General features: G+C 35.5%; 20 protein-coding genes, 2 long non-coding RNA genes and 2 pseudogenes across 27 annotated transcripts; 14 read left to right on the forward strand and 10 right to left on the reverse strand.

The window, feature by feature from the left end:
* Positions 1–11591: 11591 nt before the first annotated feature.
* Positions 11592–14438, forward strand: LOC140823477 (glycerol-3-phosphate dehydrogenase [NAD(+)]-like). The gene is made up of 10 exons (XM_073184853.1): positions 11592–11963; positions 12131–12207; positions 12303–12375; positions 12460–12677; positions 12756–12863; positions 12953–13016; positions 13110–13147; positions 13239–13359; positions 13464–13567; positions 14191–14438. Exons 1-10 carry the CDS (start codon positions 11654–11656, stop codon positions 14371–14373), a joined length of 1296 nt encoding a protein of 431 aa, XP_073040954.1. The 5' UTR covers positions 11592–11653; the 3' UTR covers positions 14374–14438.
* A 233-nt stretch (positions 14439–14671) lies between these two features.
* LOC140823478 (uncharacterized) lies at positions 14672–18212 on the reverse strand. Of its 2 annotated transcripts, none has more exons than XM_073184855.1 (5): positions 17731–18212; positions 15926–15962; positions 15585–15821; positions 15433–15480; positions 14672–15336 (listed from the first exon to the last, which is right to left on the reverse strand). In XM_073184855.1, the coding sequence occupies exons 1-5, from the start codon at positions 17916–17918 to the stop codon at positions 14857–14859; spliced, it is 990 nt and encodes a 329-aa protein (XP_073040956.1). In that variant the 5' UTR covers positions 17919–18212; the 3' UTR covers positions 14672–14856. The 2 variants fall into 2 exon arrangements, with proteins under 2 accessions (XP_073040956.1, XP_073040955.1); XM_073184854.1 differs by having other exon boundaries at positions 17617–18212.
* Positions 18213–18915: 703 nt separating this feature from the next.
* On the reverse strand, positions 18916–21202 carry LOC140823479 (uncharacterized). Its single transcript, XR_012116225.1, has 2 exons — positions 20593–21202; positions 18916–19156 (listed from the first exon to the last, which is right to left on the reverse strand). It is a non-coding gene; the product is annotated as an uncharacterized lncRNA (long non-coding RNA).
* Positions 21203–22025: 823 nt separating this feature from the next.
* Positions 22026–25182, reverse strand: LOC140823481 (pre-rRNA-processing protein ESF2-like). Its single transcript, XM_073184857.1, has 8 exons — positions 25037–25182; positions 24418–24734; positions 24114–24177; positions 23790–23857; positions 22906–22995; positions 22685–22815; positions 22414–22524; positions 22026–22335 (listed from the first exon to the last, which is right to left on the reverse strand). The coding sequence occupies exons 2-8, from the start codon at positions 24665–24667 to the stop codon at positions 22318–22320; spliced, it is 732 nt and encodes a 243-aa protein (XP_073040958.1). The 5' UTR covers positions 24668–24734; positions 25037–25182; the 3' UTR covers positions 22026–22317.
* A 475-nt stretch (positions 25183–25657) lies between these two features.
* LOC140823480 (pentatricopeptide repeat-containing protein At4g35850, mitochondrial) lies at positions 25658–30889 on the reverse strand. The gene is made up of 13 exons (XM_073184856.1): positions 30690–30889; positions 30416–30551; positions 30160–30322; positions 29901–29966; positions 29691–29788; positions 29266–29383; positions 28967–29176; positions 27993–28069; positions 27331–27424; positions 26907–26972; positions 26755–26832; positions 26565–26666; positions 25658–26001 (listed from the first exon to the last, which is right to left on the reverse strand). Exons 1-13 carry the CDS (start codon positions 30712–30714, stop codon positions 25906–25908), a joined length of 1329 nt encoding a protein of 442 aa, XP_073040957.1. The 5' UTR covers positions 30715–30889; the 3' UTR covers positions 25658–25905.
* A 4911-nt stretch (positions 30890–35800) lies between these two features.
* Positions 35801–41087, reverse strand: LOC140823482 (E3 ubiquitin-protein ligase RGLG2-like). Its single transcript, XM_073184858.1, has 11 exons — positions 39673–41087; positions 39178–39262; positions 38954–39094; positions 38733–38846; positions 38552–38649; positions 38353–38432; positions 38176–38281; positions 37974–38101; positions 36521–36707; positions 36326–36382; positions 35801–36061 (listed from the first exon to the last, which is right to left on the reverse strand). Exons 1-11 carry the CDS (start codon positions 39949–39951, stop codon positions 35981–35983), a joined length of 1356 nt encoding a protein of 451 aa, XP_073040959.1. The 5' UTR covers positions 39952–41087; the 3' UTR covers positions 35801–35980.
* A 1518-nt stretch (positions 41088–42605) lies between these two features.
* LOC140824348 (uncharacterized) lies at positions 42606–44213 on the forward strand. The gene is made up of 2 exons (XM_073185948.1): positions 42606–42736; positions 43787–44213. The coding sequence occupies exons 1-2, from the start codon at positions 42606–42608 to the stop codon at positions 44211–44213; spliced, it is 558 nt and encodes a 185-aa protein (XP_073042049.1).
* A 1970-nt stretch (positions 44214–46183) lies between these two features.
* On the forward strand, positions 46184–49144 carry LOC140823483 (uncharacterized). Of its 2 annotated transcripts, none has more exons than XM_073184859.1 (14): positions 46184–46323; positions 46540–46651; positions 46768–46914; positions 47125–47229; positions 47368–47451; positions 47519–47634; positions 47724–47825; positions 47909–48022; positions 48115–48171; positions 48250–48316; positions 48460–48513; positions 48605–48679; positions 48756–48791; positions 48873–49144. In XM_073184859.1, the coding sequence occupies exons 1-14, from the start codon at positions 46247–46249 to the stop codon at positions 48984–48986; spliced, it is 1260 nt and encodes a 419-aa protein (XP_073040960.1). In that variant the 5' UTR covers positions 46184–46246; the 3' UTR covers positions 48987–49144. The 2 variants fall into 2 exon arrangements, with proteins under 2 accessions (XP_073040960.1, XP_073040961.1); XM_073184860.1 differs by having other exon boundaries at positions 47422–47451.
* On the reverse strand, positions 48179–49956 carry LOC140823484 (uncharacterized). 2 transcript variants are annotated; one of them, XR_012116227.1, is made up of 3 exons: positions 49930–49956; positions 48409–48684; positions 48179–48300 (listed from the first exon to the last, which is right to left on the reverse strand). It is a non-coding gene; the product is annotated as an uncharacterized lncRNA (long non-coding RNA). The 2 variants fall into 2 exon arrangements; XR_012116226.1 differs by lacking the exon at positions 49930–49956 and adding an exon at positions 49326–49447.
* A 1558-nt stretch (positions 49957–51514) lies between these two features.
* On the forward strand, positions 51515–53326 carry LOC140823486 (uncharacterized). The gene is made up of 3 exons (XM_073184861.1): positions 51515–51671; positions 51807–51923; positions 53030–53326. The coding sequence occupies exons 1-3, from the start codon at positions 51636–51638 to the stop codon at positions 53207–53209; spliced, it is 333 nt and encodes a 110-aa protein (XP_073040962.1). The 5' UTR covers positions 51515–51635; the 3' UTR covers positions 53210–53326.
* Positions 53327–55446: 2120 nt separating this feature from the next.
* Positions 55447–57687, forward strand: LOC140823487 (serine/threonine-protein kinase D6PKL1-like; annotated as a pseudogene).
* Positions 57688–58009: 322 nt separating this feature from the next.
* LOC140823488 (U-box domain-containing protein 45-like) lies at positions 58010–59457 on the reverse strand. Its single transcript, XM_073184862.1, has 3 exons — positions 59168–59457; positions 58667–59078; positions 58010–58562 (listed from the first exon to the last, which is right to left on the reverse strand). The coding sequence occupies exons 1-3, from the start codon at positions 59383–59385 to the stop codon at positions 58188–58190; spliced, it is 1005 nt and encodes a 334-aa protein (XP_073040963.1). The 5' UTR covers positions 59386–59457; the 3' UTR covers positions 58010–58187.
* A 2316-nt stretch (positions 59458–61773) lies between these two features.
* LOC140823489 (ribosomal RNA-processing protein 8-like) lies at positions 61774–64820 on the forward strand. Of its 2 annotated transcripts, XM_073184865.1 has the most exons (9): positions 61780–62024; positions 62111–62172; positions 62363–62414; positions 63419–63533; positions 63612–63706; positions 63982–64088; positions 64172–64286; positions 64368–64412; positions 64510–64820. In XM_073184865.1, exons 1-9 carry the CDS (start codon positions 61827–61829, stop codon positions 64579–64581), a joined length of 861 nt encoding a protein of 286 aa, XP_073040966.1. In that variant the 5' UTR covers positions 61780–61826; the 3' UTR covers positions 64582–64820. The 2 variants fall into 2 exon arrangements, with proteins under 2 accessions (XP_073040965.1, XP_073040966.1); XM_073184864.1 differs by having other exon boundaries at positions 61774–62024; positions 64172–64412.
* A 1753-nt stretch (positions 64821–66573) lies between these two features.
* Positions 66574–69707, forward strand: LOC140823490 (serine/threonine-protein kinase STY13-like). The gene is made up of 6 exons (XM_073184866.1): positions 66574–67275; positions 67681–67813; positions 68017–68212; positions 68637–68761; positions 68855–69013; positions 69114–69707. Exons 1-6 carry the CDS (start codon positions 67145–67147, stop codon positions 69423–69425), a joined length of 1056 nt encoding a protein of 351 aa, XP_073040967.1. The 5' UTR covers positions 66574–67144; the 3' UTR covers positions 69426–69707.
* A 696-nt stretch (positions 69708–70403) lies between these two features.
* LOC140824767 (uncharacterized) lies at positions 70404–72313 on the forward strand. Its single transcript, XM_073186320.1, has 2 exons — positions 70404–71613; positions 71714–72313. The coding sequence occupies exons 1-2, from the start codon at positions 71511–71513 to the stop codon at positions 72151–72153; spliced, it is 543 nt and encodes a 180-aa protein (XP_073042421.1). The 5' UTR covers positions 70404–71510; the 3' UTR covers positions 72154–72313.
* A 252-nt stretch (positions 72314–72565) lies between these two features.
* On the forward strand, positions 72566–73708 carry LOC140824768 (uncharacterized). The gene is made up of 2 exons (XM_073186321.1): positions 72566–72760; positions 72896–73708. Exons 1-2 carry the CDS (start codon positions 72677–72679, stop codon positions 73469–73471), a joined length of 660 nt encoding a protein of 219 aa, XP_073042422.1. The 5' UTR covers positions 72566–72676; the 3' UTR covers positions 73472–73708.
* A 2976-nt stretch (positions 73709–76684) lies between these two features.
* Positions 76685–79976, forward strand: LOC140823492 (SUPPRESSOR OF GAMMA RESPONSE 1-like). The gene is made up of 6 exons (XM_073184869.1): positions 76685–76926; positions 77823–77955; positions 78222–78408; positions 78488–78981; positions 79105–79395; positions 79488–79976. The coding sequence occupies exons 1-6, from the start codon at positions 76919–76921 to the stop codon at positions 79539–79541; spliced, it is 1167 nt and encodes a 388-aa protein (XP_073040970.1). The 5' UTR covers positions 76685–76918; the 3' UTR covers positions 79542–79976.
* Positions 79977–81191: 1215 nt separating this feature from the next.
* LOC140823491 (pentatricopeptide repeat-containing protein At5g15300-like) lies at positions 81192–83421 on the forward strand. Of its 2 annotated transcripts, none has more exons than XM_073184868.1 (2): positions 81192–82951; positions 83261–83421. In XM_073184868.1, the coding sequence occupies exon 1, from the start codon at positions 81302–81304 to the stop codon at positions 82901–82903; it is 1602 nt and encodes a 533-aa protein (XP_073040969.1). In that variant the 5' UTR covers positions 81192–81301; the 3' UTR covers positions 82904–82951; positions 83261–83421. The 2 variants fall into 2 exon arrangements, with proteins under 2 accessions (XP_073040969.1, XP_073040968.1); XM_073184867.1 differs by having other exon boundaries at positions 83214–83324.
* Positions 83048–84290, reverse strand: LOC140823493 (casparian strip membrane protein 1-like; annotated as a pseudogene).
* An 11664-nt stretch (positions 84291–95954) lies between these two features.
* On the forward strand, positions 95955–97337 carry LOC140823495 (uncharacterized). The gene has a single exon (XM_073184870.1). The coding sequence runs from the start codon at positions 96325–96327 to the stop codon at positions 97006–97008; it is 684 nt and encodes a 227-aa protein (XP_073040971.1). The 5' UTR covers positions 95955–96324; the 3' UTR covers positions 97009–97337.
* Positions 97338–103766: 6429 nt separating this feature from the next.
* LOC140824770 (E3 ubiquitin-protein ligase MPSR1-like) lies at positions 103767–104717 on the reverse strand. Its single transcript, XM_073186322.1, has one exon. It carries the CDS (start codon positions 104570–104572, stop codon positions 103937–103939), a length of 636 nt encoding a protein of 211 aa, XP_073042423.1. The 5' UTR covers positions 104573–104717; the 3' UTR covers positions 103767–103936.
* Positions 104718–107707: 2990 nt separating this feature from the next.
* On the reverse strand, positions 107708–112649 carry LOC140824349 (uncharacterized). The gene is made up of 4 exons (XM_073185950.1): positions 111537–112649; positions 111021–111357; positions 109114–109351; positions 107708–108974 (listed from the first exon to the last, which is right to left on the reverse strand). The coding sequence occupies exons 1-4, from the start codon at positions 112474–112476 to the stop codon at positions 108708–108710; spliced, it is 1782 nt and encodes a 593-aa protein (XP_073042051.1). The 5' UTR covers positions 112477–112649; the 3' UTR covers positions 107708–108707.
* Positions 112650–114103: 1454 nt separating this feature from the next.
* LOC140823496 (structural maintenance of chromosomes protein 4) lies at positions 114104–125529 on the forward strand. The gene is made up of 28 exons (XM_073184871.1): positions 114104–114370; positions 114478–114572; positions 114872–114968; positions 115090–115266; positions 115368–115498; positions 116225–116303; positions 116387–116544; positions 116631–116706; positions 116903–117031; positions 117094–117238; positions 117962–118092; positions 118358–118510; positions 118592–118781; positions 119709–119842; positions 120518–120676; positions 121084–121392; positions 121473–121649; positions 121978–122061; positions 122169–122378; positions 122473–122562; positions 122644–122765; positions 122904–123059; positions 123155–123262; positions 123356–123416; positions 124386–124520; positions 124864–124951; positions 125067–125139; positions 125229–125529. The coding sequence occupies exons 1-28, from the start codon at positions 114224–114226 to the stop codon at positions 125347–125349; spliced, it is 3735 nt and encodes a 1244-aa protein (XP_073040972.1). The 5' UTR covers positions 114104–114223; the 3' UTR covers positions 125350–125529.
* Positions 125530–129324: 3795 nt separating this feature from the next.
* LOC140823497 (zinc-finger homeodomain protein 8-like) lies at positions 129325–130750 on the forward strand. Its single transcript, XM_073184872.1, has one exon. The coding sequence runs from the start codon at positions 129477–129479 to the stop codon at positions 130545–130547; it is 1071 nt and encodes a 356-aa protein (XP_073040973.1). The 5' UTR covers positions 129325–129476; the 3' UTR covers positions 130548–130750.
* The last annotated feature ends 8126 nt before the right edge of the window (positions 130751–138876 follow it).

A 138876-nucleotide genomic window follows, 5' to 3' on the forward strand; every position in this document is an offset into this window, starting at 1 on the left:
TCAATTGAACCATGTGTTGATTAGTGTAGTGAAACAAATATTAATCTCCCTTCCAATTTTATATTAATTAATTTAATTGGTCAGGTTAAAAGCACATATAATAAACAACACCAATGAATCAAAATAAATAATCAAATTCAAAACATAAAAAATAATTTGTCTTAGCCTCATCGTGGTCTTAGTGTACAAAATTATACTCCATACTTTGAAAATCAGCTTAGAATATAATTAAAAAATATCCATCAAAAGATTCTTTGACTTTATCTTCAAAATTAAGCTTTTAATTCATATTTTGGTCAAATTTACAAATAAGATAAAAATAAATCAAATAAACACATAATAAAGAATAAGAATTCCAGATAAGCACGAATATGATAAAATAAAATCCCTAAAATTTCGATATGATTCGAGCTTATCAAACAACCTTCCACAACATCAATTTAAGGTCATAAAAAATATAATTTATATGAGTTTTAAAGTATCGAATACTCTTCCATCTTTGATAAATGTGTTTTTCCCCCTTGAATGGGTGAGAATAAATTTGTTATTCGTCTTCCATATTTGATAAATGAATATTGATTCTTAAGTCGATCATGTATATCTCTTCTTTCTTCTTATCATCATGACTTACCCAATGTCAAGTGGCTAGCAATGATAGGAAACACACAGTAAAACACTTTCATCTTTTTACCTTCCATGAGATAAAAAGAAACTCACTCGTTTAGTAACTTTAATTTCACCTTAATAATTAAGACAAAAACTTGTGTGAGACGGTTTCACGGGTCGTATTTTGTGAACGGGTCTCTTATTTGGGTCATCCATGAAAAAATATGATTTTTTATGTTAAGAGTATTATTTTTTATTGTGAACATCGGTTGGATTGACATGTCTCACAGATAAAAATTCGTGAGACCTTCTCATAATATACCTACTCAATTATTAAACCGCAATAACTCTTGTAAGACAGACTCAAATATTTATATTTGTAAGACAAGTTGATCGATACACATATGAAATAAGTAATAGCACTTTTGATATAAAAAATAATATTTTTTTATGGGTCAAGTCAGATATGAGATATATCTCACAAAATTTATACAATCTCATTTGGATTTTTTTATATTTATATAGGCTTTGATGCATAGTATTAGGTAAATTCGACTTTTCAACCATATTAGGTACTTGGTAATATTTTTATAATCAACAATAATCAAGTATGCTTAACGTGTAATCTTGTGTGAAAAAGGTCCCATGCCAAAACATGATTCGAAGGGGTTCACTAGCATGGAAATGTCCCCTATAATTTTTTAAAAAATTGTGGCGAAGCCAACGGTCCATTTTGAAGAATATTTTGAGAGGTCATTTTCGTCGAGTATAAATAAATGAATTATTGCAATATCATGTTTGAATTCTCGAAATCGATAGTGAAGAGAAATCAATATACTAAGTTAATTAAAGGCATTTTTAATATAACAAAATAGATGGAAAATATGCGTTCCACATCTATATAATCGCAGGGAATATATAATTTATTTAAAATTGATGTTCTCTTGCGCGACACATATAACGAGAATAAAACATATATCAATATATATCATACACATTAAAATTCGTTTAAACAAAAATGAAGGAAAATAAATTCATTCTACTTGCTATTACTAATTTATAAATAAATAAAGTGTGAATATAAGATTTTATCTATTATATTTATTGTAAATCCATATCCCCGACTACACCCTTGCTGAATCTTGAAACTCAATTCATGCCTAGCACATTTAATAAATTTTAGAGTCTAATGAATTATGTGTGTGTACGAATAAATTATAAAATTAATCTATTATTGAATATTGTAAAGACCTAAAATCAAGTAGTGAATTAATGGGATCATTAAATGTTAACCCTTATCATTTATTCCAAATGCATCATTTTTCATAGGAAATTTTGTTTTTTTTTTCTATTTATATTTGTTTCGATGCGATTTTGATCTTCTATATATATAAACTTTTAGTTTTAGTCTTGCATCACATCAACGTCATATCCGAAAAATGACTAAAATTTCCAAAAAAAATAAAACAAAGATGATAGACTAAAACTGAAATCCGACAATATAAATAACCAAAATCGCATTGGGACAAACATAAAATACCAAAAAAAGTAAATTTTCCTTTTTCATAATAAAAACAGACCCTATACTAACTACTTTAATAACAGTAAATTGTTCTTGGATTTGCTTAATATCACGAACAACTTTTCCCAACTATTTGATTTAGATTTGAAATACCAATTGATGTTTGGTGTAATATAGATATGATGTTTTTATAGGGAGACCGACAACATGTTTAACTTTAAGAGCAAAATTTGTCCTTTCAATTTTTAGATTTGAAATTCTACGTACGATTAAGTTACGTTGGAACCGAAGTTTTATTGATTACTAAATGACTATTGGTTTGAATTTAAAATTGAAACATTATAAATGTAAGTTTTCCAAATTACATATTGTATGAGAGTTAATGACATTGAGTTTTGTATAATATTTGAATCATTAATTCATTTTATGCGCTATGCGTCTATACATATTAATTTTTTTATGTTAATTAAATAATGTTGTCTTAACAGTATACTAAAATTTTAAAAATAAAAATAATTTTTAATAATAATATTTTTTTTATAGTTATCAATTTAAAAAATAAAAAATATAGATAAAAATAAATGAATATTTTGTTGGATTAAAGGTATTAGGTAGTGAGGTTTATGGACTTTCCAAGTGAGTAAATAAAAATTTGGAAAGGTAGATTTGTCTCATATCGAAAAAATAAAGTGGTATAGATAAGTTTATATTGTGTTACACTTTATTTCCGTGTAACAATGATTGGTCAAGAGACTATCTCTCGCGCAGATGGTGGCAAATCATAGGCCCGATTTGAACTGAAAAAGGCTTGACTTGTGTGCAAGCATACGAGCGCGACCTGTGTGCATCGAATGTCGGACCGATTAAAGCAAAAATCGTCTATGCCATCTTTGGTTTTTTTTTTCGGTTGAGACCTTTCACATGTCTTTGAGACCTTTTGTCTGTCTTTTAAGCACATACCGGAAGAGACGAATCTGTTTTAAAGAAACTATATACGCTGCAGGCCTCGGTTTGGTTTTGTTTTCCTTTGCACAATAATCACACTGTAAACAACACACTTGTTTCGGTTGTTAGGTTGGTCTTTGTTTTTAAGGTACTACCAAACAAACACTTATAATATCATTTAAGGTACTACCAAACAACCGTTGATAAGAGTACATTATCATTTTGGTCATGTAACAATCTATTTTTCATTTCCAGTTCAAAATTTTTGTAGGTTGATCTTTGTTTTAATTTTTAAGAATTTTTCGCCGTCACGTTAACATGACAAAAAATGTTCAGTGTCAGTAGCTTGGTTCACTCGACCCTACCCTCGTGGGCAGTGCCCATAAGGGTCGATCCAACGGCTCGGATTTTTCCGAGTCAGTTTTTTTTTTTTTTTTACATGGAGGTGGGCCCGGATCACTCATGTGGAGTGATCTGGACCGTTCATGCCTGCACGGGCAGGTTGAAACAATCCCAGTAGCTTGATGGTATGACATTTCCGCCTGCACGGACAGGTTGAAACAATCCCAGTAGCTTGATGGTATGACACCGGAAATGGTCAATGGGCGTTGACATAAAATGACGTAAAAGCAATGACCAAATTAGTGGACTAAATTTTTAATGGAACAGTTTTATGAATTAAAATGAAAAGTAAACGTATTAAAGGATCAAAATGTAATCTACCCCATTCATAATCATGCTTGCAAATATTGAGTTTTGTCTTCTTTTTTTTTTCTATGTTGAATGATTGAGAATAAATGAACACTAAGATTGATGGCTTCAGATATATACATATCCCTTGGATAGGGTGGACCTCACCTCTAAATACATATCATTTTTTTTCACATCCAATGGATGGAACTACACCGGGGAGTAACATTTCCTGTATATACATATAGTCCAAGCCTTCGGATTAATAGTACTCCAAAATGTTTTTTTTTTTTTAAAAAGATTTAATATTTCAATAAAATCTTTTGACAATTTACAGAATATGGTATACTTGCGGGGATGTCTTCCACTCCCGTGTATCTTAAACATGTTTCATTTTCTGGTTAGTGATCTATATAATCTAAACTTTTTAACGTTAAACCACTTAGGAGTTTATTTATTATTATATATTATCCAAAACCGCACAATTCAAAATAGGAAATAAGAGACTTTTAGTTCTCGTTAATAACCTAATTGATGGATGCAATGGATGAACAACGTATCAAAATTTATATATACACCAAGAATTTTGAAGAAGAATATGCTAGCTTTAACGTAGTATGAAAATTTAATCTCAGAATTACAAAACAAAGCCTGTGTTGATAATGTTGAGGTAACTATCTCAAAAAAAAAAGAATCAATCTAATTCAAACAATAGCTTGATAAACAAAATACCCTTCATTCTCGTAACAGCTTAGAACAAGAAGAACCCGGCGGCTGCGGCGGCCCCAGCGGTGGCGGCGGAGACGGTCAAGGTGGTGGAATCACCCTTGGGACCTTCCGTGTCAGCGACGGATGCCGGTGCGTCGGCCGTAGGTCCTGCAGATACAGAGCTATCCGCAGTGGGAGAGGGAGCCTCACTGGATGGGACTGGAGGAGATGAGGGTTCCACCTCTGTGGAGGCGGCAGGGGATGAGCTGGGTGTGGCCGCGGTAGAAGAAGGGGTCTCGGCTGCCTTGGGGGCCGGGACAGGGGATACGCTGGGGGTGGATGTGGTATCCTTCGACGGGGATTTGGCCGGTGATAGCGATGGGGATTGGCTGGGTGAGGATTGAGCGGACACAACAACAGCAAAGGCGGCGATAAATATGAGGGCAAGAACAATCACCTGACGAGCCATTTCGATTTTATTCTTTGTTTTCTGATTCTCGAAGATTGCAGCCGCTGGTTATGTCAAAATATTGAGGGGGGTGACTCATATTTATACAGAAGTACGTGCATGGCGGTAGATTTCATCAAACACTGTTTTGTTTGACTTTGGTCCACAAATGGTTGACCGTTTTTGATGGTCAACGTCTGAATTTTGCATGGGAATTAAGAGCCTTTGATTTTTCCTTTCGTTGTTTGGTATATTTTTTAACAAACTCATTCAATCTGCCATATGTGGATTCTCTTGTATTTACAATCCTTCTTTTAAACTCCACATTTTATTCCACAAATACCTCTTGACCTAGCAAAATAAAGGTTGGTATGTTTTGTATTTGTAGCCTCTTACAAGGGTAATTAGGATATAAAAATTCATATTCAACAAGTATTACATTTACTTATCAATTAAATATTTTTTATTGTTTATTTACTAATCGTTCAATAATCTTTGAATTTTTAAATTGCCACTTTCATTGCAATTTTCGGTCTAATGATCTGAGCCTTAACAATTAGAAGATCGTGACACACACGATGCATGTGATACGTGTATTATAAAATGGATTTCAACTTTTTATATGATTTTATGATGTTTGATTGGTGTTTAATTAGGTTTTCGTTTACGAACACGTTCTAGTTTGGTTTTTATATATTTTTTTAAAAAAATTTGTAGGACCGAGTGTTTGTCGCTTTACCAAAAGTTATAACTGATGGTAATGGTGCAACTCAAATCTTTTAAACTGCACAGCAGCTCAGCACAACGGTTCGATCGATCTACCAATCAAGGACAATGATTGCACCTAACAATCTCTCTCTCAATAATTGCACTCCTTGCAATCAATGAGAATCAAACATGTGACTTGACTCTGATACCAATTGTAGGACCGAGCGTTGGTCGCTTTATCAAAAGATATAGCTGATGGTAATGATGCAACTCAAATATTTAAATCGTACATCAGCTCAAGCATGACGGTTCGATCGTTCTATGAAGTAAGGATAATTATTGCACCCAACAAAATTTATTAATTCGACTGTCGATAAGATGGACATCCCAGCATCCAACAACCTTCACGGTGGAGGGAGTGGGAAAATTAATACCTGAATTTAGGTGAAAATTTTAAAAGTGTTGAATATAAAATGTGTAACTACGGAAGAAGAAAGGTTGTGGGTTCCACTTGCCTCCAATCTCGTGGCCACAATCAGTGTAATGAAACTAATTAATCATCTCCCATGTCATGAAAATGGCCAATTAACATAAAAGAGGTATGAGACGAGTCAATTCGATTCATAATAATAATGAAAAGTATTATTTTTTCATTGATAGAGTCCAATAAGTGTCGATCTCAATTTGTATTTCCTATTTTATACTTGATTCGTAGAATTCAGACAGGAATGGAGCTTGCAATATATGATCTGGTTTCGATTCCACCTTCAATATCGATCCTACGATCGAAATCGTCGGTGTTAAAACCATGATCGCAAAAACAGTAATATAAATAATTGAAAAAAAAAAAAAATCCACGTGGGATGAAAAGCCGTTGGTGTTGAAATTAATATATAACAGATTGTAATTATCTATACTAATATAAATATATGAATTGAATTGTGAATTTACATAAATATCCTTAATTTCATTTAATATTAATCATTAATACACATTTTCATATTAATCATTAATACATATTTTCTTTTTCATTTTCTATTTCATAAAATTAAAATTAATTAATTAAAATCTATCTATATCTATATCTATACTATACTAATATAAATATGTGAATTGAATACGTGTTTTCTTTTTCATTTTTTATTTCATATCTATCTATACTAATATAAATATATGAATTGAATTGTGAATTTACGTAAATATCCTTACTTTCATTTAATATTAATCATTAATACACATTTTCATATTAATCATTAATACATATTTTCTTTTTCATTTTCTATTTCATAAAATTAAAATTAATTAATTAAAATCTATCTATATCTATATCTATACTATACTAATATAAATATGTGAATTGAATACGTGTTTTCTTTTTCCTTTTTTATTTCATAAAATTAAAATTAATTAATTAAAATTTAAAATTAAATTAATCTATCTATCTATACTAATCTATCTATACTAATCTATCTATACTAATATAAATATATGAATTGAATTGTGAATTTACGTAAATATCCTTACTTTCATTTAATATTAATCATTAATACACATTTTCATATTAATCATTAATACATATTTTCTTTTTCATTTTCTATTTCATAAAATTAAAATTAATTAATTAAAATCTATCTATATCTATATCTATACTATACTAATATAAATATGTGAATTGAATACGTGTTTTCTTTTTCCTTTTTTATTTCATAAAATTAAAATTAATTAATTAAAATTTAAAATTAAATTAATCTATCTATCTATACTAATCTATACTAATATATATATATGAATGTGAATTGTGATTATATTGACATCAAATTCACACAAAATCACTTTATTTTTTTTTTTTCAAATTCACAGAAAATCACTTTATTTTTTTATATTACAATTTGTCATATTAATGGTGTTATTTAAGTCATTTTTTATTTTAGTTTAATAAGATCATTAATAGTGTATTTAACTCAATCAAACTAATTATTATTTTAATTTACTTTAAATTTAATTTTAAATACTTAAATTTATACACTGCCGTCAAATAATAATATGAAGACAAAAGAGATGAGTCGGATTGAATAAAAATAAAGTGTTAATAAATATTAAGGTCATACAAAATTTCTTTCTCTCATTTAGAATAAAAATATTTTCAGACTCCTCATGTGTCAATAGAAATATACGATTGAGAGAAATATTTTTCTGTAATAGATTTCAAACACTGTTTTTAAGTTATTTAGTCAATTTTTTTATAAATACTGCTAAATAAATATTACTAAATAATATGCTCTATTTGATTATTTTTTGTTCTTGCAATGAGAGGAGTTTTTTTACCCTGGCGTTAACATGTTTGATTGTTATATGTCATTTGTATTGATCATGTAATTGTGTTTGGATTGTTTTTGTTATTTGTTTGTTTGCACAGAGAAAAGAGAAAACAAAATCAAATATCCAACAAAAATGGTTATTTTTCAATTTTTTATTATTAAGATATTTTGTTATTTTTTAAACACATAATGCATGTTTTCTGTTTGCTTAAATTACTTAGTTTAAAGTGACTTAGAAAATATTAAAAAATTGAAATATTTCTTCGTTTTTACCTTATGTCTCAGAATATCAAGAGATAATATTTTTTATTTATTGGGACAAATATATTTCCAAACTTCTGTTTATAAATCAATATTTAAATTTTTTACGACATTATTATATTATCTAATCAATTTTTTTTTACTTAGATTGATATAAGGCATTTTAATTCGAGTTTTTATGTTCTTGTTTATATTATTTTTGTAATATTATTTATTATGAAAATAATAGGTGAACTACAAAAATTGGTAGGTCTAAGAGTCCTCTGGTAAACGACAAATATGGATAAATTATTAAAATATATAATATCCAGTAGATTTTTGGCATGCGATTTTGTTCTAATTCAATGATTATGCATGATTCTAAATTTTAATTATATCACAAGTTAACGCATGTTTTGTTGTTGCTACATATATTTTGTCAATAGTCTAATATTTTTCTATGGTTTAAGAAAAATTGTGTGACTTTGTATTATATTTTTACAGCTGCTTTTCTAAATGGTTTTATTATGATTTCAAGGCACCATTTTTCATTTGTGTTTTTTACAGAAGTGGAATGAATATCTATAAAACGATGACATTAATAAGACGTTTTCTCTTTATTTAAAAAAATATTGGAAAATTTATACAAATTGTAAATAATATGGGTTAATATTTAATTTGAGAGTGATTTATACTTTTTATTGTTCGTATATACTTCAATTTCTTTGTTATTGTACTAAAAAAATTATTTTTAAACTTTGAGTTATCATTTTTTTCTTATCGAGATTGTTTGTGTTATGATTTTTTTATTCGTTTTGGTTAGTATTGTTGGCGGTAATTGATTTTTCTGATATTATATGATGTGTCTTGTTGTTTATATAAAAATAAGTATGCGAGTACACCAATCAAACCATGTATTTTGGGTCTTCTGTTCTATGAAGAGAATAATAAATGGTTTCTGTGAATTATATAATTTCTTGGTTTTTCATATATATAGTCTACGAAATGCGTCAAATTTTGAACAAAAAAGTTTCGACAAACATAGGATGAAAAAAAAAAAGACATGTTAAATAAAAAAAATATGTTGTGTATTACTATGTTGGGTGCGATAATTGTCCCTGTTAGGTAGAGCGGTCGAACCGTGATGCTTGAGCTGCTGTGCAGTTTAACAGATTTGAGTTGCACAATTACTACTAGCTATAGTTTTTGGTAAAGCGACAAACGCTCAGTCTTACAATTGGTATCAGAGCCAAGGTCACGGGTTCGATTCCCATTGATTGCAAGGAGTGCAATTATAGGAGGAAGATTGTTGGGTGCAATAATTGTCCCTACTTGGTTGAGCGGCCGAACCGTGGTGCTTGAGCTGTTGCTCGGTTTAAAAGATTTGAGTTGCACCATTACTACTAGCTATAACTTTTGGTAAAACGACAAGTGCTCAGTCCTACATACTATGTCATGATTTCTGTATGATATAATTCAAGCACATTTTTTTTTATAGATATTTGAAATTAGGTCCAACTAAGTAACATGAAACATATACATATATATTAAATCATATTTAAAGCAAAATTTTAAGATTAATAATTATTCAGATTTAAATTTCAACGAAGCACAATGAAGAAGAAATTGAAGAATTGTATGTGTACATTAAGTGTTATATAATGATTATGTTGCTACTTCATGGTTGTGCGACATATAAATGTCAATATTTCTCAATAAAATAGTTTTTCAAAAAGAAAAAATTCTTCATTCAGAAAAAAAATACATGAAAAAAAAATTGTACATAATTTTCATTCTATTTATAGTGGTATGAGAACAATTCTAAAGCTTTGTTGACACAATATAATAGATGATTCTGTGCATTTTATTGAGACATCGAGCCAGTTTCACTTTATTTCCTCCAATATTATCTCGATTTATTTCGAGGTGATACGAGATTGTTTTTGTCTCTTTTTTTCGTCAAAGTGTCTAACCAGCTAATTCATAACATATATGATGTAGCATAGAAAACTCCTTGTCAAATAAATTCACTTAGCCAAATATTGAAATTCAAATAAAATTCTACAATATTTCATCAAATTAATTTTGACTATCGTAAAATGCTCATAAAATCTAAATGGTTATATTATTAGATGAAATATTGAATAAAACAAATACTTTGACATATATTAGAATGATATCTCATATGCATATCTTAACTACATTATTCGTATCTATTCTCAAGATTTTTAAAATACAATAAATAATTTTGTATGTCGTTCTACAAGATAAAATATTATAAAACAAAATATAAACTCTCTAGAAGAAAATTTGTTTTGTTTCAATGAATAATATAATATTATGTTCTAAACGCAACAAATGAGATTGAAACTATATCATCCTCATGACATGATGCACGCAATCATTATTGCAAAGCTTCCAAAAAATGACGATTAAAGATGATTTTCTTGAATTGTGTAAAATTAAATGAGGACACAATTCTAAGATATAGTCATTTGAAGAGATTTCAAGTAATTTTTCTCACAGTGATTGAGAAATAGTTGTTGAAAATTTATTAATCTTATAGCTATAGACGATCAGATATTTGCTGAGCATACCAAAATAACTATATGCATATTATAACAAACTACGACAAAGACAGGGGCGGATCCACTGTAGGGCCGGAGGGGGCCACGGCCCCCGTGAATTTTTTTAATTTTTTTTTACTATGTAAGATATATTTTATTATTTAGTATATATATTATTTGACCCATCAAAATTTTAAGTATCTATAATTAGTCTAATGGTTAAAGATTTTTGAGGTTTACACATATGGTCCATGTTTAATTCTTTTTATACGCTGTTTTTTGACATTGTTCTGCAATTTTTTTTTTGAAAACCTAAATAACGGGCTTTTACAAAATCCCAACTTAAAACTTTTATAGTTGGTTAATACAAACACAATCAAGAAAGCCATTTGAAATAATAACCTTTTGCAAAACATCTGCTATATTGTCGACTGACGAGTGAAATATTGTGGGACGCGAGTTCGGAGACACATCAGAAGGAAAGACAAGGATTCTTGGAATTTTTTCTACGTTCAGGAATTGAGGTAGACCGAGCCCCCAAACATATCATTTTGGATCCGCCCCTGGACAAACAGTTGTTGAGTTGTCAAAATCAACCAAGAAGCATATTGAAAAGTGTGTCAAGTGGATAAGATAATTTCTCTGATTCATATACCGTCATGGTCATGATTTTTTATTTTTTATGGCTTAGTTTGTTTCATTTGATAAATGTTATTAACCATGTTTTAATTCATTTAAATATTATCAAAATTTCGTACATATATTTTCAGCAGTTTAGGTTTTTACGTGCAACGCACGTGCATTTTTCTAGTTTATATATATAGAAGAGATCGCCAAATTTAACATCACCCTGCATTGATACTAACGATATGTGTGCTGTATTGTCTTCTCTGCCCACCGAATGCCATTTAATTCTTCGCCTCTCCTATTTTCCCTCTTCTCCATTCCTCTCCGCTCCGCCGTTTCTCCGCATTCCCATTTCTCCTTTCGATCCTATTCCATCTTCCCTTCTTCTCTGTTTGTGTGTATGGCTCCGTTTCTTGAAACCCAGAAGACACCTCTCGACGGGGAGAGTAATCACAATGCCGCCGGAGCTGGGAGTCAAGCGCCGCCGGTGCCGTCCAGAGTTACGGTTGTTGGAAGTGGGAATTGGGGGAGCGTCGCAGCCAAGCTCATTGCGTCCAACACCCTCAAGCTTAATTCATTTCACGGTTTCCTTTTTTTTTCTTTTTTTTTTTCCACTTCGTTTGTTGATCGTTCATGTTCGTATTTGAGCATAATAGACAATTTTTTTTTTCAGTAAATGGAATAAATTTAGCTGTAAGCAGTTTAGATTTGTTTTCTGATTTTTTTAAACTAATTTCGGGGTGTGTATCAGATGAAGTGAGGATGTGGGTGTTTGAGGAAGTATTGCCAACAGGTGAAAAGCTCTCTGAAGTTATAAATCAAACCAATGTAACGTGTTGCTCGTTCTTTTATTCTTACTGGATCTCAATTTATCCAGTTACGAATTTATCCGCAACTTAGTTAAATTGTTCCTTCTTTTACAGGAGAATGTTAAATATCTTCCAGGCATAAAGCTTGGCAAAAATGTTGTTGCCGACCCTGATATTGAGAATGCAGGTATGCAAATCTTTATTGGTTAGTACCATAAATTCGAATAAGACAACGGGCGTGAACTCGTGTGTTTGTTTTGAAATTGGCCAGTAAGGGATGCCAACATGTTGGTATTTGTGACACCCCACCAATTCATGGAGGGGATATGCAAAAAGCTAGTAGGAAAGATAAGGGATAACGCGGAAGCAATCTCTCTGATTAAAGGAATGGAGGTGAAGAAGGAAGGTCCATGCATGATTTCTACACTCATCTCCGAACAACTCGGGATTAATTCATGTGTTCTTATGGGAGCAAATATTGCCAATGAGGTCATTTGGGCAGCCAGTCTCTTATGCTTAGCACAACTAATAAATCTTTTTTGACAACAGAGATCGATGTGTGTGCAGATTGCCGTGGAGAAATTTAGTGAGGCGACTGTGGGATATAGAAAAGATAAAGAGATTGCGGAGAAATGGGTAAAACTGTTCAACACCTCTTACTTCATGGTCTCAGCGGTTAGTGATATTACTCGACAATCGTTTCATTCAATTATATATAGAGTTCTAATGTAACCATACACAATCTTATATCGAATTAAAAACAGGTCCAAGATGTGGAAGGAGTTGAACTATGTGGAACACTGAAAAATGTTGTGGCTATTGCTGCAGGTATATTCTGCCATTTCAAACTTTCTTAATGTTGAGTTGTTTTATGGCGTTGTAACTACTGGAGAGTTGTTTATTATTGAATTCGTGAAATAGGTTTCGTGGATGGGTTGGAGATGGGAAACAATACGAAGGTGAAAGAAGCATCAATTTTCTGAGCTTAATTTCTTTGTCAGTTTCTTGATATCAGTCACCTTAAAAATTTTCTATATGGTGATTTACTAGGCTGCAATAATGAGAATTGGTTTGAGAGAAATGAAGGCGCTTTCAAAGCTGCTTTTCCCTTCTGTTAAAGACAGTACATTCTTCGAAAGCTGTGGCGTTGCAGATTTAATCACAACATGCTGTAAGCTGGCTCTTATGGACTTCGTTTTGGTGAAGCTCTGACTTCACCTTTTGAATTTGTGTAAAGACAAAGACTTCAGTAGTTTTGTGTGTTTCAATTGGCAGTGGGGGGAAGAAATAGGAAGTGCGCAGATGCTTTTGCTAGGAATGGTGGGAAGAGATCTTTCGATGAGCTTGAAGCAGAGATGTTGCAGGGCCAGAAATTACAGGTACCACCCAGCTAACAAATAAAATGTGTTGAATGATAAATTTAGGGTGTGTTTGGGTTAAAGAATATGGAGTTCTTCGAATCCATAATTTTGAACGCATTTCATCAAATTAAACACTCTTCAATAAGAATTATGATAGACATCACATTCATCCAAGATGAAAACAATCTGAAATCCGGAGTTGAATTCTTTTTCAAATCAAATGAATCCATTACAACTTTATTGAATTCGAGAATTTCAAGCCGGGATGCACCAATGGACTGAAAACCAATACTGTATGATAATTAATAAAAATTGTAGCCTTTATTGACCAAAAACACACAATGCCTTCCCCTAATTCAAAATTCTTGGCAAGTCACTCTTATTTAATTTCTTGGATAGCCAATGAATGCAAGTCGGCATATATAATTCTTTCACACAAGATGATCAATGAGTTGTTTTGCTTGAGGAATCGACATATCAAGTCTAAAACTTCTTTTTGCAGCGCTTTATTATATCTAATTCATTCGCACAACACATCAATGAGTTATTTTTCTCGAGGGGTCGATGTATCAAGGATAAAACTTCTGTTAATGGTTCTTCTTCACTTGCCTATTTTGTATAATCCAATTCAATTTATGCAGGGTGTATCAACCGCAAAAGAGGTTTATGAAGTTTTGAATCATCGAGGATGGTTAGAGCTTTTCCCTCTGTTCTCAACAGTGCACAAGATTTGCATTGGTCAACTCCCACCGTCAGCCATAGTCGAGTACAGTGAGCACAAACCTAACTTTTCCATTGTTGGAGGCTCTGCTCAATTTTTCTGATCTTTTTGCACTAACAAATTTTACATTACATACTCGAATTTATAATATTACATTTTGCTCTTCAACTAGTATCACTTGCAAACTATCGCATCGTTGTAGCATACGGCAGAAAACAATATTGAAATATACTCCAACTTATGGACCCAAATCTATATTCGACTCCACAGCTAGATTTCATTCTTTCCAGTTGCACCATCTCCACTCCACATCTAGATTTCTAATATGTTCCCACAGAAAACTCGGAGAGAGTTTAGCAAATTGATCCAAGATATCAATCACTATGCAAAATTCCAATGGGTTAAAAAGAAACCTATTCGAATAGGAATTTGTAACCAAGTCCAGTTATTACACGATATACCCACAAACAACAAATCATAAACCAGGTAATCAACAAGACATAAGACAAATCAACCCCAAACACATTTTTCTATACCCCTCGTTACCATATTCAATGCATAAATTTTACAAAATTCAAGGGAAAATTTACCCAGTACGTATTCTATCCAAGGTGTCTACACTCTTCCGAGCTCTTTCCACTTGAAGGTCGACACTTTTCCGTGCCTTCTCAATGCAGTCAACGCTTCTGCGCGACCTTTCCAACTTTTCGAATGCCCTTAATTTATCCAGCTTGTCACCATTGTTTGAATGAATTTTCAATCTCTCGGGTTTGTCTGTACTGTGTCTGGGCTTTTCTCTCCAGTCATTGCTCTTTCTTGGAGCATCAAATAAATCTGTACTCTTTCTAGATGGCTCAATCAGGTCTGTGCTTTTCCTAGTACTGATTCTGTGTGAGGTTGATCTCTCCACAGTTGCCACAAACTTCTTCAAATGTCTGATGTACTCTGGATAGAGTTCTAAATCACAGTGATTTCCTCCTTTAACCCATAAGGGTTCATGTTTCACCTTACACAGTTCCCAGAGTTGCTTACCATGTGAAAAATCAACAACCTCATCAGCCGTTCCCTGCACACGCAATATTGCTTAAATCATGTGAACTTGCAAGCTAATAAAGCCTCTGGTGTTAAAAAAATTTGCAATTGATGAAAATGTAGCACTTACATGAATAATAAGTACGGGACAATTAACGAGAGGGATTTTATCAATGTTCTGCAACATGCCAAGTAACAAATATTGAGCAAAAATATCAATACACACAAAATTTTCAACCAAGAGATAAGTAAAGACTTCTGATAAGGGGAGAGAGACTGTACCTTGTAGATGTCAAACCAGTAAGTGCGCTTAACAGGATACATGACTCTCACTCCTGAGAGTATAGGACTATGCAACACAACAGCTCTTAACCTAGACAACCGAGTTGCAAGTTCCAGAGTCGGTCCGCTTCCAACAGATTGACCATAGAGAATGATATCTTCCTGTTTAGTTCCATAGTTCTCCTCAAGACACTTAAACACTGCGTCAATATCTCCATAAGTATTCTGCTCACTGGGCTACAAATATGATAACCACATTGTAGATTTTATTCTGGAGTTTGGCAAGTAAACTACATCGTATGATCCCAAAACTGAAAAAAGTTGAATGATGTTATACACACCTTCCCAGATGACTGGCCATACCCAGAGTAGTCATACCTGAACAAATTACAAAAGCATCACAAATACGATCTGTTTTCAGCTTAAAAAACAGCTTTCATGAAATCTTATTTATGAAAATATGGGCAAATTGCATCTGGACCCCTGTAAAAATTCAAAAACAAAAAACACTTGGTAAAACCCGTGTTTTTAAAATAAATCATAAAACCCCTTACAAATTGGGTCAATGTGCTTGAATTTTTTAAAACACGGGGCTCAATATGTTTGATTTTTAAAGAATGGACGTATATTAGCCTTTTAATATTTTTTAGGGGGTTTTATACCTTTTAAACTATCGACAGGGATTCATATGCAATTAGCCCATGAAAATGTAAAAGGATGGGGACAATTCAGGAGTATCTCTCTCAAATGTAAAGAGTGTTAACCATTATTCCCAAAATTTCACACTCCCAACATGATGAAGAAAATACTTAAAGCATGTGTGATGTTTCAAGAATTTGCTTTCGAGTAGGCGCATTGTGGCAATACACTAAAAAGGTAATCTGGATCAATTTGGTTGCCAGAGTCTTTAACATCATCAAAGAGGACGACAATAAATTATGAAATTGGAACTATAGTCAAACCTGTTGATGAAATGCCATCAAATGTTGGACCACTTAAGCTTTCAAACAATTGGACCATAAATAATTAAAGGCACAACCAATTATGGTTTTTACATCAGCTAGATATACAAATCATTTTCCAGAAACACGAGCAAATTGATACTACAATAAGTTATTTAGATTTTCCAATAAAACCAGGCTCACCTTGGAAAAACTGAAAATTGGCTAATTTTAATACCAATTTAGATTCATACAACTTCACTAAAACCAAAGAAGCTGAGTAGTTCATCAATAAAATTCAAAGATCAAATATTTAAGTACTTATTGGCACTATCAAGCCAATTAATGTCTCCAACCCACTTCCAGCTTTCAAACAAATGCAGTAATTGTTAATTAAATAACACCAATGAGGTCGCCAAGCTTCATTAACTAAAATTGAACAGGGACACTGCTTTCACATGTTTAGAGGTTACTTTCACCAATCACCAACTAATAAAAATTGAAACAAAACCTTCTACCTCGATCCATCACTCTCTTGATTTACAAGAGAAATTCAAAATAGGCAAACAAATAGACATCCTTCAACACATTGCAGGCACTGCAGACAATCACTTGATTGACGCATTACCCAAAATTTTCATCATATCTAATTTCATTAGTGTATTTCTCAATTAAGTTCATCGTATTTATATTTTAGCGTCCAATAAAGGGGTGCTTTAATCAGTCTGCCTCGTCACAGTTGATATCGGCGGTAAGATTCAGCCTTTGATCCAAAACATCTTTCAGCTCCGAGAAACTTCATCGAGCTTATTCTATACAGTTCACAATAGCAAATCTAGCGCAGTCGATTCTTACATGACATAATCGCAAACGCCACGAAAAAATGATCTACCATCATAGATACTTTTCTTACTACCACATCCACTATACTCCGAAAAATCCAAAATGCGAATTTGAAATATAGCTAATCCCACTTCATAAATCATAAACATAGAAAAACAACATGAACGAAGACTTCACAGATAAAGACCACGATCGCAAACCCGAAAGTAAAACATAGCATGCGACACAAGTAGAGAAGCTCAAATTACCCGATCAAATTGACACGCAAGTGAATACTGAGCTCGATAAAAAGTTCATACATCTGCCCCAGATCAGCGGCATTGCCATGAGAATAGAGAAGTGTAGAACTAGCCATGGGATACCTCACGTAAACGGCCACGATCTCTGTACCACGCCGCGTAGGCAGCTTCATAACCTCCACGTTTTCCCGGTGCGGAAACGGGCTCAACAGCAGCAGACCCGTTCCTTCATCGTTCATTACCTTGTAAGACGGGGGATTAGGCGGAAAGAAAGCGAACTTCGCTGCCATCGATGACGTCATCCCGCCCATGATCGATCGATATATTTATCCCACTTCACTTGGGTGGTTTTCTTTCCGTTTGACGAGCTCCAGCTAACACTTAACAGCTACCGTTGCAATAGAAGTAAGGCAGTGAACCGTAGGAAAAGTGTAGATGGAGAAACCAAACAATAATGGAAGTGTGGGGAAGCCGAAAGGGAAAGTGTGTGCATGTGGAGAGAGAATTGTTTTATCTTTTGAAATTCGATGACGCATGGAACATGTTTGTATTATTGTCCGTATGACGAATCGAAAAGTCCGCGAGACCCCCCTAATTCCTTCGGTTTATTTCATCCTACCTATACGGACATTGTCCCCATGATAGGATGGATGGTCAAGATTTGTCTATGCATATGTAGGACCCACTTTTTTTTTTGAAATTGTATGTTTGGCAAGATCTTGGCCATCCATCCTCTCATGGAGGCAATGCCCACATGAGTAGGATCTCATTAACCAATTCCTTCTCCCTGTTCTAATTTTCTTTGTGGGTTTGGTTGCCGCTGCCCCACATTTCAATTTTTTCGGATTTTTTTTTTGTTCATGACAAATACATAATTTTCATTTTCAACTTTTCGAATTAGGCCAACTCAGATCATTTCACTGTTTTGGACACTTTATCCCTAATTACAACCCTTTTGGGAATGAATGCATCATACCCTTTTCTTCTACAAATATTTTCTTTTTTTGGAAATGCTGTTTAGATAAAAGATTACTCATTCGGACAACCGAATGCGAAAACGACATTACAAAATTTTAAAATTAAAAGGTCGTGTAAACTCCTAGCCCTACCATATTATAGTTTTTTTTTTTTTTTAAAAAAAGGTCATTTTTTAAAAAATGAAATTTGTGGGAATCAATATTCCCATATGTGAAGAGTGGGGAGGTTGTGCTATACTGCTATGCCGGTTTCCTAGGTAGGTTTGAAGTGAGGTGAATGAGGTTGAGAATGATTATAGAGTAGTGGATGTGGTGATTATTTCATACAGTCTTCAATAAAATATAATCTTTTGTTAGCAGCAGATGATTTCATGGACAGATGTAGTTGCACGATAAAGGCTTATCCCGCCTCGATTGCACCGTGGTCGAATTCAAATCGCTACAGCGGATTAAAGAAAGGGGAGAGGGGGAATTCGTGTGTCCCACCATCAGCTTTTCCTTTCTCATCATCTTTAGCATGTATGGTTGACAAAAGGTAGGTTCAGATGCTGAAGCTTCAACAACATTATTCCCTACAAAGCAAAAGTAAACCAAAGCAAGCATGAGGCATGTGCAAAGGGCCCAATTTTCCGGTTTCCATGTCTATGGGATATGATGATGGCTCGTGCCAATCGGATCAATTGAGAATAATTGGTGAAAGAGTAAGTATTAAGGGAGCTAGCCAGCTCTCACTAAAAGTCATACCACCAATCTATAACAAACAAATGTCAATAAAATTTCTTACTCCGTTGTTATTTTAAATGTTTCCTTTTGATTTATTGCTCTGAGAAGTCATCTGTATCAAATATGTGTTTCGAACTAAAATAAATCCTTTTCTCCGTTTCTTATTCACAACAATGTTATGATCCTCTTATGGATCAGCAACATGTATATGCATATATAATTGGCGAACCAAACAGAAGAACAAATGTTTCTTCTCATGGCGAATTTAGCAAAACCAGCAGAACTATAGAGCATTTCACCTCTTGAATAGGTAATGTTCACACTTTCACCAGTTTCCAATATTTTCCATAATTTATCAAACCTTTCACGTTCAAAGTGGCCAGGCAAACTAGGTAAGGTTCACACTTTCATAAAAAAAAAAGAAAGAAAGAAAGGAAAAAAAAGAAGAAAGAAAGAAAATCGAACCAATCGAGACGTAGAAAAGCTTTACCATCAGCATATGTTCCTTTCATCACAAAGTTCAAAAACATGATACATTCCAGGAGTAACATACATCAGGTTGGAAAACAAACATACAAGACAAAACAAAAATGCGCAGTTAAAGCAAAAGCATAAACCAGCTAAAAGAAACCATAAAAAAAAGTTAGTGCTACAGCCCATTTGTCATCCTTGTGCACGTCTATTTCCAATAGGGCATATTTCTTCGGAGCCCATCAGCCAACTAGGATGTATCAGCATAAGTTTTAAGGAGTAGAACACAAAAAATAGCATAATTATCACATCATCCTGTTCTTAAATTATTTCACCCTCCATGATACAAATGGAATTAGGGTACAAGGAGATATCTATGTTTGAAAATTTGGATTAAATAATCCATGAAGAATATAATGAAGAACGAATTCCTGGTAAACCCATCAGCTTTCCCACACGGATGAACCAAAAAGTGCATCTAAACACTTGAATATGATCAAATTGATAATTCATGACCCAATTCAAACAAGCTGGTTAGATTTGGAGCTCAGGAACATATGCAATAACATCGTCATCGATTCGATCGTGACTAGACCAATAAGTATTTTATAATAAGAACTTAAAAGAACGAAGACTATTCAAATATTATTAACCAGCCACTCGTACATTCAACCAGCAGCCCAGAACCAGCAATTACTTTCTTCATCGCAAAATGTAATGATCTTTGCCAATCATGTCATAATTAATTGCAGAAATAGGAGAAATGCAATCCTTTTCCCTTGAAAAAGAATCAACAAAAGCTGCAGAGGCTCACCTGTTGAGTAAACCTAATGCATAATAATCAAAACTACGTCTTCCTCCTCAAACGCTTTCTCAGTTTCCTCAACTTGTGCTTGTTCATCTTCTTCTTCCTCTTCTTCTTCACACTATCAGCCCTAATGGTACGGGAATCTTCATCATCATCAGTGACATTATCGCGCTCCGATCGAAACGGAACGGTTGTAGAACCAAGTTTGAGAAAGAATTCAAAAGAGAAGCCCGGGTAGAAACTTGAATCACTAAACCGAGTTCCTTTTATATCTTCCGTCATAAGGCGATCGAAGAAGGAGAATTGATCGATGGGTTTGGTGATTTGAGAAACTTGAGTCAGCACCAATGGGGTTGGTAGTCGAGTTTGCGCTTTGTTAAGATAATTGATAATTCTACCGCTTGAATTCAATTGATTTCTTGGAAATCTTTGGAAACCTGACGCCGCCATGTTTGAAGTGGAAATTCTGCTGAATCAATCCGTCAGTAAAATGGAGGACGGCGAGATTTAGCTGGTCAGGGTTTCGGAAGATTTAAGATGCGATCCACAGACAGCGTCATTGTCGTTCAGAGTCGCGCGTTTGAAGTGCGAGTTCGCTTCGTGCGCAAGTTTCAGGCCATTAAGTAATAATTCCAAATATTTTCCGGGGAAATTCAAATAACTATCCTAATAACAGATTATTAAGACTAAAAAAATATTTTATTTTTTTTTTTTATGCTGATAGTCCTAAAATTTTATTGTTTTTAGGTTGATGTCTTCAATTAACACAAACATGTTTTTTACTCTGCAGAAGTAAGACACGAATAAAAAGTACAGGAACAAAAATAATTCGAATGTCACATACAATACCATATTATATATAGTAAAATAATGTTTATTATGCATCTCATCATAATTGAGCATTATATTAGATATATGTTGATTTCCCACATCACTATTTATAAAATATTGTATTTGATTTCGTTACGATCTTACTCATTTTTATCAAGCACGACATAAAATCGAATCGAATAGTCAAGAACAGCGTTGAAGGTGTGTGGCAGTCTTGCTTACTCTCACAATTCACCAACAAGATGTTTCAGGCAGTGCGTTGTGCCAGAACAGAGTATTTACCGGGGCTCGTCTCGCATGGTGACAATAGATGGGAGGCCGATCAAACTTCAGGCTTTGGATAGTGCAGCTGGCTGAGGATCAATTATCGTATGATTGATAAGGTTGAGGTGAATGAATGTCTTGAACTCAGCATAACTTGACTATCAAATCAACACGATTCATTTGGAAAACAACTTGTTTTCATTTGTGGTCAAGTGGAGTGGAGGGTGGTGCCTGGTTTCAATCATCGCGTGACTAACAAAGCAAGGTGAATGAATGCATTGAACTGATCAATGTGCTTTATCTCAGGCATTCACATGGATTCAGGATAGTGCATGTGGTTCAGGTAAATTCAAACACCAAAACAACTTGGTAAAATCTGCAGTTCGAGTAACTTTCATATTCAGCCAAACATGCTTCTTATATTGTGTGAGAAATTTGAACGCACATTTTGGTTGCTATTTATCCAGACCACAGAATGTATTACATTATCATCCGTTAAAGATACCATCTCATCATAACAATTGAATTTCAAGCACGCCACCGCTAATTTGCAATGAAAAGTGGCTGCAAAGCCAAAATTTGGACGAAGGTGATCAGAAGTACCAAGAAACGGCAAAACTGGGTACATATGATTTGTCAAGAACCACCAAAAACCTGGAAGTGCACAGCAGATCTTAAAATAACGATAGCTAAATTTCATGATGGGGGCATAAATCGGACAGAGATACTTACTCCTGCTAGGATATCCCTAGACAACTCCTTGTTCTCTCCAGTTTCAGTAACAACTGGTTTTTTCTGAGGGAAGTTACGTTTCACTTTAGGTATCATTTCGACTTTTTGTTTCTGCATCAGCAAACATTAAAGTAAGCAGTAGTTAATTCGAATAAGAAAACTCAATTTGTGTTACGTTAAGATGATGGATATTACACATGATACATCACTCAATCAACATAAAGTTAGATCATATATTGGAGCCCAAACACAAATTAACAACTAAATTCACCTTTTTTAGTCGTTCTTCAATTTTACTTAAGGTATTAGCCTGATCGACTTTTGATAGGTAAAAGTCCCGCTCTCTTTTAGCAGCGGAGAGTTCCAATGCTAGTTTCTGCTCTCGAGTCGCATTCTTGATTGCTGCAAACATTTGAGTTGTCGTAGCACATTTCATGTCAAGGTTATAGATTGTAACACGTCAGAAAATATAGAACAACCTAATTTGAGTACCTATCTCTTCGGTAAGATCATCCCACTTGAATTTGCTCAAGTATTTGATATTCCAAATGTCATAATAGAAGGATGACCTTTTCCTGCCACCTGAACCAGAATGTGTAAATGGTCAAAACACTGAAGCTATACTCATAATACAAGATATTTAACAAAATCCATCAAATTGATGATCAGGGGATGATTTAATGTAAAAAATCAAGCATAGCTACAACTTTGATGGTGCAGTATCCAATTCTCAACCAGATATCATAGAATTGAGAAATATCAAGTTTAAAAGCTATGTGACACGGATACTCCTAATTTTTTTTAAGTATCGGACATGGATCTGACATGCCTATACACGTATCAGATATGGAAAATTCCATGTTGCCGATTATTTGTAGGTCTGACCGGTCGGATATGTTTTGGACAATGCAAGGATAAGCCATGGATATGACCTGATACGTTTTCCGGATATGTTTAGGAAAAATTGAGAATAATAAAAAGTTTTAGGGGTTAAATCATCACTCCTCTCTTACCCATTGAAGTTTGCTGGTGTAGTCCGCGCCGCATCTTCTTAAATCCCCACTATGTTTTTTTAAAAAAAAAAATTAATGACAGCTTTAGTGTCATGTCTCATCCATGATAAATCATGACTTCACTCACGTTTTCAACATTGTTCCCTATGGCTTTCTATCTCTAATTTTTTTTATTTTTAATACAAAATTATAAAAATAAATATATATAATATTTAAATATATTATAATAATGGTCATATCCTAGTGTCTTATATTTTCAAAAAATTTCATATCACCATATTCGTATCGTATACGATTCAATACCCGTATCCATGCAACATAGTTTAACAAAGATATACAAACAAATTATTCTGTTCACCATACCAATTTGTTCTCCATTTAACATCTTTGCTACTCTCTTCGCAACGCCTTTCTCAGTGAACTCAACCCACCTGCATCAAGAAAAGGCATACCAATTTTACCGGTTTTAGAGGCTACATGTCAAAAGGATAAATGAAGAGCAGAAAATGAAACAAAAAACAAAAAGCAAAGAGCGTCCTCTTTGAGATTGAACTTTTAACATTAAAAATTCAATCACAAGCAAGTCCAAAGTAACTAATAGCACTTATCTGTAACAGTCCATGTTACTAGCAAGGATGCTGAAGATACAAAGGCAAACTACACAGACATATGAGGCATTAAACATACCCTTCTGAGAATTCTTGTCCTCGGAATCCACCAGACTTTTTGCGACGAACTTGTGCAGCAGGATCTGCAAATAAAGATTAGCTAATAAGTAGCAATATCAGTTTGGTTAAAAAAATTAGAAGACCTTTCTATGTGTATAAAGCACAGTTAGCTTGACAAGTATAGCATTTTATTAACTGAAAAATACTCTATTTGATACAAAATGTTATCGCTACAAAAGTTAACTAAACATCTAGCCCAAAACCTCCATCTTGAATCAACTAAAAGCTCAACCCATTTCATTATGAAAACTTCAATGCTTCACCTTCAGGCGTAAGATATATTCTTTGAATTTCTCCATACTCAGAAAGAATCTGGCGAAGCTTCCAAGGGTCCATATGAGGAGGTACCCTACTTAAATAGCAAACTCCTCGCTTGTCAGCTTTTTCAGCTTCCTTCATCAAGCTCTTCTTCCTTTTGTTTTTCTGCCTTTCCTTCTTAATCAATATATTTGAGTTTTTATCATCCTCAGTTTGACAACTTGTTCTGGATACCACTGGTTCTTCTACTGTCATCCTATCCAAATCTAACTAGAACTTCTGCAATCAAAATGCTTCAACTTGATCCACGCATAGCTAAAAACTGCACATAAGTAAAAGATGAATCAAAATCCATAATGATACCATTAAAGTTCAAGTCATACACTTGTGAAATAGGTTTAAATAACAAATTGAGTAAATTGAATGCAATTCGACAGATTGAAAAACAAACACTTATTTTTATTTTAAAAAATGAAGGGTTTCAGAGTTAAAAGCCAACAGATCCAAAAATCTTTCATAGAATTCAGTTGACAACACAAGTTTGAATCAAACAATAAATACGCCAATGAAACTATTATCACAGATTAGAAGGAAAACTGGCAATCGATTAACTACTAAATGTACCAGTATCTGCGGCATGTAGTTCCAGTAGCTTGATTACAGGAGGTCGGCGGCTGGTAAGCTGTCGCAGCGGCCGAGGTTGAGCGGAAGCTTGGGATATGAGAGAGACTGCTGTTCAAATGGGTCTAAAGCCCAACATATTTTATTCAAAAATCAGTTTCAAGTGGTTTTTAAATCAAGATCATGTAATAGTATTTGTTTAATTTAATTGAATTTTCACAAAAATAATTACTATAAAAAATTTATATTATACTTATTTATTTATCAAATATTATTTATTTATAATTTTTATTTTTAAACATTGCTCAATTATGATTTTTTTCTTATTCACAATTTATAAATTTAATCATATCTAAAAAAACATTATCTTTTACATTCTTTCTAACTTGCTGACAGGTATGATGTATGTACATCAAAGCCTATTGACATTTTTTAAACTTTTTTATTATCGTTTTATAAAAACAATTCAAACTTTCTGCGATTTATCGAAATAAAAAACAAGCCAACCATAGTAAAAATATATTCCTATCATTATTTTAATATAATATATATATATATATATATATACTATTGTAATATAAATCAAAATTATTTACAAAATACCATTTATCATGCTATTTAAAATTAAGCATCTAATTACTTTTGTAATTTCATATTTATTTCAAAACAAGACTCGTCCTTCTTCCATGCTCTGACATGCATATTTGAGGAGTTTACCTTGTAGTTGATGTTCTATTCCGAAAAGAAAAGGAATTTTATACTATTTTTCCCCATAAACAGAGGCAGCCGAAGGGGAAATATGAGCAACAAGAGTGAACATTTTTTTTCCCTAAAAACTACAAATGCAAGAAATTAAAATAAGTATCACCCATCTATCGTCCTGCGCCACCTCCAGTTCTAAATCGTAAACTGTCCAGCGTTTTGGAAACATTCAGCAGTCGTGGATCATCCTCGGGTATCTGTCGTTCCTGAAATTCGAAAAATATTAAAGGGATAAGACATATATAATTCAGTAGCTGTAAGAAAGGGTTAGTTCGATCCTAGCCTTACAGTAATATATCAAGGATTGATACAACGACTATAAATCATTTTTTTTCCATTTGATGCAATATATTGTTCGTGCAAATATACTTAAAACCTTTTCACCACAGGTCCACAACCACAAATGGATAGGGTCGAACAAATCATAAGAAAGATGTGAAGATCATGAGATTTTGTGGCTTTGAATAATCCCTTCAAATGACCGTGAAGCACGAAACCTTTCCGTAGAGTAAAAGCATTTTAAGCCACGCGTGCCATATTCTTGTTTTATATATGTTTTAAAATATATAGGAAATAAATGACAAAACCCAAGGTCTAATGTCGGCGGATTCATGCTTATTATTTAAAAACATAGGGTTTTTTAAACTATCGATTTTACAGAAAGCGTTTCGTGCTCTTGTGACTTTTTTAGGAGTAGCAATGCAATCAGGTATTCACTAAAAGGTTTAGTAGAAAATGTGATATCAATGATGAAAAATTGAGAACTCACTTTCAAACCAAAGTAATAAGCTTCAACAGTGGGAAGTGAGAGGTTGATTTTGAGCGCTTGAGCCATATCCCATAGTAAGTTTGCAGTCGTATACCCACCGGTCTGCAGATAAGTACAAACACGGTTAAAGGGCCTTAACGGTAGCGATTGAAGATTACATGCCAAACCAACACAAACCACTATGTGATACCTTTTCACCGGCAGCAAGGAGGAGGAGATCATTTGCCATTTTAGTATTCAAGAAGTAATTCCTAGAGTTCATGGCAACCTGAACACCAAATAGCAGTTTCATAAATAGTTACCAAGTGATTGATCGAATGCACTATGCAAACTGTTGTATACCAATGTGTCTTGCGCAATCTGCATGCCCCTTGGAGTATAACCGACCATTGCCCCTTCTGCGAGTGTCTACCACCAGTAACAACAATTGATCAAATTCAATGGGACTAATTAAAAGATGGAAGTCATAACATCACCATGGTAGAGTGAGTATAACAGGTTTGATAAACTACTCGAAATCAAATGGTTTACATGCGGCTAAACAAACCTAAGTTTCCAAAACAACAAGATAACAGAAGGCTTTGCAAAGTTGTTGATTTTATAGAAGCACGACTCAGACTTCTGAGAGCCATCAACAATAATCAAATGCAAAACATGGTGATTTTTGTAATCATTTATGATTGTTTCTAATCTTAAAGTTGGGTGAGCTAATTGATACATGTCAACTAAGTCAGCAAGAGGTGCTTCTACTTGTCTCTGAACCTACCACGTAAAGTTCAATAATGGGTGGTTTTTTCGCATTCTTGTAGTCTTCAAATACTTTCACACCCCGGTCTATGTGGCCAGCATGAAGATAGCACCTACACGAGAAAGTTCAAATCAAAATTATCAAAATCAGTGCGCTAATAAGTCAAGGCAGCAGTTGCTACCATCCCTAGAATAGAAAAATAATAATGCTTTCACTTTTTTCAATCGAGATTTGGCAGTAAGAATCCACTAAAGTTCCCTCACTTAAATGGCCAAGTTAATACGAATATTAACCCAAAAGTTCATTAATGGTAACTCTCCTGACGCTGATATTTTTGAAAATTAACATTTCAGATCCGAAAGTCCATTTGAATTGTTATTAAGAAAACTTTAGAAAGGACATTTACATAATATTAACACAAAAGGCCAACTCGGTAACGAATGGTGCATAACTACCAAAGAACAATGGAACAGGTACTACTTGCAGTTTTACCAGGAGGGTGCTATAAATTGCTATATCTACTATTATACTTGGCCAAGAGTTGAGTGGAAAGTAAAGGCCCACAAATACTTGATGTCCTTCACAAAGAAAAAGCCGGAACATCTGTGTCAAGGCATTAACATATATCGAAATTGTGAGGCTAGGTATCACAAGAAATGACCAGCCAAACAGCAAATTACCTCATAACTTGCAGCAAAATGAATACATCTGGGGTTTTTCCATCTTTTTCAAGCATCGCCAAGAGTCTATCTGTGGCCTGACAAGATACAAATTAGTAAAACTAAATTCTAAGTGAAGATTTTGCACTGCTCTGTATCACTAACCAGTTGCATATTTCAGACCAGAGGTATATATAAGTGAGGACCAAAGCATTGATTATGTATTCTTAAGCTTAAAAGGATAAGGAATTGCTTAAGATAGATGAAGGAAATAGTTTAGATGAATGACATTTTACCCTGTATTGCTTCGAGGGAGCACACAATATCATGTGTTGATAGTGCAACAGTTAATGCACTCATGAACAGCGTGAAATATGTCATACTTTCGGACTTCAGTTCCTTGCTATAAATCATTAATATTTCCTTTTCCGAGTCTCAACCAAAAATAAATACTAAAATAAGAAACATGGACATATAACTTTCTCAGCAGATTGAAATGATTGCTTTGTGACAAAAAAGATCTTAAACTGAGATGGTGCAGTCAAAATCAAGCGCAACAAAAATGACCAGGTAAAGGGGTGGATGAAAGTTAATTGCAAACAAGAGAGTGCAAGTAGAAGCATCCACAAACACAAAGCACCAAGTAGTGCTCCATTGCAAATTGGCCTCAACAATCTTTACTCAACTATCAGATATTAGGGGAATGGGGAAAATACATGAAAATATATAAATTGGATACATAAAACAACAATGGGCGAGTAAAATTTAGGTCAAACACATGGGAAACCCATCAGATGCAATCTAGGCACAAATGCTGCTGTAGTTTCTCTTCCCTCTACATCTAGAAGACCACAAAAACTACAATAAAAAAGCAATGCACAGATGTTTATAAATACAGTGCGAAGAAAGAAGAAATTACTGACTAGAAGAACACATAAATGTGATAAACTACAGTGCGTGATGCTAACTGAATCATTTAGTCATTAACGTAGTACCTCAACATCCATAAGATCAGCACAAGCATGGAATGCAACATGGTATACAGTCAACTCCCTGAAAATGAATCCACCACGGCGATGAACATATTCAGATGTAGGGAGACCGTACAATTCTTCTTCAGATATACCCATCATTACATTTTGGGCACTTAGTTTTGTTTGATCAACTGAGGACCATCCTTTGGACTGCTCAACAAGCTCGATAATCTTTTCCAGAAATAAAAGGATATGAGTATTACCAAAAAGATCTTATTTGTGAAATCGAAAGTAGTTAAACAAATGTATTTGATAATTACTTTGGAGCCTGTATCATCAGTCAAAGGTTTCTTGTTCTTGTATGCATTTATTATTCCAGCATAGCAAAATTGGTTCAAGCCGAGACCAGAAGCTGTCATGTCTCTAACAATTGCATATCTGCAACACAGAAAAGGTGATACTGAAACAATTAGCGTGTGCATTTAAGATATGGAGAATCATAGGTTGGACTGATCAACATTTGTGGGTCAACATACAAAGAAAGGAGTAAAATATCAATCATGATGAGAAGTTAAAATACTCAAAATAATGAAAGAAAAGACAATAGATGGGTGTTGCGTCAATCGTAATACATATGCTTTGCTGCAATGAAACCCAGAATGGCAAACTATAAAAACATTAATCAACCACAAATACAAAGTTCAGGCATTAACACAGACGTAAAGAGAGTGAAAAATTAACTTACACTTTATCTAATTGACCACCAGCCGCACAAGCATGAAGCAAACATATGTAAGTTTGCCCGGTAGGTTTTAATTCAGATCTCTTCATTTCATCTAGGAGCTTCAGACGGATATAAAAGTTGTCGAAAAAATAACACAATTAATTTTCAAACACTATAACTGAACTATTAGCAAAAGGGAACAAAAGATAGCAAGCCAAAGATGAACAATACCCGAATAGCCTGATCCGGATTCTTGCACTTTCCGCACGTCGAGATCAAGTAGTTGTACAAAAAAACCTGGGTAGAAAACGAACATATCTTACTGTTTCATTTAAGTAATTGAGAATAACTGTCTGGGTGATAGGGCCAATCGACGGACTATCAAAATCACACGCCAAATTGGTGTTGTTTGTCACAATTCATGACCAAGGCTATACAGATGCACTGCATTATCAACAAAACATCAAAAACATATCAAGAAAATACATACATCTGGAACCAAACCCATGGACTTCATTTCATCACGGAAAAAGAATGCATCTTGCAAGCGAGCCCCTTTCATAGTCCCGACTATAAGTGAGTGAAATGTATCCCTCTCTGGCTTCACCCCATCAAGCATCATGTCATCGTACACATCCCTCAACAAATAATGCCTATTTTTTTCAATTCACAATACATCAGACCATCTCATCAAAAACAAAAACCAGCATAATTATGTTAGCAAAAACAGCAAAGAAGCACTACACCTTCGCTGAGAAACGAGAGAGCCGATGACTGTGTTATATTCCGCCTCATTGGCAGCATAATTTCTTTTTAAATACTCTTCCGAAGGAGCACAAAAATTTCTACGGCCTATGGCTCGAATTACTGCTCGACGATTTCCTGTATAGATGAAATATGCATCGCAACACACCGAGAAACAAAAACACAAAACTCAAGCACTAAATTGCAAATAAACACGTAAACGAGCTAAACTACTAAATATTTTGCATAACAACAGAAGGTATGTTCGCAGAGTACCTGAGAGTATCCGCAGAATCTGCATTATAAACGCAGGACTCGTAAATTGACGTAATTCTGTAGTCTGGTTTTTTCAAGCGAACCTCGAGTAAAGGGGGAATTAACAAAAACCCTAGAGATTGTGGAGAAGACGTACACGTGGCCACGTCACAGGGGTCATGTTTGGAAACTTGGTGCACTTCATGGCAAATATTTGATTAATTGATTTGACAATTTGTATTAGAGCTACCATTTCTTGTTTCTATTTTGTGGTTTGATTTAGTAATATAAGGTAGATCATCTTTTGGACAAAAATTTGTGTGAGATGATTTTACGGATCGTATTTATGAGACGGGTCTCTTATTTAGGTCACCTATAAAAAAATATTATTTTTATGCTAAGAGTATTATTTTTTATTGTGAATATAGATAGGGTTGACCGGTCTTACAGATTAGGATCCGTGAGACGGTCTCACAAGAGACTCACTCCATCTTTTGGCTTTTGGTTTTTTTTTTTCGAGTGATGACGTAAGGTCAGCACAATTAAATATCTTTTAATGTTATATTAACATTTTCTGAATTCAAAATATCATTATTTCATAACATTACATTACGTCAACACTTTGGCAAATATTGATTGGAAAAAATAAGACATAATCTAATTTACAAGACCAAAACACGAAATTTTTCTTATTTTTTCAAGGAAGAAGCAAGCGAATAGCGATAGGCCACTATAGTTACTGTTAATGGATAAAGATCATACAAATCATTTTGTAAGTAAGTAAAAATAAGTAATTCAATGGAAATATATTGTTAAAGAAATGTTTTGTCTATCATCCTTGCGCTCAATTTAGCCATTGTTTTCTAAAAATAATTTTATATATAGTGAGAAATATTTCACAAATGGTATAACCCAAGTGTCAAATCCAACATAGAGAAAATAATATTAAACTAGCTACTTTGCAAACGCGGTGCGTATGTATACAATTTTTTTATAATGATATATAGACTAAAGTGAAATTTGACAAATTATCGAGGGACTAAAGTGCTATTTGAATAGTTGTAATTTTAGAAAAATAAAAAAATGTTTTTTGAAATTAAAAAAAATAAAAACAAAAATGTAATTTTGATATAAAATAAGAACAAAATTGAGAAATCAAAAAGCGATCAATTTATTTGTCTCTATTAAAGATATTCGATTATATATTTAAGACTGGTGAAAAAAGAAAATGTGTTTGGGACGGAGGTAATCTAAGACATTATTAATAGCTAGCTTCACACATCTTCCATTCATAAATGGTCATTCTCTTACTCGATCTCCCGTCGTTAATTGTTCACTTTCTTCACTGCCACTATGAATTTTTTTAATGGCGTCCAATTATGAAATTGAATGGTTAAAAAAATTGAAGTACCCCATCCATCTTTCCATTATTATGCAATAGTACTCCAACTACTGGCGTATTTTGATCCGTTACACGGATTAACATTTTTCCGATCATCAATTTGCTGCAGATTACATTCAACATCAAGCTTTAATTTCATTCAACACACCATTTCAATTCTTAACTCGGAGAACGTGTAATATATATATAAGGTTGAGTTTGGATAAAATGATTTGAATGGATTTGATTTCGAATTCACATCTTAAATCCATTGTATTCATTTGGTTCTAATCGAAGGATTTGAAATCCATCAATTCAAATCCATCGATTCAAATCCAACTTAAAACTATACATACACTTGCAAGAACAAATCAAACTTATATTTGTTTTTTTCGATTACGTCGTAGGAAATGCCAAATTAAAATATATGAGGTAATAGAGTAATGAGAGGAAGAATAATAGAAACAGATTAAAACATCAAATTGATACATATTTCCATTTCATGGCTCGGGGAGCAATAATCGTATTATTAAAATTTTGAAACATCGAGATCTAAGCAGGGAAGAGAATACCTACTGGACGAAAACCCATCAACTCTTTGATCCTTGCGATAAACAAAAAGGTTTATTACGATAATCGGCAGAAAACTTCAACGGGGTTGGATCGGAGTGACCTGCATGAACAGATAGTTCCCAGAAAAGATGTCGCCAAAATGGGCTCGACTGTCCTTCAATCTCCTGTACATCTTCAGCCATGCAGCCATGAGAACCCTAGCTTTCCTGCTGAAGAACCTCCTCGAGCTCTTCACTTTCAATCTCCTCCTGACGTGCACCTTTCTGAAGAACCTGTGGTGGGACGAGCTTCTCAAGTACCTCCCGATCACCTTCTCCCCCAGGCCGAAATCGTCGTCTTGTTTCAGCCTCTCGTAAGAGAGTTTAACAGAACCAGTACTGCGGCTGCTCGAGGAAGCCATTGTTGGGGGTGAAAAGAGAACTCGAAAGTGAGTTTTAAGTCGATAAAAATTTAATGGCACATTCTTGCAATTTGTCTGCGAGTAAGGGAAGTGGTTATTAGGTTGTTGATTGCATTCATCGCTTGAAGAGGTTGCTATGCGGATCATCCTGTATGGAATAAAAATATTCAAAAAAATTGTTGATATCGTTTTACAATCAATTTTATAATATTGATTTCTTATTTGGATCATTCATAAAAAAATATTATCTTTTATGTTAAAAATATTACTTATTATTGTAAATATGAATATGATTGACATATATTACGGATCAAATCATCTCACAAAAATCACTAATAAATAATATACATCAATAATTTCGTTAACATTTTATGGATCAAACAAGAGAGATTTTAATATTATACATTATCTGGAACATATTATTTTTATTTGACGAAATTAAACACATCTATATATGTACAGTGTACTTATTATTATGAAGTGTGATTTCATCACTGAATTAAAAAAAAAAAAATACTTTCGGCTCCTTTTTTTATTTAATAAAAATATCGTAAAAAAATATTTTATTAAATTTATAACTTACTTAAAATTATCATACTCACTCTCTTCCTCGAAATTCAAAAATTCACTATCTGTACAAATTACAAATTATGTCAAATGATTATAAATATTTTTCCTACAATTTTTCGTAGTTTTATATTATAATTAAATCGTGATATAACATTGTTCATATTTAGCTAGTTATGTCTGAAATTTTTATATGTGATTGAAAAAAAATACACCATAAATATTTCTTAAAATCACTTTCTCAGGCTAATCTTATTAAAAATATAGCAAAATAAAAGCTCCATCTCATAATTAAAATGAGAAAAAAAATATTTAAATATAATTTGTTACAATATTGGGTAAATGTATCTAGCATCATTTGCGTAGCATGTTTATTTTTTAGTTTGCGGATTATTTTAGTCCTCAATGATTCAAATTAAGATGCCTTCTTGCTAAAATTGAATTTTCTTTCCTTGAGTTGGTGATGTAAGATTTGACAGAGTAAGTGAAAATTTGATCGATGTTTAGGAATTTGAAACCAATATTTTATCGGACGAATCTGTCGTACACTATTAACTCAATGTAATTTATCTGACTAGCATGATATTGAGTGTAGGACCGAGCGCTTGTCGTTTTACTAAAAACTATAGCTGGTGGTAATGATACAATTCAAATCTTTTAAATCGCACAACAGCTCCAGCACCACGGTTCGATCACTCTAACAAACATAGACAATTATTGCACCCAACATTGAGTTAATGTGCGAGTTTACTCAGTGCGTGCTAAAAAAGCAACGACAGGTTTTATCGGGGTTTTTATTAAAATTAATTTAAATTTAAAAAAAAATTTCAAAAATAATTGGAAAAAAAAAACCTTTTCAAAACTACTGCAATCCGCGCTTATGGAGCGCGGACGCTGCACACGTGGATCAGCGTCCGCGTTCCGTGAGCACGGACGCTGGTTCATGTTAGCATCAGATAATATTAGCGACGGAAAATATAAATAAACCGTCGCTATATTGCGACGGTTTCTTAAACCGTCGCCACACCGTCGCTAATAATTGCGACAGTTTATAAACCGCCGCTGTAATGGAATCAGCGACGGTTTAAAAACCATCGCTCATTTAGCGACAGTTAAAACCGCCGCTAAATGCACACCAAACCGTCGCTAAATACACATAATTTTATAAGAGAGTTTGCGCAGTGCGAAAAGCTATTTTTGTCGCAATGAAGAAGTAGGAAAAAAAAAGACAAGAAATTCATCAAGAAATAGGGGTGTTCATCGGTCGGTTTTTTAAACTGTCGCAACTATTAGCTACGGTTTATATATATTTTCTGTCGCTAATATTATCTGATGCTGACATGGACCAGCGTCCGTGCTTACAGAGCGCGGACGCTGATCCACGTGTGCAGCGTCCGCGCTCCATAAGCGCGGATTGCAGTAGTTTTGAAAAGGTTTTTTTTTCAATTATTTTTGAAAAAACTTTTTAAATTTAAATTAATTTTAATAAAAACCCGTTTTATCGTCATAAAAAATAAAAATAAAATTGAATGTATATTTTTTTTTCGGTTAATTAGTTTTTGTGAGAAATAAAAATTTGAAAGATAATAAGATTAATACATTATGATGAATGCTAGTGTTTATTAACTTAAACTCTAAAACAATCCTTTAATATGTAAAAATAAGATAAGTTAAATATAATCCCTAAATATGGTACGAATGTATAAAAATTATTTAAAATAATCGAAATAACTTCAATGTTAATCCTCGATTCCTCATGCCCAAATTTATCCTCCAATCTATTTTTTCTGGATTTTTCTCCCTTTTTTAAAATCTCTTTTTTTGTTTTTGTTTTTGTTTTTTTTTTTTTTTGGTTTACTTGATTTGTTTTTATTCTCTTTTGGCTTTTTATTTTTTTGTACAACTTCTTGTATCCAAAAGCTTTAAAAAAATTATTTTAAAAAATGGTGTTAGAGTTTGTAACCTCTAAAAAGTAAAAACTTGAAACAATTTACAATAATTAAGTCAAAGGGCTGGGCGCTTACTTCTTAGTTAAGTGTGATATTTATTATTTAAAAGAAAAAAAAAAGTACATCTTTGATTTGAATTTAATAACAAAGTTTCTTGAGTTATTATGTAAGTAAAAAGAGTGAAAAACTAATAAAAATACACATTTTGCGACAGAATCGTATCTGAAAAACCCAAATGGAAACATTTTCTCAGTTTCGGCTACAAATATAAAGAAAAAGAAACTTTCATAGGGGAAATAATAATAAGTAATAAATGCTAATCACATACTGTATGTACATGAAAAAGCCAAAACTTAACTTCATCTTCCAGATGGTAACATAACCAATGCAAGAATAATTTGATGCTGGAGTTGAAAGACGGATCAAGAAGCAGAGACGCTCCTCAGTAGAGCTTTATTCTCGTCTGGATTGAACTTCGACAAATAGGGCACAGCTGAAGGTCCGTTCCGCACTCACAACACGTCTGAAATAAAGAACGAAACAAATGGTCTCGACTTAACTAAAATATTTTCGTGCCGACTTGTTAAGGCTGCTTGTTTTCTCCAACATAATCCTAAATTTATGATGTCTGACATTATCTTACCAATTATTTGGCTCTAGGTAATTAAAATTATAATAATAACGGAATACATTTTTTTTTTTTGCTTGAATTTCGACAAGTTTATAATGCTTGCGAGATCCAATAGTTTTGGGTCTTTTAGAATCTTGCTTATAAGTATAGAAGTACCTGATGTCCACAACCAAAAGCCATATCTTTTGAGTTACTTAGGCAAATAGGACAAATCTGTTCAGCAAAGAAACAAGAATCGGTTAAGTTTTTTTTATATTGGACATAGGAGAAGAACACTTGCAAATGATCTAGCAAGTTCTCATTAACAGAATCTAAGGAGGCGTATGCGCGTTTCTTTGTACTCAGCTATACCTGGGTTTCGTACGTGGAGCTTGACATGGAAGGAGCTTCACCGCCAGAAACATGATTCTGGTTGTAATAGGAACTTGAGCTATGTTGAAAACTGGTGGCACGAGAGGGTTTTGAATTGCTACCAAAGGCTGAACCGTAGACAGGAGGTGGAAGAGCAATTCTATGAGGCATATTTCCTCTCCGTGTACTACAACACCCGAAAAATGTAAGATCAGTAGCAAATTCACCCTTGCGTGTTTGCGGATGCATCACACACACATACATACATACATACATACATACATACATACATATATATACTAGGAATGTATACGTGCGATGCACATAGATAACTAATAAGAGATTTAGATACTGTTTAAAATCGAATAACATATTGTTTATGAGTATTTATCAATCTAAATATATATATAAAACACAAAAAATGAAATATATTATGACAATAAATCATATATATTCACTTATTCATATGACACTTTCAATCCACTTGATTATAACACAATGACAGCTCTCTCAAATTAGAAAATATAAATTTTCATCTAAATATAATCCACAATGGAAAAATAATAAAAATAACATAATAGTGAATTTTATCGAAAGCAAAATCACGATGTACTTAAAAGGATTAAACATAGACAAAATATTGTCAAATAAAATTATCTTAATTAACTAAATTATCGTAATAATGTTAAAATAAAACCACTACTAAACATTTATTAAATTAAATATCAATTGTAATTTTGCTAAATAAAATAGATATATAAATAAGATAACATTCAAAATTTTGTGAGAGGGTCCCACGAGTCATTTTATAAGACGAATTTCCTATTTGATTCACTAATCAAAAAGTATTATTTTTTACGACAACAATATTAATTATTATTATAAATACAGGTAGAGTTGACCCATTTCACAGAAAACGCACTATGAACATTGATTCTAAATGTGCAAACACGTGTAGACATAATAATGTAGACATTATGATTTAAATTTCTATGCATATAATATTTCTAATAATGTTAAATAAAAATAATAAGAATAAAAACAACTGCAAATATTAAAAAATATATATAAGGAAAAAATAGGGTCACAAAAATAAAATGACATATTTAAATAAAAAATATGACGCTTCTTAGTTCATATTTAAAAATCAACTCGTTATAAAAGTGATGTATGTATAAAAACATTAAATATTCATTAACAACCATGAGAAAATCAACTCATGTTAACAACCAATTTTAGTAGTAACAAAAAAAAAAACCATTGATAAATTGATGAATTTAATATGTATTAATGTCCAAAGTCATTTAAGATGTACAATGAATTACTAAAAAACCTATTAAAAAAATCATTGATTTAATTTGTTAACTTAAATTAATAAGGCATATATATATATATATATATATATATATATATATGATTGGGATCGGAAAGAACCAAGTAAAATAATCATTACCCCAACAAGTTGAGCTCCATAGTTGCTTTATACTGAGATGGAATTTCCATCAATGCTGCAAGAGCAAATTCCGTCTCTTTTCGAGATTGGTGCACGTTTTTTGACATAATTTCCGTAAAATTGACAAACTGGATAACAAAAGTAATATGTTAGTGAAAAGAACTAATAGTGTGCAAATTCAGATTAGAAGTAAGACACAAACCTGGAAATTATCAAACTCCCGAGCAGGGATGTTGTCATCGAATTCCTTCATCATGTCCCAAGGTCCGTCTCCAACTCCAACCAAAATGATAGACAAAGGCAATTTGCTGCAAACATTAAAAATATCACCAAAGAAAAATGGATCGACAAAACTTGGGAAATGTTTCTAGCAAGTTACCTCGCTTGAGCAATTGCCTGAACAGTTCTCTGCTCCTGAGGACTTAATTGACCACCTACTGTATCAACACTTCTAGTAACCTACCATAAAGAACAATATTAAAAAACGTGACATACGCCACTGAATCTCTAGATAAAGATCTTAGAGACATTGTCGATTGTATACGAAAACACGGCTGGCTTTATTGATGGAGTTATACCTGTCCATCCGCAATAATCAGTAAAACATGATATTGGCCTCCACTTTGCTCCACAATAGTCATGGCCATTTCAATAATGGGTGTGAATGATGTTGGACCTGCAGCAAAGTGATAGAGTTTAAGCTAAAGCATTCAATTCATCAACAGATGTTGATCTCGACGAAAAAGGTATGAGTGTTACCTGCGAGTTTCGAGTTAGGAATAATCTCTCTATACCGGCTTAAAACTTCCTCAAATCCACTGCAAGGTCTCTCTTCAGGGTAGAAACTGAATACATCTTGATCATGAGTTGATGCTGCCAAGATTAATCAGAAGAAATGAATTATTTTTTTTTTCAAACAATTCATGGAGACACGAACACTTGTCGTATAAGGGGAAAGAAGAAAGTTGATGATGGAATACCATCTCCGAATCCGAAACAGGGAATCAAGTTATCATCGTCAAAAGCAGCCAAGGTTCTTCCGATGATGGATATTGCTTGTTCATAAGGATTCGAATCACTTCCAATATGATGCAAGCTTCGGCCATGATACGACCTCTTACCTAAACATTCGACCAAGCTCAGCACATTTTTTCACAAAGTTTAGTGACCAAGCGATTAAATGGCATAGAAGAAAGAACTGAACCTGTCCACTCGTTGCTCTTAGTAAAATCGATTCCAACAATTAGGTTGGAAGACTCGAGGCCTGCATGTGCAAGAGCTCCAGTCACCTGAAAGAAATAAACTTCACATCAGAAACATTTAATGAAAAATTAAGCATTCAAGTGGCTCAAAAGAAAACTGGAATCTTAACACCAAATCAAATAAAAACAATAGATAATTGGGATGAATATGGCATATATCCATACAAAACATATTTATTGATAAACCACTGGAGATAAGCTGCAGAGTTTGGCCATACCCCTTAATCTTTTAGAGGAAAATATGGTTACTGGGTCTTAGAAAAGAAAAGTAGAGCCTTTTTCTAAAAAAACCTCCCTCAATCTTTGTCCTCTCATTCACATATTACAATCCACCACCTGATCTTGCTCTTCATATATTTTCATCTTCTAAGCATTTAGGTTTGTATCAGATAAAACTTATGAATGTTTTTTATACAAATTGTTATCCATGCGCGTACCTCCTCTAACGAATTATAGTTATCGGCGATCCTTGAATACCTCCTCTCGAACTTCTTCTGTGGTGCATGCAATTGAGATGGATTGCCCGGACCTTGAGCCGGGGCATAGTGATGATTCGGTGTCACATGCCCTTCTGGATAAGGATGCTGTGCAGGGTAATTACGAGCATATTGTGAATGCGATGCTTGTGGATGCTCATGCTGCCATGAAGTTGAGGCACTAGACGAAGATTGCCTCCAACTTCCCCTATTCCTAGGACTGGAGCTTTTATTTCCCATTACAAAAATCTCAAATCTCTTAAAACCAAACAACCCGGATTCTTGCGATTCGGAAAATCAAAGAAACTGTCCAATATCAATTATACGAGAGGCCGACACAGGAAAAAAGGATCCAAAAACAACCAGTTTTTCCTCTGTTATGGTCAAAGAAATAATGCCCGCCAAAATAACAAAAACAAAAGTTGAAGTGCCACAAAATTCTACGACCTCTGTGTATATTTATATAACAAGAAAATCCAATGTCGTCTAGATTGTGATAAAGGCGGTTCGGATGAATTTTAAATTTTGAGAACTTGTGGATAAAAGATGGATAAGAACAAGATATATATCAAACCGCCGACCGCGTAAACTTAAATATTTAATACGTGCGTAAGTACACGGGTATAACAGAGAAACTGCGTCGGGGAAGAAACGTAAAATGAATGAACACTTTGGAGTTCAAGAAAAGCCCCGTCAAAATTATGATCTTTATAATTGCTATAAGTTAACAAATCACAGAATTAACATCCCGGAAAAGTTGGGATGAATTTCTTAACAAAAGAACGCCTTTTATAGATTCCCTGAAGCATTTCTTTCCCAGTATTTGAAGGACATTAATGGGGGATCCCATCCTTCGGTGGAAGACTGTAAAATGGGGGGAAAAAGGCTGAAATTCGAAGAACCTTCAGCATTATGGATGTTTATTACGTGATTGATTGAACACTTTAATAAAGCCATAAATTGGTACACCAAATGTGGTGTGGAAATTTCACCCGCCGCAAGCAAGTCAAGGGGGAGCAATGATTTTAGGGCTTCCGAATTACTCGGTAGTAGGTGAAGGGCTACAATTATGAAATTTCCGCGATTTTGCAATAGAACCCTAATCAAATCCTAACCAAACCATTGACTCTCGATTGTCTTCGGTACAGAGCTTCTGCTATTCAGGCATGGAAGCTCAAAAACCCATTGTTCTGCATCAGGGAATTCGGCCGTCTAATCATCGTCCGAGCTGCTAGAAAAAGGCGTTGCAGAATCGAACGTGAATTTGTTGAATCTCACAGCACATTGCAAATATACGGCGATTTTTATATTACTGGGATTCAGGGAATGAGTCGCAGGGATGATTGTCAAGCGGGTTCTGAAAATTTCGAAGATTGAGAGTTGAGACTCTACAAAATCACATTTCATTAACAAAAAACAAACCAAATCTTGCTACGTTCATTGACAGATGGATGAATTGATAAAATAATAAATTATTTTAAAAAAAAACATTTATTATATTACATCAATATATACATCATATTTTTGAATTAATAATATAAATAAAATTTCATTTATAAAGATAAATAAATTAATACTCGTTATTTTTATTAATTCAATAATATTATTGTATTGATTTATCAAATAGAATTTATTCTATCGACAAAACATCAATATAATTAATTAAATTTCATGAAAAATAAACGACGATATAATAATAATTATTAGTTTATGATATTGAATATATCATAGATTTATACATTAGTTTTCCCAAAAATTATCATCTTATTAATTTAGTACATTAATCCAATTCTGACCAAAGATATATATAAAAATTATTGGACGAGTATGTTACACACGTGGTTTGTCCGATATAGTTTAATTGACTAACATATTTGAAGTTTACTACATTAATCAGATGTATATCTCATGCAAACAGAAAAATAACAGTTATGTATTTTATCAACATCGAAAAAAGAGATTTTTCGATAATAACACCGCTAATAAAAAAATTTAGCTAAAACTTTAAAGCAACCACGTTTCTTTTTATGGTAGACATGACTTTGTACTAATCCTAATGAATTAGCAAATTTTGCAAGATGGCATGAATTTAATCCATAATATGGCAAATGTCCCAATGAATCCTCCCGGCTTTAATAACTTGACAAGAAAATTCAGATGGGAAGAAGACTCGACGAACACAAGTTCCAAGTCCTAGGAAAATAGTTGTAACTTCTTCGGACATACAAATCCAATTTTCCATCTTCTTTCCACCACGTATTGGCAGAATTATCAATCACGAAAAGTCACGAGGCTTATGTATTAATGTTTAGTGAAAATATGTATGACTTTTGTCCGATGAAAATTTAAAAGACTTTTGCTTCCAGAAATTATAATTAAAAGACTTTTTGTTGACAAATTTATTGGGTCAAAGTGAACGTACGATTGAGTTTAAAATATAATAAATTATTGTCCAGTTGATTTAATTATCCATATTTTATCAGATTATCATTATCGACGCATTAAATCGAAAACGCATGCGCATAGGTCAGAAAGTCCAGCTCCCGGCACATTAATAGGCTACCATGGAGACCGAGAGCTTGGTCCAATGGTCTCATCAGAATTCCCACGTATGGACTCAAGTTCGAGTCTTCCCCCCGGCCACTATATTAGGATATAAAAAAAAGGCTGCCATGGTAGGGTGTGGGCAAATCATAATTCGTTGCAGCCATTTGTGACGCAGAAGTCAACACGAAACAATTTCTATTAACAATAAATAAACTTTGAAAATGTAAATTGCTATACAATTCACTTGCAAGAGAATAAGAAGTGTTTGTGATAACTGATATCCCTATAAGGAACCGGGTCATGAATCACCCGGGATATTAATTGGATCACCCCAGACCAAAGCCAATATGTCGGATACTATCCTCAAGAACCTGGACATTACATTTCTTCCCGACACTCGTCATCATAGCCCGAGCTCTCAAGCAAATACCCGGGTACCTTACTACCCGGGCTACCTCGAGAATTGCACGACACTCGAGTGTGATTGATACATGTAGTCTAATATGTCAGAACGACTTGGGCTTGGAGTGTCCTAGAAGTCATCAGAAACTAGAGTATGGACAACTGACTTGTCATAATTAGTAGGTGTCGCTGTAATTGAGATACCTGCCAACTATTTTTATTAATCATTATTCATCATTAATTATTATTCATGTAATAATAGTAGGAATAATAAATATTAATTATTATCGTTAATATAATTATAGTTATAAGTTTTATAATTAATAAATAATAATGTTGTTATTTATATCATTATAAAAAAAAGGTTGGGGTTATCAAACTATTTTTAAAATATCTTATAAGATGTCAAACAATTTATTTTAGGGGGTGTATTCAATCTTGGAAATTTAATTACTTTTAATGACTTTTGTAGAGTTTAAAAGTCTAGAGGTATTGAACATAGACTTTTATAAACTCTATAAAAGTTTAGTGGTATTCAAATTAGATTTTTCTAGAATCTTAAAAAGTCTAGTGGTATTCAAACTTGACTTTTTAAAAATCTATAAAAATCTATAGGTATCCAATATTTCCATAGATTTACAATGATTCTAATATAAATCTTTAGGTACAAACCATAAAACTATAGGTACAATTGTAGAAACTCAAAATTTATCTTCTACTTACCCTAGAGATTTTTGTAGACTTTTATCTCTTCCTCACTCATATATCTCTTTCTCACTCAAAAGACGGCTCTTTTCTCCTCTCTAAAGACAAATCGAGGGTTTCTCAAATTTCAAAGGTATGAATCTTTTCTTGAATCGTTATTGATTTATGGTTTGTACGTAAAGAATTATATATTCGTGCTTGCACTTGGTCTGGTTCCAATCATAAGTTGGTCTTTTTTTCTCGGTTATATTATATTTAACCTTCTGAATAACAAACATGTAACAGAAAGAATGGAAGTTCTGAAAGCCGGACTTGACTACCATCTATAGTTACCTAACTCACCTTTTTATCTTTCTTTTACATGTTTGTTATTCAGAAGGTTGTAAATACTGTTAGTTCGTCAATTCTTGGCTTCTTTTAGATGTGTTCGTTATCATCTCCAAGAATTCACTGGCCAAGGTCGTCACCCTGAAGATGCAAAAGAGTTGTTCAATCTTCGTCATGCCTCTTTGAGAAACGTCATTGAAAGGATATTCGGTATATTTAAATCGCGGTTCAAAATATTCAAAACTGCTCCTCCATTTCCATATACAACACAGGCGGAGCTTGTATTGGCTTGTGCCGGATTGCATAATTTTCTTCGAAAGGAGTGTCGGTCTGATGAATTTCCAGTTGAACCAGAGAACGAAGTTCCACAACCTTCATCAGAACAAGTTTACGAGGATAACAACTTTGATCAAATATTTGGCACTGAAGAACAACAACGAGCAAATGCAAATACATGGAGAGATACTATTGCAAACAGAATGTGGAGTGACGTTGATCATATTCACAATAACGAACCTTAGATTTTATTTCATAAAAAACTGCTTAAAATTTATCAAATTTCATAGTGTTTTGATTAGCTGTTTATCTATATTGATTAAATTTATTTATATATGCTTATAAATTAAAATTTTATTAATTAATTATTTTTGCATGTTGAATAGACATGGGGATTGGAATTTTAATTTTGTTAAATTGAATTGTGATTTTTTTTTCATATATTAAATATATTTACTTTTTAAATAAGTAAATTTATTTCAAAGTGAATATGTTATTTATGTTAAATAATTACTAGTTCGAAGAAATAATATTTATTGAAATTTTGATTTTGTTAAATTGAATTGAAATTTTTTTTGCACAAATTCTACAAAAGTCTACAAATATCTATCAAAATCTTGCAAGAAAGTCTACAAAAGTCCATGTAATTCTGTTTACAAATCTGTGAGATTCTACAAAAGTCAATAAAAATCTACCAAATCCATGGAAATCTATCATTTAAAAAAAGTCATTGAAAGTCATTAAATCTCTACATTGAATACACCCCACTTAAAAACATATAAACAATTTTTTAAAAAAGTTCGCAAAACAAAATTTAAGAGCTTATAAACTCTTAACGCTGCGTTTGGTAGGGGTGATAAGCCTGATTTATTTTTTTTAACCCACCTTATCACTCGTTTGGTACGCGTGATTATTTAACCAAGTTAATACCTCCTATGAATGATTAGGTTATATTAGGTGGGTTAAAATAATACCTCCTCACCCCCTATTATTATTTATCCAACTCTTAATTCTTCCTATTTTTCCAATTTTACCCTTCTTCTATATTCAAACTCACCACACTTCCCGCCACGACCGCCGCCGCCACCGTCGGCCGACCACCGACCACCGCCGCAACCGCCGGCCGACCACCGACCGCCGCCGCAACCGCCGACCACCGACCGCCGTCGCAACCGCCGGCCGACCGGCGCCTCCAGTCGACGACCGCCACCGGTTGCCGCCCAGAATCAGTCGCTGACCTATAACTTCCGGCCGGCCGGCCGCCATCGCCGCCGCGGGACCGCCGCCGCTGCTGCCGCCGGAGTGGAAGAAGAAAAAAAGAAGAAAGGGTAATTTTGTCATTTCATCAAAAAATTCAAAATTATCCTACACTTAAAAATCATATCAAACATAATACCGTATATTACATTCCTATAACAATCATTTTCTTTATCATTTACTTACTAATCATTAGTTTATTTTATCTTCCAAACCAAACGCAGCCTTATAGACACTTTATAACAACTGTTGCCAAAATAGACTTGTCATGCCATTATTGCAAGAGATTTGAATAAAATTGCCATTTTAAAATGCATGTTATTTTGGGACATTTCTTGGCTGTCCCCATCAGTTTAAAAAAAATTCGAAATTTTTAAATAGACCCATTTAATAAATAAATCAAGATTCTTTGACATTGCAGGAGACAGCATAGATCTGCATCCAAAAATAGTGTGTTTCTATAGCATGTTGGACCCCCCCACCATCCCTCATGAAGACAACCTTTTCTCTCATAATTGGAGCGCTGAATCCGCCATTTGTCACCACTGAAACTGGGTTCTCTTTTCTTTTTGTGTGCACTAGGCTCGTTACTCGTTAGTCATTACAGCGTCGTTATTTCCGACAATCAGAAGCCAGGAGTCTGGACCCTTTTGTTTATATTCAAATTAACTTGGACCAATGGGATTGCGAATGTGATTTGAATCTCTGAATCGCGAAAGGTGAGAGTCAAACTACCTACCATGTGAACTGTTTGATGAATCTTGATGTTTAACTTCATTGTCGGTGGGGGGGAAAGCTTGAATCTTGCTTGGGTTGTGTTTTAGTAGTGGCCAAGAAAATTGTTTCAGATCAGTAATGGTGATTTTCGAAGTGTTTGATTTCTTTTCTTTTTCTAAAAAAAAAGACGGGAAAAAAGCATTGGATTTCGATTCAAATCTCGATTTCAATGTTTCAGGCTCGAAGAAATCTCTGAGAACGTGCGTATGGATCTTGAGGAAATGAACCCTTGACTTGGACTGACATGCAGAGTGAAAGTCGCCATTCATTTTGCAGAAAAAATACTATGGGAACGCCCAGGAAAAGAACTGTTATTTCCAAGTAATTCTAATTGCATAAGCTCTAGAATTGTTCAATAGATTAATTTAACGAATGAATCATTCCTGAAGTTCATTTGTGGACAGGGACCGGTGGGCTTGCCGGTTTCCATACGAACTTTTTAAGATTCAACTTTCAGTTTTTGGTTTTATTGGTACGGCCTTCCGGTTCAGATTCCATTGGTTGTAATGTGGTTGAGTTCGTTTCTTTTGGCTGCAGCTTGAAAATGAGTAGAACAAATGAAACAATGAGGCTAATTTTTACAACTTTTGTGGGGATCATAGTTGGCTTCTTCTTAGGAGTGTCTTTTCCTGCACTGTCATTCACAAAGGCATGTGGATTCGACTCTTAGTTTTATAGATTTGTTACAATCGTGTTTCGATTCGGACATTCGGTAAAATGCTTTTGAAGAAATGTTTTGCTTCATATAACTTTGATGATCAACAGGCACATTTGCCATCGAGAATCTTTCCTTCTATCAACATTGCTTACATCGATGACAAGTACTCTGATCTCCCGACTCAAGCACTGTTAAATCTCTGGTTTTCTCTGAAAGGCCATAAAGGAATCTCACATGGGTTTAACAATACCAAGGTAACCTTTTGTTTTTATATGCAAATCAGGGGCTTCATATTTTTGCACCACCCCATTGGTTCTGTTTGTAATGAGAACTAATTGACCTCTGAATTTATCAGAGTTGAAGACATGAGACTAATTTGACACAGATTTTTGTTTGGCTCAGAGGCTGAGGAAGAACATTTGTTGCTTCACTTCATTTTCTAACTTTCTGATAATTTTATGCAGATATGGGCCGCGACAAATCCCCAAGGCGCTGAGAGACTACCACCTGGTGTAATTGTAGCCGAATCTGATTTTTATATGCGCAGATTGTATGGTGTTCCCGGCGAGGTGTGTATGTGATGCCATAATCGGAAATGTCATTTTTTGCTTCACATTTTAGAGAGAGAAGATAAGATAAACAGTCTTATTTTATTTTTTTTCAATATATGACTTCATGAATATTGAAAACAAATGGCACTGGTTCAGGATTTGATCACAAAACCGAGATATCTAGTGACCTTTACTGTTGGATTGGAGCAGAAAAAGAACATTGATGCTGCAGTGAGGAAGGTGACGGGATTTCATTTTAGTGCCAATTTTACCTTTTTCTGTTCCACGGATTAATGAATTTGTACAGTTGACAGAAAACTTCACAATTTTGTTATTTCACTATGATGGTCGGACAAGTGAATGGGATGAATTCAAGTGGTCGAAAAGGGCTATCCACGTGAGTGTGCTGAAGCAGACTAAATGGTAACTATAAAGATTCGTGTTTTTATGGTTTCCCACACTGCCTGCTGTAATGGATAACTGTACGATCTTATTATTTTCGTGCTCGCAAGGTGGTATGCAAAGCGCTTTTTGCACCCTGATATCGTGGCGCCGTATGATTATATCTTTATATGGGATGAAGATTTAGGCGTGGACGACTTTGATTTTGAGGAGTAAGTAGAGACACCTGACATCTTTCCATCTTTTAGATGAGACTAGAGAAAACTTATTTACTGAAATTTCGTCTTTATTGCAGATATATAAAACTCGTGAAGAAGCATGGTTTGGATATTTCGCAGCCCGGTTTATCCCCAGACAGTGGAATGTCATGGGAGATGACACGAAGACGAAATGACACTGAAGTTCACAAGTACTACTAGCAAAATTGTGTATCTTGATTTATTTTGTATCAGACGATCGTTAAAACTTTACAACTTAGAATGTAATCATTCCTCTTCACAGAGATACAGAGGAAAGGCCAGGCTGGTGCAGATATCCTCATTTGCCGCCATGTGCAGCGTATGTTGATTTGTTGTGATTCCGTACATAGTTCAACTGAACAAGAAAGGCTTTCTCTTCTTTTTTATTTCTGTATAGATTTGTCGAGATCATGGCACCGGTGTTTTCTCGTAAAGCATGGCGCTGTGTCTGGCATATGATTCAGGTACAGAAATGTTTGGTTTAATCTTTTCTATAAGGCGAGCCCCCAAAAATGTGGAAAGAAAGAATAACAAAACAGCCAAAAGTTGAACCAACCTGGATCACTGGTGGCCGTGAAATCTGAAATATTTATGCCATTTGCTACAGAATGACTTGGTCCATGGATGGGGGCTTGATTTTGCGCTTAGGAAATGTGTGGAGGTCAGTTATTAGAAAGTTACGTAAGTAACTAAGTTCACTCCATCTTTGCTCATGGAGATTAACAGTGCGCTTTCTGCGTTCTTGAGACCAGCCTGCTCATGAAAAGATAGGAGTCGTGGATTCTCAGTGGGTCGTGCACCAAACCGTTCCTTCACTCGGAAACCAGGTATGCTACACATGATAATAAAGTGTCAGGTGAATCGATTCGTGTGAAATTTCTGATTTTAAGCTCATTTCAACAGGGTGAGGCCGAGAATGGCAAGGCACCATGGGAAGGGGTACGTGTAGAAACTACTACAGCCTAAATGCCTTTTGTTCTATATTCATTCATCACGTGACAGCGTAAACCTTTTTGCTAGGTCCGTGAGAGGTGTAGAAACGAATGGAAGATGTTTCAGGACCGTCTTTCGGCTGCAGAAAAAGCCTACTATAAGGAAATGGGGATTGATCCACCCAACTCAACGGCTAGATAACAAATTTTGTCGAAATTAACTCTCTTATCAGATTTTGCTAGTAGCAGAAGTATAACTTGACCATGCTCTCTCTGTTTCTTCCTAGTTGACTATTAATTTATTTCCTTTGGATTATGGTTCAGTCAAGTTTTTATAGTCCTGGCTGATTGTTTTTATTCGAGTCCAAATTAGTATCTTTCACTCTTACACAAATATATCAAACTCTAGTGGATTTTGTTTCCACCTTTCAGAACTCTAAATACAAGAGAACAGAATCTGTATAATAACGTAAGTTTCTTAAATCAAGCATGCTTGACGAAATAGAACCAAAAAAATCGGTCCCTGATTCAGAACAATGACCTGGTGAAATAGCAACAGTTGAACAAGATGAGTCCATGGAATATTCTGTAACAGGAGTATTCAAATGAATAGATACAAGTAAGTCCAGCTCAGTTAAATACAAGCCAAAACTTCCATCTTCTCGAAAATGAAATTAAATTAAATGTGTTCCAACAAAAAAAAGTGAACGAAATGACTTCAAGCGTGCTGGTTTAGCTGTCATGTCATTTTCAAGATGGATTCTTTCAATCTGTTCACAAAAAATTCAGTAGACACCTTGCAGTTCAAAATATGCTGTGAAGGATCCAAAGTAAATTATGCTGACAAGAAAGCCAAAAGGATTCTCCTCAGATTGATGGTATTACCAAGCTTGAGCTAAAATCTAAACGAAAATAAATATGCTATGTGGAATTCCTTTACAAAAGTAGAGGACGTTGCAACCATTAATATTTGAAGGATAAATAATTTGCTTACCACTTCATGATTCACAATTAAGCAAGAAAGTATAACTACATAAATTAGGCCACATAGATGTATACCTCTCCGATACATATCAATAAGCAAAGTTCTTAATTTCGAATTCCCAGAGATTTATTATAGCAAATCATCGATCAAGACACACAACCTCAATAGATTTACTAGATGCAACTTTATGTGCATGCGCCGAATTTCACCATTTGAGGTACTCATCTTGGGGTGACAACTATTTGTTTTAGTATTTTCCGACATTCTGAACTTTAAATCCTGAGCCGACCAGTCAAGGTGGAAGTCTATGCCGCCCCACCAAGGATACGTCCCAGTGATATATTCCTTGTACCTGGTGCATCTTTTGTGCTCACTGAACGAGGATGCCTTAAACTTGGTTCACATGCTCAATATGCGAGTATGGACGGTCATATTGCACAGATTCACAAGTCTTCAGGTCGACTCTCGGAAATTTCTCCTGGGAACAGTACAGTAGTTGTCTCAATATACATTCCTTCTTCGGCAATTCTTGATGTTCAGAGTGAACAGCTTGCTGTTGGCCACTTCATGCGAATACATTAATATTCTTCTCTGTCTGATGGAAATTTATTTTTCTTTAATTTTTTGGGCTCTGTAAAAAAAAATTTAATTGGACTTTACCATACTAGTGGTTATAGGGAAACTTAATTTATCACCTGTGTTTTCTGCGACGAATATGGCGAGCCTGATCAGAGTTTTGTGGCATGTAGTAGAATCATACATAGGGTTCACTGATTTTTTTAAAATCACATATGTGTGTAAATCTTGTCCATCCAAATCATGTGAGAAAAGTGTCCCCACATGTAGCATCGACTTAACGGTATGTAGTTCATAATCAACTTGAGTTAATAATTCCCAGATTTGTACTGATATATTAACTGGTCTGACCTAAATTAGTTTAGTTTTAAATAATTTGTTTATGATATAGGTAGGGGCGTAGCCAATATTTTAAAATAAGGTAGGCGAGACATTGAAAATATAAAAATTATTTATTGCATTTTTAAATTTTTTTGTTATATTTTATGAACTAGATAAATTTTAAAAATCATGTTAAGAATTTAATATATTAAGTTACATGATATATATCATTTACAATAATGAACTTTTAAAATAAATTCATAGCAAAGTAAGTAAAAAAATTGAATGTACATGCGACATTATTCATTGAAATAATTTAGTTATACAATTTTGTACATATAAAGTGTAGAATTAAAATGAGTAAATAGATAAATTAAGATAACCACATATCGTATAAGTTCAAGTACTAGATTATTTAAAATTTATAAAAATTCATGTATAAAAATTTTGTTTAATGACTAAAATTCTTAAAATATATATATATATATATATATATATATATATATATATATTATTCTCGAGAAAGTCCAGCCTAACCCCTAGTGAAGCTATGCTCCTGGATGTAGGCGTCGACAACCCACAATATTTGTTGTTCAGTGGATACTCAAACCCATTCAGGAACCTGGCCGAATATTAGTTTATAAACACTTGAATCCACTTACGAGTCCGTAGAGTAGTACTAGTAAGGATGATTGATTTTTTTTTTTGTCTACATCAGAGCTGATGATCAAAGTTACAGGGAATTTTACGTAATTGCATGGAGCCACGTGAAAATATCACAGCCACAATGTTTAAAGTGTTATCACGTTTTCATCTAGGACTAGCGTTTTTAGTCTTCTAACCAGTATCTCGGGTTCCTGATACAACGTTGGAAAAATATCAGCATTTCTCCTCTCCCATTCGTGTAGGAAAATCAGAGCCAAAAAAAGGGGAAAAAAAAATCAGCAGCAGAGAATTGGCTGAAGAAGAATGGCGGCTGTTTCAAGCTTTTTAACCATTCGAAAGGTGCGCTTCTTGTTCCGGGTGTCGTGTTTTTAAGTTGACACGCTTTTCTTTTCACTAGAAAATTCATAAATGTTGGGGATTTACTGGTTTGACAAGTTTTTGTAATTGTTAGATTTGATTCAAATAATTTCGCAGCCGCGAGTTTTCTGCAGAAAGAAAGAGAAGGAGAGAGGAGGGCAAAGCGATTATCCTTACAAAGTTACTGAAATCAGTCCGCCGCCCAAGAATCTGGGCATTCGCTGCCTTCCTTCTGTGAGCGTTTCAATTTTAATGGGTTTCTCCGAATTTTATTTCTCCAATTCGATTCTGTATATGATAACGCGGTGCTTATGGTTCTTCTTCTTTATATTTTATATTGGAACTCCTGATGACTCAATATTGAAGGGAAATACTGTGATGGAATTAACCTAGCTATATCTTTGACCTCCTCGTCGATTGTGAATTTACTTGATATTCGGTGTACTACTACTAGTAGAGCGATCTACCTTTAAGACACATTAAACTGTTGGAGGCGATAGTTATGCTCCACGTAGGAAAATTCTTACAAATGAGAAATATAATGTTTGATTATTGTCTATATTTCTGAACTTGTGGTAGCTCAATTCAGTTGGAAGTCGAATATATTTAAATGAATTATGAAGAGGAATTATCGTTGAATAGATTCAAGTTTCAAAAAATTACAAACGTGCTTGCTTTGCTGTGTCCATTGATGATATTTATGGTGGATATGTTTAAACAGTTGTGATCACTTGTGTTATTGAAGCAATGTAAAGCATCTCCGTTGATGTCTCAACGAGTTCTTGTGTGCAGTAGTGGACATGTTTTGCAGTGACGCTTTCTAACAATTATCTCTTGCGTCGTCACTCTCTTTCTCAGCACCATGTTGTGGTAATTTATTTTGTAAAAATCACACTGAACCGACCCTCATAGGCATTAGGCGCAGGGGGCCGGCGTTCAATAAAAATATTAGAACTTGATGGGGGAGGTTGAGAATTTTTTTTCATGGTGGCTAAAATGTAAGCCTCTTGTTGGAAAAGAAATGTTCTTTTTTTGTTCGTTGAGCGGGAATGCTTGCTGGCCCTGCTCCCATTGGGTCCATCCATAGGGGAAGCATTCACGGGAACCCCTTTGCATTCTCCATGGCCAATTCTCTACTCAAGGATGCATAAAAGTAACCATTTATAGTCAAATCCTTGCAATTGAATTTCGAGTCTTTCTCCTATCTTCAAACTCACCTTTTTAGCTTCCATCCCCTTTATAATCACAGTATCTTCATTATCTCTTGTTAAACTACACGTCTTATGGGTCATACACTTTAAAACTACGCGTGCTGATGTAAAATCTGATTCTAATGGCAGAACCTGCAGAATGGGGAGAGTGTGACAATTGAAGGCCAAACGTATACTATATCATCTGTTACTCATCGTTATCAGCTCCGGAAAGGGAAGTACGAGCCTAGTGAGAAAAGGCTGGACGTGTTATCCACTGGAAGATACATTCTAAACCTGTATTTGGAAAACTTGTTTGAAAAATCTTGATTATTTTGGCCTTCTTATTGTTCGATATTGATGAGGTTGATGTATGTTTCCACCGGAGTTGTTCAACTTTCTTCTGAAACACAAGCTTCAAAACAACATGTTTCGGGTTCGAGCTCCAACGTTTCATTTGCTCTTGTTTAGGAAGCTCGAGCTTTTGGACGATGACCTTTTTTTCCCCTGTAAATTGGTGGTGGATTGTTTTCTGAGGCGATGTTAATTTTTAATAAATCTGCTTGGCCATGATATTGAGAGCAAAATGTAGCGCGAGATGGACCATTGATTGGAGGTAGAGTATGTGTACATGTTTTCGGTGGTAGAATAATTAAAATGTTCTACGGTGAAACATGCGACAAATTTTAAAATTGGATATTTCTTCTTTACTTTGAATGTGAAGAAATATGACCTGATTTTTTTTTTGTGATTTTCATATTAAAAATAATATTATGTTTATGCCAATAAAAAATATATGAATATTAAGTTTTGAGAACATCAATTTTTATGTTCGTCTCGGACCTCAATCGTACGGATATTCATGAATTTTTATTTATGAGACAGGTCAATCGTACCGATATTCACAATAAAAGGTAATACTCTTAGTATAAAGAGTAATATTTTTTCATGGATGATTCGAATAAGATATGCTTCTCATAAAATATAATCCGTGAGATCGTTCCACACAAGTTTTTGCTCTATATATCCGCCAAGAAATTCATGTGCGTGCATGTGGTCAAGTAAATAATTAGCCGATTACACAATTGACATCTCACGTCATTATTAATTCATACTTAATGTATTTTAATAATAACTTTTCTATATGAGTCCGATCATTAATTATTACTTAATTATAAATTAATAATATGTCATGTACATTGTAAACTTTAAAGATTAATAATATGTAATATAAATTAATATTTAAAGTTAGGTTTATTAGATGATAAGCGAATATGGTTGCTCATAAACTTGCTAAAACGACTAACTCTATGTTAATCTATGTAATTTCTATGATCCTCTTGTTTTTATTTCCGAGTTTTGCTTTTTGATTGTAATTACTCTTCTTTAGAATTAATGAAGTTTATTTTTTTGCTAAAAAAGATTAAAAATTTATTGATTAAAAAATATTTTGGTAAAACAATTGGTTATAATTTATTACTTATATTTACATAAAAATTAACTCAGAAATAAAAAATAAATTTATTTTAATTTATTATTTTATATTCCTTAAACATTAAAATAAACAACTTTTATAATTTTAAATAAGTCAATATATTCTTGACTTGTGGAGAATGAAGTGTGATTATCATATTTTTACACACGCTAAACTAAACTTATGTCTTCCTTAACAAGAACAACGAGACAAAGATTTAACCAAGAGATTTGTACTCGTTTTACCTAATAATCCAGTTAAAATTCATGATCTTCAATGGAGTAAAGGCGGCTATTCAATCTTTGGGTTCTTCTCCATTTAGGCTGTATTGAATTTTGTTTTCTTGAATGGTATTTCGGCGATTACTTCTGGGCAAAGATTTGTGCAATTTCACCCTGTTAACGAGAAATTTCGGCCAAGTAAATGAAATCTTTTTTTATCTTCATTTACAGCTGTTCATTTTCCTTTTTTCACTGGGGTCGCTGTAATCCATCTTTAATAATCCCTTTATTGTTTCGATCAGATCTGAAAGGATTCCTTACACGATATGTTAATAGCTGTTTCTTCCTACAAATTTCGTTTGCTTTTTCGAAATTTTGAGATGGGCTATTTGCCAAGAGTGACGATGGAAGATTGTTCAGTCATGTGCATTGCCTTATGAGTTAATTCAAGAATCTTCTTTGAGTTTTTACTGTTTATTCTTTCTGGGATTTTTTTGGCATTTTTACTTTATTTTGCTTTTTGAGGAAACGTGAATTGATCATGTTTTATGATGAAGCAGTAATTTTACCCTTGTCTGGGCAGTTCTTGGGGTTCTTTTCTTGATTTGGTTAAGGGAGGTTGATGATTTACAATGTTTATGATCTTCTGTGATTTTTTTTTATTGGAAAAAAGATTGCTTGTTGATGCTTAGATTCTCAAATCAGTTTCGTAACGTATTTTTTTAGCACGTGAAAATAAAATCTTCACATTCATTGAGTTAATGGACCACAAATGTAGCCATTGTTTTCTCGTACAATCTCTACCACTTCGAAACCATGCTAGACTCAGTTTGATTAAAATTTTCCCGTTCTTGTGGTATGTTTCAGTATTCATGCTGTATGACACTATGGAATCACTTGTTGAGGGCATTAATTCCTTACAGATGAATTCCAACTTCCATCAATAACATGGAATATAATTCTTCTGTAACTGGGACTCGTCGTCCTCCTCATCCCCCGTCTAGAAAACCGCATGGATATGAAGGAAACTCATCTGGATCTCCTGCGGTTACTACAGAACAAGAGACTAGTAGAACCTGTATTCCTACTACCTCAGGGATCATTTCAAAGCACACTTATAAAACGCTCCATTCCAATATGCTGGAAAATGGAGACCAAGGTAGATTCAACAAACTAAAAGAGAAAATTCATGACCCTGGTGATGTAGATAATGAATCGGGACAAGATAATGCTCAGAAGCAGGATTTAATTTTGGCTTCAAAAAGGAATGATGAAAAGAATCACACCTCCAATGGTCTTTTGGAATCAGTAGATTTTACTTTGTCTCGGGCAATAGGAGATATTGACCTTATAAATGCGTATTTGCCATCGAAATCCGGAATCGACAATTGTCCAAGTCCTCAAAATAGTTTTTACTCAGCCACACAGTACACAGAAGCCAAACAAAGCTTCACCAACACTGAAGTGAGTGAACGCGCCAGCAGTGAGGAGAAGTCTGGTGAAAGTGGGGAAGTCAGCAACTCCTGTGATTATGTTAAGAGTAGGAAGATTAGCATCAGATGCAGCACTGGTAGTGATGTTAGTGATGAGAGCAGCTCTAGTAGTTTTCACAGTGCAGCATACAAACCGCACAAAGCAAATGATACAATGTGGGAAGCTATTCAAGTTGTCAGATCTCACAATAATGGTGTGTTAGAGTTGAAAAATTTTAGGGTTTTCAAGAGATTGGGAGGTGGAGATATAGGCACTGTTCATCTGGCGGAATTGATAGGCACAAGATGCTGTTTTGCTATCAAAGTAATGGATAAGGAAGTTTTGGGAAGTCGAAAGAAGCTTCTCAGGGCTCAGACAGAGAGAGAAATTCTGCAATCTTTGGATCACCCTTTTCTCCCCACCTTGTATGCGCACTTTGAGACAGAGAATTTGTCATTCTTGGTGATGGAATTCTGTCCTGGCGGAGATTTGCATGCACTTCGACAAAGACAGCCTGGGAAGTTTTTTCCTGAGCATGCTGCGAGGTAAGAATTTCTTACGTGCTTGGTTTTTTAATCAAACTTTTGCTTGGTATACAACTAAATTGTGTGATGCCTCTCTTCAGGTTTTATGTTGCTGAAGTCCTCCTTGCTTTAGAATATCTGCATATGCTTGGGATCGTTTACAGAGATCTTAAACCTGAAAACGTTTTGGTTAGGGAAGATGGACATATAATGCTTTCAGATTTTGATCTCTCCTTGCGATGTGCTGTGAACCCTACTCTCGTGAAGTCCTCAAATATCAACTTGGAGTCGAAGAGCTCTGGATTCTGCATCGAGCCATCATGTGTCATCCAGCCGTCTTGTATCCAACCTTCATGTTTTGGACCACGTTTCTTAAGCAAGCCAAAAAAAGAAAAGAAAACCAAACAAAAGAGTGAAATATCCAATCAAGCCTCTGCTCTTCCAGAACTGATGGCTGAACCCACTAGTGCTCGATCCATGTCCTTTGTGGGCACGCACGAATACCTTGCACCTGAAATTATCAAAGGCGAAGGCCATGGTAGTGCAGTGGATTGGTGGACATTTGGGATTTTTTTATACGAGGTTTTGTTTGGAAGAACACCTTTTAAGGGGGCAGGGAACAGGGCCACATTGTTTAATGTTGTTGGACAGCCATTGAGGTTTCCGGAGTCACCTACTGTTAGCTTTGCTGCCAGAGATTTGATCAGAGGCTTACTTGTGAAAGAGCCTCAGCACCGGCTGGCATATAGGCGTGGTGCAACCGAAATCAAACAACATCCATTTTTTCAGAATGTGAATTGGGCTCTTATACGTTGTGCCAGTCCTCCAGACATCCCCCCTCCATTCTTGATGCAAGATGGGAGGGCACCAGCAGCAGCAGTAGCAGCAGCACGGGCACCCTCGAAGGTGCAAGGTGTTGATGTGAAGCCTTCGGGTAATTACTATGAGATTGATTTCTTTTGATATCTTTTTCATTTTAAGAGAACTCTATCTTCTTAAATAATTGTATTCAGACGGTAATTTTTTCACTGAGATGAGGTTCCAATTTGTGTTCCTTATTTGATATAGGATAAGTGTAAATTGCTGCTGTTGAATAATCATTTGTCCTTTCTTATAGTGCAAGTGATTGTCAAATTGCTAATAATTGACCTACTGAACTACCCTTTTCTTTCAAGGAAAGATCTAGAATCTATATATATGGATGCAGTTTTTAACGATTGCTTAACATGATAATCACCTTGTTATTCTCCCTTTTTAGGAGCAGGATGTTATAAATTATTGGCTTAAAAGAGTTATATAGACGGTTTTTTGTGGGATAAATACTAATGAACAACTGAATTGAATTGTTCGCATTGACTACCTTATATGAATCAATATCTAAATAGATGTTCTTTCATAGATTAGCCTAAACCGCATTGATACGTCACAAAGATTTCATTTGCATGGGAATTTGGTTATACTTATTCTAAGATAGTAATAATTAAGAGCCAAACATAAAATTTCTTAAAAATATCCTCCGATTACTTATGTACACAAGAAAGGAAAATATAATTCATGCCTTGGTAACCAAAAAGTCAATAAAAAAAGAAAAATCAATAAACAAAAGCTTAAAATCATCACGTCCTAAGTTTGGCAATCATCTCCTCTACCAACTGAGTTGATGTCCCTGCCCTCTCCCTTCTATCAATCTCCCTCATTACCTCTTCGAACATCACATTCTTGGATTGCTGAATCTTCGAAGAACCTCCACTGGAGCCATCTCTAAGCAGCAAAAGCAAAGCTTTCGCCTTTTCTTTAGCTAGCCATGTACCATCAACGCTCAACTGTAGTAGCCCCGGTACTGCACCTTCTCTCAAAATCATTCCTCTGTATTTCTCCTTGCAGCTTTTGCATATCAACACTAGAATCCCCACCGCGTGTTCCTTGGTGGCAGCTGATCCCTCCTCCACTGCCTCCACCAAAACCTTGATCATTCCTCCAGTTTCAGAAACCTGATGTCAATTATAATATTAGATGTCTTTGTTTTGTAATGCTGACCCAAAAAAGTTAAAACTCGATTCCCTTTAAAATGCTTTGTTGTTTTGGCGATTCGTACCTGATTCAGGGCAATATCAGATGAAGAAACAACTGCTTCGACCAATGCAATAGATTTCTCAGCCAAGTCTGATGATCTTTCCGACTCATAAATCAGTTGGAGCAAATAGATCAGGCCACCTGACAGCACAATAGTTGGGATGATCTGTGGTGACGTGGAGAGATTGTTCAACGTGGACAAGATATCGAGCTTGGCCTGATGGCTAATGTTTTTGCCGTTTGGAAATTGTAGGTCTAGGAGTTGGAAGAGAAGTTGAATCGCTCCAGATGATGCGATTTCAGGCTTGTTTGCCGAGCAAGAAGAGAGGATCAGCAAGGCTGCCAGTGCGAGCTCTAGCAATGACTCATTCTCCGATTGCACGATTTTCAGAATAGCTGGTATAGCACCAGATTTAGCAATTAGAACTTTGTTCCTGAAAAGGTTTAGTATAAATATCAAACAATAAATCCCTGTAAGATAACGTGTTTATTTAAAAATCATATGCATACTAAAAACACCAACCTTTCGCTTCCGTAGGCTAGATTAAGCAGGGCGAAGAGAGCAGCTTGAATGGATTCATAATCTTGTGTAGTATGAAGCATCAAAACCAAGGAAGAAACCACTCCTTTTTCGGCTAAAATCTGCTTTTGCTTCTTGTTAAGCTTGCCAATATCTCTGGCAGCCAAAACCCGAGTCTCTGCGTCTCCGAATAGGAGGGCTTCCACCATGGCTGCTTCCATGGAACTACGTATTAGCCTCTCTTACTCTTCCCTTGTTTCCAAGTGTATGGTAGTTATACTAGAAGAATGCAAGAAGATATATATAACAATCACTCTAGTATATACCAATTATGTATGTATGTGTGTGTGTGTATATATATATATATATATATATATATATATATATATATATATATATAAATATAATTGGTATATACTAGTGAGATTGCTTGGATAGGATGCAAGGTTAGCTCTACTTTTTAGATGAATGAGAGAAGGGCCTTTTTTTTTCTTTGTATTGTTTGAGCTAGAAGCAACGGACTATTCCCCCCTTCAGCTTTTGATAACTACCCGAAGGGGAATTACCCTTGAGTGAATCTTTCTCTTTCCATTTATAGAAGAAACCGTCTCAGCCTTTTTAAATAATGTTTTAACATCAGAGCTAAGATCCTCTTCTCTCTAAGTTACTCATGCTAATTTAGTGGATGTTGTCTTAAAAGTTAAATTTTCCTCAATGAATACTAATAATTTGCATAATAGTTTTGAATTTCAGAAAAATTACATTTTTTGTCACGTAACTTGTATGTTTTTAATTTTTGGTCATGACTTATTATTGGTCAATTCACGGTTTTAGTCTACCAATTTGTATTTTTCAAAAATTTTAGTCTTTTTTCATTAGAGACACATCAACAATATCTGTCATTGCCTCAACAATCTCGAGTAACATGTCATCATTTACAGTGTCATGTTAACACTCCGATGAAAATAATTAAAATCGAAAAAAATACAAATTAGCGGACTAAAACTATAACTTGATTACAACATGACCTAGAACGAAAAAATATGCAAATTTTCCCAAAGAATAATAAATAAATCATTCTTTCAATTATTTTTATCACCCTATAGATTTTTTTTGTTATCTTATCCTCGGGAAATAATAACATTACTCTCAGCTGCTTTACCCGGAGTAACATGTCTTATGTTGGGCACTTGTCCTGTCATCCAAAATGTAACCTCGTAAATTGTATAATTGGAAATACACAGGCTGAGTTCATATAATAACAAAGATTCATTATGTGACCATAATTTGAGGGTTGCCTGCGTGGAGCTGTCTCTGGATTTTATATGGCGGCTCACCATTTCTATAGAAAACGGTGTTTCGCATGATCTTAACAGAAACACCCATTGGAAGTTGCTCCTCTGCTTCCGTCTTTTTCCCGGATCTTGGTCCCCCCATCCCACCCCAAAAGCTGGTTTTAGTGCTAGTTCTTTCAATATTGACTGCCACAACATAATATCACCTGATACATCTTAGAGTGAGCTGCCGTTCCCCAACCATCTCACCCCAACAAAAGTTAAATACAACCGTTCCGCGAGATAACATTGAAACTCGAACTGTAGTTGTCGTTTCAAGCACTGCAACCGTTCCGACGAACCATGGGCACAACCCTATCAATGACTATCATTTTTGGGAAAAAGGCAAGTGCCTCTTCTGGTTCTCTTTTCTGTTCATACCCAGTGATCATCGTAGTCCACAAAACAACATCCGGCTCAGAATACTCTTCAAAAAGCTGGAACAAGCATTAAGGGCAACAGATACAGTGTGATGATCGGGCCTTCCAAATGAAAACAAACGGAGAAAAAGTAACAACAATTCCATATAATGTTTTTCCATGAAACATAATTTAATAACACAGTTATACACAGTCCTGTGAGGCTTTCCTTAAACAGTTTCCGGGTTGTTTCAAGGGGAGTATTTTCGAATACAGATCGGTTTCCGAAAACAGAGTCATTGATGAGGCCAGTTTTGACGGTACGCGAATGCAACTGGGTCAAGCATTTCACATTCGTACATGCTCCGAAAATCTTGGCGGGTGGAATCATACACTGCCGATCAATCAACTTGTTAAATATGCAGTAGATGGCGCTTGGCTAACGGAGAAAGCAAATTTACCAGCCAATCTCAAAAGTCGAAAGTAAGCTGGGGTTGGGCCCCCTGTTGTATTTGGCTGGGCTCTTCCTTCAATGGGCCACCAGTTCACCAGTTATACCAGGGACATTCAACCTACACTTCAATTAAACTATCCAGCCCAACACATCTTTCTAGTTAATGGGGCTTCGTTCACTCTCTTTCCCACCCAGCCCGGAACCAAATCTCGTTATTTATCTGGACTCTGGCCTTGAAATGGACCATGTTTTCGTTTTTTGGGCCGTACCTTTTACCGAAAGTTGTTGATCGGTCTGGTTCAGACCATTTGATATGTCCACATGTAATTCCCCTAAAGCCCACTTTTGTGGCATTTGGTGGGCTGTTTTAAAATTTTATAATAAGTGGGCCTGTTGTCTTCGTTTGCAACGGCCCAAATATAATTCTCCCATCGAACCAGTGTCCCTTTTCTGCTTGTGGAGTCATCAACCTTGAAAATAAAATTAATTCTGAGGTAATTATTAAATCGAAAACAATGACAGACGTGCAGCGGCGGAGCAAGAAGCGGAAGAGAGGAGGTCGGAGCCGTCGGAAGAAGAAGGAAGAATGCACTCCCGCCGCCGCAGCCGCCAATAATGCATCTGTGTCTGTGTCTGTGTCTGTGTCTTCTTCAACTTGTGCATCTTCTGTCGTTAGAAGCGCCTCGAAATCCTCGTCTTCTTTCCTTGACAAGGTACCCTAGGTCGAAGAGTTGAGTTGAATTAGCAGATTACTTATTAACACTTTTGTGAGGTTTTTTTTTGTCTTTTTATCTTGTAGATGAAGGCAAAATTATCGGGAGGTTATTTTCGCATGATTAATGAGAAGTTGTACACTTGCTCGTAAGATTTTTTTTGTTAAAAAAAATATGTTCTTGTTTAGGTTCTTACTATTTACTTTATAGATATGCACCCAAGTTCTTTATTTAGATCACAAATAAGTATCATATTTACGAGAAAATGTTGTTACAGTGTTAGTTCAAGTGAGCTTTCGACAAAATTATTGAATAATTCTTTTTGGGCTTTTTCCTAGTGGAGACGAGGCTCTGAACTATTTTAAAGAGGACCCGGCATTGTTCAATGTGGTAAGTTGGATGGTCTTGTTTTATTTTTATTTTTCTTTTGATGGAAAGGAGGGGAATTGCTCGTATTTATTCGGTGTGAAATCATGTGGAATGGAATAGTACATGGACTACGGTCTATGGGTAGGCAGACCATCAGTGATTCATTTTTTGATTGAGACTGTATTTATACTGATGATTCTTGGTGGTTGTGGCTCTTAGCCAAGAACTAAGCAAGAGACTTTGTTTGCAGAGTTTCTGTTTTATTCGACAGATGTGATCTGTCACCATGTAGTTTCCATTAATCTTTGCATCCATAACATCACACCTAAGGCGTAAATCTCGATCTGAGTACTCAGTTGATTGTATCCCGAGTAAAATTGAAATACAAGCTGCATAAAAAATAATCTACGACTCTTGAAGATTTCATGGCTCATTTTTGGGAACTTTCTCCAACTTGAAGAGTGCGGACAATTTTGTGATTTTGGTTCTAATGGCAGGATATACATTGTTATGTTGTTGGCTACCCACAGTTATGTATTCCATTCCACATGATTTTCAGACTGAATAAAAAACTCCACCTCGAGAATTGACCCTAAAACAATTATTGATGTCGAAACATCGATGGTAGTGGTGATTTGATTTCATGCCATTTTCCAAGAAGATATATTCTGTCCACCAGTGTGATGTTTGTAAAAGGCCTCATTATGTGCTCAACTATGCCTACGTTAGTGTATAGCATTCTATATTTGATCACCATAGCTGCCCTTTAGTACGATGATCACACACTGCCAATTTCAATTGCTTTTTAAAGTATATGTATACTTTTACCCGTGTTACTTCTAGAGTTTCTTCGTTTTTTTCCTCTTTATTTTTCAATTGTTTGAGGTGTGCATGTATAGGATTGTATTTGGTTTTCTACAGAAATTTTATCTGCAACATATTCTGAAATTCATCTTCATTTATGCACAACTCTCTATTCCTGGACTTAACATGCTGCAACATAATTTTCCCACCCACTTTGCCAGTATCATTCAGGGTACCAAGAGCAAATGTCCCATTGGCCTGTCCAACCTAATGATATTATCATAAAATGGATAAATGATCGCAGCCCTTCTTTAGTTGTGGTGGATTTCGGGTGTGGTAAGAATCCTAAACCTAGATAAACGATCTCATTTTTGGCATGTTGCTTGTTAAAGTCAGTTTTACTGTAATATTCAGGTGATGCACGTCTGTCAAGAAGCGTGAAGAATAAAGTTTTCTCATTTGATCTTGTCTCAAATGATCCTGCGGTGATTGCATGTGATATGTCCAATGTAGGTGCCTATCCTTTTCCTTGTCTATTTCTCTTTGGGTTGATCAATTTGGGATTGTTGCCCCATGCTTTGGTTAATATGATGAGTTTTCTATGATGATTCCCTAACAGATGGAAAGTTTTGTGTTTGAAAAGTCTTCTAATTTCTTGAAATTGAGTTACTCCCTTTCTTTCTTTCTTTCTTTCTTTCTTTCTTCTTCTTCTTCTTCTTCTTCTTCTTCTTGGGCAAGTATGAAGTCTTGTCTTGAACTCAGTCGCTGACAATTGTTCACACAGACACCCCTCGACACTTCTTCTGTAGATGTTGCTGTCTTTTGTCTCTCCCTCATGGGTACCAACTTTCCCAATTATCTTCAAGAAGCCAACAGAGTTCTTAAGCATCGGTATGCCTTTTAAATGTTTGGACTTTTATAACTTTGACGCATTAATTATAGCTCAAAAAGCAAATTTAATTGACTGTTTACAGGGGGTGGCTTTTAATAGCAGAAGTGAAAAGCAGGTTTGATCCCAACACAGGGGGAGCAGACCCAAACGAATTTGTAAAATCTACATGCGAGCTAGGATTCGCATCCATGACTCAGGTAATAACTAATAAGTCGTATTCTGTTCAACGCGAAAAGAATTTCATAATCTTTATTAAAAAAAATGTCTGTTCCTTGCAGGACTTCTCCAATAAAATGTTCTTGCTTTTCTACTTTCAGAAGAAGGTTTAATGCTGATATACTGGTGTATTTTGAATATGCTCATCGCTGCCGATGGATGAGTTCTTCGCAGTAACTGTTTTTAATCTTGCTTCTTGTGTAGGAGAAACAAAGACCAAAAGAGCCGCAGATTAAGTGGCCTGAATTGAAGCCTTGTTTATACAAACGTCGGTGAGCTATGCTTCATTTGTCTTTGTTCAGAATCTGATGCTGCACGATTTAAGCTGCTTATTTCTTGCTTTCAGAAATTGTATGCTTTAAATTAATTATATGAAATTACAAAAACAAAAAAGAAAGGCTATAGTTTCCCGACTTCATTCATTATTTTAGAGTTATATTGATAACATGATGGAGTGATTATTCATCAAATGATAAATAATACCATTTTATTTTATAAAAAGTAAAATTGGGTAATTATTGAAGCATTCTTTTAATAAAGATTATGACAAATAAAAAGTAGAATATTTTAAGACTGAGCAAATATAAAACACAATGAGACATAAATTAAAAAACATATATGTATTGTGATGAAATACGAGACAAATTCTTAAAAGAGAACGAGAGAAAGAAGGAAGATCAGTTCTATCAAATTAATTGAGGGCTTGGAAGTTTCTTGCGCATAGTCAATGCCAAAAACAAATAACCGACTGATTCCACAAGATTCAGGAGGTCATCGAACGGGCTGTTGGATGATGTTCATATTTTGTCTTTCACTATTTGGATTTCATTCTTGAGATGTATCTATATTTTGAAATAACCATTTTCTTCGATTATGGTTTTCGAACACTGATTATGTGATCCTTGAGTATACACAACGTATTTTGTATTCTCTTTATTTACATCTATGATATGTGTTTATATATAAAAAAAAAAACTTCTTCTTTCCCGTTCCTTTTTGAGTAACCAAATACAGAAACTAGTTTTGTTCAACAACCATCTTTGAATTGACCATCCTCTCTCACTCCACTATTTATAGCTAATGTGGTCATATTTTTTTATGTTTTTAATTTAATGCTAGTAAAATTGAAATTTTTGTTATTTTTTAAAATAAATAATTTTCTATATATTTTTATATTAAGAGCGATGAACTATCTGAAGATTTTAAGCTTGAAATTTTATTTATTTTGGACCTCATTCATTCCACAATCAAATGTTTCTCTAGAAAAAAATATATGTAACGCTGGATATTCGATAAAAAGAGATGAAATTATCTGCTCCAATTCGTGTTTCGTTTTGTGTTATAGTTTATTCTCGATACAACGAGTATACAAATAATTTAAAATTAACGGTGCGTCGTTCCACCAAGATCAACTCATAAGATAATTCACAACAAATAGTTGAGCTTGTTCTTTGGAATGAAATTTTAAACCATGTATCAATCACGTCAAATAACGTAATAATTTGTTTTACGGTATTTTAAAAGACTATTGATTTCACATAAGATGAGATAGAATTGATATCGCTACATTTTATGGGATCAAAATGCAAAAAAATAAAACAAAATTCGCATTAATGGTTAAGATTGAAATTTGGACCTAAACTCAACCATAAGAGGGAAAGATTGTCCAATCCATATAATTAACACACCCCTCTCACGTCCAGGAATGAACATCTGGAACGTGGAGTTTACGAATGACCCAATTATGGACAGAACGAGTGGTCTAATTATAGGCAGTCCAACACATAACGGTGGAACCCGGGCTCCGATACTATGTTAAGATTGAAACTTAAACCTAACCAACCCAAAAACTAACCCAAGAGGAGAGGATTGTCCAAACCCATATATATAATTCCAAGATTATTTATCAACAATTGACATTAATTAATCATAAAAAGGAAGCACGAATCTGATTGGAAACTGGTGGAATCGTCATCATTTCTCGAGTTGCCTTGTCCCCTATGCAACCATCAATTTCCATGTGACACTTTTTAATTGTTTCTCTCCTTTTACTATTATTACATCTTAATATTTTTCCCCAAATGGGCATCTAGTATATTCCCCATTTTGCCCTCCTCTCCCCAAAATCCCCATTCTTTTTGTAATGGGCATCTTATTCCCCATTTTGCCCCACCACTGTACCCCCCCCCCCCCCCCCAACCACCAATTCCCATACTCTGCCTCACGTATATATATTACATGTTAAAATAGTAATTCAAGAAGACAAAATACAGACACCCTTCCTGATCCTGACACGGTCTCAATTCAATTCCTCCGCGGCTTTATCTATCTTCGCAGATTTTAGAGTACGGGAAATAGTACAACGCGGTGATAAAAGACGTAAAAATTAAACAAACTAACCCCACTTCATTTAGAAAACATTACTCCTTTTTGTACTTCATACCCATCCAAGATTACCATTTTCTTGATCGGTTTTGGATTTTGGGAGCACCCTTTCATCTGTTTTCTGGCGATATGCATTGATGTGTTCTGTTTATGAAGGATCTTTGGTGGGTGTGAATCAGTGAGGTCATCAGGGGTGCATCATTCTTTGGTTGCAAGAACTGTGACACTCGTGTTTCAGATTCAGTGATCTCTGTACAAGATTTGGGGTATGGGTTTTTGACCTTTTAGATAGTAAATGCTGCTGGGTAGTGATATGATTGCTTGTGGGAGTATTTCTTCTATGCGTTTTGCGTGAAATGCTGGACTAAGTGTGAAAGTTTTTAACTTGGTGATGTTTTGGAGTAGATGGTAGCTTTTGTTGTGTATTGAAGTTGAGAGGAAAAGCGAGTGAAGAATGGGATCTGGAAATGGGTTTTACTCAGGGGCTGAGTTTTGTTTAGACTCCAAGTGGTTGATTGATCCCAAGCTTCTTCTTGTTGGACCCAAGATTGGAGAAGGAGCTCATGCCAAAGTGTACGAGGGAAAGTAAGTCGACTTATCTTCTGTCTGAATCTTGATCTCTAATCCTGAGAAAAGAGCTGAAAATTAGAAAATTACACAAGGAATCGGTTACCTTGCTTCAAGATTTGTGTGTTTCTTGTAATTTTAACTTTGACTTAACAAGAGGTTTAAATTATCGTTTAATGTTTGCCAAGATTTAAATATCCAGCAAAACTTTTACCTCTTAATCTAAATCGCGCATTACTAAATATATCGGTCCGTTTGTGTTGTACTCGAAGATATTGTATTTATGAATTATGATTTGAAATTGTATGACATACGATGATATTTTCATTTTGTTAACTAGGTTGTTGCTCTGGAACATATATTTTGCTATGTTGGCTGATCATGAAGAAGTTAACTTGCCTTTTATTAATCACAATCTTTCAGATATAAAAACCAGAATGTGGCCATCAAAATTGCTCACAGAGGAGAAACGCCCGAAGAGATTGCTAAGAGGGACGCCAGGTTTGGAAGAGAAGTTAAGATGCTGTCTCGAGTTCAACACAAGAACTTGGTCAAGGTTGTGTTTTACATTTGCTATTTTCACTTATAATCCTGGATGCCTGTCCTTTTTAGGCTAAAAACTTCTGCATGAGGAACCTAAAAATGGCACTTGAAACTTTTGGTTGGAAGTTATTGGCAGCCCCCTTTTGGTCTGCCCCTGCTTCCATTTTGGTGATCATAAAAATTGTCGGTGTCTGAGATTATATTGTTATGATACAGTTTATCGGAGCTTGTAAGGAACCTGTGATGGTGATAGTAACTGAGCTTCTCCTTGGTGGGACTTTGCGGAAGTACTTGCTAAATATGAGGCCAAGTTGTCTGGACATGCGAGTTTCGGTTGGATTTGCCCTCGACATAGCTCGTGCCATGGAGTGTTTGCACTCACACGGAATTATACACCGTGACCTGAAACCTGGTATATTTCATTTTCTCTTCTTTGGGCTGTTAGACGCATATATCTAATTGTATCCATCAGCGTGAAAACCTGTCTACTTTGGGTCTATTACATTTATCATACATCGAACTATTGTGGTGATCATCAAATACATTCGTATTCTTTTATGTGACATTGATTCAATAGAAATGATTAGATATTGTTACAACCTGATTTCCAGCCCGTCTGGGCAAGAGAAGCTATAGTTTTACCCCCCCTGAAAAATGCTCTGGGAGAGCATCTCATGTCTTTAGTAAGTCCACGCCCCACGGTTCCGGTTTTGGAATCGAAACCATTCTGGTTTTCGAGAGAGAGTTCCGGTTTTGGTTTTATGGATCTTGGGAGTGGCGGTCGGGTCTACGCTCGTATATTAATCTATAACAGAAGTACTCAATTTTTTCTGCAGAAAACTTACTCTTGACAGCAGATCATAAAACTGTAAAACTCGCGGATTTTGGTTTAGCAAGAGAAGAAACATTGACAGAAATGATGACAGCCGAGACTGGAACCTATCGCTGGATGGCTCCGGAGGTACTTAATCAATTTTTTTCCATTATGTACGATTTTTGTGGTTAACGTTAGTACTGAAAATTTCTTCGATTTTTTCAAAAATATTGGTTCCAGCTCTATAGCACAGTCACCTTGAGACGTGGAGAAAAGAAGCATTACAACCATAAGGTGGACGCTTACAGTTTCGCAATTGTACTGTGGGAACTGATACATAATAAGCTACCCTTTGAAGGCATGTCAAATTTACAAGCAGCCTATGCCGCGGCTTTTAAAGTAAAAATCACCTTCTGTCTCTCCGATATACGAATTTTCTTGGACCAAAATAAACCAAACCATGTTCCTAATTTGTTATTTGTCTCTTTTTTCTGATCAGAATGTAAGGCCAAGTGCAAATGATCTACCAGAAGATTTAGCTTTAATAGTGACTTCATGTTGGAAAGATGATCCGAACACTCGGCCCAACTTCACTCAGATAATACACATGCTCCTGCATTATCTATCAACGATTTCACCACCAGAACCCATTTTGCCACAAGTGATTTTCTCTTCCCAGAACATCACCTTCCCGCCAGAGTCTCCAGGCACAAGCTCGTTGATGGCTAAATGTGACGACACGAGCTACACACCCAAGATACCGATGGAAAACAAGCCAAGAGGGTTCTTCTGTTGTAGCATGTGCTGCTAATCTTCGCCAAACATGGTCGATATTCTTCAGGGAAATTTTCTTGAATGAAGTCGCATCACAACGACGGCGTTCATCTGCGACAAAACGATATATGAGGGGGAGGAAAGATTGAATCCATTGTTGATTATAATCAAAGAATTCATTTGTAATGCAAGTTAATCCAAGGGTCATTGTGCAATGCAATGCAATGCACATTTTACAGTCAAATCAGTTATCCCATCACCAAATCTCCTTTCTGTATGCTAACTGGTAAGGGAATCCAAGACACACTAGATTTTAATTCTTAATATTTATTTAATATAAAAAATCAAATATTAAATCATGTTCTTCCAGTTGGTGGGAATCCTATGTAAAGGAGTAAATTTTTAGAAAAGAATTTATCGTAAAAGATCTAAATAATAAACATTTAAAAATATTGGACAACTCTAAAAAGAATTAAAAACACTCTTATAAGTTGTAAATATATCCTTCACATAATTAACTATTTATATCATTTCATAATATATATATATATATATATATATATATATATATATATATATATATATATATATATATATTCATATCATATATATATTTATAATAAAAAATTAATGTTCCTTATTTGACAAAAAGTTGTGTGAGACGGTCTCACGGGTCGTATTTTGTAAGACGGATCTCTTATTTGATTATCCATAAAAAAATATTATTTTTATACTAAGGCACCGTTTGGTAACATGTATAAGTGGTTGATTTGTGTTGAATTCGGATTTAGTACCATGATTGGTTCGAGTACACGGTCTTTATGCTTGTGTATGGACCCGTTACAAAGTACTGTACGACAGCTATTACTAATACCATCTGCAGGCCAAGACATGTTATGCCATCTGTACAGTTCCATGTACTACACCAACACATTTTACCAAAATAGCCTCGAAGACCTACCATTTATTATAACATTGACCAACCAATCTCATTTTTCTTCTTCCCGAAGCCGTCAATGGGAGCGCTGCATCCATGAAATTCCTGTGAAGAAAAAAATTGGAAGCCATCTACTACCTTCTTACAAAGGGTTAGATATTTTCGTATCCATCAATTTAACATAAGATCTGGTTAATTTGTTTGCGTTTTCTCCGAGACGAAGGAGAAAGAACCTACCTTTTTCACTTCTCTGTTTGTTTGTTGGTTTCGGTACATTTTCGTAGTACTTAGTTCCTTTTTTCTTACTATTTTTCTTGTTTTACATCTTCAATACTTGTTGTGATATACCTTGTTATTTGTTGTTCTGTTTTTTTAGTAGAGCACGTTAAATGGTTAGAACTTGTGGCATAAATCTATCTGTCATGGCTGAAGTAAACCGAGACATCGCAACATTTCTAGCGGTACACCAACATTTGAGCAGGTCCTTCATCTTCTTATTGCTGTTAACACGTTTTTTTACGAAGTTCGTATCACGTTCGCCTCGTAGATACCGTAGAAGAGACCCTTCTTACAATATTACAGGAAGAATACCTGGTCAGATAAACCATCTACATAGGATTATTGAATTAGGAGATGTGCAGTGTGTTTCGAATTTGAGAATGGATCGTAATGCATTTGCACGTCTTTGTTATTTGGTAAAAAATGTGAGTGGCGTAGTGGATTCTAGATATGTTCGTATTGAGGAGAAGGTGGCAATGTTTTTATCTATTTTAGCACATCACAAGAAAGTTAGAGAAATTGGTCATGATTATGTACGAAGTGGTCAAACAGTGAGCTGTCATTTCCACGAAGTACTACGTACGATTCTCAAACTACACCCCATACTACTTATCAAACCAATTCCAGTGGATGAGAATTGCTCCAACAATACGTGGAAATGGTTCAAGGTAAGTGTATTTATTCATTATATAGACGTCATGCATTTAAATTCAACATCTGAAGCATAGCAACCACAAATGTTTTTGCGACTAATTTGAAGTGTACGAACGACATACACAATTGGGTTGTTTGGGTGCATTGGATGGAACGTATATAAGTGTCCAAGTATCAAATGTAGACAAAGCGAAATACAGGAATAGAAAAGGAACAACATCAATAAATGTTTTGGGGATATGCAATCGTGACATGCAGTTTATTTACGCACTAACCGGATGGGAAGGATCAGCGGCAGACGCTCGTGTTCTACGTGATGCAGTTAATCGCCAAGATGGGCTAAAGATTCCAAGAGGTTTGTACTTAACTGTCGTAAGTGCTCTTAAGGAGTGTAAAACACTTTTCGAATTTGTAATTTGTTCTCTCTAACTCTTAATACTTTTGTGAAATGACAGGTTGTTATTACTTGTGCGACAATGGCTATCCAAACATTGAAGGATTCTTGACGCCGTATAGGAGAACTCGATACCATATGAATCAGTGGGTGGGCGGTTCTTTTGTACCCCAGAATTACAAAGAGTTTTTCAACTCTAAACATTGTCATGCTCGTAATGTTATTGAAAGAGCATTTGGGTTATTGAAAAGACGATGGGCTATTCTTCGCAGCCCATCGTTTTGCCCCTTGAAAGTTCATAATCGTATAGTAATGGCTTGCATTCTGCTACATAATTTCATTCGATCCGAAATGGTAGATGACCCTGTAGATGTGTTTGATGACTCATCTGTTGAACTTACAGAAACCGGCGATTTGGACTTCATTGGCAATGTTGAATCTTCTCCTGCATGGGACACATGGAGGGAAAACTTAGCGCTGTCTATGTACCACAGTAACTGATAAAATATGTTGTCCATGTATTTTTTTTTGTATTACTGCTATTTTAGACAATATGTCCAAGGTTGATGATTTATGTTTTCTGTTGTGCTTGACTTTTTATGCCCTTATTTTTGTGATATGTAAAACTCGATGTTGTTTGTGTATTTTAAAAAATTCTATGTATGGAGGTTCCAATTTTCGAATAAAATAGCCTACATAAATAATTCTGCATTGTACAGGGGTTATTATATATTGTTCTAGTCATCATGGATATTAGCTCACCTATTGGCACTGCAAATAGCACCGCCAAGAAATCTGAGAGAATTCGGCGAGTGTGGACACAGAAGAGGATGAATTCCTCATTCAGGCACTAAAAGAACTAGTCAACGCTGGATGGAAGAGTGAAAATGGGTTTCGCTGCGGATAATTGACTGTGTTAGAGAAATCTATTGCCCAGGCTTTTCCAAACACCGATTTAAGAGGGAACCCACATATTAACTCAAAGATACATGTGTGGAAAAGGACTCATGGATCTTTGTTGACAATGCTTAGCAGGAGTGGGATTGGTTGGAATGAAACAGAGAAGAGGATTGAAGCCACAGACGAAACATGGGATTCATTTGTGAAGGTAATCCTTTGTTGTACATAATTTCGGGTTGCATTGTTTATTTACTAAATAAATACGTGCAGTGTGCATCTCCACTTTTTTTGTCAATCGTAAATGTAATTGTCGTGCACTATTTAATCTGTAATATACAAACAGGCTGATAGCAGTGTTCGTACGTGGCGTTACAAAACATGGCCTTATTTTCCCGATTGGTGCGAAATATTTGGAAATGACCGTGCAACGGGACAGCATGCTGAGAGCTTTGCAGAGGCCCTTCAAGGAGTTTTGAACATGACTGATGAGATTGATATTTTGCCACACGACAAAACTGGACCGAATACTCTCATCCAGGACACTGACGAAGCAGGTGAATCCATGTCGGTGTCAAATGCTCCTTCCGTGAACAAAGTTGGTAGTAAATCAAAGAACACCAGGAAACGGAAGAAGCATTCAGACGGTGAGCAGCTATTCATTGATGCCCTTAACAATTTCACTGAGATGTCAAGATCTACAATGAACGAATTTGTGAAGCGAATTGGCGTCGAGTATGATACAGTTAACGCAACTAAAGATGTGTTTGATGTGCTAGAATCAATCCCCGGACTTAGTGAAGATGATATTGTTGTTGCTGCTGCATTGCTAGCAGAAAATCCAAAGCAACAGAATCTTTTGTTTAAAGCTCCTCAACATACAAGGCTAAAGTTGGTTCGGAGGCTACTTAAGGAAGACTGAACTTAGAAGAACGTATTTAGAAGCACATTTCATACATTCAACTCCACGCAGGTTCTGAAATGGGAATGAATTGTTTTGTATTTTGTTCATCTACCTGCCATTATCTTTTTGGTTTGTTGAATGGTCTACGTAGTTGCTGTGGTACTCTGTTTTAGAAACCGTTGGCTTTTTGTGTACATGAAACGTTTGTGGAATTGTATGAGTTTGCATATATTTTTTCTTGTCGAAAACTGATGAAACTGCACGATTACTTAACTTTATTTTTCTGTTGTACACATTGAATAAATTAATTCTGTCCCAAAAGCAATAATTGGTTTACGAGGTTCTCCTCGTTTCTCCTGTCACCATTCTATTGGTGTTGCTCTCACGTTGTCTTCGTAGAGGGCCTTTGTTTTTCTTTGTTTTCAATAAATTTTCGTTGTTGTCACTTTCGGCATTATTATTAGCTGCTGAAGAAATTGAGTTTGTATATCTTTGACTGGACAATTGAAGGTTTTTTCGAAACCTTTCCGCATTTTCTGTTAAGTTTCGCCAAGTTCGTCAATTAAATTTTCCTTGTTTTCAATCTCGGCATTTATATTGCTTTCGTACTCTATTTCAGAAACCTTTCGGAATTTCATGTTAACCATGTTCTATCTGGTTTTAGTATTTGTTTGTCTTTGCAATTCAAATGTAAAGTCTTGGAACTAGTAACATTAACTTGGGTGAGTATGTACAATTGTTGGAACAAAAACAAAATCATTGATGCCTATACACACAAAAGCATAATGGACGATTGCACCCAAGACAAGTTGGTGATTAACCAACAACAAAAAAGGTTCCAAAACTAATTATCTTACCACGGATGAAAGATTTAGCCACTGCAGTTCATATCACATTTAGATTCTTCATAGCATTTCATTTGTACCGATTCTGTTTTAACCACTGCAGCATGAACGTCCTCATTTGTACCATCGTCATCTGCATCATTCATCACATCGACCCCTTGAAGATCAGTCACAATCTTAGGCTTCTTACCCTTGTGTTTTAGTGATGAGGAATCTTCCTTCCTGTTGGCAGAGAGTAAACCATTCCCAGCTGTAGGTGGAACAATTACATCCACTTTGGTTGTTGATGGAGGCATAGGGGTTGGGGAAGCCAATAAGACAGCTCCATCGGTTTTCAGCTCATTGTCAGCATCCGATGAAATTTTTATGATGTCGATTTCAGCTTCATCGTCACTTGATATAAACTCAATAACAACTGGTACTAAAGCTTTGTAAGTGCTATTCACAGACTCCTCAGATGATACATCCAAATCTCTAGGCATTTTTCCTCTAACTTAATTTCTGGTGTTTAAAAAAGCTAACATGTCCGAGTAACAAATAAACAAGGAGTTAAATACAAGTAATACATGTATTTATGATGCCACACCTACTACCAATATTGAGATGTCCATCTGATCTCTTCCCAGTAGCAGGGTTTGACAACTACAATTTATTGTAATGTCCCATCTCCACTGGAGAAGAGATAAATATTTAATACGTTGCACCATGAAATGGAGAAGCATTAAATTTGAGTTCAAATTGATTCACGAAATCAGAAGAAGCCCTATTGATACAAAATACAAAATAAGGGACACTGATTCGATTGCATTATCCTTCAATAGAAAATGTCAAAACCCGAAACTAAGACTCATACCTAACACTGCATCATTCTACAGGAAAATGAATGATACAACATACATGTACATTTTTAAGAGATCATAAACATATTTACAATTACATTACTTTGACAAAATAACACACATTAGTAAAAATAGGAGGAACACACTTACGAAACAACAAGTGCACCCGAAACAGCAACAAATTTCCTCTGATGAAATAGGCATGGGCCTCGGGACCATTTTCTCACTGTCTCCGGTTTCTTCTTTTACGTCACATGCCTGTGCAACAAATTCTTTTGTGGGGGCGATTGATTCTTTCTTTCTTGGGTAACAATCTTGAGTAAATGCGTGTTCCTGCGTTGAGGGACCTTTTGATTGATACATGTTTGCTTCGTACCACTGCTAGATCCACTAGTATATTCCATTGACATGCTATTTTTGTTTGTGACATCATTTCCTTGATACTGGTCATACCAGATAAATTTTTTCCGATGGTTAAGCGATGCAGGGCATATGTAGTAAAATTCTCCTGGACGAGTGGATCTATCACCAGCCTTACGTAAGAGCATGAACCCATTGCCACACTGGCATTCAGGTGTAGGCTTTGTCTCCATAACAACTAAGCATTGAACATATTAACTCACAATACAAAATAAAAACATGTACTTAATTAAAGATATTTTCTTATAATCAGGGAATATGTAGTCAGCTGCTGAAATGTACCTTTTTAGAATCACAGCAATTAGGTTTTCATCTAAAAACAATACGAAGGCTACATACGGCAAGAGATTACAAATATGAGTAATCGTTTGCCGGCGCTACATCAGAGCGTACTGAAATTAAGCAACACTACAACAATAACATAAAATCATACTAAGATGGGAAACAGAAGGGAAGTCAATGTAAACCTGCATTTGGGTTTTATTTCAACGAAACTGAATAATAAAACCGACTGTTAAGTAGAAAGTATTCAACAACCTTTTTAGCCGACCAACTTCTTGTCTTCGTAGAGAAAAGCGTTGGGTTTTTGGGAGAGAAATAGGATTTCAGAAGTTGTGGAGAGAAACAGGTTACAGAAGTTTGGACGGTACAGGTGTGGAGAGAAAGAAACGTCCTCAGAAGGTAAGCAAAAGCATAAAATATAATAAATTTAAAAAATACAAGGGGCTTTTTGGGTATTACCCATTTTATGTACCATTCCATTACAAACCTCACAAGAAAACCAAACATAATATATATTATCCATCATACAATAATTGTCCACAAGGTCAACTTTGTTTATCATCCTTATTAAGTTTGTTTAATTATACCATCCAATTAACCAAACGGTGCCTAAGAGTATTATTTTTTATTGTGAATACCGATAGAGTTGACTTATTTCACGTATAAAAATTCGTGAGACTGTATCACAAGAGACTTATTATATTTATTTTAAAGGGAGGAACCTAATTGGTTATCCTAAAACACTTTTGGCAAATGGTGCCTCCAACATTCTATTAATAACTTGGAGGGCAAGTCTTACGTAACGTGGGCCCGCGGTGCTGCGGTCAAACGTGGGCCCGGAGGCTGAGGCTCGGAGTTTGCTCCGGTCAAACGTGGGCCCGCGGTTCTGCGCGTTTATGTCGATCTCATACACACATGCCTCGCGTTCCCATACAACGAGACTCGTTCCAAACCAAAGCGGGAGTTTCCCGCTCGTTTACCAATGACTCACAAAGCTAAGTAGAGAGAAGAGGGGAGCTCAGTCACTTCGCAGCTTCGAATGCATTCTGATCACCGTTGTGCTTATTTTGTCCTAAATCATGGCTAGGTAAATTGAGACATGGATTTCTATGTGAATTTGTAGTTTTCCCTTTAAGGTATTGGAATGGAAAGGAGATAATCTAATCTTGGATGACCAATCGAAGATTTTGAATGTGAATGGTTCCTTCTTTTCTTTTTTTCCTGGGAATGGTTCCAAGTGATTTTAATGGGTAGAGAATGTATCGGGTACACGTACATTTTTTCGTTCTAGATTTAAGATTTCTGGGTTTCGATTATTAGCCACGATAGTAGGCGTAGCTAAGAAAGTGTTAGGAGTTGTACTTATGAGCTCAATCAAAAGATAATATTTTATTGAATATGCCTTCAATTAGTTTTTGTTTTTAAGCTTTTACTGAAACTTTAGTTTTCTTTACTCTTTGTGAGGGAGTGTCGGGAGGGGTTTGGGGGTGTAGAAATGGGTGTTCTATATGGCAAATAAAGAAGTGAAGGGCAATATCATCACAATAGCTGGAAATATTTGGTAGCATCGAAATCAGCGAAAAGGGTTTTTGTTTAGATGAATGTATGTTGTGTAGTGAGTTGAAATGTTGTTTCTTGTTTAATCTTGGCAATCTGAGAGCGATATTTGACATCTTCCCTAGTTATAGTTGATTACTTTTCAATTCAAAATCGAGGGACCACCATAAATTTAGAGGACTATCTCGACTTCATTTCTGTAACAGTTGGTTGTGTCTTAGAAATGTGCTCTTCTTGATGCTGCATACGCACGCCCTTTTAGCATAAAGTTTAGCTGTCTTTTTTTTTTCTTTCACGGCTGCAGGTGTGGCATGCACAACTTTAACTTCTAGGTTGAGTTCCGCAGCTGTTTCTTGTGAATGCATTTATTTTTTTGGTTCAAATGTGTTTCCTTTGTTAGCTTGGCCTAATGTATAAATGGTGCAGGACATGGCTTATTGATGGCAAAGGGATTGCTAAGAAAGTGAAAAATGCAGGTCTTCCGGCGGCGTACCAAATCAAAGATTGTGGAGCAAATAAGAAGTGTCCAAATTGTCATTATCACATAGACAATACACATGTGAGCTCCAATATCTTTAACAATCCTAATAGTTTTTCGACTATTAAGCATAAAATGAAGTTTAAATTTTTATTCATGGCTCCCAATTTTTCATCCTGTTCAAAATAGAGTTTGTAATATGAAAGTTATAAGAATATCTTATTCGATATTTAACAACAGAAATTTTCTTGTGACATGAATGTTGAAGAATTCCATGGAGCTGGCTTCTTTGTGGCTAAAATTGGTTATTGTTGTGAAATTAATATGTACACCCTCCCCCTATTCAGGTTTCTCGTGAATGGCCTGGCCTTCCTGTTGGTGTGAAGTTTGATCCCTCTGATGTTGAGCTGTTGGAACATTTGGCTGCAAAATGTGAGGTGGGGGATTCAGAACCACACTTGTTCATTGATGAATTTATCCCAACTCTAGAAGGCGACGAGGGCATATGTTACACTCACCCCGAAAATCTTCCTGGTGAGTTGGCTCCCAACTTGTGAATTTGTGAGTTATATTGTTTCTTCTCTTAGTAATTCATCAACTACAAATGTTTCAGGTGCTAAAAAAGATGGAAGTAGTGTTCATTTCTTTTACCGAATTATTAATGCATATGCGAGTGGTCACCGGAAGCGGAGGAGAATCAATGGTCAAGAAAGCACGATAAAGGCGCATGTTCGCTGGCATAAAACTGGGAAGACCAAACCCGTGATGGATAATTTAGTGCTGAAAGGTTTTAAGAAAATTATGGTACTTTATGCACCCTCAAAAAAGGGTTCCAAGCCTGATAAATGTAACTGGGTCATGCACCAGTACCATCTTGGTGCTAATGAAGATGAACAAGGAGAATACGTGGTTTCCATAATTTTCTATCAGCCACAGAAGGAGACTGAGTATAATGAAACTCCCATTGTAAAAGAAGAATCTGACTTGGGATTAGCTAAGGCTATTCCGAAAACTCCCAAGATGTCTACTCCTGATCCTCCCGGGCCACAGAATACTCCCTCTTTCAACGGTGGCTCAGATGATTATTTGATAAAGTCATTTGTCCAGGTTGGTGAAACTTTCACCCCTTTAAGTAATGCGATTATCATGTTTTTTAAGCAACTTAATTGGGTTTTTGGCCTAATATATTGGAATTTCCGCACAGTAGTAACTTGTTGCATTCTAGTGTAGAATGCAAAGAATCTCAAAGACCCATCAGATCGTCCGTCTGGTTTTTGGCTTGAGGATGAAGTGGAATATGCCATTTGCCTGGCGGGAGAATCGCAAGCCGCTGACTTTGTTGGTGTAGACTCGCTATTTTGTAATGAAATAATTGATTCTAACACTATGTTTGGTAATCCAACTCCACATAACTCCTCTTTTACTCGTGAGGGTGGCAAGGTAAGAGATGTCGCTGCTTCCGGTGGAATATCTGATCTCGACAACATTGAACTCGATACTCCCCCAGATTTCAATATTTCAGTAAACCCTTTATCCTTCTAATGTTCTTTACACCATCTCTTGAGTTTGTTTACATAAATTTTAGAATTATGATGTACTGTGCCATGCTGCAGGATTTACAATATGCCTCTCAAGACAGTGTGTTTGATTGGTTGAATCAGTTATAGATTGTCAAGAACTTTCACATGATGGCAATTGAAAAACGAATCCTAACACGAAGGAGGAAAAAATAAAGAAAAATGTCCATTCACATTGGAATCTGGCTGGCTTTCCAGGCAAACGCCTACCGCTGTATTTGCCTGTATTTTCAGCTTAGCATGTCAGAATCAACTGAAATGTTTAGAGTTCTCTGCTACCGACTGATCGCTTATGAAGAAATACTAGTCCGGTTTTGGTGTTTCATGGCTCGACGACGTCTGATCTGAAATTATATGAGCCAGATCTCTTGAATATTACACACGTGTAAAACATTATGGTTCAAGACACAAAACCAACGTAAGAATTCATAATTCATGTGTATGGAATGCTGGTGTGAATTTAAAATTGCATCTTTACTTCGATGTTTTCCTGTATGTATGGTTTGCTTTTATGTTGTGAGATGTTTTAAAGTCGTTAAAATTTGTTTGTAATCTATTTTCTTTACCTTGAATTTTGCGAAGGGATTGAAAGATCTTATTTTCTCTGGATTTAAAATGCTCCATGATGAATCCATCGCCCTTGAATGTATATATATAGCTTGTGGCACAAAGGATTATGGCCCGTCCTATATCATAAAAGCCACTCGATGAAGAATATAAAAAAAAATCAAAAAAATAGAAAAGAAGATTACGAGAGATATCAAAATTACTAATAAACTCACACGATCAAATAAGTAAAACCGGCTCGCAAGCATGCCGAGCTTGCTTTAACTACTCGAAAAAATGCACTCGGTCGTGGTTGGGTCCGGTCGGTATCTGAATTGAGTTAGTCTCATGTGAGACCGTCTCACGGATCATAATCTATGAGACGGGTCAACCCTACCCATATTCACAATAAAAAGTAATACTCTTAGCATAAAAAGTAATACTTTTTCATGGGTGACCCAAATAAGGATCCGTCTCACAAATACGACCCGTGAGACCGTCTCACACAAGTTTTTGTCATCTGAATTACACGATTTGATTGTCCACCCTTAATTTTGAGAAATTAAAAATATATCAAACATCTAAGAATTTGAAAAGGCAAATAAAATAAAACATTAATGGCTCCTTTAGTTTTAAAGAGTGAAAAATATCGCTAATAGCGATGATATTCATCGACAAAACCATAGATACTCATTTATGTGACAAATTTCATAAATCATCGTTAATTTTACCGACGTATTTCATAAAACCGTTTATGCTAATAAGTTAAACCATCGTAAAAATGGATCTAGAATTTTATCTATTAAGTTGGATGACATGGTAAATAAACCGATCGCTACTAAAATAGTTTTTGTTATTACGTCGATAAATTTAGCGACGAAAATTTTAAACTATCGATAAACAACTCGTTTTCTTATAGTGAATTATCTTCAATAGCTATATTTCAGTTATCAATTTAGTGATTTTCATATAAATCGTGTGATTAAATAACTGATATCATATTAGATTTTTTATTACTTTAAGATTAAATTTTACTAACATGCACTTCTGTTTAAAAAAGTAATTATATAAATATAACAATAAAAACCATCAACTAATTACACAATTTTACTAGAAAGACTAAAATCGATCCTCAAAATATATAATTATATGATTATAATTGATTGACAAATGATTAATTACCAAAAAAAAAAAATCAGACTTCAATTCATAATAAAATTGTCATTTTGTCTTCTCTATTTTGATACCCCAAACTGGAATTGGATTCAAATTCACGTGACGTTTCGGTTTCTTGCATGTGGTAAATGATCAGGAAAAGCGCCACATCAAAGAGCTCCTCCTGCCACCCAAGCTCTTCCTTATGGCGCCACTGCTCAAATCTCCAAGCTCTGAAACAGATTCACGCTTTCATGATCGTTAAGGGTTTTAACTCCAATCGCTCTGCTCTCAGAGAACTCATTTTTGCAGCTGCTATTGCGGTTCAATCTACTATCCAATATGCCCACCAGTTGTTCGCTCAAATTTCTGAACCAGACCTGTTTATGTGGAATACTTTGCTCCGGGGTTCAGCCCAGAGCTCTAAACCTCAACTAGCAATTTCGCTTTATGCCCAGATGGAGAAACTTCGAGTGCAACCTGATCATTACACATTTCCTTTCGTACTCAAGGCGTGCACCAGACTTTCTTGGATTGGCATAGGTTGTGCAATGCATGGGAAAGTAACAAAACACGGGTTTGAGTGGAATAAGTTTGCCCGGAATACACTTATTTACTTTCATTCAAATTGTGGGGAAATAAGGGTTGCAAGAACGCTGTTCGATGGCTCGGCGCAGAGGGATGTCGTTGCTTGGTCTGCTTTGACTGCGGGATATGCCAGGAAGGGAGAGTTGCATATGGCAAGGTTGCTGTTTGATGAAATGCCGGTGAAGGACTTAGTTTCTTGGAATGTGATGATCACGGGGTATGCGAAGCAAGGCGAGATGGAGTGTGCAAGGGAGTTGTTTGATGTGGTTCCTAAAAAAGATGTTGTTACATGGAACGCCATGCTTTCAGGTTATGTAGAAAGCGGGAAGCACAAAAAAGCATTGGAGATGTACGAGGAGATGCGGAGCGCTGGGGAGAGTCCCGATGAAGTGACAATATTAAGTCTTTTGTCCGCGTGTACAAATATAGGAGCGTTGGATGTTGGAAAGAAGGTACATAGCTCCATTTCGGAGATGGACAATGGAGTCTTGAGTGTTTTTCTCGGTAATTCTCTCATTGACATGTACGCCAAGTGTGGAAGCATGGGCAAGGCACTTGATGTATTTCAATGTATGAGAGATAGGGATGTCTCATCATGGAACTCTATAATTGTAGGATTGGCTTTTACTGGTTATATGAACAAATCCATTTCTCTTTTCGAGGAGATGAGAAAGACGAAGTTTGAGCCCAATGAGATTACGTTTATTGGTGTACTGATTGCTTGTAGTCATGCTGGGCGAATTGATGACGGTCGTACATACTTCAATATGATGAAAGATGTTTATCATATACAGCCAAATGTTAAGCACTATGGCTGCATGGTAGATTTGCTTGGGCGTGTCGGGTTGTTGAATGAAGCATTTGAATTTATTAACACAATGGAGATTGAACCAAATGGTATTATTTGGAGGACATTACTAGGAGCTTGTAGAATACATGGTAATGTAGAGCTTGGGAAACACGCTAATGCGCAGCTACTCAGATTAAGAGAAGACGAAAGTGGCGATTATGTGTTATTGTCGAACATATATGCTTCAGGTGGGGAGTGGAGTAGGGTTGAAAACGTAAGAAATTTGATGGATTCAAGAGGGGTGAAGAAAGAACGCGGTTTTAGTTTAGTTGAAAAGAAAAATGCTGAGCTCCTTCATTTTTCGGTTTCTTGAGAAAGAATCTGGTTTTCCTTGATGGATTCTGAGGTCTACATCTGTTTGGTATGCCAAATACTCCAAATTTGATCCACATATTTGTATCATAAAGCTCGTTTGATGTGAGTACATTGACTGAGTGAATTAATCACAATCAGTATGGAATACAAAGAAATACTTTTTTGACAAGTGTTGTACATTAGTAGAACTACACCGAATCCATATAAAAAATAAAGCATGTAAAATCAAAGACAAGGTTGTATCTTTCAGAATAAACGAACAATAAGAACAAACTCAGCGCTTGATTTGAGTGTATAAATTTCTCTAGCTTAATCATTTTTTAGAGAGGGCAACAGCTGACAATGATATCAACAGCATAAGCACGAGAATTGCTAAGAAGGATCCCACTAAAGCGCCAGACACGCGCTCACAGAAGGCATTGTACTCTTGGCAGATAGCAAACCAGTTGACCTGAGGATTCCCATTGTGAGCCAAATACACGATGGCTGTTGCTGCAGATGCCCCAGAAATCAAAAGAGCCGATATTACCTACAAGAAGATGCAATTTGTATCAGTTGCACTAGCCTCATGAGAAAGACAATATTCAGGGTAATCCCAAAATAAGATTTATCCGTGATTCTATATGTGAATCATTACCATGTCAAGTATGATTAACACTGCCCTGGTTACTTTTGCACCAGTCTTCAGAATGTGGAATATGGATAGCACGAGCGAAAGAACCAGGTATGCACTTGCTATTGCATTTGCAACCACGAAAAACCTGTGGCACAAAACACATGTAGCCTATTCAACATATTATCAAAGATATGGAATGCACCTCTCAGTGATATGGTTTAAACGACTTACGTAAATGTCGGAAGATTGGTGTACTGCTGCCGAGAACTGAAGGAACCCAGAGAAATGTGGAAGAGTGTGACCAGTTTGTCCCACGGCAATGGCGCTGCTCAAGGTACCAATCATAGCAAATATTCTCATAATCAAATCGAGTATTGCCTTTCCTCTACCGTTGGCAGCTTTCGGAGCATCATCATTCTTGGGCGTCTCACCGGTTTCTTGTGCTGTTGCACTTTCCTTGTCTTTCTTAGACATGTTTAAGCATTACCGCCCTGGTTTCAAAGTATATATTTTGCAGAAATTAAATGCGTGCATGTGAATTTATAGATGATTAGTTTGTGTACGTAGTACGTGCAAGTTTCCATCATGCAATTCAGTCAAATAATGTTTGCCATTGTGGGTTTTGAGCAATGTTTGGTTTTGAATTGAAGAGTGTCATCTTACCTACTATTTCATGAACTGAGTTCTCAAGTGCTCTGATCCCTAACTTTTAAATTATACAAATTCTACCTCAATATGCGAGTTTGGTCAGCAGTTTTTCAAGAAAGTGAGTGCGACTTCTCCGTTTGTGGCATCTATTTCCAATTCAACAGTTGACCAAATATCAATATTGACTTGGATATTGGGGTTCTGCCATATTATCTCGTATTTCTTGTATGTTATTTTTCCACCTAGAATCACACCCATTTGCTATGGATCGTATTTCTTATGGGTTTCCATTATATTATATTGTGTGTATTTTGTAGTGTAATATATGCTATTAATAAATTAATAGACCCTTGAACTATTTTTTCGCAAAATCGATTTTTATATTTCCGATATTACCCTTATTTATGTTTTTTTATATATAGAAAATTGAAATAACTCAAAACCCATATTTCAGAACATTCACACTTAAAGCTAAATCTAAACAATTTTTTTTAAAATATTTCAGAATAAATATATATATTACAAATTTATATGAAATAGTATATATTTCAGGAATATCAATGTAAAAAACTCGTATAACATGCAATATTTAAGATTTTCTCAACCACGAGTTGATGCAACTGCGTGTTGATTTCGGGTCGAGATGAAAGTCCGTCAATGAAATTAGATTGACGATAAGGACTCGTTTGATTTAGAAAACAAATTTGTGGGTCGACTCTTTTTATGTCAGCCATTTGAAGACTAAAGAAACCTATGGATTAAAATGTACGTGTGGACGAAATGGGAGAAAAAATGTGAAGGTCATTAAGACAACTCTTTTTAATTTTTTATTTTTGTTATTGATTAAAATATTGGTTGCTAAGGTCAAGTGGAAAGCCCGATTTAATGCCACTATTGTGGCACCACCTGTTTGGAAGAATGCATAAATATCTCCGAAATTGGCATACACGTATTTCGTAGAAAGAGAGAACACCCAATTTACAAGTTACCATTTGAAAACGAAATAAAAATTGATGTGAGATGGTCTTACGGGTTATATTTTGTGAGACATATCTTTTATTTGGGTCATCATGAAAAAATATTACTTTTTATGCTAAGAGTATTATTTTTTATTGTGAATATCGATAGGATTGACCTGTATCATAGAAAAAGATTCGTAAGTCCGTACTCGTAACTAAATACATGATGGCCATCAATCACTCGAGATATTTGGGAGCACTGATACAAAAATCGGCCTAGGCGGTTCTAGGCTGTTAGAACTTTTATTTTTTTCAATTTTTTTGGTTTTTTAATTTAAATTAAAATTCCAATTTTAAAAATGAATCATACTTTTTTATAGGTCTTAAACCAAAGCTCAACAAGAAATGAGATATGGTGTCTTACACCGATACATCAAAATTTATCTTCATATGCAATTTAGAGTGATAAAACTTTACAATGATGATTTTATCCGAAGAATAAGAAGATCACACTGATGATATTGATTTAATTCAAATATAATATCTTAATTAAATAAAAAAATCATCTTACTTTTTAATTAGTCATGTTCTCCCCAATCATATCAACCAATGATTTAATATCCAAAATAAAACAAAAAACAATTTAAATATATTAATATAAAATATTACTAAATATTATTAAAAAAAATTAAAAAATCGTCTTGGCGGTAGAACCCTGTTAAATGGGGTAAATGGAGTTTGGCATAGTGTCTCGATTATGTGTACACTAACACACAAAGGTAATTTAAAAACTAACCTAGAAATTTTTTTAAGCAAAAATATGATTCATAACCTTTTTTTTTGGGTAAAAAAACACGTGATCTCAAGCTTGGAAATACGTTTATTTCAGACAAAAGATATCTCTAATATCTCATTTATTCTTGGAGTAGGTCTTTTGTGAGACAGTCTCATGAATCTTATATCTGTGAGACGAATCAACCATACCGATATTTACAATAAAAAATAGAATAAAAAGTAATACTTTTTCATGGATGACCAAAATAAGATACTCGTCTCACAAAATACGACTCGTGATACCGTCTCACACAAGTTTTTTGCGTGCATTCATCTTAATATCATTGTCTCTATAACTCACGTCTTATGTTCTTGCTCTCGATTCACATCCCACGTTCAAAATTTACATAAAATACCAAGTTTAAACCTCTTAACAAAATAAAGTACCTAGATTACAATATTTTAAAAAATAAAATAAAATATGATACATAAAAAAGTTCTCTTTTTTTTTTTTTTAGTTTTTGGTTTAAAAAGAAGAAGCTAACTTAATGGTGCCAATGTTTTAAGTCAATTATTCCAACCACTTTTCGTAATCACTCTCATTTCTTGACAATCAATTAGCTAATGTAATTAGATTTTATTCTATAAAAAAATGTGGAATTGAAGAAACTTTCGATGGGGAGGACTACAATAAATATTTGTAGGGAAAAAAACAAATAAAATACGTAAAAGGTATCATTAAATATAGGTTATAGCATGTTGAAAACTTCACCTCACATTCTCTATAGGATTATCTTTCTGTATCAGGACGTGTATATATAAATTAAATATGTAATTTTTGTATAAAAGATTTAGATGTTATGTTAAATAAAAAAATATAAATTACCATTTATGAGATTTTTTTGTAAAATTAATTCGAATAGTGTTATATATTATAATTAGTTATTTTTGAATTTACGATGTTTTATGATAATTTTTGTATTGAGAACGATCATATAGTTATGTATTTTTTTTAAATTATAATGATGGAAACAAATCTTGTGGTTAAATTTAATTTGAAAAACCCATTCAAGGTATTAAATTTTTTGATTGTTCGTAAAATGAATCGATCAAAATAATTTGTGTCTCAATTGTGATTTTGCTTTTATTACAAGTATCGTGATGTAGTCGTGCCATATTTTACAAATCATACACGAGGTTCTTCATGTGACGATTGTTAGCCAAATTGATAATAATAAAATAAAGAAGCAAGGACAGAAAACAATCTCACAAAGATACAGATATAGTACTAGTCAGAAGTGGTATGCAACTGAAAATATAAATATCGATTTTGTAAAACAATAGGAAACCAATAAATCAAACTGATGCGATCTTGGCGAAATGGACAAGCAGGGTCGGGTGTTCCATCGGATCAGATCAATAATTTATTAAGGAAAATGAGCAAGGTAGATGAACCCGTGAGCTATAGCTTCCACTGTGACCTGCAAATAAGGAGATGAACTCGTGAATGGGCGCCGGAGGGGTGTCCGGCGCCGCCACTCCGATGCTTAAGTCAGCAGGTGAAGATGATAACCAGTGTAGCTTAGATAAAAGTAAAGCTACTGGTGTAAATATGTGTGATAACATATGTGTAAGGGTGAATTCTCCAGAGAGAACCAGAGAGGGGATCCCTCAAATGAGAAGTATACCTGCTTATTTATAGGAGAAAATGAGGTAGGTACCTCGATTCCAGTGCCACCTACTAAGTATGGCAAGTCGGTTGTCCATACCCTAGCTTCTGATGACTTCTAGGACACTCCAAGCCCAAGTTGTTCTTACAGATTAGACGGCCTGTATCAATCATACTCGAGTGTGGTTCAATTCTCGAGGTGGCCCGGTTAGAATACCTCCCGGGGCTTTATATGAGAGCCCGGGCGTCTGGTTTCCCGGGGATTAGAGTCCGAGCTTGCACTTGCCCGACTTCAGAAGAATCCATCCTGCAAATTGATCCTGATTTGGGAATCCATTTGATATCACGGGTCATTCATGACACAGGCTCTTACAGGGGTATCATCACACATCCCTTAAATAGTCGGGCTAGAGTCATACTCGCTGTCCCGATTTAGTCATGCTTGGATTCCCAAAGAGATGATCAATCTAGTTTATAAAAGCATCGGGAGCTTCATGTCTCCCAAAGATGGGATGAGGAGTCGGAGTCTCGTGTCTCATGGACTTGAGATAATACGCCAGGAACTTTCAATAAGTAGTCGGGATATTGAGCTCTAAACCGGATAAAAATCTCTGTACTTAGTAGATGACCGAGGTTTGGTTCCCTGGGCCAGGGTACGGGTCCCTAGACTTACAAATAACCGAGGCGCGGAGCCTTGGGCCGGGGAGCATGTCCCGGGACTTAGGAATGGTCGAGGTGTGTGGCCCCGAGCCAGGGTGTAGTGCCCTGGGCTTTTAAGAACCAAGGTGCGGAGCCTTGTGCCGGGTAGCATATCCCGGGACTTGGGAATGGTCGAGGTGTGTGGCCCCGAGCCAGGGTGTAGTGCCCTGGGCTTTTAAGAACCAAGGTGCGGAGCCTTGGGCCCGGGAGCATGTCCCGGGACTTGGGAATGGTCGAGGATGTGTGGCCCCGAGCCAGGGTGTAGTGCCCTGGGCTTTTAAGAACCAAGGTGCGGAGCCTTGGGCCGGGGAGCATGTCCCGGGACCTAGGAATGGTCGAGGTGTGTGGCCCCGAGCCAGGGTGTAGTGCCCTGGGCTTTTAAGAACCAAGGTGCGGAGCCTTGGGCCGGGGAGCATGTCCCGGGACCTAGGAATGGTCGAGGTGTGTGGCCCCGAGCCAGGGTGTAGTGCCCTGGGCTTTTAAGAACCAAGGTGCAGAGCCTTGGGCCGGGGAGCATGTCCCGGGACTTGGGAATGGTCGAGGTGTGTGGCCCCGAGCCAGGGTGTAGTGCCCTGGGCTTTTAAGAACCAAGGTGCGGAGCCTTGGGCCGGAGAGCATGTCCCGGGACTTGGCAATGGTCGAGGTGTGTGGCCCCGAGCCAGGGTGTAGTGCCCTGGGCTTTTAAGAACCAAGGTGCGGAGCCTTGGGCCGGGGAGCATGTCCCGGGACTTGGGAATGGTCGAGGTGTGTTGCCCCGAGCCAGGGTGTAGTGCTCTGGGCTTTTGAGAACCAAGGTACGGAGCCTTGGGCCGGGGAGCATGTCCCGAGACTTGGGAATGGTCGAGGTGTGTTGCCCCGAGCCAGGGTGTAGTGCCCTGGGCTTTTGAGAACCAAGGTGCGGAGCCTTGGGCCGGGGAGCATGTCCCGGGACTTGGGAATGGTCGAGGTGTGTGGCCCCGAGCCAGGGTGTAGTGCCCTGGGCTTATAAATAAGATGCCGGGGCCTCGTCTCTCCCGAACTTAAGATAATGTGCCGGGGCCTCATATCTCCCGGACTCAAGATACTGTGCCGGGGCCTCGTATCTCCCGGACTGAAGATACTGTGGCGGGGCCTCGTATCTCCCGGACTTTCAAGAAGGTGTCGTGGTGGCCTGCATGGTATGCCCGGGTGCTCGGGTATGTCTGCCCGGGTTGTCTGCATGGTCTGCCCGGGCTGTCTGGATGTCTGCCCGGGCTCTGTCATGGTCTGCCCGGGCTCTCTGGATGTCTGCCCGGGCTGTCTGTATGGTCTGCCCGGGCTATGGCATGGTCTGCCCGGGCTGTCTGTATGGTCTGCCCGGGCTCTCTGGATGTCTGCCCGGGCTCTCAAGAATGTGTCGGGGCCTCATGTCTCCCGGACTTTTAATTTTTCTGCTTCTCCTGCTATATTAGTTTTATTAAAAACCAAATCACTAACCTGGAAATAATGAATCAGAATTCATTTTCTGTAGAGTGAAACTTCTCTAGTTGAGCTAAATTACGTGACTAATATAGCTGTATGCTACTGAGTGCATAGAAAATGCTCTTCCACGCCAATCCAGGATAGCTGTTGAGCTTTGAGCACATACAAAATCCACATATACGATCTGAGAGCTGAGCTGGTCGGACTGTTATGTTTGCCAAGCAGAGTTGGGCTTATTGAGGTGCCGAGCAAGGTCGGACTTGCTTTTGAATGGAAACCATATCTACGTCTTGAACTCAAGTTCCCACAGACGGTGCCAATGATGCGATCCTGGCGAAATGGACGAGCAGGGTCGGGTGCTCCACCGGATCAGATCAATAATTTATTAAGAAAAATGAGCAAGGTAGATGAACCCGTGAGCTATAGCTTCCACTGTGACCTGCAAATAAGGAGATGAACTCGTGAATGGGCGCCGGAGGGGTGTCCGGCGTGGCCACTCCGATGCTTAAGTCAGCAGGTGAAGATGATAACCAGTGTAGCTTAGATAAAAGTAAAGGCTACTGGTGTAAATATGTGTGATAACATATGTGTAAGGGTGAATTCTCCAGAGAGAACCAGAGAGAGGATCCCTCAAATGAGAAGTATACCTGCTTATTTATAGGAGAAAATGAGGTATGTACCTCGATTCCAGTGCCACCTACTAAGTATGGCAAGTCGGTTGTCCATACCCTAGCTTCCGATGACTTCTAGGACACTTCAAGCCCAAGTTGTTCTGACAGATTAGACGGCATGTATCAATCATACTCGAGTGTGGTTCAATTCTCGAGGTGGCCCGGTTAGAATACCTCCCGGGGCTTTATATGAGAGCCCGGGCATCTGGTTGCCCGGGGAGTAGAGTCCGAGCTTGCACTTGCCTGACTTCAGAAGAATCCATCCTCCAAATTGATCCTGATTTGGGAATCCATTTGATATTCCGGGTCATTCATGACCCAGGCTCTTACAGGGTGATGCGATCCTGGGTGAAATGGACGAGCCGGGTCGGGAGCTCCACAGGATCTGCTATCAATAATTTATTTCAGGAAGATGAGCAAAGTTGATGGCTTCGGCTGTCACCTGCACACAATGAAACGAACTCGTGAATGGGCGCCAGAGGGGTGTCCGGCGTGGCCACTCCGATGCTTAAGTCAGCAGGGTACTCAAGCAAGAAACCAATGTAGCCAAGTAATGGCTGTGTGATTGGTGTAAATGAATGAATCCCTATATGTAAAGAGAGAACCTGGTATTTATAGTAGGAGAAGTAATAATGACCTCGATTTGCGTGTACACCTACCACTCATAGCATTTGATGTTGACTTCCTGTCAAGCTGTCCTATTTTCCCATCGTATCACATCAATAGGATTATGTCGGGTGCGTTTCTCGAGACAAGATCTTATCTTCTGAACCACTTGAATGCGACACTGTAATCGAGGTGCCCGGGTAGAATGCTTTATACAAGAGATTTATACAAGAGCCCGAGCCTATGACTGCCCGGAGAGTAGAGCATGGGCTTCCACCTGCCCGGCTCCAGAAGAATCCAGGGCACTACAATCCTGGCTCGGGGCTCCGCACCTCGACCATTCCAAGTCCCCGGGACCTGCTCCCGGCCAAGGCTCCGCACCTTGGTTATTGAAGAAGCCCAGGGCACTACAACCCTGGCTCGGGGCTCCGCACCTCGCCATTCCAAGTCCCGTGACCTGCTCCTCGGCCCAAGGCTCCGCACCTTGGTTATTGATAAGCCCAGGCACTACACCCTGTGCTCGGGGCTCCGCACCTCGACCATTCCAAGTCCCGGGACCCTGCTCCCCGGCCAAGGCTTCCGCACCTTGGTTATTGATAAAGCCCAGGGCCACTATACCCTGGCTCGGGGCTCCGCACCTCGACCATTCAAGTCCCGGGACCTGCTCCCCGGCCCAGGCTCCGCACCTTGGTTATTGATAAGCCCAGGGCACTACACCCTGGCTCGGGGCTCCGCACCCGACCATTCCAAGTCCCGGGACCTGCTCCCCGGCCCAAGGCTCCGCACCTTGGTTATTGATAAGCCCAGGGCACTACACCCTGGCTCGGGGCTCCGCACCTCGACCATTCCAAGTCCCGGGACCTGCTCCCCGGCCCAAGGCTCCGCACCTTGGTTATTGATAAGCCCAGGGCACTACACCCTGGCTCGGGGCTCCGCACCTCGACCATTCCAAGTCCCGGGACCTGCTCCCCGGCCCAAGGCTCCGCACCTTGGTTATTGATAAGCCCAGGGCACTACACCCTGGCTCGGGGCTCCGCACCTCGACCATTCCAAGTCCCGGGACCTGCTCCCCGGCCCAAGGCTCCGCACCTTGGTTATTGATAAGCCCAGGGCACTACACCCTGGCTCGGGGCTCCGCACCTCGACCATTCCAAGTCCCGGGACCTGCTCCCCGGCCCAAGGCTCCGCACCTTGGTCCACCTCGACCATTCCAAGTCCCGGGACTTGCTCCCCTGCCCAAGGCTACGCCACCTTGGTTATTGATTAGCCAGGGCACTACACCCTGCTAGGGGCTCCGCACCTCGGACCATTCCAAAGTCCCTGGGACCTGCTCCCGCCAGCTACGCACCTTGGTTATTGATAAGCCCGGGCACACACCTGGCTCGGGGCCGGCTCCGCCACCCCTCGACCATTCCAAGTACCGGGACCTGCTCCCGGCCCAAGGCTCCGCCACCTTGGTTATTGATAAGCCCAGGGCACTACACCCTGGCTCGGGGCTCCGCACCTCGACCATTCCAAGTCCCGGGACCTGCTCCCCGGCCCCAAGGCTCCGCACCTTGGTTATTGATAAGCCCAGGGCACTACACCATGGCTCGGGGCTCCGCACCTCGACCATTCCAAGTCTCGGGACCTGCTCCCCGGCCCAAGGCTCCGCACCTTGGTTATTGATAAGCACAGGGCACTACACCCTGGCTCGGGGCTCCGCACCTCGACCATTCCAAGTCCCGGGACCTGCTCCCCGGCCCAAGGCTCCGCACCTTGGTTATTGATAAGCCCAGGGCACTACACCCTGGCTCGGGGCTCCGCACCTCGACCATTCCAAGTCCCGGGACCTGCTCCCCGGGCCCAAGGCTCCGCACCTTGGTTATTGAATAAGCCCAGGGCACTACACCCTCGGCTCGGGGCCTCTCGCACCTCGACCATTCCAAGTCCTCGGGGGGAACCTGGCTCCCCGGCCCAAGGCCACGACCTGGTTATGGACTAAACCCAGGGCACTACACCCTGGCTCGGGGTCCAGCACCTCGACCATTCCAAGTCCCGGAACCTGCTCCCCGGCCCAAGGCTCCGCACCTTGGTTATTGATAAGCCCAGGGCACTACACCCTGGCTCGGGGCTCCGCACCTCGACCATTCCAAGTCCCGGGACCTGCTCCCCGGCCCAAGGCTCCGCACCTTGGTTATTGATAAGCCCAGGGCACTACACCCTGGCTCGGGGCTCCGCACCTCGACCATTCCAAGTCCCGGGACCTGCTCCCCGGCCCAAGGCTCCGCACCTTGGTTATTGATAAGCCCAGGGCACTACACCCTGGCTCGGGGCTCCGCACCTCGACCATTCCAAGTCCCGGGACCTGCTCCCCGGCCCAAGGCTCCGCACCTTGGTTATTGATAAGCCCAGGGCACTACACCCTGGCTCGGGGCTCCGCACCTCGACCATTCCAAGTCCCGGGACCTGCTCCCCGGCCCAAGGCTCCGCACCTTGGTTATTCAGTAAGTCCGAGAGACAAAAGGCCTCGGCATCTTATCTCAAGTCCATGAGGCACGATACTCCGGCATTTCTTCTCATTTCTAGGAGACATGAAGCCCCCGATGCTTTTATAGAACAAGATTGATTATCTCTTTGGGAATCCAAGCATGACTGATCGGGACAGCGAGTATGACTCTAGCCCGACTATTTAAGGGATGTGTGATGATACCCCCGTAAGAGCCCGGGTCATGGATGACCCGGAATATCAAATGGATTCCCAAATTCGAGTAAGTCTGCAGGTGGATTCTTCTGGAGCCGGGCAGGTGGAAGCCCATGCTCTACTCTCCGGGCAGTCATAGGCTCGGGCTCTTGTATAAATCTCTTGTATAAAGCATTCTACCCGGGCACCTCGATTACAGTGTCGCATTCAAGTGGTTCAGAAGATAAGATCTTGTCTCGAGAAGCGCACCCGACATAATCCTATTGATGTGATACGATGGGAAAATAGGACAGCTTGACAGGAAGTCAACATCAAATGCTATGAGTGGTAGGTGTACACGCAAATCGAGGTCATTATTACTTCTCCTACTATAAATACCAGGTTCTCTCTTTACATATAGAGATTCATTCATTTACACCAATCACACAGCCATTACTTGGCTACATTGGTTTCTTGCTTGAGTACCCTGCTGACTTAAGCATCGGCGTGGCCACGCCGGACACCCCTCCGGCGCCCATTCACGAGTTCATTTCATTGTGTGCAGGTGACAGCCGAAGCCATCTACTTTGCTCATCTTCCTGAAATAAATTATTGATAGCAGATCCTGTGGAGCTCCCGACCCGGCTCGTCCATTTCACCCAGGATCGCATCACAGGGGTATCACAAACAAATATCTGTACAAAGTATAGTTTACTTAAAAATAGATTTATCACCTCCGATGGTGCTTCGAGTATCTAGATGGACAATTGTTTCCCATAATACGACCGTAAAATCTTGTAGCAAATTAGCACGAAGTAATTACAGCGACGAACTGAAAATGTACATTCACTTTATCACCATAACTTACGAAGGTAAAAAAATGAAAAAATAACAATATGAAATGCAAGAGAATACTTGAAATATATCTCCAATGTTTGTAAAAATAATTTTTATGTATATGAAATTAGGAAATTTAACACACTATTTATAAGATCCAAAATTAACTCATGAATATGAATTTGACGGTTAAAAAAAAACCACTATCAAAGGAAAAATTCACCATATCAAAATCTAAGTACACACAAGTCTCAATTGATCCCTCAAGAAATCATGAAATCCGACTTATATATCTATATGTATTTATGCATGTATGTATATGTCTGTGCACGCACAAAAAAATAGTAAAAATTCATACCATTGATCCGTAACTCAACAATAGTATGCATAAAATTCTCAAAAAATTTAAAGTGACAATTATGGCCAACAGAGTAGCTATTTTATCTTTTTTTTTTTTTTTCTAAAAAAGAGTCTTGTTTTTCAAAAATGAAAATGTAAAAACACACAACACAAACTCGAAATATGAAATAATCTCTTATGAGTAGGGGTGATCATAGTACGGTTTTACGGTTTTTTTTTTAAAAAAAATCAAACCGAATTGCCATATGATATTGGTTATTATTTTGAAAAATTAATCGCGTTTTACATGAAAAATTAGCCGTACGGTTTTGAGCGGTTTCAAGCGGTTGCGGTCAGTTTATGGTTTTCTAATGAAAATTATTAGAATATATATTCTAATTTATTTGGAAACAACAACAATATATTGTCTTCAAATATAAAATATAGTTCAAATCATATAAAGATCAAAATAAATAAAACAATAATCAAGATTCAAAACTAAGTTAATAATTTAACAACACAACACATTCACAACAAAAATGACATTTATATTATTTTATACTTTTTCTATTTTTAAACTTCGAACAAAATATTGTAGCAAAAGAAATAAATACTTTAATAAAAGACTAATACGAAGAATAATTAAGTAAAAGATAAGTTTTATTTGTAAGAATAATAATTTTGAATAGAGTTGTGACATAATAAATAATGACTTCTTTATTTGAATATATTGTTTATAGATTATTATAATTTCAGGCCCAATATTATGGCAAGCGGTTTAGGCGGTGTGGTTTGGTGTGGTTCTTGGCCAAAAAAAATAAATGTACCGTGTATGCGGTGTGGTTTATGATTAATATTTTTAATCGTTGTTTTTATAAAATATTATAGAAAACGGTACGGTGCAATTTGGTTCGGACGATTCCGACGTTTAATAAAAAAAATGTGATCACCCCTGCTTACAAGATATGGCATTCTGCCGAGTTTCACTTGCAAGGCCGCAGGACTCCAATAGAAAAAGAGCCAGGAAGAATTTTTACTTGGCGTGTATGACTCTCCATTTGTGAGCCATTCATCCTACGGCGCTTCATCTTTATTGTGAGTTGTAACTCATTAAAATAAAGGCATATTAAAAACTATTATGTGCGTCTATATATTATTAATAATCTGGGTTCATTGCTCTGTCTTCTCGTCTCTTCTCAAATATCAAAACCTCTCCGAGTAGCCGGCCGTAATTCCTGTTTTATGCCATCATCCATCGAATTTTCTTGGTGATTTTTGTTGTTGATCGTATAGATTCTTTGTTTACGATATTGTTTTTGAGCTGCTTTTGTAGAAAGATCAGGTTTCTTAAGTAGCCAGCAATTCCTGATCTTCAGGTGCACTCGAAATCAGTTCTTTTCCCGTTTTCGGAAGTGGGTTGATTTGAAGGTTTGTTGTAACATCGTGGGGTCTGGTTAAAGATTCGATCTTTAGATTTATTGGTTGCGATTTCAATCCAAATGGTCTTTTTCCTCAGCTCGATTTCGGATGACCAGCTTATGGGCGTGGCTAAATCTGTGAACTCGGCCGACCCTTGTTTGAAAATGAGGCAAATTAATCAATTTTACAAGAACAGAAAAAATCCCAACTCCCCAAATCATGTTACGACCCCCGCCTGTGAGCAATCGCGCTCTGCCCTGATTGATGTCGTAATTTTGATTGCTGTGATTGGTGCTTTTGGGGTTTTGCTCTATCCCTGTGCCAAGTTTTTAGTGCACAAAACCGTCGAAGTAGGTGAAGAAGTCTTGGAAGTTCTGAGTGAGGAAATAGTTGGTGCTCCCATGGTGTTTGGATGCTTAGGCCTCAGCATGTTGTTTTCGGCATCCGCACTCGTGGCTATCACCGTGTTTATGGATAGAAAGTGCGGAAAATCGGGCTGTAGAGGGCTTCGCAACGCAGCTGAATTCGACATTCAGTTAGAGACAGAAGAGTATGTAAAGAAGGGAAACTATCCACCCAAAAATGCAACAAAGAAGGGACTGTTCGAATTGCCGCGTGATCACCATAGGGAATTGGAGGCAGAGCTCAAGAAAATGGCGCCCACTAACGGGAGGGCGGTTCTGGTTTTCCGAGCTACGTGTGGTTGTTCTGTTGGCAGAATGGAGGTTCCAGGGCCAAAAAAATCTGGGAAGATTAAGAAGTAGTGTTTTCTTTTCTTTAAGCAACAAATTGGATACTGTAGTATACATAAAAACAGTTATAGGAATACTTTAAGTTCTCTGCGATAAATCATCTCAATAAAATACAGAAGGGTTAATTGAAGAACGTGGGATTCATTTTTGTCCGATTTATTATCTTTAGCTGTTCATGAAGTTTTTATTCTTCTTGTGGTCCTTTGCTTTATTGCTGGCTAATTTTCAAAATTAAAAAGATGATCCTCTTCTTTTACTTTCTATTAATCATTGTTTTCTATTGAAAACATGATATGTGTGGCACAACCAGAGCTCCTGTATCGAATTTTACACTCTAATCCTGTGCAGGCTTTTATCTGTTCAATGCAAGATTGTTATGCTGAGAGTAATTGCTGCTTCATCCATGAACTTGAGGGGTTGGATTCTCATTCACTTATATCTGTATCCGAAATATCAAAAGCTAGACCATCCATCACTTGTGATTTTTAAGTACATCGTTTTCTTTGCCATTCAGTTGACGTTGTTTCTTGAATCCGTAAAACCGGACGTGACAAAGACTTGGATACTTGTTGAATACTTAGTTTTTGCAGTCACAACTCATCACAATGCTTCAACCTTTTGGGAAACTATATAGATTGTGGTCACTATCAGTTTCATGTTGTCAACCGTGAAGGATTGATTGTGGAATAATATTTTGTTAATCTTAAAAAATTTAATGTTTTGGGCGTGTTTCTCTTTAAGTTCACATTTCACGGTATTGTGACTCCTCGGTTCGATCATGAATTTGAGCCTAAAAGTTGTGCAATACCTCTCGACTGGTATATGATAATATGAAACTTTGGTGGTGGATATTGGCAAATTAACACCGCTTGTTGGTAGAGGTTACTTATGTTAAAGTGCACAAGATCTAAATTAGAGAATGTGTTTCTCGTATGTACATTAAGGGCTACAAAGGACACGGAGCTACTATTTATAGTAGCTGAATCAACTAGAAACGTAAATTGCAAAACACGTTTATTGTGATGACTTATCTCCTATATGCTAGCTAGCAACTTACTCATCGATTTATTCAATACTTCGGATTTTCATTGGCTAATAAAATTAATAATAATAATCAGAAATTTTGTCATCTTGATTAGAATCTCAATTTAACAAACACAAAAAATTTAACAAACACAAAAAATTTTGTGAGACGGTTTCATAAGTCAGTTTTGTGAGAATATGACAAAATATTAATTTTCGTGTCAAAAGTATTACTTTTCGTTGTAAATTTGAGAAGAATTGACTCGTCTGACGAATCAAGATCTTTGATATCGTTTCACAAGAGACCTGTTATTTAACAAATTAGTAAATTTTACACTCAAAACCTGTGCATAAAGTTCACCGAGTATGCTAAGCATATGTAATTGACTTCAATTTGCTCTTGAAACATACTACTCATTGACCTGTGTATCACTATTTTTCCAGGAAAAATGCACTATCAAGCTCAAGCGGAGCTGCTTGCGAGGTGATTAAGGAACGGTTGGGTTAGAATGGAACCGTGAACCGGTTTTGATTGAGTTCGATTTCAGATCGAAACACATTAAGTTTTAATATTCGATTTTCAATGATGCTAAAACTTCTTTTTATATATAGATTAATATTTTATTCTCATGCTTTAACTCCATACTTTAAATTAAATTCAGTTAGGGGGTGTATTCAACGTGGAAAATTTATTGATTTTTAATGACTTTTGTAGATTTTAAAAATCTAGAGGTATTCAATCAAGACTTTTGCATACTCTATAGAAGTCTTGTGGTATTCAAAATAGACTTTCATGGAGTTTTAAAAAGTCAAGTTGTATTCAACATTGACTTTTATAAATTCTATAAAAGTCTACAGGTATTCAAATTTTCCATGGACTTTTAATAACTCCATGGAATTCATTGACATACAAACATTAAAGCCTAAGGTACAACTACAAATTGTAAAAAAATGTATTTGGTCCACCCCAAAGATTTGAATGGATTTTTAAAACTTCTAACTCTCTCTCTGTCGCTTCACATCACATATCTTCATATCTTCTCTCCTCTCATCCATTTCTATTACTCTCTCAAATATTTGAAGTGTATCTCTATATATATTTTGTTTGATCTACTCAAAGGTAGACAAAAAACGTAATGCAACAACAAAGAAAACTATTTTCTTCGCTGGAAAAACTCGAAACGAGACGAGTTCGGAGAGACATTTTGGGTATAGGTTGAGGTTCGATGATTTCTCAAATCCTTGCCCCAAATTAGGGTTTGGTACGGTCCCCTTACTCGTTCTAATGATAATAATAACTTCTTTCATAACAATTAACAAATCAGAAAAACATGACGATGATTTAATCCTCGCGAGATCGAGGATGGGATCTGGTTGAGGATGACAAGTCTCTCATTGCCATTCGCATATTATTTGAAGCAGGTAAATGGATTAATCTTCGCGTGGTCAGGATGAGGACTTTTCGATTAGATAGAACTGGAGATAGATGCAGAGATGAAAACTTAGTCCTTGCGGATATGGTGATGAAAACCCCTCAATTAGAAAAAACGAGGACTTGAGCAGAGAAGAGGGATAAGTTTTTTTGGATTTAGGGATGGAGATGGAGAATGCATCCCTGACCCATTGTCATCCATATATAAAAAGAAGTCTATAAAATATTATCATTTATTCAACGTGGGAAATTTATTGACTTTTAATGACTTTTGTAGATTTTAAAAATCTAGAGGTATTCAATCAAGACTTTTGCATACTCTATAGAAGTCTCGTGGTATTCAAAATAGACTTTCATGGAGTTTTAAAAAGTCAAGTGGTATTCAACATTGACTTTTATAAACTCTATAAAAGTCTACAGGTATTCAAATTTTGCATGGACTTTTAATAACTCCATAGAATTCATTGACATACAAACATTAAAGCCTAAGGTACAACTACAAAATGTAAAAAATTGTATTTGGTTCACCCCAAAGATTTGAATGGATTTTTAAAACATCTAACTCTCTCTGTCGCTTCACATCACATATCTTCATATCTTCTCTCCTCTCATCCATTTCTATTACTCTCTCAAATTTTCGAAGTGTATCTCTATATATATTTTGTTTGATCTACTCAAAGGTAGACAAAAAACGTAATGCAACAACAAAGAAAACTATTTTCTTCGCTGGAAAAACTCGAAACGAGACGAGTTCGGAGAGACATTTTGGGTATAGGTTGAGGTTCGATGATTTCTCAAATCCTTGCCCCAAATTAGGGTTTGGTACGGTCCCCTTACTCGTTCTAATGATAATAATAACTTCTTTCATAACAATTAACAAATCAGAAAAACATGACGATGATTTAATCCTCGCGAGATCGAGGATGGGATCTGGTTGAGGATGACAAGTCTCTCATTGCCATTCGCATATTATTTGAAGCAGGTATATGGATTAATCTTCGCGTGATCAAGATGAGGACTTTTCGATTAGATAGAACTGGAGATAGATGCAGAGATGAAAACTTAGTCCTTGCGGATATGGTGATGAAAACCCCTCAATTAGAAAAAACGAGGACTTGAGCAGAGAAGAGGGATAATTTTTTTTTTGGATTTAGGGATGGAGATGGAGAATGCATCCCTGACCCATTGTCATCCATATATAAAAAGAAGTCTATAAAATATTATCATTTATTCAATGTGGGAAATTTATTGACTTTTAATGACTTTTGTAGATTTTAAAAATCTAGAGGTATTCAATCAAGACTTTTGCATACTCTATAGAAGTCTCGTGGTATTCAAAATAGACTTTCATGGAGTTTTAAAAAGTCAAGTGGTATTCAACATTGACTTTTATAAACTCTATAAAAGTCTACAGGTATTCAAATTTTCCATGGACTTTTAATAACTCCATAGAATTCATTGACATACAAACATTAAAGCCTAAGGTACAACTACAAAATGTAAAAAATTGTATTTGGTTCACCCCAAAGATTTGAATGGATTTTTAAAACTTCTAACTCTCTCTGTCGCTTCACATCACATATCTTCATATCTTCTCTCCTCTCATTCATTTCTATTACTCTCTCAAATTTTCGAAGTGTATCTCTATATATATTTTCATCTTTCTTTTTCAAATTTTTCATTTTTTGGCTGATTGTGCATTTAATAATTTTTTATTTTAATAACTCGGTAAAATTTTGAATTATAGAATTGATTTTATGATTTTTACAAATTAATGTAATATTCAATAATAATAAAAGATGATCAAAAAAATGTTGTTTAATTCTTAATAATTGAATAGTTGCGTAACAACAATGAATTTTTAAATTCATTTTCGTATTTTTAATTAATATGTAAGCTATGATATTTTTATACAAAATTATATTCACACAATAATAAATAATATTATTTTTACATTTATATTATCAATTTAAAAATAAGATTACATGTTAATCAATTGATGTATTTTAAAAAATTTACAAACATGCATATAAACTCACATATATATACATGTAAGGATTAAACGATTTAACTTTTAAATAAGTAAATTTATTTATTAATATAAATATTAAAAATAATTTCAAATTGAATATGTTATATATGTCAATTAATTATTGGTTCAAAGAAATTAATAAAAAATCACATGTTATAGTTAATTACAAAATTTATAAAATTCTATAAAAAAAAATCTATAAAAGTCTATAAAAATCTTGCAAAAAAGTCTACATAAATCCACATAAATCTGTTTATAAATCTGTGAGATTCCATAAAAGTCAATAAAAATTTATCAAATCCATGAAAGTCTATCATTTAAATAAGTCATTAAAAGTCATCAAAACTCTGAATTGAATACACCCTATACAAAAGCAATTAGTTGTCTATGATGTGATATTTAAAGTAAGCCAAAAAATTGTAAGAGACGATCTCACGGGTCGTATCTTGTGAGACAGATCTCTTATTTGGGTTATCCATGAAAAAATATTACTTTTTATGCTAAGAGTATTACTTTTTATTGTAAATATTGGTAGGGTCGATCCGTCTCACAGGTAAAGATTCGTGGGACCGTCTTACAAGTGACATACTCTTAAAGTAATTTATATGATATATTTTAAAAAGTATATTTTTCTATTTTCAAAAATATATAATATATTTTTCTCAAATTTCTTTTTTAAGTCACCAAAAAAAAATTGGTTGTCAATCATTATCATTATAATAATGATTTGAAAAAATAATTATCCATCATTATCAGCATATCGCCACTAATTTATTTTATTTATTTAAGAAAATAAATGGAAAATAAATATAAACAGTCGTGCCAAATTAATGTAAACTAGCAACCGTGGCACACGTGTTGCGTGTGTCCTGAATACATGTGGCTAATATATTAAATATTCATGATATTACAACATAATAACGTCACAACATAAAGAAGAGAGTTTATTTTTCACGGTGGCTAGTTTGGAGAAGAAATAATATTATTTTTCACGTGAACAGTTTCCTTATGACGGTGAATTTAATATTATTTGTTAAGAAAAAATATAATATAAAAAATGAGAAAGGGTAAAATAGGAAAGAAAGTTGGTGTATTCATAGAGCGGTTATTATTAGGGGCTCAACTATAATAAAATAATAAATATAAAAAATTAAAAAGGGTAAAACAAGAAAGAAAGTTGGTGTCTTCGTAGAGCGTTTATTATTAGGACCTCATACTTAATATAATAGTATAGATATTTAACCTTCATTTAGTGTAATTTAATATTATGACCTCTTCAAGTTTTCTATATTATCATCATCTCACTATGTGGGCCGCTAAGTTGGACTGATTTGTAAGGCTAATGGGCCTATCTTTTTTATCTCGTATATGAGCATATTATTTATTATTTAATTTTTTCTTGAATTTATTTATTTGAAAATGAGCTTACATTAATTAATTTCAATATCTAGTGTATATTAATATAAAGTAAAGAGTAGGTCTTATGTGAGACCATCTCACGGATCATAATCCGTGAGATGGGTCAACCCTACTCATATTCACAATAAAAAATAATACTTTTAGCATAAAAAGTAATACTTTTGCATGGTTGACCCAAATAAGAGATCCGTCTCACAGATACGACCCGTGAGACCGTCTCACACAAGTTTTTGCCTAAAGTAAATGACGTCAAAATAATAACTTCAATTTATAAAAAGTTAATTTAATCACGTGAGAGTATATTTATTTCACATTTTATTTTCAGATTGTTTGATCAAAAATATTTTGAATTTTAAAAATTAACCAAAATTTTTGTACTTCTATATTTTTAAGTAAATAAGTCTATTAAATGTGATTTTTTTGTTAACATACAAATATAATTACATGTAAAAAATTTTTTTTAGGTAAATCAACATTTTACAGTAAAGGAAAGTAATGGATACATGCATCAAGAAAATAATACTAATAATAATAATAATAATACTAATAATAATAATAATGGATGGGTCATATTGTTAAAAATAATAATAAAATAGTCAAGTAAAATGTATTTAATAAAATATGGAAGGTTATTGCTCGATAATATTTTTTAAAAAAATAATACACTTTCCAAATAAAGAAAATTAATTAATACTTATTCCTTCCCATGCCACAAATTCACGAATGAAAATTCAAATAACATATAGATATTATTTAATACATATAATAAATTTATCCTTATTCTTGGATTTTTTTACTTAATTATTTATTTTAAAAAAATAAATAACGTTTATATTCAATAATTTAGGTTAACGACCATATGAATTAATAATAATTTATATATTTCCAATAAAAATCATAATCCAAAATTTACAAATATAAACTAAAAATAAAAATAAACTAACCTTATGAATTGCAATCTCAAATTAATTTCAAACCCTTTTGGATTAAATCCATAATAATATGTACAAAAACCAAATTTCAGAAAACATTAATCATTCTATGCCCATATTATCAGGTGGCGATTGCGATTCACTATTCCCATCATTATCCGGACTTCCCGAACCCGGATCCCCTACGGACCGACCCGACTCCGCGTCCGGAACCGCATCACGTGCCCGAGCAAAGAACACATGGATCCTCAGTCCATCCCCTCTCCCGTCCTCCCCCTCCTTCGCCTCCTCCACCGGCATACTGAATCTGCAGACGGGGCAGGATCCATGGATCCCCAGCCACTTTTCTATACAACCCGGATGGAATTTGTGCTTGCAGGGCATCTCCTTGACTTCGCCGTTGACCTCGTAATCAGATAGGCAGATCGAGCACTCCAGGCCCGGTTCAGATACATGGACCAACGGAAGGGACTCGATCGAGACTTTGGAGGCTGGCAGGTGGCCTTCCTTCGATGGGATCTCCCGGAGGATGGCCTCAATTTCGAGGGAGCCTTCTACTAGAGTGATGGATCTGGTCGATTGGTGCACGAACACGGCTACGTCGCGGATGGAGGCGCCGGTGGTTGAAGCCATGCTGATGATCCAGGGGACGAGGAGCGCGGTGACGCCTCGCGTGCTCAGCTCCTCTAGGGACGGAGGTGGAGATCCAGGTGCCTGCGTAGGTTCTGGGGTGGACATGGATCGCGTTTGCCGAGGAATTTTCGGGATTCGGAAGAAAAAAAAGAAGTTTTTACGGTGTGAAATTGGAAATTGCCATTCGAACGTGGAAGGGGTATATATGTTGAGGAGATAAACGGCGGCCGCCTGGTGGGGAAGGTCATGGAAGAATCTAGAATAACTCGAAAATATTACGTTTTTCTTTGATTATTTTGTCTTAAAAACATATTTTTAATTTTTTTAAAGGAAAAAATGTGGTTATTTTATTTTCTGAGATTCACTTTTGTATTGTCCATCAATTTCAAATATTGATATTTTATTGTATTAATTTTTAATTCTATATAATATCAGACATTCTAAAAGTTATTTATTAGATCAAAATTTACATGATTTAACTGTAACAGTGTGTGTATATCTATACTATCTATACTATATTATTAAGTGTGAGGACCTCATAGTAACTACCTAAAGAGGACACCAATTTTTTTTTCCACTTTTACCCTTATATGATACTAATATTACACTTTTGTTTTTTGTTTTTTTTTTAATTTCAACACACACTTTTATTTTTATTTTTTTTATTTCAACCATTAAATATAAATTTAGTCCTTCCAAAATTTGTCAAATTTCAATTTAGTACATCGATAATAATAAAAAAAATTGTAAACACACGCAACGCGTGTGCATAGTAACTAGTATATATATGTGTGTGTGTGTGTGAAATGGCTAAAATCATTTATTACCTATGAACATTAAATAATTATCAATATGTTGTAAATTATATTAAAATTGACACAAAATAATAAGCGATAAGGTCGTCTAATAATACGTTGGTAAGGGGAATTGGGTAGGTTCGATCCTGGGTGTAGGGCAGTGCCCACACCCCATATGAGTGGTTGAGATTCCACTTCATGGGGAAAAAAAATTTAAAAAAAAAATTGGACCATAAAAAATCCTGGCCTTTGGATGTACCCCTGCAGGCAGTGCCTGCAGGGTAGGATCGAATTATCCGGGGAATTGAACTCCTGACCATTTTACGGTTAGTTCGATCCTGGATGTGGGAGCAGTGCCCACACCTCATATCAATAGTTGGGATTCCACTTCATAGGAAAAAAAATTTTAAAAAAATAAAAAATTGGGCCAGAAAAAATTCTGATCCTTGGATGTACCCCTGCAGGTGGAATAATCCCCATTTTACCAACTCGAACACCAATTTGAGACAATAAGTATTTGTACTTTCCTTGCATAGCAAACATAATATGAGGAAATTAACAAAGCCTTGCTACGATACCAATGAAGGAACCTTATTATAATGTTATGCATTGTTGTTCTCACGTGCGGAATTTGAGATAATAAAACCCGAAAATAAAGAATAAACTGGACACCGAGATTTACGTGGAAAACCCCTAAAAATTATTAGGGTAAAAACCACGAGCAAGATGAAAAGAATTTCCACTATAATATTTTGTGGTGTACAACTCACTCACTGTGTTTCCAAAGAGAACACACACTCTCTTAATACAGGAGAACAAAACACCTCACAAATATTATAGAACTAAGCACTCAAATGCTTATAAGATGAGAGAAAACTCGAAGAAGGGATAATTTCCAAATGAAGGGAGGAGCTCTATTTATAGAGCCCCTTGACCGTGTGAAGACGCGTATAAAACGCGTCTTCCATCTTTCCACGAAACCTTTGAGCAGCCCACGTTTCTTTTTTCTTTGATTCAGCTGCCCACTCCCGACATGCATTTAATGCATTCATAATTGCCTACATTTCTCCCACTTGGAGATTTGATTGAGAATCAAACACATCTCCACACATCCTTTCAATCTTGCCATTACCTGCTGCTTACGTTTCCGCTAGACCACTGGAAAATCTACACCACTCAAACTTATCAGTGTTCACTGATTTTGTGAGAAAAGCAGCTATGTTTTCTTTCGTATGAATCTTCTGCATATCCACACTTCCTTCTTCTACTACTTCCCGCACAAAGTGAAATTGGACTCCAATGTGTTTAGTCCTGGACTGAAAGGCTGGATTCCTTGCGATATGCAAGGCACTCTGACTGTCACAAAACATAGGAACATTCTCTTGTTTGTGCCCGATCTCCTCCAATAATCTTTTAATCCATATTGCCTCCTTGCAAGCTTGAGTAGCTGTCATGTATTCTGCCTCTGTTGTAGATAATGCCACAACTGTCTGCAGTTTTGAAACCCAGCTTACTGCTCCCCCTGCAAGTGTAAACACATAACTAGTAGTAGATTTCCTCTTATCAGGATCACCTGCATAATCTGAATCGACAAAGCCCCTGAGTGTAAAATCCGATCCTCTATAACATAATGCAGCATTCGAGGTACCCTTAATGTATCTAAGGATCCTCTTAACAGTGCTCCAATGCTCTCTTCCAGGATTCGCCATATACCGACTAGCTGCTCCCACTGCTTGAGCAATGTCTGATCTTGTACAAATCATAACGAATATCAAACTTCCCACTGCTGATGCATACGGTACTCGAGACATCTCTATCCTCTCTGCTTCACTGCTAGGACTCATCTCGGAGGATAACTTGAAGTTAACAGGAATAGGGGTCGATATTGGCTTACTATCTTGCATGTTGAAGCGTTGCAAGATTTTCTTCAAATAATTTTTCTGCGAAAGCCAAATCTTTCTGTTACTTCTGTCTCGATGAACTTGCATCCCTAGGATCTTGTTTGCTGGTCCCAAGTCCTTCATATCAAATTCCCTAGCCAATTGTGTCTTCAATCCTTGGACCTGATCTTTGTTGGGTCCTGCTACCAACATGTCGTCCACATACAACAGCAAAATGATATAATCATCACCAGACCACTTGAAATACGTACAAGGGTCTGCACTCAGTCTGTTGTATCCAAGGCTCATGATATAGGAATCAAATCTCTTGTACCAACACCTCGGCGCCTGTTTGAGACCGTACAGATATTTCTTCAACCTGCAAACCAAGTTTTCTTTGCCTTTTTCCGCAAAACCTCTGGCTGGAGCATATAGATTTCTTCTCAAGATCTCCATGAAGAAATGCCGTTTTCACATCTAGCTGTTCTAGATGTAGGTCAAACACCACACACAATGCCAGCACCACTCTGACTGTTGTAAGCCGAACCACAGAAGAAAATATCTCATTGAAGTCAAGTTTCTTGTGAAGCAGTACCAGAGCACGAAGAACAAGAGCATGTTGAGTCTGAGGTTTCCAATGTGAGGCAGTCAACTCGAGACAGAAGACCACCAGTTTGGCTTTCAGATTATGTCACTGAAAGCAATATTGCATATTGTCTATTATCAGAGGATGGCGAGCCATCGAGTTTCCACGAGGCTACTCAAAGCTCGGATGTATCCTTGTGGATGATAGCAATGCAAGAAGAGTTGGAGGCATTAGACAGAAATAAAACTTGGGATTTTGTTACACTACCACGAGGGAGGAAAGCCATTGGAAACAGATGGGTCTATAAGATCAAGCGTCTATAATATTTTGTGGTGTACAACTCACTCACTGTGTTTCCAAAGAGAACACACACTCTCTTAATACAGGAGAACAAAACACCTCACAAATATTATAGAACTAAGCACTTAAATGCTTATAAGATGAGAGAAAACTCGAAGATGGATAATTTCCAAATGAAGGGAGGAGCTCTATTTATAGAGCCCCTTGACCGTGTGAAGACGCGTATAAAACGCGTCTTCCATCTTTCCACGAAACCTTTGAGCAGCCCACGTTTCTTTTTTCTTTGATTCAGCTGCGCGCCCACTCCCGACATGCATTTAATGCATTCATAATTGCCTACATGCATAACTTTGAGATCTTCGGGTGATATTCCCATGATATCTTAATCACGAACTAAAATACTTGCGATTATTCCACAAAAATACCATACTGCATAGATAAATATGAGAGAGGGGGAGAGGACGTCTAATGTATTTTTTTCCTATGTTCAAATAAGACGCTGATAGTTATATCCTTCAAATGTATATAATACATCCCTTCATTTGAATGGATCAAATAATGGTTTTCCGAATTCTTGGGGAAGACATGCTTATTTTCACAACCTGCTGCTTATTTTGTTGAGAAAACCATTCATAAGTATAGAGTTGCATGCAGTGCATAGATTCTTTGGGGCAAGATCATGAAGAAGGAAACAAGCAAGTGGTAGGTGTCCTAAATATTCTCCCTTGTTTAAATTCTACGTTGCCAAGTTTGTGTTGGCACCATGTCAAGTGAGACGTAGAAATCGTCGGCATCTTGGTTACTTTTCGCACCAGCTCCAGATCGATCGTGCCGAAAACAAGGTCCATATTACTCTTGTCATCGGATTCTTCCTGCACTGGTTTCACTCTTCTCCTAAACCAACACTTGTTCTTCGCTTGCATGCCATTCAACAGTCGTAGTTTCTTCAGGGAAAATAAATAAATAAATTCAGCGAAGGAATTCACGTAGTTTAAATACCAATAAAGAAATTAAAATATCCATCCGGGTCGATCCGATCGAAACCATTGTCATTAACAAGAATGGATTGATAGATCCATTTACCTTCCTCAATGCATTGGTTAGGTCATATAGAAGGTGTAGATCTCGGGGGTCTTCCACCGGCGGACGAGTCCTCCACGATATTTCCTTAAATATTCTCCTCACATATTTTTTCTCCTTTTTATGATCTCTTTCGACATATAACCGAAAAGCTTGTATGCATTTCTCAATTATCTTCAACACTTCATTTGCCTTCATCATGACTTCTCCTGCCATCCTCCTATTTTCTTCTTTCTTCACACTTCCTAATCCAAAATTTCATATGTAAATTACTCAAAATTAGAATAAAATCACTTCGTCTTTCATTTTTAAAACACATACACGTGTTGTATGCTTGTACATACACTTTTTTTTTTTTGTTAAAGTCGTGTTTTAATAATGTTTTTGGAGAATAAATAACCTAGAAGTTATAAAGTTAAGAAATATAAATGATTTTGCATGTATTGATTTTTTTAAGGCGATTTATTTTGATTATGTCAGTATATAATTATATATATTGTGGATTATCATTAGTTAAATTCAAAGTGGCCACTATCGCACTTTCCATCTTTAAGAATGATATTGTATTATATAAAATATATTAAAATATAGGCAAAAACTTGTGTGAGACAATCTCACGGGTCGTAATCTCTTATTTTGGGTCACCCATGAAAAAATATTACTTTTTATGCTAAAACTATTACTTTTTATTGTGAATATGGGTAGGATTGACCCGTCTCACATATTATGATCCGTGAGACGGTCTCACATGAGACTCACTCTAAAATATATTATTAATTTGTATGAAAGATCCACTTCAATATTTAAATATTTGATTATTTAATTCTTTTAAGTCGGCTAGATAAGGGTTGTTGAATCTGGATGATTCATGATGAGGATTTTTTTTAAAAAAATTTTCAAAGTATCTAATTTCTTAATTCGGAAAAATGGGGAAATTGCCTTTGCAGCATTTGAAAAGTCAAAATTAAATAGCATGAACGCATGATGTAAACTTAATTAGTGTATTTGAAAATCCTATTTTTTTAAAAAAATCATAAGAATAAATTTCCTTAAAATTAAAATATAAATGGATCAAATGTACCTGTGAATAATTTATAAAAAAATGATTTTTTAAAAAATTTCTTGAAAAGGAGAACGACTTCAATCTAGTGAATCGTCATCGATCTTATCGCAATGAATGGCATGCAGCTAATGTTTTTTTTAATAAAAAAATAGCAATCGTTTTACATGAATTTTATAGTTCATTATGTCCTATCATAAAATTTTACATGAATTTTATAATGTACATTGAAAAGAAATAATAAAATGAAAGAGGAAATAGAGAAGAAAAGAACACGTAATTATCGATGCATTAATAATATATTAGTGTATCGATGCACATGTTGTATATTTTTACAATTTTTTTATAATTCATTTGATTTATATTTAAATAAGAATAAAAATTATAATTATAAGAAATAGTGAATGACTACAATGTAACTTTTGTTTCACATTTGGACTAAAAAATAATTAGAAAAAGAAAGAAAAAAAATACATTTGAGATTTATTTGGTTCATTTATGTTTCACATTTGGACATATTGATTTTAGATGGGATGTTTATTTAGTTTGATGTTTTGAGGGAGTTTTGAAAATTTGAAAACCGTAAGAAGTGGTGGGAAGTTGGAAATTGTGAGTCAGATGATTTGTTGACGGATATTAGATGTAGAGGGATATTTTAATGTATAAAAAGAAAAATTTGGTGGAATTCCTCACATCTAATAGATAAACATTACTTCAGCGGTGTTCACATAAATGCTCACAATAAATGTTAGGATAACGCTTATATATGTGTGTGTGTTGTAATTTACTAGAAAAGCTTGGCCTTATTTTAGAAAATGTAAATGAACTTCTCGTAAATAAATTTTTTTACCTGTAACGTCGGGAATTTGGAGGAGACCCTTCGAAGGAAATTCTGTCACAGATGAAGTCCAAATATTTCATGTCTTCGTGACATTTTTCACCCTCCATAAATCTCTCAAGTATAATTCTAAATTTTTGAAACTTCTCTGAAATATCAGGATGAAATAATAAAATGTCATCAGAAAGCGCAGCAAGAGACTCAACCTTTCGATATTGATAATGGAGGGCTTCCCAAATCAAGCATAATTTAGCCACATAAACCAACTCCAAATCGCTTTCTAAGCTCCTCAAAATCTTTTGTCTTGAATTTTTGGCACTTGGAATCATCATGTGCTGAATGGGATGCCCTGAAAAATCAACCCTTGTCAACACATACATATATGAAGAAATTATCGATCAAGTGTTGACATTGCATGATATATATGAAGCAGTATTTAGTGCTATATGTTGTTATTCGTACGAAATTGTAATCAAAATTAAACTAATAATGTAAAATGTAATTATTGAGCAAATTATGGGTACTTACTTATTCCACATAATCTGTCATGATAAAGAACTTCAAACCATCTCATTCTTTCTGTGTAGTTCTGATGAAACGAGCAAGAATAAGCATCTTTCTCCAAGACTTTGCTACTTAATTGTTGTTCTTGCTCCAATGGGATTATTGGTGAATCTGAACTACAAGGTGATGGAGAATACTCATCAACCAACCCATTAGTTTGGGATAAGTCAGAGGCTACGTAGGGTGTAGGATGGGGCAAATTTTCGCCTCCATACGACATGCTAAGCATCTCCTCATCAAGAAACAATCGCGGCTCAAAATCTTGAAGTATAATGCTAAACCCTTGATTGATATTCGGGTGCAAAATATCAGTATCAGACAAAGAATCCTTTTGACCATGAGAAGACAGACTTCCGGAGTTATCCGAGTAATGTGTTGATACATACTTGGTGTAGTAATCAGACAACAAAAATTCATTCAACCATGAAGTTGTACTGGATTGAAGCTCGGGCTGTGCTAAGATGGCTCTCCTTTTTCGACCAGAATTCCGTATTAATTGAGGTCGATTCGCAATCAGTAGTGTAGAACTACGGTCATGATCACTAGTGTTACCAGTAGCAGCTCCTGACTCAAACTCCTGTAAACTGACATCACCACCATCTTGCTGACCGATCTGATCAGCAAAGAATTCAAATATCTTGCTCTTTGTTATTGCAAAGGAGAACAAAATTACTGCAAGCCTCTTCAAGAACTTGGAGATCGATAAAGTGATAAAAAGGGTGATTTTGAAAGGTAAAAGGATTAAGAGTAAAACCCAATTTTGCAGTTCATTCAGCCATAGAAAAATCTGGGAAAAGAACAAGAACAAGGGATGGATGTAAAAGCTCAAGTAAAACCACTTCAAGAATCCATTTGGGATGATTTTAAGCTCAATAATCAACCAACAAAATCCAAACAAAGCCATTAAATTTGCAATTATATATTAATCAAAATCTTAGTATATATATGTGTGATTATATATATACACTGATTATTAATACTTACCCATCAGTTGCGAGTAAAGCAGAGGTCAAGTATTCAATCAATTAATCAATAGGAAGTCAAGTAGGATTATGATTTTAAAAGGGACAAAAACTACATTTTCCAATGATCGTCGGCAAATGGCTTACATGATTTTTTAATTATTCAAAATTTAGTCCTAAAGAATATTATTAAATTTTTTTCATATTATTGACATGACACCGAAAACTGTTGATCTGTTTGACTGTGTATTGATATTCCGACTCAAAAAAAGAAAAAAAGTACAACATGAATTTTGTAATCGTTAGATAGTTTGAAATTAAGAATTCAAATGATCAACATAATAAATGATAAAATAATAAACAAATTTGGTAATCATTTGGTTTAATTGTCTTGGGTTTTATTTGAGTGCGCTAATTGTCGGTATCTAGCTACAAGAAGAGGATAAGAACGTAGCAAGTCAGCTGACCATGCTTCCGCACATCATTAATCTCTTGATTAATTAAATCAACGGCTTCACCTAAGCCTACCTTCCAAAGATTCTCTAACAATGGCAACTAGTGATTATTGTATAGAACACTGTGTTTGAGTTGGCTTTGATTTTTTGGAAAATTTTAAAAATCGTCATATGAGTATACTTTTAACCAACGTTCTAAAAAGTCCGCTTAAACTTGAAGTTCGACAAAAACGTTTCAGTTCGAAGAAAATTAGAAAAAACGGTCAAACTACTTCAAAATATAGTTTGACCAAATTAAACGTAATTAAATAGTTTAATTAAGTATGTTTAAATATAATTAATTGTATCGGTTTATTTTTTATTTTGAAGGTATGTTTTTATTTTAAAATAATAAATTAGGTTTATAATTTAGATGCTTATTTTTTAATTTTAATTATGATTAAGCGGGTCTGACAATGATTTGTCAAATATTTACTATTTTTTGATATGTTTTAGTTGCAAAAATAAATAAAAATTGTAATTTGATATTTTTATACTTTTATAAATATGAGAATTAATGCATAATACTTAAATTTATCATATTTATGTATTATTTTATTTGTTTATTTGTTTGAGATAATTACAATTACACTAAAAAATTTTAAAAAAAATTCACGTTTAAACCCGTGCTAATCTCGCTTGAGCTTAAAAAGCTTGGAACTCGATATCCGTGCTTTGGAACGTTTCACGCTTTTTAGAACTTGGCTTTTAATTGTTCAACTTTTTGCTTTGGATAATATAGATTTTTTTTTTGCGTTTATTAATTTTTTCACTAAAATGCTAACATGATAAGTTATAAGATGATCACTTCTAAACTTATTGATCTCCCTCCTTCCAAACCTCTCCGTTAATTAATTAATTTTTTTTTTTAAAATAATGTGTATCAAAATGCATATCGGATTGTTCAGCCAAAGGGGCCAGATAAAAAACATAAGGGAAAATTTATTAAATAATTTTAATAAATTACTTATTTAGGTGATTTTATTAATTAAATAGTTGTTGGATGTTAAAAAATAAAAAAACTCAAAAAATAAAATAAAAATTCTAAACTAAATCTCAAATTCCCGCCCAAATCCGAAACATCTGAACATTTCCCAAACGTGGAAACCTCCTTTGACGGCGACAGGAGATGATTCAACTGACCGAGAGCTAGAATTGGGTTTAATCGACAGATTTTATCTCAAAATCGCGACTGATGGAATCAACTACTGTGAACGCCGACGAGTTCATGGACGAACCCACTCGGCCAGCGTCCGGAGCAGCGAGGCTATTTATCAAGGAGATGGTGATGAAGAATTTCAAATCCTATGCAGGCGAACAGCGTGTTGGCCCTTTTCACAAGGTTTGGATTTTTTTCTTTGTTTCCTTTATTTTTTATTTTTACTTGATTTCATGGTTTACGATTTGCTATCATAGCACAAGTTGAATTTTTCTTATTTCCATGGTTAGAGCTTCTCTGCGGTGGTTGGTCCGAATGGAAGCGGGAAGAGCAATGTGATAGATGCGATGCTGTTCGTGTTTGGGAAACGAGCTAAACAGGTAAATTATTTTGTCAACATTTTTAGCTCTATTTTAGAGTTTCCCCATGTCTAACCTATGTATGCTTTATTATTACGAATATAATGCTAAAGCGAGAGCTAAGAGACAATACGACGATGTTTCTTTTGTTTTATGTATTGGAATTCACTAGAGTTCACCTCAGTTGTTCTGGTGCATTTCTGTTGCCGACTGAGAATGTAGGAATGTTTTCTTCAGAATTTTGAGCCAACATAGTTATCCACTTATAATTCTGCTGAAATGGTTATTGATATTCTGAATGGATTTATTATGCTTGCAGATGCGTCCTTAATAAAGTGTCAGAGCTTATTCATAATTCAACAAATCATCAGAATCTGGACAGCGCTGCTGTATCAGTTCACTTTCAGGATATCACTGATAAGGTATTACCCATATTAATTGGCCCTTCCTGAACGTTGTTCTGTATTGCTTTTGTGATACATGAAGGTTTTTAGGTATTTCTGTCCTAGTTTTAAGTGAATAATTATACTTTTCTCGATATAGGATGATGGAAGTTATGAAGCTGTTCCTGGAAGTGATTTTGCAATTACTCGAGTTGCATTCCGCGACAACTCCTCTAAATACTACATTAATGATCGAGCAAGTAACTTTACAGAGGTGACCAAGCTGTTAAAAGGAAAAGGTGTCGACCTTGATAACAACCGTTTCTTAATTCTTCAGGTTCCATTATTTTTTTGTTCCTGAAGATTTTCCATAGTATTTTTAGTTTGAATTATATGGTGAAGTTTATGTCATTTTAATAATACATAGCCTTTTCTCAGGGTGAAGTCGAGCAAATATCATTAATGAAGCCAAAGGCCCAGGGATCCCATGATGAAGGTTTTCTTGAGTATCTTGAGGATATAATTGGAACTAACAAATATGTAGAGAAGATTGATGAATCTTTTAAAGAGTAAGTCATGTGCTCCATTCTTGAAGCCATAAGTTCCATCATGCATGCGATTTTTGTAAGCATCAAGTGATCAAGAATCTTCTATTTCTTTCATTCTTTGGATGGACTAACTTGTGATGAAGTTAAGAAAATACACAAATAGAGGTCATGTCACTGCTATTTTATCCAAATTCTTAGGAAGAAATTTATATTTGATGTTGATGCAGCTTTTCTGTGCTCTAGAACTCACAACCGAGATCTTGTTCACTAACCTGGTTATTTGACGGAGCTAAGTACTAAGTGTAGAAGCATATGAATCTCAGTGAGTTATGGGCTAGATTCTTAAAAGCCTCTCGTGGCCTGTGAAAATGGCACATACCTTCGTGGTTTTATTTCTAACGGCATGGAGAAACTGTGCAGAAGAAAACAACAAATTTTCTGTAATCTATATGGTATTTCACATAGAATTTTGTCAAACTCTATTGGTTATGAAGACCGTTATCTTCACATTACCAGGTCTTGTATGTGAACACTTGTGATGCTCAAATGTGGCCATGAATGTGTGAACACCTAAGCTTCTTATGTGGCATGGATATATTTTTCAACTGCCCCTCATTAAACCACTGATGGCACGTATTTTGTAATATTTTTTGGTTTCCAACGGCCATCCAAATTAAATCACTACGCTTGTATAAAGGTGAAAAGTATTTTTAATTTAAGTTTTTACATATTTTTCCTATCCTGTAGACTGGAAGCACTTAATGAGAAAAGGTCTGGAGTGGTTCAGATGGTAAAGTTAGCTGAGAAAGAAAGAGAGAACTTGGAGGTAATTTATATGTTGATGTTCCAATGGTATATGTTTTGCAGTTCGCTCTTAAAGTGTAGTATTTATGTTACTGATTATGCCAGGGAGTGAAGAATGAGGCAGAAGCCTACATGCTTAAAGAATTGTCTATGTTGAAATGGCAAGAGAAAGCTACCAATCTGGCCTCTGAAAATAATGCAACTGAACTAGAGAAGCTGCGGGAAAATGTTCTGAGCCTGGAAGAAAATGTGAAGATTGAAAGGTTGTTCTGTCTGCTTGAGGTTGGATTACTACATATCTGCTAGGAAATTATGCTAAACCTGAAATGTAATGGGGTTATCTTTACAGGCAAAAAATTAAAGAAAATACCAAAACATTGAAAGAACTTGAAGATTTGCATGTGAAGTATATGAAGACACAAGAGGTTCGTACTTCTATCTTTCTGAAGCACCCATAGTCCGGCTGGTTAAAGTTCTGTTGACTGAATTTTTTAGGTTTCTGTGCCTTTCATGTTCTGATATTGTCATTCTCTTAACAATTATTCCTTTTCTTTTGTATTTTTGAAGATGTGCTCAACTTCCTAAATGTTTTCGTTTGAAACTGTTGCCGGGAAATTTCAGGAACTAGATAGTGGACTCAGGCATTGCAAGGATGAGTTTAAGGAATTTGAAAGACAGGACTTGAAGTATCGGGAAGATTTTAAGCATTTGAAGCAAAAGATAAAAAAAATTGATGATAAGCTAGACAAGGTATGCAAAGAAAAAGTTTCATCTTGTCTGTAGCGAAATTTTTATTTATTTATCCTCTGCAGGATTCTACCAAAATTGCTGATATTACTCGAGAGTGTGAGGAGTCTCAGAATTTGATTCCTCAGCTTGAGGAAGGCATTCCCAAACTTCAAAAGCTTTTAGTTGATGAGGAAAAAATCTTGGAAGAAATCAAGGAAAATTCTAGAGGTAGGTCTGTGTTGGAACTTTAATTCAGTTGTCTTGTCGTAATCTAGAGTCTAGACATGGGAATCAACTTGTAATATATTTCATTTTTGTGTAAGAAGTTGACCTATAAATCAAATACTGGGAATGTGATTGTTTCTGTTGTAGTTGATGGTTATGAATCGCATGATTTAGAGTAAAGGAAAATATTATATTATAGAAATTCAGTTAAGAAATGAATACAATATAATATGAGTTTACTCTTAGCTTGAATTTTTATTCCTAAAACAATAATCATAACCTACTAGAGGATTTCAGATCCCTTTGCTGGTTCTTGATGGATAATGTTATGAAGTTGGGAATGTTAGCATCTTCTACTTTTGCATGAAATTTGCTGTTTTGAAAGCTCTGATATTGTTTTTTTAAAACTTTTTATGTATGTACATACAGTGTGGTGGATATATGCACAAACACATTAACTTCATCATTAGATAAGTAATGGCATTTTGAATTCATAAAAAGGTTATTACTAATATTTGGAATGTGTGAAACATATCTCTTTGGGTCTGGCATAATCACACTTTTGGCAAAAAAAATTGCATCTTCTAGAAATATCAGCGATAATGTAGTGATGGAAATATTGACCAATTGAACTCCAACTAATGTTAATGAATTTATTTCATTTCTTGTTGGTCTTGCTATTAATTGTGTAAAGAACTTTGTTTTTGATCCTTTGCTTACAAACAGCTGAGACGGAAATTTTCCGTATTGAGCTTGCTGATGTTCGTGCCGAACTAGAACCTTGGGAAAAACAATTGATTGAGAGTAGAGGAAAACTTGAAGTTGCAATGACCGAGAAAAATCTTTTGAATGAAAAGGTGAGGTTGGTAACTTAATTGATACATTTTACTTTTTGACATTTTCTCATCTTTTCGATGAATATAATTTTCTAATCATTGAACATCGAACATTTCTTACGCTGCAAGAAATTATGATACAATTTTTTATTCCATTTTAAGCTACCATTGGGCAATGGCCTCAAACTTCTCTCTGGAAACAGAAAACTTTTTGCGATTTTGGATTCAGTATCTTTTGTGGATAGACTGCTCCAACCTCTTTATGAATGATCATTTCGTATCACAGCACGGAGCTGGTCGTGCTGCTTATGAAGAAGCACAGAAGCAGATAAGTGAATTGGAAAAGAGTATTGAGACCAAGTCTTCAGTTGTTAAGACTATTCAAAATGACCTAAAGAGACATAAACTTGAAGCATCTGAATCTCATAAAATAGAGCAAGTAAGCAGCCTGACAGCATTTTTGGTCCTCATGTATGTTGTCATTTGTGACTTAATTATTGAGCCATTTGGCACCTGGCAGGCATGCATCAAAGAACAAGAAAGGTTGATTCCTTTAGAGCAAACTGCAAGACTAAAGGTTACTGACCTTTTATCCACTATGGAATCTGAAAAGAATCATGGATCTGTTTTAAAAGCAATACTGCTAGCTAAGGAATCAAACCATATTCATGGAATATATGGCCGAATGGGAGATCTAGGAGCTATTGATGGTGAGCATCTCATGTGTGCGCGCACACATGCTAAGCTAAAACATAATTTACTGCAATTTTTTCTGGGAAACAGGCATCTCTGAATTCATTAAATATGACTACATAATGTACAAACAAAAACACCGTCTTCAACACTAGTAGCATCCACTTTGCAGAATGGAGTGTTGCATGTGATTTTTTTCCCATTGTTTAACTTTGTATTGTGCTAGCACTTACCATCTTGATCCTTTCACTTTCAACCTTAACTTCAAAAAGATGTATTTTTATATTTGAGCTGCACCCATCAATTCCTTCTTTGTTTTGGTCTCGTAAAATCTCTCGCCATTCGCCACACGACTTAGGCAGGTGCTTTGTTTTCTGATAATGTTTTGTTTGTTGAAAATCTGATCAAAATCAGATACAACGTTGACAATAGAAAATGCAAAGCACGATAGAAAGATGACGGTATTTGTTTACACTTGTAGCTGAGCTTATTCTATCGTGCTTTGCATTTTCATATGATAAAATAAGGGCCGTATAATTAGGACTTTTGAAAGATGACGGTATTTGTTTAGAGAACTGCATAATTGAGAAGTATCAATTTGTCATCAAATATTCTATTTTGAAGTATGACATAATTGAGAAATTAATGACCTGATCGCTTCTTCTGATTACTAAGCAGAGTTTTTGTTTTTCTTCAGTCACGAGTTTCCAATTATTAATTTGCATTGGTGATGTCACTGGCTTGAACAATCATAGAAGCTTTCTTAAAGTTGTCATTGAGATTGATCGTTATTTAAGTTCTTAATTTTTTTTATACATTCAGAAAATATGTTTCCTTTATAATAAACTGTTTCACCGTTAAGGCGCCCTTATATCTTTTTAGGGAGATTGTTTTGTTCAATTTGCTTGGTTGTACTTCTAAAACTATTGAGTGCCATTTTGCAGCAAAATATGATGTTGCCATATCAACTGCATGTCCTGGATTAGATTATATCGTTGTTGAGACAACTGCTGCAGCCCAAGCATGCGTGGAGTTGCTTCGTAGCAAAAATCTCGGTGTTGCAACTTTTATGATTTTGGTACATCAATCGTTCCACTTTTTATGATTTTGGTAAATTAATAATTCCGTTTAAGAAGTTTGAAGTTCCTACTTGTCCTACTTGATTTGCCACAAGCCAATCTGCTGTGACATAATTACATTTACAGATTTTAATGAAACAAATATGATTATTAGCTGCTGACTGTTTATGCTGTTTCCTCTGGAGTAACGCAAGGAATACAATTTTCTGCGATGCTATAATCTAAAAATTTCCGTGACAATTATATTATCGAAGCTTTCACTTGTAGTGTTGCAATGTTTCTTTGGAACTGTTATTTCCTCTCCAAAATACGGAGGTTCTGCTCTTTGCCGGTTTCTGTTGAATTCATCTTATTACTTATTGGAGTTCTATGTATGAAGCTCCAATTGTTGAGAATAATTTCAGAGTAGCTTTTTATGGAATTTGCCATTCTTTATCTAGGCAGATTTCATGCCGGGTAGACTTTGCCATTCTTCATCCATCAAGGATTATGATAATGACGGCTAACCTAGTTGTGTTGATGACGTGGATTTTTGGAAGTTTATCGTTTCTATCACATTAGTCAAGTATCTTGGCTGGATGGGGAGAACGTAAACTGAGTTGAATACGTATGAGCCAAAACGTGTGTGCATGAACTTATTGCATGCTAACTGATTAGATGTTGATTGTTTGCAGGAGAAGCAAGTTGAACATTTGCCTAGATTAAAGGAAAATGTGGTTACACCAGAAGGAGTTCCACGCCTATTTGATTTGATTAAGGTTCAGGATGAGAGGATGAAACTTGCTTTCTATGCAGCATTAAGGAACACAGTTCTGGCAGTGGATATTGATCAGGTATAGCAATCACATTAAATGAAGATAATTTGTTTGGCTGTCTAACTTTTAAAAATAAAACTTTTAAAAGTATCTACTGTAATGAGGATTAGGCCAATCTGTTGATGTAAATTTTACTTGTACTGTTCATGTTGCTGCTTCTTGATTTTATTTATGTGCTGCAAGAGCTTATGTCTAAACCTTAGAAACCCAACTCTGAAAGAACATCTCTTATATCGCTAAATAGTTAGAAATTTTGAAATATACACGGTAGTTTCTGCTCTTTACAAATTTATTTCCAAATGATTTTTTCGTTAACGTCGTGCAATTATATGCATTAAAGCGTATTTAAGTACCCATGTAATATCATAGGAGTAACTTTGCGCTCATACTGTTTTTCTTGCAATTTTGTTATCCTGCCACTGTAGGCAACGCGCATTGCTTATGGTGGAAAGACGGAATTCTGGCGTGTCGTAACACTTGATGGTGCACTTTTTGAAAAATCTGGTACTATGACTGGTGGGGGGAACAGGCCTCGTGGAGGTAAAATGGGTTCATCTATTCGAGTTGCCAGTGTGTCAGGAGAAGCAGTTGCAAATGCTGAAAAGGAGCTTTCCGCTTTTGTTGAAAGCCTAAGTAATCTACGCAGCGAAATTTCTGGAGCTGTGAAGAGTTATCAAGCCTCTGAGAAAACAATAGCACACCTGGAAATGGAATTAGCAAAAAGTCAAAAGGAGGTGCTCTAGCGTTTTTATAATCTTCTCATCATCATTTTTATGCTAATTGTATGCTAAATTCGACTATTTGTTTATACCAGGCGCACAGTCTGAAATTGCAACATGATGATCTAGAAAAACAAATGGATTCCCTCAAGGCGGCTTCTGTCCCAATCAAGGATGAGGTTGATAGGCTAAAGGAACTGGGTAACATAATCTGTGCTGAAGAGAAAGAAATCAATAGGCTTATGCTTGGTTCAAAACAGCTGAAGGAGAAGGTTTGTCACTGGGCATATTAATATGACTAGTTAGTATTGCTGCAAATTACTCTCTTTAAACACCGATTCTTGTCAACAAATTGGCACCGAACTGATTCTACTTTGTCCATCCTTAATAATTTTGCTTTCGGAAGTCCACGGGCAACATCTTTCTTTCAACATTTTTTATTCAGGAAATTGAAAATAGCTTTGCAAGTTTGCTGAAATTGCGGATTGCAATTCACAATTATGCTTTTGAAAATGTCCCAAGAAATATCTTTTATGCTCGCATCAGTTTCCATACCAATTATTGTTCTGGAGTCTGTTACAGCTTAAGTCATTCTTGTAGGCTTTGGAGCTTCAGAATAAAATAGAAAATGCTGGCGGAGAAAAATTGAAAAACAAGAAGTCTGCGGTTAGCAAAATTCAGTCTGTAAGTATAGGATTGCTGGTGATCATTCAAGTCGTATATCGAGTAATAATCCACCGAATTTTCCTCAGCGTGCATATTTACTTGGCACACTATGTTTGCTTGAACAGGATATTGATAAAAGTAGCACTGAAATCAACCGCCGCAAAGTTCAAATAGAGACAGGCCAGAAAATGATGAAGAAACTGACAAAGGGAATTGAAGAGTCAAAAAATGAGAAGGCACGTCTTACTCAGGAAAGGGAGAAGCTGCGTTTCACCTTTACAGAAATTGAGCAGAAAGCTTTTACTGTTCAAGAGAATTATAAGAAAACGCAGGAGGTCAGCTTTTGTTTGTGTGTGCATGTGAAAATGGACGTTTGACTTGTGAATTGCTGTAGGGTTGTTTTTACAGCATTTAATTGTTTATGTTTAGTTAATTGATCAACACAAAGATGTCCTCAATAAAGCAAAATCTGACTATGAAAAACTGAAGAAAACTGTGGATGAACTGCGGGCAACTGAGGTCTGCTAGGCTTTTATTTCCTTCCTTTCCGTTTTTCTTTTTACTAAGTCGTTTATAAACTCTCTATAATTGATAATTCAGGTTGATGCTGACTACAAGTTACAAGATATGAAGAAAACCTGTAAAGAGTTGGATATTAAGGGGAAAGGATACAAGAAAAAACTTGATGATCTACAAATTGCTTTTTCAAAGCAAATGGAACAGTAAGCATTTAGTCCCGATCGCAGCATTATAGCACTAACGATGTTTGATCTTTCCAACCCTCTTTTCCTGCTTTTGATGAATTTTTTCTTCCTGTTAGATGGATACACTGTTTATTCTTAGTTACTATTCTTTTACAGGATTCAGAAGGATATGGTGGAGGCAGAAAAGGTTCAAGCAACATTGAATGACGTTACTCTTGGTGAGACGTGTGACCTTAAGAGGTCAATTGAGATGGTGGCCCTTATCGAAGCTCAACTTAAAGACATGAATCCTAATCTTGACTCGATTGCAGAGTAAGCATTGACTTTGGTTATTTATACGCTATAAGTTAAAGAGGTTAGGGATGTATCTCTGTTTGATAACATCTGGTCACTAAAATTTTTATCAGGTATCGAAAAAAAGTATCCTCGTACAATCAGCGTGTTGAAGAACTTAATTTAGTTACTCAACAGCGTGATGATATAAAGAAGCAATATGATGATTGGAGGAAGAGGAGGTAAATATTTGATTTGGCCAATATATTTATTTGACTATTTCCAGGCCTCGTTTACCGATTACTGAAAATCACATGTATCTTCCATTGTTCCAGGTTAGACGAGTTTATGGCTGGTTTCAACACAATATCATTGAAGCTAAAAGAGATGTATCAGGTTTAATGAGACAGTCTGAATATTAGTTTGTTTCCTCTTGCTCTAGTTTTGTGTTGTGTCAAGTGTTCTAGAAGGCATGAAAAAGCGCGCTTTAAGTGCGAAGCGTAAGGAAAAAACTTTGCTTCAGGCAAAAGCTGGAAAAAACGCAAATAAAATTTAAAGTTATTATTATTTTTTTTTTATAAATTTGAACTTTTAGAATTTTATTTTAAATAATAAATATATAATTATATTAATTTCTAAAACATAAAAAACCATAAATGCGATGAAATGAGATTGTTTCGAACCTTCCTTTTTTTCGACTAAGAGACAACACTCGACCCAACATTATGTGAAATTTTTTTACTCCACGATATGTGATTTCAAAACTTAATTTTTTAATAGTGTGAATTTATGTATTTATTCTTAAAATCTGTTGCTTATGCGTTATTTAATCTATTAATTGATTTTATATATTTTAATTTAAAATTCTTTTTCATGTTTGATCTTCTCAGTCGAAAGGCCCAAAAAATCTCAAATCACTCAAATATTGCAAGAAATGGATCAGAATTCCTATTAAACACGCTTAAACTAGTAAAACATGAAGCTTGATTGTGATGTTGTGTCATGTTTTACACTTTTTAGAACCTCGGGTGTATCTATTTGTGGATTTTTTTGATCTATTTCTTGCAATATTTGAGTGATTTGAGATTTTTTGGACATTTTTACTGTGATTACTTCATTTATAATGATGTTTGAAGTTTCTTTTATTATATCTACCATCTGTGTTCTTGTTCATTCCAAGTGTGTGCAAAATGGACAGATTATAAAGACATCAAGCTTGTATTCAAATGTCTGCTTGTTATTCCGTGCCTTGATGATTTTGTAGTTCATTTACTCACATTTTTGGTATAACCATAGAGGTAGTGTCCTTTAAAAGGCGCTGATTTCTTACCTTATTAATAGTTGCTCTCCTCATTCCTGCTACAGATGATTACTTTGGGAGGTGACGCAGAACTGGAGTTAGTTGATTCCTTGGATCCTTTTTCTGAGGGTGTTGTATTCAGCGTCAGACCTCCCAAGAAGAGCTGGAAGAATATAGCCAACTTATCTGGTGGTGAAAAGGTAATCCAATTGTTAGAACATGGTGACCTTGATTCTATTTGGTTTGGCTTGAAAGGTCGCGAGATTATATTTGTTTTTGTTTTCTAGGTTTTTTGAGAACCATATAAATTTCCATTAAAAACACTTTGCAATATTCAATTATCATAGGGAAAGTTTTCAATGAAGTTTTCGATGTAAATCGTGTGTGCCATTATTTTATGTTTTCCTTGTATTATCATGTTCATTCCTTGCACCTTTGGCAATGAATTGCATCGAATCATTTGGGTTCCATAAAGATTTCCACTCCGAACTCACCTTAAAATGTTCGACATCTTGATTGGTCTTTTTGATGCCCCACCCTCAGACACTCAGCTCGTTAGCTCTTGTTTTTGCTCTGCACCACTACAAGCCTACTCCACTGTACGTGATGGATGAAATTGATGCCGCTTTAGGTATGCTGTGCATTTATCTCTTCACTCATGGGTTTGTTATTGAAACTGTTTTCCTCATCTAACCCTTTTTTTGCAAATGTCTTTTCATTGCAACATCTTTTGCACGAACCACTAGATTTCAAGAACGTTTCGATTGTCGGGCATTATGTGAAAGATCGTACCAAGGATGCACAATTCATCATCATAAGGTGAAATGAAATCAACCCTTCGTAATCTTATTTTCCTTTGCATGGAATGTTAAGTGCTACGTATTCTGAAAGTTGTCCTTGCATTGCAGCCTCCGAAATAACATGTTTGAGCTAGCGGATCGACTTGTTGGAATCTACAAAACCGATAATTGCACCAAGAGTATTACAATCAACCCCGGAAGCTTCGCGGTTTGTGAGCAGGCTTCTTAAAGATCTTTGATCGGAAATTGTCAATTCTATAATTGGATCTACTCTTTCTTCTCGAGCTCAGTTTCATCAGGAGGGATCACACTACAAAAAACGCAATACCATTGTAGCACATATCGACAGTTTAATAGTTGCTGCTTTCATTTCAAACTAAACACAGCACATTTTGCGATTGTTCTTTTTAATTCGTCGCGATAATTTACTGCAAATACAAAATCACTAGGAATTTATAAATCAGAAAATGCATGTGGTACCTTGGCTCGTGCAAAAGTGTGAGTTTTAAGGTGTGGTATGGGTAATTAATTAATTAATTATTTTTTGGAAGAATGAGTAATTAAAAATTTGAAGTACCTTCCCATGACAATAATTGATAAGGGTAATTGGATCTGGGTCCTCTCATCAGTGTTGTATCGAAAATAATTTTTTCAATCTTGGATTATTTGGGTTTTCAACCTTTGAAAGATATTTTTCGCCTCAATTATGCTGCATATATTGGCTGTTGGCATAATTGGTCTTAATCTTTAAATTTTTGGCAAATAAAAGTCCTGTATATAATTAAACTCGTGTTTGATGTGCATCTATGTAGCACGATTTGGTTTGTAAAATAAAGCAAATGTTTTCATTTCGTTTTAGAGACCTACCCAAAATATGACCACCCTACCCCATCTAAGGATGGGGAGTGTACCAAGATCTAAAAATAGAAAGCTTAGTACATCATATCCAAGCTTTTAAAAAAACGTGAAGAAACGTCAAAGTCGTGGTTTAAATTTTATAAGATCTAAATTGTTATTAATTTTATATAAAATAATAATAAGGAACGAGCGCTTACCGCTTTAACAAAAACTATAACTAGTAATAATGGTACAACTCAAATATTTTAAACCGCACAGCAGCTCAAACACCATGATTCGATCGCTCTATTAAACAAGGACAATTATTGCACTTAATAATAATTTTCGTATTTGTTTTTAGTTGTATAGTGATATATATGTATTTTTAATTATTTATTTATGTGACGGGCTTTAATTTGAAAATACAAATTCGTCGGCTCAAGGTCGAGGACTTAACTAATTGACTAACATTCCTCCCAAATTAATAACTTTGGAATCGCGATTTTCAATGCTTTGATTAATCACACATTCCGATCATTAAACCAATTATGAACTCATCAGTTCCTTTTCTATGTTTAATTTACGTAAAACCTACACATTAAATGACACTAGCACATTGTGGAAAAATTAAAATCAATGGTATATACGTTTGTATATAATTTAATTAAATACTTTATGAATTTTATAGATAAGGTAGTAAAACATAAATAATTATTAACAAAAAATAAGTATTTAGAAAAAAAATATTAAAGTTTTACAAATAATGGCCTATTTTAAATAAATTAAAAATATTATTAATATTTTGTTACCTAAAATTGCACTGAAAAATTTTTAAAGTAAAAAAACTATTGCAGGTTATTTTAGAAAAAAATTAATTTAATCCAGAAGTAATTGTTTCTTTTTTTTTATTATTTCATCTTAAAAAATGCAACCATTAATCATTGTAATGAGGGCACTCGAATGAAAAATATACTTTATGCCAAAAGTGTTATTTTTGATTGTAATGAGGGTAAATTAATGATACGTATATTCTATTTGAGTCATCTATAAAAAAATATACTTTTCTATGCGAAAAAAGTTACTTTCGATTGTAAATATGAGTATTGTTGACCCGTCTCACGAATAAAGATCCGTAAGACCGTCTAACGAGATTCGTAATCAATTAGATTATATAATGTTTGTCACATGAAAATTAAATTTTTTTATGTGGCATAAATAGATCATTAAATGTTGAGGGTACTTATAGGTGTTTGGAGTGTTTATTTAGTAATTAAACACCTCATCTTCACGCACTAAACTCCAAATTAATCTTAAGTCCTAATTAAGGTGGAAAATAGCTATTGGTTTTTTTATGTTTTTAATTTGTTTTATCAGGGATCAAGAGTGGATTACGAATTATATTTGTCTTTTTTCTCTTCTTTTATTTTTTTAAAAAAAACATAAAAATATTCTTTAATTATCATTATATAATAATAATAATAATAATAAATATTATTATTTTGAGTAAATCATAATCGAAATGTATATTGTAGGAATCTTTTAAAGAACTAAGTATACATATTTATACCTAAGTTGCATGTAACACAAGAACCGAATGAGTCGATTAATCGATATATAACTTATGAGACGGTATCACGAATATTTATTTATGAGACGGATCAACCCTATCGATATTCACAATACTAAGTAATACTCTTAGCATAAAAAGTAATACTTTTTCATTGATGACCCAAATAAGATATATGTCTCACAAAATACGACCAATGAGACGTCTCACACAAGTTTTTGCCAATGTTCAGACAATAATTAATGTAATGAATATCGGTTGTTGTATAATTTAAGATCATCCCACTCAAAACCTATTCAAAACATTGATTTTTTCAACAAAATTTGTTTTTAAAATATAGGGTAAATTTTTTTTAGGGGGAAGTATGATTGTGAAAGATGATGAAAAAAAGCAAAAGAGGAGTGGCCAAAAGGCAATTAGTGAGGTTGAGTGTTTGGGGGGGTCCGGGCTTGGTTCGGGTGTGGTGGGTGTAATGGGGACAGTGGAGTTTTGACGAATTCAGTAAATGCAGCAGGACACTGCTCTGACTCTGTCAACTTTACATTTATATGGTAAATAATTGTGTATATATGTGTAACTCTCACGCAATCAATAATCCCTGAAATTATTCCTACTTTTCATTAATAATATATAATAATAATTTAATTTCATTTATTTATTATTATATCATATAAATAAATAATTAGTGATAATTTAATTAAATTGAAGGTGGAGAAATTATTGGTACTTTCGTTTTTTGAAAACAAATTTACTATATACACGTGCGTAACCAATAGATCGGATTCACTAGGTTGACTCATTTTTTTACTTTTTTTTTTATAAAAAAAAGTTATGCATGTGATTTCAAATAGTGTTTTCAGAATCGGATTCGACGTCAAATTGATCAAGACTCCGGTTCAGACATTGAGAAAAAAATCGTTTTATCGATCAAATCGGTCAAAATTGATCAGATCGACCTTGAACAGGTCGAAAACCCGATTGGAATTGTTCATTTTTTTTCGAAAATGTTTTGTATCTAATTTTTAATTTATATCATATATATATGATTATTTGTATTTTAATTTTTTTAAAAATTATTTCAATAATATTATAAATTATTTGATTTTTTTTGAAAATATATATTTTCTTATTTATCTATATTTAAGATATTTAAAAATTAAAATATATTATTTATTATATAATCAATCATATAATATCAATACATTCATTGTAGTAATATTATTGGTCAATTTAGAGTCGTATTACGCTAAGTTATATTTATTTTATTTTTGTCATTTTTTATCGGAATAATAATGTGACAGTCGAAAACAATGACACATTACAATAGGAGTAGATCTCTTGTGAGACAGTCTCACAGATTTTATCTGTGAGACGGGTCAACCCTGCCGATATTCAAAATAAAATGTAGTATTCTTAGCATAAAAAGTAATACTTTTTCATCGATGACCCAAATAAGAGATACGTCTCACAAAATACGATCCGTGAGATCGTCTCACACAAGTTTTTACCTTACTATACTATATTGTTTACTCAACTCTAATGAAAAATAAATATATTAAATTTAAAGAAATAATATTATAAATTAAACGATAAAAATAATGAATATGTAATAAAATATAATTTTGGCTAGTAATATCAAAATATAATTGTAAGACGAAATGGGTAAGCAAGCTATATTTATTATTCACATGACAAAGCATCTGACAGATGGTTAGGCTTGAGCCAAAAGTTAACCACAGATTTGAACTCGGGTTAATTTAATTAACACCGACCGGGTTTACAAACTCAACCACATAAACCAAAGATCTTTCTATTATCTGTCTACAGTATCACTCCAATCTCTCCTCTCCAGCTCCAATGGCTCTGTTCCCTCTGAAAACCCTAATTCTTGATTCTGTCGCTTAGCAAATTACACCAAAGATTCCATCTTTTTGGATGTTGTTTCACCTTTCATGGATCACCCGTTGAGCAATTCAACACCCAGCAATGCGACTGTACTCAAGACTCCGGAAGATGACAGCGAAACTTCGACCAGGATCCAGCCCGCCAGCAAGCCGTCTCCCTTCAGCAACGGCGTGCTGAAGCGTCACGCGCCGCTGCATATCCACCACGGTGGTGGTTATGGTCTCGGCGGCCATCATCCCGTGGTGGTCACTTACAAGGAATGCTTGAAGAACCACGCCGCGAGCCTTGGGGGCCATGCCGTCGATGGCTGTGGTGAGTTTATGCCGTCTCCTGCGTCCAACCCGGCGGAGCCCACCTCGCTGAAATGCGCGGCGTGCGGTTGTCACCGGAACTTCCACCGCCGGGAGCCTGATGAGCCGCCGCTTGTTCTGCCGAATGCTACTCCGGCTTTGGAGTACCAGCCCCACCACCGCCACCACCCTCTCCCTCCGGTTGTCGCTTTTAACCGCGGGAACAGCAGCAGCCCGAACAATTCCCCGTCCCCCCCGCCGATCTCTTCCTCGTACTACCCATCGGCGCCCCATATGTTACTCGCGCTGAGCCATGGCTTGTCCGGCCCGCCTCCGGACACCAACCAGCCAATTCCCATCTCCATAAACGCTTCTTCCACCCCTCTCTCGTCCAGCCCAAACGGCCGCAAGCGTTTCCGGACGAAGTTCACGCAGGATCAGAAGGGAAGAATGTTCGAACTCGCTGAAAGAATCGGCTGGAAAATGCAGAAAAAAGACGAGGATTTGATCTCAGAATTCTGCAGCGAAACCGCAATCGACAGAGGGGTTTTCAAAGTGTGGATGCACAATAACAAGAGCACACTGGCCAAAAAAGATCAACCTCAATCCCAGTTAACTAACAATCTTACTGATAAATCCCCCAACACTAATGGCATCGACTACGGTTCCATCGGTGGCACCTCCTCCACAGCTACCGCCTCCACCGCCGTCCACCACCACCACCACCACCACCATGAAAGCAATAATGACATGAAACACAGCATCCATGGACAAGATTTGAGCCACACTGCTCGTGTTCTGGGCACTAATGGATCTTCTTCTTCTTGATCTTTTGATGCCATTGAAAATAAGCATTAGATAGCGAGAAAAGCTTGAATGAATGCCATCAATGGAGGCTGCTAGAATTATGGTTACTAGATTTTTATTTTCTTAATCTTTCTTTAATCATTAAGCTAGTAGCTATCAAATATATCCATCCAGTTTCTTGGGATCGCAATTGAGAATGATTGGATGCTTTATTTATTCGTTTATTTTTCCCATCTCCAAATCTTGAATTCCATGAAATCTCCAGCTCCATTAATTCCCTGTAAATTATTCTACATATTTATTTGATGATTTTCTTTTTAAACTTTTCATCTGTAGCACATTAATTAGCGTGCGTGTAGGAAATAAAAACACAAATTTTCTGTCTCTGTTAAGGAACAGATGAGTGGTTTTGTCCGAGACGAAGCAGCAGAAAGTGGGAGTATTAAATAATTTTATCGAATCTTTCTGAGATTACACGATTCTTTCTTGATCTGAGCGGAGAAGATATACTTACATGCTTATCTCTAAGATTTTAATTCATATAATATAATATTTATTCCTATTCCTATCAACTTAATTTAATGACATTTTTTGTGTCATTTCTCAGGCCTTTTTCCTCTTATCTTCCTTTAATCTTTATCTCTGTGGTGCACAACTGTCTGCTGGGAAACAAAACATCTACTGCTTTTTTACTATAAATAATCTTAATTATTATTTAATTGTATATTGTGCCGATATATATATGATTCTGATATGATATTTATTTACCTTATTTATTTTCGTGTTCATTAATCGGGAAATTGACCTTCAATCCTCAGCTGTCGATTTTTTGTGTGTTCAGTCTCTGGGTATTTTTTAGTACCACATTTCAACATGAAGTGTACCACATTTTCACATGTATGTGTACCACATTTGTATGACACAGTACCACAATTTTATGGATAAGGAGTGAACCCAAAGAAATATTTTGATTGAGGATTTTTCACCAACTTCCCCTTCATTAATGAGGTAACATTCACTTATCAAATATACAAATTAGATATGATTCATCGTCGAGTATAACCTCAATAGTGGGTACGAAGTTTGTTTGGACAAGCATATATTGGTTGATCATTCAATATATATTATTGATATAAGATGTGTATTAAATATTATATTTCTAGACAACGTTTTAAAAACTTTGGAAAATAGAATTAAATCTACTATGTGGCTTTATTTAGCAAAAATAAGCTGCATTTTTAAAAAAAGTATAAAAATATGTGTGTTTATTTTTTAGAATCGAATATGAATGAATTAAAACCTATGAAGTAGAGTTCGAGTCAGTAGAGCAGACGAGTGTGTTTGAACAATGCTAATGAGCTTGATTCTTCTTACCAATATTTTTCTAAGTGATCATTTTGCACCGAGTTTGTCAAATGCGTTTTTCTCATTCGCAAAGTACTATTGTGTAAGTTACATCTTCATAAAAAAAATTGAATGAATGAAATATTTGAGTTTTGAAATTTGAAAATTTAGATGGCAATATTTTTATTTATTATAAAACTTTATTGTTGTGTGTGCGCGCGGGGGGCAGTTTGTTTCCATATTGAGATATCAATTATTAATAACCAAATTTAACAATTGCAAGTGTTTAATCAAAAATATAATGGTAGGTTTATTAATTGCATATCTCCCTTAATGTGGCAATTAGCTTTAGTTGTAACATCGGAATGTTCCTTTTTCAGAAATCATAATTAAAAAATATATTTAAGATTTGTTAGCTATAAGATATGTTTGGTGGGATTCATTAAATAATAATACAAATGATAATTGCCTACTTAGCTAATCTAACTTCTCAACCTATTGCCATCTCCATGCATGTTACTTTCCTTTTAAGGGAAGTAGTGGAATGAATATAATTGGTTAAATCCTTTGATACGTGTAATTAATTTTTTATATGGAATATTATTCTTAAAGTTGATTTATTTTAGGTTTTATTTTTTAAAAGTTAATAAAAAAATTGTCTTAATAGTTAATATACATTTATATATTTTAATAAATAAGTTATTTTTTGTCAAAACGGTGCTACGGTGTCGGATGTTGTGAACGTGACAGTGCCGTTGTTGGTGTATTTGGTATTCGATTAGATCTCTGGTGAAAACGGATTAAAACTTAAAATAATATTTTTCATGGATGCTCAAAATAGAATATTCGTCTTACAAAATTGATTCGTGAGACCGTCTCTCATGAGTTTTTGTATGTATATATTATATATATATATATATATATATTTTAAAAGTTGCAAACTAATTAATTTCGAGTATTTGTATGCGTTTGTAAAAACAGAATCAGCATCTGTCCTAAAATAATAATATGAATTTGGTGAATGGTGAAATCAGTAAAGTTGTTTTGTTGGAGGGGTGCATCCCACCTTGTGCAATAGGATTCATTTCAACAACCAAAAGTGTGGGTCAGTGCTTTCATTAATTGGTGAGATTTTGCGTAACATATATAGCAAAAAATATATCATATTAACGTAATTATATTTATATAATAATTTATATTATATTTATATTGTAGCTAAGACACATAACAACTCTCCCATTGTTTTTTCTCTTCTCTAAAAAAAAATCCACACTTATGACAATATCTGAATCAAGACAATGTAATTTAAATATTTTGAACAATGCAGTAATCCAAATACCAAGTATTAATAATTCTTTCCTCACATTATGATCGAGCGCTTGTTTTTTATAAAAAAACTATAGTTGGTAAGAACAATGCAACTTATTTGAACAATGCAGTAATCCAAACACCACATATTAAAAATTCTTCCCTCTCAATTCTCATTGGATGACATTGAGACTCATTGAAATTGAAAATGTAACTTTTATTCTATAATAAGATTATAAACTATTTTAAATAAGTTTAGCCGAACACTTTCTAATAGTAGAATTAAACGTTTTTCGTTTTACCAAAAACTATAATTTGTGATAACAGTTACTATATGTTTTGATCCTTGCATCAAGGAGAGCAATTATTGTTGTTTCACCATATTTGTGTCAATATGAGAGTATATAGAGAATATTAATTAACCTCTTGTAATTAAGATTTGGTAAGTGTTATTGCATATTAAGGTAATAGTTTGTCAATCCATATGTTCTCTGTAGCAGATCAAATGGGCCAAGTCGGTTCTTTTTCTTCTTTAAAGAATTAGCATTTTGAGTTCAATGTTTATTTATTAATTAATTAATTAATTATTAAATTTATGAAATGGACAAGTACTTGTCTTATAATCTTAAAATAAATTAAATTATCATTTATTCGATGTATGTTTAAGAAGCACTTGCCAAATTTGGAGGACCACTTCATCATTAAGCATATAATTTTACTTTCACTTTTTGTTTGGGGTTTTTTTCTTGGAATAAGTGGTTCCTTGTTAAAGGTAACCTTTTATTTTTTATTTATTTTTTTTTGGGAGAGAAAAATTAATAATTTTAAGCAAATTTGATGCTTAATTTTGCTAGAAATGTGAGTTAATTAGTCTTTGAGTTGTAACCCAGAATTGTAAATTTAATCTTTTATCTCATTAAATGTAATTGAACTTGTATAAATTTTTTAAAATACTCTATCCATATTCTAAAACAATAACTTCACGGTTTCTTGGTTTTTTTTTTTTTTTTTTTTGGCAAGAATTTTCTTTCCCTTTAAGCATTCCCCTTCTTTTTGGCGCTTCTTAAAAATTCGTCTATAGATAGTTCTATTTCGACCCTCTCGTAAATTTGATCTCACCTCTTTTAGTCAGGTAATTTGTCAAAATTTGATCTCATCGTAATAAATTAATATTTTATGCATATTTGATCGACATACTTTTGTCAGTTTTCTCAATTTTAGTCGAATATGTTATTAAGATCTGACATCGTGTCAATGATACTAGATTTCATGTCAAGACTCGTACAGAAAATCAGACTGAACATTGAGAAAAAATAAAAAAGAAACCAATTAAATAAAATCCAAAAGCCTATATGAGCAGCATACATGACCAATTTTGGCTTTCTCCCGTTCGTATAATTTCATTTGAACAAGCAAGAAATTAATGCCTCCCCAACAAAGAAAATAGAAACATGTTGCATTTATTTAACATAAGACCAATTATGATCTAATTGCGTACTCAATCGAGTCAGCCGTAATTAGAATATGCGAGTTTCAATCACTTTTAAAAAGGCCCACTTCGATGGAATTTTGGGTAGTGATGAAGATGCTGCTGACTTATCAAGTGATTAATTAATCAGTTTTACATAAAGATAATAATTATAACGTAGAGCTTATTTCAAGTGTTTATTGTTATTCAAAATGTATACGCACAAACAGAAAGGTACACGAAAAGGAAAACAAGTATTGCGATAAACAAATCAGCAGGACATTGCAAAAATTAAAGCAAACCGAGGCCTGTATGTAATACAGTGTCCTTAAAACAGATTCGTCCCCTCCGGTGTGTGTTGCGAGGATGAACGTGGACGTCTGTTTCCCAGGATACAACGAAAACCAGTAGTACCGTAGCACAAGGCACCACCACGGCGAACTGAGAAAGTACCTGAACTTTATCACGGGACGGAGCAACGACAGAGAGACAGCAGCTGGTGGGAAGCACGCAGCAGCCGAGACAACAGAACAAGCAAAGCTTCGAAAATTCGAGAATGTAGGAGAGAGTGTTGTATCATTCTGAAAGACTTGAGGCTGCCTCTATTTATAGGCACTCATATGGACAGTTACGGCTGTAACCGTTGGTCATCGAAGGCCAAAGGCCAGCAGCTGGAGCACCAAAGGTCAGCAGCTGGAGCAACAAAGGTCATTTCAGTTACAACCCCAAGGGTCAAATCAGCAGGACATTGCAAAAATTAAAGCAAACCGAGGCCTGTATGTAATACAGTGTCCTTAAAACAGATTCGTCCCCTCCGGTGTGTGTTGCGAGGATGAACGTGGACGTCTGTTTCCCAGGATACAACGAAAAACCAGTAGTACCGTAGCACAAGGCACCACCACGGCGAACTGAGAAAGTACCTGAACTTTATCACGAGACGGAGCAACGACAGAGAGACAGCAGCTGGTGGGAGCAGCAACAGCCGAGACAACAGAACAAGCAAAGCTTCGAAAATTCGAGAATGTAGGAGAGAGTGTTGGATCATTCTGAAAGACTTGAGGCTGCCTCTATTTATAGGCACTCATATGGACAGTTACGGCTGTAACCGTTGGTCATCCGAAAGGCCAAAGGCCAGCAGCTGGAGCACCAAAGGTCAGCAGCTGGAGCACCAAAGGTCATTTCAGTTACAACCCCAAGGGTCAGCTGAAATACCAAAGGTCTTCGTCCATAATTCCAATTTTCGAAAAATAAAAATAGCAAAAGTCAGGTGAACCTCGGTGGGAAATTTTGCCTTGATCGTTCCGACATTCGACGCGATCGTACGCTTGCACATAAGTCAAGCCTTTTTCCACTGCAAATCGGGCCCATGATTTGCACCCCCCTGCGTCGGCGGGCGCGAGAGAGAGCCTCTTGACCAATCATTGTTACACCTCCATAAAGTGCAACTCAATATAAGTTCACCAATGCTATGTTCATTTTCCAATGTGGGACATTTCTCACTTGCCATCTATTAGATCTTGCTTGCTTATCTAATTTCCCATTCAAAGATCAAGCTCAAAGCCCAATAACCTCTAAGTTCAACATTTATTAGATTTTACGTACGATTTTCAAATATTTTATTGACTAAAAGTTTGAAAACACTTAAAATAAAGAGTGAGTTTCATGTGAGAACGTCTCACGAATCCTAATCTGTGAGATGAGTCAAGCCTACCGATATTCACAATAAAAAGTAATAGTCTTAGCATAAAAAATAATATTTTTTCATGGATGACCCATATAAGATATCAGTCTCACAAATATGACCCGTGATACCGTCTCACACAAATTTTTGTCTAAAATAAATTCTTGTGAACATTATTATTGAACTTTCTAACTATCTTTCAGTAGAGGAAATTGTATTTTTTCGTTGAGAAATTTAGATATTTAATTTATTTGATAAATATTTCGATATGTCTACACGAATATATAATTATATAGAGTATGTCTCTTGTGAGACGGTCTCAACTCTCACGAATCTTTATCTGTGAGAATCGTCTACTCTACCGATATTCACAATAAAAAATTATAATCTTAGCATAAAAAATAATATTTTTTCATTGATATCCCAAATAAGATATATTTCTCATAAAATACGACCCGTGAGACTGTCTCACACAAATTTTTGTCATTTACAAAACTTACTCAGTTTCTAAGCATTGTCCGGAATATATATGGAAAAATGATTTTTTTGTGTGGCGATTATGATTTATTGCATGCCGAATTTTTATGTTGTGTGAATTTTGGAAAAAAAAAAGGTTTAAATGTTTTTTCCTGAAAAAATACAATAATGAAATGTAATGAACATTCATTTTCAACAGGATAAGGATCGAATGTGACTTGTCAACTTGAGGATTTTCTATGTAATTTTTTTTATAGGACTTATCACGATTTAATTGCGCTGATTAAGTGATTCATAATTTTCCTTTTGCTTTATTTAATTTTTTTAATAAAAATAGAAGTTACATTAAAAAAAAAATTGAATAAAAAAGCACATCTTGCAATTTGCATTTCGACTTTCGTCTCCCGAACGCGCCTTGCAGTATTCAGTAAGGTGTTTCTTTATTATTATTATGAAGATAAGCACGTTACTTAATATTTCAAAATAAATTTTATTTTATTTTCAAAGTTTAATAATTTTTATATTATTTGTGTTTGGGGTAATTGGTTATTGTTTGGTATGAACGATTAGATGTTAGTTGATTACACATCTTTATTGTATCATGTTAGATATTTCAGGTCGATTAAATCTAATGATTGAAAGAGTTGTATATATAAACTTAGACAATACTCTCGCTTCAGATTTTTTTGGTTGAAGTTAGACCCAAGTTCATAGTCTAGTTAACATGATATCATATCAACCCAAGTCCACCGTTATGTATTAGATTGTCATCATATATATGCGGTATGCCACCTCTCTATTGTCTTAAAAACTTCACTTTTCAATTGTTCGTTTCTGATATAGAGTATATTAGATGTTTCAAATCAGTTGGATTAAGTTCTTGAGAGTTGTACATATGAACTTGAACAATCTCCTCCATGAGATTGTTTTTGAGGTGCAGTAAGACACAAGTCAATAATCTTATAACAAATCCAACATTTGACTCAAATTCTAAAAAAAGTTGTTGTAATATATATATATATATATATATATATATATATATATATATATATATATATATATATATATATATATATATAAAGTCGCTGAATTAGAAATGAACTGATAGTTGATAGTTTAGATACGAATACATTGGAGAAATTTTTAAATCTTTTCCTCACTCATCGTCACTAAGTCGCTACAAAAGGACCGGAAGGGTTTACCGGCATAATCTCTCTGATGCTCAGATAAAATAGTGATTAAAGAAATAACACAAGTTTCATGAGCTCTCAATATTCAGACATGGACCCACCCCCCACAAGGTTGGGAGGTCTCCCATGGGACCGCAGTACCCAACCTGATCAACCCGGACTTTTACATCTCGGTTCCTTCGGAGATATATCAGCCAAGGCTCCGATGGGTCACGCGCCGAAAATACTGATTGAAATTAGAAAACAATTTAGTGATCGATTATTTATGTGTCTAACCAAGACGTACGTGAAGAAGAATGGCACGGTCGAGTTGTCTTAGTTTTTGGTAATGTGGTGTCTCTCGACACAAACTTTTCACAAATAAAAAAAAAAGTCACAAAAATCATCCAGCACATAATTAGCAATTAAAATAATCCAAGACTCCAAGTTCCCAAACCAAAATTATAGGTTGGACCACGTCTACTGTTTCTCATAAGTCGAATAATTACATGACCAAAACACAAAATTGAACATGTCAGCATTTTTCGAAATCACACGTGATTAACTTAACATAAATTGACGAGGAAATCAAAATTGAAAAAGGGAGTATTTTTAATTTTGTGGGGATGGGCTCTTAAGTAGTGTATCGTGCCATGTCGGGAGCAGTGGAGAGGGGTGATCGAGTGTTTGAAAATGCCATATTCTTAGCATGAATAGAGAGAGAGCGTTACGATGCGATTTCTATTACACACAAAAAACCCTAATTTTAGCCACTTCACGTGATGGATATTGGATTGGTTCCATTTGTTTGCCCATAAAACATTTGCGAATTAAATCCGATAATGATGCATGTGTTTAATATTTTCATGTGACAGAGCCCCATAAATTATTACACTTCCATGT

This window comes from Primulina eburnea, chromosome 2 (genome assembly GCF_022965805.1).
Source record: "Primulina eburnea isolate SZY01 chromosome 2, ASM2296580v1, whole genome shotgun sequence".
NCBI classification, from domain to species: Eukaryota; Viridiplantae; Streptophyta; class Magnoliopsida; order Lamiales; family Gesneriaceae; genus Primulina; species Primulina eburnea.

Excerpts from the sequence above, each read along its gene's own strand:
- LOC140823488 (XM_073184862.1), bottom strand. The coding sequence starts at position 59,385 with ATGGAAGCAGCCATGGTGGAAGCCCTCCTATTCGGAGACGCAGAGACT. Across the intron at positions 59,079-59,167 it reads CTAGCCTACGGAAGCGAAAG|GAACAAAGTTCTAATTGCTA; the intron begins GTTGGTGTTTTT and ends AAACCTTTTCAG. Across the intron at positions 58,563-58,666 it reads CTGATATTGCCCTGAATCAG|GTTTCTGAAACTGGAGGAAT; the intron begins GTACGAATCGCC and ends AATTGACATCAG.
- LOC140824348 (XM_073185948.1), top strand. The coding sequence starts at position 42,606 with ATGTCGGATACTATCCTCAAGAACCTGGACATTACATTTCTTCCCGAC. Across the intron at positions 42,737-43,786 it reads GAGAATTGCACGACACTCGA|ATGTGTTCGTTATCATCTCC; the intron begins GTGTGATTGATA and ends GGCTTCTTTTAG.
- LOC140824770 (XM_073186322.1), bottom strand. The coding sequence starts at position 104,572 with ATGTCCACCCCAGAACCTACGCAGGCACCTGGATCTCCACCTCCGTCC.
- LOC140823486 (XM_073184861.1), top strand. The coding sequence starts at position 51,636 with ATGGCGGCTGTTTCAAGCTTTTTAACCATTCGAAAG. Across the intron at positions 51,672-51,806 it reads GCTTTTTAACCATTCGAAAG|CCGCGAGTTTTCTGCAGAAA; the intron begins GTGCGCTTCTTG and ends ATAATTTCGCAG. Across the intron at positions 51,924-53,029 it reads GCATTCGCTGCCTTCCTTCT|AACCTGCAGAATGGGGAGAG; the intron begins GTGAGCGTTTCA and ends TTCTAATGGCAG.
- LOC140823478 (XM_073184854.1), bottom strand. The coding sequence starts at position 17,918 with ATGGGCGGGATGACGTCATCGATGGCAGCGAAGTTCGCTTTCTTTCCG. Across the intron at positions 15,822-15,925 it reads ATGGCCAGTCATCTGGGAAG|CCCAGTGAGCAGAATACTTA; the intron begins GTGTGTATAACA and ends TCATATTTGTAG. Across the intron at positions 15,481-15,584 it reads ACTGGTTTGACATCTACAAG|AACATTGATAAAATCCCTCT; the intron begins GTACAGTCTCTC and ends GGCATGTTGCAG.
- LOC140823496 (XM_073184871.1), top strand. The coding sequence starts at position 114,224 with ATGGAATCAACTACTGTGAACGCCGACGAGTTCATGGACGAACCCACT. Across the intron at positions 118,093-118,357 it reads AAAATCTTTTGAATGAAAAG|CACGGAGCTGGTCGTGCTGC; the intron begins GTGAGGTTGGTA and ends TTCGTATCACAG. Across the intron at positions 121,650-121,977 it reads CAAAACAGCTGAAGGAGAAG|GCTTTGGAGCTTCAGAATAA; the intron begins GTTTGTCACTGG and ends TCATTCTTGTAG.
- LOC140823483 (XM_073184859.1), top strand. The coding sequence starts at position 46,247 with ATGCAGAGTGAAAGTCGCCATTCATTTTGCAGAAAAAATACTATGGGA. Across the intron at positions 47,452-47,518 it reads TTGATGCTGCAGTGAGGAAG|TTGACAGAAAACTTCACAAT; the intron begins GTGACGGGATTT and ends GAATTTGTACAG. Across the intron at positions 48,023-48,114 it reads AATGACACTGAAGTTCACAA|AGATACAGAGGAAAGGCCAG; the intron begins GTACTACTAGCA and ends TCCTCTTCACAG.
- LOC140823492 (XM_073184869.1), top strand. Across the intron at positions 77,956-78,221 it reads ATCACATAGACAATACACAT|GTTTCTCGTGAATGGCCTGG; the intron begins GTGAGCTCCAAT and ends CCCCCTATTCAG. Across the intron at positions 79,396-79,487 it reads CCCCAGATTTCAATATTTCA|GATTTACAATATGCCTCTCA; the intron begins GTAAACCCTTTA and ends GCCATGCTGCAG.
- LOC140823490 (XM_073184866.1), top strand. The coding sequence starts at position 67,145 with ATGGGATCTGGAAATGGGTTTTACTCAGGGGCTGAGTTTTGTTTAGAC. Across the intron at positions 68,213-68,636 it reads ACACCGTGACCTGAAACCTG|AAAACTTACTCTTGACAGCA; the intron begins GTATATTTCATT and ends TTTTTTCTGCAG. Across the intron at positions 69,014-69,113 it reads CCTATGCCGCGGCTTTTAAA|AATGTAAGGCCAAGTGCAAA; the intron begins GTAAAAATCACC and ends TTTTCTGATCAG.
- LOC140823477 (XM_073184853.1), top strand. The coding sequence starts at position 11,654 with ATGCCATTTAATTCTTCGCCTCTCCTATTTTCCCTCTTCTCCATTCCT. Across the intron at positions 12,208-12,302 it reads AAGTTATAAATCAAACCAAT|GAGAATGTTAAATATCTTCC; the intron begins GTAACGTGTTGC and ends CTTCTTTTACAG. Across the intron at positions 13,360-13,463 it reads AGATTTAATCACAACATGCT|TGGGGGGAAGAAATAGGAAG; the intron begins GTAAGCTGGCTC and ends TTCAATTGGCAG.
- LOC140823497 (XM_073184872.1), top strand. The coding sequence starts at position 129,477 with ATGGATCACCCGTTGAGCAATTCAACACCCAGCAATGCGACTGTACTC.
- LOC140823491 (XM_073184868.1), top strand. The coding sequence starts at position 81,302 with ATGATCAGGAAAAGCGCCACATCAAAGAGCTCCTCCTGCCACCCAAGC.
- LOC140824349 (XM_073185950.1), bottom strand. The coding sequence starts at position 112,476 with ATGGCTTTGTTTGGATTTTGTTGGTTGATTATTGAGCTTAAAATCATC. Across the intron at positions 111,358-111,536 it reads TGACAGATTATGTGGAATAA|GGCATCCCATTCAGCACATG; the intron begins GTAAGTACCCAT and ends TTGATTTTTCAG. Across the intron at positions 109,352-111,020 it reads CCAAATTCCCGACGTTACAG|TGTGAAGAAAGAAGAAAATA; the intron begins GTAAAAAAATTT and ends TGGATTAGGAAG.
- LOC140823481 (XM_073184857.1), bottom strand. The coding sequence starts at position 24,667 with ATGACAGTAGAAGAACCAGTGGTATCCAGAACAAGTTGTCAAACTGAG. Across the intron at positions 22,816-22,905 it reads TGATCTTACCGAAGAGATAG|CAATCAAGAATGCGACTCGA; the intron begins GTACTCAAATTA and ends AAATGTTTGCAG. Across the intron at positions 22,525-22,684 it reads TTGAAGAACGACTAAAAAAG|AAACAAAAAGTCGAAATGAT; the intron begins GTGAATTTAGTT and ends TTGCTGATGCAG.
- LOC140823489 (XM_073184864.1), top strand. The coding sequence starts at position 61,827 with ATGACAGACGTGCAGCGGCGGAGCAAGAAGCGGAAGAGAGGAGGTCGG. Across the intron at positions 62,415-63,418 it reads ACCCGGCATTGTTCAATGTG|TATCATTCAGGGTACCAAGA; the intron begins GTAAGTTGGATG and ends CCACTTTGCCAG. Across the intron at positions 64,413-64,509 it reads TTTTCTACTTTCAGAAGAAG|GAGAAACAAAGACCAAAAGA; the intron begins GTTTAATGCTGA and ends CTTCTTGTGTAG.
- LOC140823482 (XM_073184858.1), bottom strand. The coding sequence starts at position 39,951 with ATGGGAAATAAAAGCTCCAGTCCTAGGAATAGGGGAAGTTGGAGGCAA. Across the intron at positions 38,282-38,352 it reads CAGGCAATTGCTCAAGCGAG|CAAATTGCCTTTGTCTATCA; the intron begins GTAACTTGCTAG and ends TAATGTTTGCAG. Across the intron at positions 36,383-36,520 it reads GCTCCACGTACGAAACCCAG|ATTTGTCCTATTTGCCTAAG; the intron begins GTATAGCTGAGT and ends TTTGCTGAACAG.
- LOC140824768 (XM_073186321.1), top strand. The coding sequence starts at position 72,677 with ATGCTTAGCAGGAGTGGGATTGGTTGGAATGAAACAGAGAAGAGGATT. Across the intron at positions 72,761-72,895 it reads CATGGGATTCATTTGTGAAG|GCTGATAGCAGTGTTCGTAC; the intron begins GTAATCCTTTGT and ends ATATACAAACAG.
- LOC140824767 (XM_073186320.1), top strand. The coding sequence starts at position 71,511 with ATGCAGTTTATTTACGCACTAACCGGATGGGAAGGATCAGCGGCAGAC. Across the intron at positions 71,614-71,713 it reads TGGGCTAAAGATTCCAAGAG|GTTGTTATTACTTGTGCGAC; the intron begins GTTTGTACTTAA and ends GTGAAATGACAG.
- LOC140823495 (XM_073184870.1), top strand. The coding sequence starts at position 96,325 with ATGGTCTTTTTCCTCAGCTCGATTTCGGATGACCAGCTTATGGGCGTG.
- LOC140823480 (XM_073184856.1), bottom strand. The coding sequence starts at position 30,714 with ATGCAGATTCTGCGGATACTCTCAG. Across the intron at positions 29,384-29,690 it reads GGTGGTCAATTAGATAAAGT|ATATGCAATTGTTAGAGACA; the intron begins GTAAGTTAATTT and ends TCTGTGTTGCAG. Across the intron at positions 26,833-26,906 it reads AGATTGCGCAAGACACATTG|GTTGCCATGAACTCTAGGAA; the intron begins GTATACAACAGT and ends TTTGGTGTTCAG.